Source organism: Phoenix dactylifera, chromosome 12, assembly GCF_051530095.1.
Source record: "Phoenix dactylifera cultivar Ajwa chromosome 12, Ajwa_hap1_PhDact_Kaust_v1.1, whole genome shotgun sequence".
Lineage (NCBI taxonomy): Eukaryota > Viridiplantae > Streptophyta > Magnoliopsida > Arecales > Arecaceae > Phoenix > Phoenix dactylifera.
Window position 1 is genome coordinate 29,418,308 of NC_143201.1, and position 104,525 is coordinate 29,522,832.

General features: G+C 39.5%; 11 protein-coding genes, 1 long non-coding RNA gene and 1 other non-coding gene across 30 annotated transcripts; 5 read left to right on the forward strand and 8 right to left on the reverse strand.

Annotated features, from left to right (window-relative positions):
* The first annotated feature begins 562 nt into the window (after nt 1-562).
* LOC103704963 (homeobox-leucine zipper protein HAT5-like) lies at nt 563-3,123 on the forward strand. The gene is made up of 3 exons (XM_039130453.3): nt 563-1,125; nt 1,619-2,010; nt 2,572-3,123. Exons 1-3 carry the CDS (start codon nt 1,005-1,007, stop codon nt 2,977-2,979), a joined length of 921 nt encoding a protein of 306 aa, XP_038986381.1. The 5' UTR covers nt 563-1,004; the 3' UTR covers nt 2,980-3,123.
* Nucleotides 3,124-5,508: 2,385 nt separating this feature from the next.
* On the forward strand, nt 5,509-15,806 carry LOC103704932 (small GTPase LIP1-like). 9 transcript variants are annotated; one of them, XM_088708042.1, is made up of 9 exons: nt 5,661-5,750; nt 5,848-6,147; nt 7,054-7,145; nt 7,231-7,372; nt 9,911-10,215; nt 12,118-12,171; nt 12,277-12,407; nt 15,132-15,177; nt 15,263-15,806. In XM_088708042.1, the coding sequence occupies exons 2-8, from the start codon at nt 6,057-6,059 to the stop codon at nt 15,160-15,162; spliced, it is 846 nt and encodes a 281-aa protein (XP_088564168.1). In that variant the 5' UTR covers nt 5,661-5,750; nt 5,848-6,056; the 3' UTR covers nt 15,163-15,177; nt 15,263-15,806. The 9 variants fall into 9 exon arrangements, with proteins under 9 accessions (XP_008786696.1, XP_008786721.1, XP_008786712.1 ...); XM_008788499.5 differs by having other exon boundaries at nt 5,535-6,147; nt 15,260-15,806; XM_008788490.5 differs by having other exon boundaries at nt 5,535-6,147.
* A 2,070-nt stretch (nt 15,807-17,876) lies between these two features.
* LOC103704904 (protein IQ-DOMAIN 31-like) lies at nt 17,877-28,899 on the reverse strand. Of its 8 annotated transcripts, XM_088708039.2 has the most exons (8): nt 25,349-25,758; nt 24,758-24,997; nt 21,377-21,550; nt 20,824-21,111; nt 20,284-20,472; nt 19,580-19,639; nt 18,416-19,382; nt 17,877-18,166 (listed from the first exon to the last, which is right to left on the reverse strand). In XM_088708039.2, the coding sequence occupies exons 4-8, from the start codon at nt 20,965-20,967 to the stop codon at nt 18,135-18,137; spliced, it is 1,392 nt and encodes a 463-aa protein (XP_088564165.2). In that variant the 5' UTR covers nt 20,968-21,111; nt 21,377-21,550; nt 24,758-24,997; nt 25,349-25,758; the 3' UTR covers nt 17,877-18,134. The 8 variants fall into 8 exon arrangements, with proteins under 8 accessions (XP_088564165.2, XP_088564164.2, XP_008786649.4 ...); XM_088708038.2 differs by lacking the exons at nt 21,377-21,550; nt 25,349-25,758 and adding an exon at nt 28,774-28,899 and having other exon boundaries at nt 20,824-21,114; nt 24,758-24,895; XM_008788427.5 differs by lacking the exon at nt 21,377-21,550 and having other exon boundaries at nt 25,349-25,821.
* A 638-nt stretch (nt 28,900-29,537) lies between these two features.
* On the reverse strand, nt 29,538-41,632 carry LOC103704901 (ubiquitin-conjugating enzyme E2 2). Its single transcript, XM_008788397.5, has 6 exons — nt 41,380-41,632; nt 39,990-40,123; nt 39,860-39,885; nt 35,328-35,417; nt 34,160-34,248; nt 29,538-29,936 (listed from the first exon to the last, which is right to left on the reverse strand). The coding sequence occupies exons 2-6, from the start codon at nt 40,112-40,114 to the stop codon at nt 29,808-29,810; spliced, it is 459 nt and encodes a 152-aa protein (XP_008786619.1). The 5' UTR covers nt 40,115-40,123; nt 41,380-41,632; the 3' UTR covers nt 29,538-29,807.
* A 1,489-nt stretch (nt 41,633-43,121) lies between these two features.
* LOC103705523 (polyadenylate-binding protein 2-like) lies at nt 43,122-56,128 on the reverse strand. The gene is made up of 7 exons (XM_017842121.5): nt 55,573-56,128; nt 51,693-52,468; nt 51,525-51,602; nt 51,330-51,419; nt 46,551-46,853; nt 44,646-44,870; nt 43,122-43,698 (listed from the first exon to the last, which is right to left on the reverse strand). Exons 1-7 carry the CDS (start codon nt 55,829-55,831, stop codon nt 43,471-43,473), a joined length of 1,959 nt encoding a protein of 652 aa, XP_017697610.4. The 5' UTR covers nt 55,832-56,128; the 3' UTR covers nt 43,122-43,470.
* A 3,567-nt stretch (nt 56,129-59,695) lies between these two features.
* Nucleotides 59,696-63,347, forward strand: LOC103705515 (uncharacterized). Its single transcript, XM_039130457.3, has 3 exons — nt 59,696-60,169; nt 62,740-62,904; nt 63,104-63,347. The coding sequence occupies exons 1-3, from the start codon at nt 59,870-59,872 to the stop codon at nt 63,200-63,202; spliced, it is 564 nt and encodes a 187-aa protein (XP_038986385.1). The 5' UTR covers nt 59,696-59,869; the 3' UTR covers nt 63,203-63,347.
* A 378-nt stretch (nt 63,348-63,725) lies between these two features.
* Nucleotides 63,726-64,049, reverse strand: LOC103704896 (uncharacterized). The gene is made up of 2 exons (XR_603691.4): nt 63,872-64,049; nt 63,726-63,778 (listed from the first exon to the last, which is right to left on the reverse strand). It is a non-coding gene; the product is annotated as an uncharacterized LOC103704896 (long non-coding RNA).
* Nucleotides 63,891-64,052, reverse strand: LOC113462616 (U1 spliceosomal RNA). The gene has a single exon (XR_003385377.2). It is a non-coding gene; the product is annotated as a U1 spliceosomal RNA (small nuclear RNA).
* Nucleotides 64,053-68,740: 4,688 nt separating this feature from the next.
* LOC103704888 (Tetratricopeptide repeat (TPR)-like superfamily protein) lies at nt 68,741-73,932 on the forward strand. The gene is made up of 4 exons (XM_008788376.6): nt 68,741-69,611; nt 72,053-72,199; nt 72,289-72,369; nt 72,804-73,932. Exons 1-4 carry the CDS (start codon nt 68,916-68,918, stop codon nt 72,987-72,989), a joined length of 1,110 nt encoding a protein of 369 aa, XP_008786598.4. The 5' UTR covers nt 68,741-68,915; the 3' UTR covers nt 72,990-73,932.
* A 1,547-nt stretch (nt 73,933-75,479) lies between these two features.
* Nucleotides 75,480-80,536, reverse strand: LOC103704885 (uncharacterized). Its single transcript, XM_008788361.6, has 2 exons — nt 76,968-80,536; nt 75,480-76,371 (listed from the first exon to the last, which is right to left on the reverse strand). The coding sequence occupies exons 1-2, from the start codon at nt 79,831-79,833 to the stop codon at nt 75,986-75,988; spliced, it is 3,252 nt and encodes a 1,083-aa protein (XP_008786583.4). The 5' UTR covers nt 79,834-80,536; the 3' UTR covers nt 75,480-75,985.
* Nucleotides 80,537-87,340: 6,804 nt separating this feature from the next.
* NF-YC13 (nuclear factor Y, subunit C13) lies at nt 87,341-92,417 on the forward strand. 3 transcript variants are annotated; one of them, XR_005513498.3, is made up of 4 exons: nt 87,341-88,098; nt 90,715-90,863; nt 92,026-92,167; nt 92,279-92,417. XR_005513498.3 is itself a non-coding variant. In XM_008788353.6 (2 exons), exon 1 carries the CDS (start codon nt 87,615-87,617, stop codon nt 88,074-88,076), a length of 462 nt encoding a protein of 153 aa, XP_008786575.1. In that variant the 5' UTR covers nt 87,341-87,614; the 3' UTR covers nt 88,077-88,098; nt 90,715-91,217. The 3 variants fall into 3 exon arrangements, 1 of the variants encoding a protein (XP_008786575.1); XR_016398034.1 differs by lacking the exon at nt 92,279-92,417 and having other exon boundaries at nt 92,026-92,220; XM_008788353.6 differs by lacking the exons at nt 92,026-92,167; nt 92,279-92,417 and having other exon boundaries at nt 90,715-91,217.
* On the reverse strand, nt 92,156-93,771 carry SYP124 (syntaxin of plants 124). The gene has a single exon (XM_008782120.5). It carries the CDS (start codon nt 93,188-93,190, stop codon nt 92,252-92,254), a length of 939 nt encoding a protein of 312 aa, XP_008780342.4. The 5' UTR covers nt 93,191-93,771; the 3' UTR covers nt 92,156-92,251.
* A 1,352-nt stretch (nt 93,772-95,123) lies between these two features.
* Nucleotides 95,124-100,713, reverse strand: LOC103704865 (putative choline kinase 2). Its single transcript, XM_026803953.4, has 7 exons — nt 100,095-100,713; nt 99,039-99,160; nt 98,757-98,952; nt 96,823-96,940; nt 96,682-96,729; nt 95,583-95,683; nt 95,124-95,476 (listed from the first exon to the last, which is right to left on the reverse strand). The coding sequence occupies exons 1-7, from the start codon at nt 100,452-100,454 to the stop codon at nt 95,378-95,380; spliced, it is 1,044 nt and encodes a 347-aa protein (XP_026659754.4). The 5' UTR covers nt 100,455-100,713; the 3' UTR covers nt 95,124-95,377.
* Nucleotides 100,714-104,525: the final 3,812 nt, after the last annotated feature.

Consider the following 104,525-nt stretch of genomic DNA (forward strand, 5'->3'; position numbering starts at 1 on the left):
AGCCGCCGATCATCCCAATTAACAACATCCATGGATTTTTAGGACTCGTTTGATTCGCGAAAAGAATTTTTTCTTACCAAAATATTATTTTTGGAAAGCTGAATTATAAGAATATGATGCACGAAAAAATAATTTTGGCATCTTTGTTTGACCATAAAAAAAATGGTACATTCCAAAATGACTTATATTTAGTTAAACATCTACTTCCAGAAAAAAAATATACATTACAAGAAGATCTTATTAATAGATTTTGATAGATTAAAAATAGTTTTGAAAAAAATTCTAATTTTTAATCTATGAAAAAAATAATTTTTAATGGATTTAATGGATTTTTTAATCCGTTGACCGTATTTTTGCCTTCCTTTTTTTTTCTCGCTTACTAATGTTGAAAAAATGACCTTTATTTTTTACTTTAAAAACAAAATATATAAATTTATTTTGTTTATCCAAAGAAAAAGAATAGAAGGCTATTGCCGTCATTTTCTATGACTCCATCCCTTATCCCCGCCCGACAGGGCCCCCTCCCGTCTTTATAGGGAGGGCCCTCCGACCCCTCCAACCCAAAGAAAGCGAAGAAGAAAAAGAGGCCACCCCGAAGTCCCTGTCCTCCCTCCTCCACTCTTCTCTGCAATCTCTTCTTGCTTTGCTAATCACCGACGGAATATTCAGGGACCCATCAACCAATTCTGGTCTCCTCCTGCTCTTCTCCCAAGTGTGTGGGTGTGTGTGAGAGAGAAGAGATTCATGGGTCCGAGCGGCCGGTGCCCCCAGGCGTCTTCTCACGGCTCCACTGTGATGATCACCAGCTTCTTCGGACACAAGCACTAGAATTCAAAGGTGGCCAAGATTTCTCGATCAGACTGGGAAAAACGCGGTTCTGTGTAATATTCCACAAAGTTGGAACTTGGAACGAAAGCGCAAAAAAAGAAAATCTCTTGTTTCGTTTGGTAAGGACTAGATAGAGAAACAGAGGAGGAGAAGAGGAAGAGATAGAAAGGTAGGAGATGGCGGCAAGAAGGCCTTATGTGAGTTCAAATATGGCGGTTTTGCTCCAGACTGAACGGATTTCTTCCGATGCTATTGCGTCCCTGCTCTCTCCGGGCACTTCTCATGGAGAATTCCATGGTACCAACTCTCTCTCTCTCTCTCTCTCTCTCTCTCTCTCTCTCTCTCTCTCCGCCCCTGTTATTTTCCGTTTTTGATGTTCAAAGATTTTATTCCGACGTTCTAGTCGACTTACTGAATTCATTATTTTTTGATTATTAAGCACGTAATGGATGCTTTGGATTGCGGAATAAGAGTTGGAAGTTGGTTTTCGCAGACTTTTGGAAACATTTTTCAGGACTTCATGTTTTCAGAGTTAGCATGTTTCTCTTGTATTAATTTTCAATTTGCACTTTTGTGCCTCTTAGATGCAACTAACGCAAGCTATTTACTTCGGTATGAGCCAAAAATTTCCCATATGCAAGTAAAGAAAAAAAACTTTCACCATCCATATATCTATAGTTTTCTTTTTTTTGAAAAAAAAGCAACTATATCTATAGTTGGATAGTTGCATTAATTTTAGTTTATACTAACAAGTTAGTATGTAATAAAATCTAAAACACTTCGGTCTCAGGCTCAATGTCTATGATGAATTATGAAGATGTACTCGGGAACAGGCTCGAACAGCCCTTCTGGAGACCATTTGAGTTGGAAGAAACTGGTGATGAGGATTTGGATGAGGGTGTTCACCAGCCAGTAAAGAAGAGGCGGCTCACAGCTGATCAAGTTCAGTTCCTTGAGAGGACTTTTGAGCTTGAAAACAAGCTTGAGCCAGAGACGAAAGTTCAGCTTGCAAGGGATCTTGGACTGAAACCCAGACAGGTTGCAATATGGTTTCAAAACCGCCGTGCCCGATGGAAGACAAAGCAGTTGGAGAAGGACTACGAGGCCCTCAAATCCAGATATGATGCCCTCACGGCTGATTATGATATCCTGCTAAAAGAGAAGGAGAAACTTCGAACCGAGGTAATCCTTTCAGAACTTTCACAAAGTTTTAGAAACATTGCTTCTCTTCTGCGAACCATTTCCATTCCTTAATTCTTTCAACTTTGAATGTGGCTGTGCTTATTTCTTTAGGCTATCAGCTGTGTTTGAAGCACTAAATTACATGAGGGGTCAAACAATGGCTTGATAAATGACACCTAAATATAGTCTAGCAGTGTAAAATTATACTTTCATTCTGATCTATAACAATAGTTCCTGACTGCAGTAATTGTATGGCTACTGCTGATCCCTAGATAATGTGAAGGTCCAGAAAGGCGCAATGCTTCTAACTACATTATATTTTTCTTGTCTCGTGTTTTTTTCTTGTCATTTTGCTTATTACTACTAAAAAGAAGAAAGCAGTAGATTTAGTTTGTTGAGACATGTCATATATAATAATATAAGTTGATTGCTACTGAAAGAAAAGTTTGTCCTAGTCTCCTGTCTCTGTTCATCTGTTCGGTGGACTGAGTTTTCGTTCAGACAATCCTAAATTACTGAATCATTTCATTACCCTCGTCTACTGGAGCTTCCTCTCAACAGGTTCTTTCTCTCACAAACATGCTCCTCCTCAAAGAGAAGGATATCGGCAGCTCAGAACCATTTGAATCCAACAAATTTGCTCACCAATTGGAGAACTTAGGCTCGGATTCTCTGTGTGAGATGAAAAGAGTAAATGCCCAAGTCACAGTATGCAAGCAAGAGGACCTCAGCTCTGCCAACAGCACTGTGTTGGACTCCGAGAGCCCTCACTACTACATCCGTGAAGGAGCACACTCGACGCTGATGGTGCCCGTGGATTCTTCCAATATTTTTCAACCTGATCGATCTGACCTCTTGCATGCCGGAGAGGTTGGCGAGGTCAAAGGATGCAACTTCCTGAGGCTCGAAGACAGTTTGAATAATTATGGGTTCCCTGTGGAGGACCAGTCCTATTGGTTCTGGCCTTAACTCATACAATGTTCGACCTCTACCTATTTTACTGTATCCTCCCTCTTCTTGCTTGATATTAATTACGTGGTGAATTATTGGCAATAAAAGGCCATTTTAGTGGCAGCCGAGATATAAATGGGTTGTGGAACCTCTCTTCTTTTTCTCTTTTTTATTCAGTTTGTTCATATTGAATAAAGCTTTGAAATTCCCTTATACAGACTAGTGACAGCGGAAAGGTGCGCTGGTCAAATTTCGAATGTGAAGATAGATGGGTCTTACCACTGAGGTGGTAGCCTAGTGGGAACGTGGCCTTACTTCCACCCAAATGGTTCCGAGTTCGAGACGCATGGGCGTCGATTAAATTGTGGAGACCGGTTGCTTCCTGCTTGGACACGGGGTCTGAAAAGGCGTATCGCTTTGCTGGTAGTCTCGATGGTGCCAGGTGTGACGTACTCACACGTGGTATTCGTGCCGGAGCCCAGAGGGGTAACCGAGTCGGATCGATAGATGGAGAAGGTATAAGTAAAACCGGCCGAGGTGTCCAACACACGGTCAATTCTGTCCGCATTGAATATTCTCCTGGCGGGGTAGGGGCCTAGTGGGGGCTGCTACATGGGGGTAAGCTTGTAGGAGCATGATACGCCATACCAATCTGAATATCGTATAAGTTCGATACCAGTACTCTGTACGAATGATGTATCGAGTGATCCTAAACCCTAAATCTTAAATTTTAAACTCTAAGAGTATAAATTCTAAATTTTATACCGTATCGTTTCGATATTATATCAGTGTGGCACTGGTACAGAGTTCGGTACTAAGTCGACGAATCTAAGTGAGGAGAAAATATGACTTTGGCTGGTGATGGTTACTAGAAAATTTTGGTGATTTCTGCTTCAGCGGGAAGGAGACTTTAGGAGGTGGTGTGATTGTTTCTGAGGATGTTAGGCTGGTTGTAGTTTGGTTACTGAGTCTCTAAAATCAGCTGACCGCTTAAGGCATAGATGCTGAACTGCGCGTTATTTAATCCACCGTCCGATCTAGGGGCGGTCTCTGCCTGGTACCAGGTGGGTGGATTGGACGGTCCGCCTTTGGACACATGTTCTTGCCGACGTCTTGATCAGACAAGGGCTAGGAAACACGCAAGCATCTCGCCTGCTGCCACCTACCGGCCTACGCTCGTGCGGGCTCCGCCCGCCGCGTGGCGACGCTCCCGTCCTCTCGCGTTGCGGGATGGGCGTTGTCTTCCGGGCCCAATGCAGCCGGTATTGGAGTTGCCATTCCAACGCTCTGCATCCATTCCAATCATCGCCAACTCGGTTCCAATCTGCTATATTTATGTTTCAGAACGACAGAATCATCTTGGAAGGAGATCCGTCGACTGTGGCGAGATGGATTAATGGCAAACGCGACTTTGCAGCATCCAGCTTTGAGAAAAATTAAAAAGCAGCTTCCTACTTCGTCTAATTCAGTCCAGACCTGATGCTAACTGTATTTGGGTCTGAAATTATAGGTAGGTGGGGCTCGGATTTGGGTATTTGGGTTTATTAGTGGAATGGATTGGGTTAGGATTGCATATATTCTATTCTATTCTGTTATATTGATTGTGCTGGTATGTGAATTCTGGCCTAGCGAGCGTTTCAACGTCCACGCAATCACCTACAGCTAAGCAAGGGAAACGCTATTGAAAGCTACTATACGTACCATGGTAACTTAATCCACAATTTAATAACGACCTAAGTCAATTAAATGACTAATATATTTGATTAATATAAATTAATAGTAAACAGGAAAAATGTGCATCTAATGACGGACCTAGCATTCATGGAGCGTCCATCATAAGCTGTCAATTTCCCTTTTATTTTACTCAAAGGTTATATCTACATGACAGGGATAGCGAGACAGCAAAAATTTTAGAAGGTAGACTGTTGCCTTCTCCAAATCGATCCTTGCACCAAAAGTAGGAAGTGCGTTGGACCTCTAGGACATACATGTTGAATGTTTGCCTTGAATCAAATATACATCATTCTATTTGAATCAAAAGCCTTAAGTATCTCTGCAAAGCCTGAGTATTTAATTGATTTCTGAATAGAGATAATAAATATATGAAATCCTGTACGGTAGGCACGAGTTTAATATTTTTTTATTTTCTGAAATGAGTGATTTATACGAGTACGAATATACCTAACAAAATCAGAAACCAATATATTCAGGAGCACTCTAGGCAACTCCTTTTTTCTAACCAATGAAGTGCCCGCGAACCATTCAGTGCGCGGCTCCGTTTGCCTCTCTGAACACATGCTTAGTCTGAAAAAGCACACCATCATTCATTATAGTCCAAATAAGAAGCAAGGATGCCTCCGAGCTTAATATTTACTAATGCCATAGAAGTGTTATAATATTTTTTTTGTCTTGGAAAAAAAAAACAACTGTGATTTTGATAATCACCTAGCAATTTGCTATCCAAGTTTTAATAGATAAACTATATTAAAAAAATTCTAATATTTTGTTCGAGAGATTAAGACTGTAAATGATGGTGTTGCGTATATTAATATGATTCTTGCTCGCGCAATAACGAGCTTGGCCCAAATTGAAGCACCGAGATCGGATTTTTTTTTTTTTTTTTTGTCTTGAGCTGGAATCCACCGACATAACCCGCACGTGCTTCTGGGCTGGGTTAGTCGACGCGAGTTCCTTCCCAGATTTACGTGGACGTGATCCGTTAAGAGTTAGAAGGGAAGGAGCGAGTTTAAATGTGAAAACCGAACAGATCGACGGCCTTCGTCCTTCAGGTCGTTTCTTTCCTCTTCTTCTTCTGATCCTGGAAATTTAAGCTCTTGGATCATGATCAGTTCTTCCGACTGATGCGTTTTTAGACAATTTGGTCAGAAGGGTTTTGTTGTTCTTCGGGTATAGATTCGGATTCTTGGCGTTCTTGATGGATCTTGGCTTGAGTGGATCTTTGCGTGGTATTCAATGATATGCCCACGTCAAATGCGTTGCTACTCGCTGGGATTTGAGGGGGACTTGGATCTCTGCGAGACTTGGTTTCTTGGGTCCGGGAGGAGATTCTTGTGGTCGAGGGATTTGGGGGAGCCATGTTTTGGAGGGAAAGGGAAAGGGACAGCAGAGAGCAGAACGGCGGCCCTCCTTGCGGCCAGGTCCGGGTCCTCGTGGTCGGAGACGCTGGTAATCAATCGATCCCTATCTCGCTTTTTTTTTTTTTTGCTGAATATTCGAATTTTCTCTCTTTATACTTCTGTTACTGAAAAATTGGATCTTTAATCCTTCCGACTAGGTACTCAGAAATTATTTACCAGTGTTGATTCTGGAATTGTTTAGATGATCGACTGATCTTGCTACCATTGATGGTTTTTAAAATTTTTTTGTTTTTCGATTTTGGGTTCCGTTTTAATGTGTATTATGCAAGACCAATGATGTATAAATGTGTTTGCTTTTTGCAAATGTTTCTAACTGTTAACGCCACAACTGATTTTTGGTATTTATTTACGGCTTATGTCTGGCTGATTATAGATAATGCGCATTCTGGATGCATCGACAAAACGATGCACCCTGATATCATTCTATGTCCAGAGGTGAAACAGTGGTTTCGCAGAATGGATTTTCTCTTCAGGTGCTGCAAAGTGGCTACAGCTAAAAGGGATGCTTGAAAGATGGTGGTCTAAAATATGAGTTATTAAGCATCTTTGCTTGCAATCTTTTAAGTTTACTATTGGCAGTAGCAAGAACATAAAGTATGAGAAAATCGGATAAATTTAAATATTTTTTCTTCCCCTGGTTAGTGTTTCACATATGCAGTGCTGGTGCCAAAGTGCATGATAACAAGAGTTTTCTCCTAGAATGAATGGCCTAATAAACTATATACAGACAAATAAACCATGCACTTTATCTTCTAAAATATGTGTTTGTTCTAATTAGTTTTAGCATACAGTTAATTCCATGTAATACATGCTTGTGCGCATACATCCGAGTTGTTTGTGTGTATGTATTCTTATGTTTATGTTTGTCTGATTCGTGCATGTTTGCATGCTAACCTATTGCTTAAAGCTTGATATTTTATTTATCTCCTGTCAGGTGTCGGAAAAACCTCTCTAGTTCATCTAATTGTAAAATGTTCTTCAATTGCTCGACCACCTCAAACAATAGGGTGCACAGTGAGCATGAAGGTAAGGTTGTTACATTTTGCTTTTCAAATTGGAATGTGGCTTTCTCTTAAGGTTTCCTCACAAAGTCAAATTTTTTCTTATCCAGCATATTACTTATGGAAGTGCTGGCAGCTCTTCTAATAGCGTAAAAAGTGATGCAGAAAGGGACTTCTTTGTTGAGCTTTGGGATGTCTCAGGACATGAACGGTATAAAGATTGTCGATCTCTTTTCTACACACAAATCAATGGTAAGCCAATCTTTCATGTTTTAGGTTGTTTTACTTGTCTAGCTATGTATAGGTCAAACTTGCCCACAACATCGCATGTTTCCAATTCCCATTATTTTTCTTGTTTTGTATATATGGCAAAGGACACAATATCTGTTTGAGGAGGATATTACTAAATTTTACTTCGTGAACTCATAATGGAAGGAACTCATAATGGCTTTTAGAGGAACAATTTTCCATGAATGTTATATTGATATCGATGGCTTCTGCTTTCTCGATATTGGTGTGTTTTTGTATAAAAAATAGATATCAAAATCTTCATATAAATATGAAAAGTTTATAGTTTTTCACCACTGACGTGAGAATGTAGAGCTAAAAGCAAAACACAGTCATGCTACGAGGGAGATCACTCAAAGCACAAAATTTTCAAGTATTGGAATCTCCTACTTGATCAACTTCAATATATGCTGTAAAATGAAATGAATACCGGAAGAATGGAATAAACCACGAAAAGTTGTTGTTTATATATATCTACGAGACATTGTTGCCTGCATTGGCTGGTTTAATGTTGGATGTAATATTGGACAAATGGACGTGAAGTTGTGGTGGCTGTTGACAATACTTTGCATATGACAGCATCATTAAGATCATTATTGGACTACTTCTATTCATACAAGATCTATGATTGATCTTTCTTTCTTTTCTTTTGATAAAATGGTATTTGAAGATATCTGAAGGTTGCCAAATAAAATAAAGAGATGTATAAGACACGATTACGGCTTGATAGCTACAATGTATAAGATACCATTGGAGCTTGACATAGCTATCCAAAGCCTTCAGGAGTCTATTAGTAGTTATAGATTACTTAATAAAAGGGAAGTGCGTATAAGGAGATCAATTTTCTAAGTAGAGAGGGAGAGAGAGAGAAGGGAATCTTTCCTTTAAATTTTTGATGGGATCGGATATTGAAAGAGGGATAGGTGTGCATCAGCATGGATGGGGACGGACCTGCTTTTCTTTGCCATTAGCCATGCAACTTGATTGAGAACATAATTGGAACATAATAACACTACTCCAAATTATTAAAAAAATTTCAATTTGTTCTCATTTTTTCCCTTAGACAAATAATTCTCTGAAATTTTCTTCTTAAATAATTCATCAAATATGCACAATTATTCAATAATTATTTACAGAGTTTATGATTTATTCAAAAATTATTCACGACTAATTCAAGGAACCTTTTATAAATACAAATTGACAATTCTGCATGTTGTTGTCTGAGGTGTTAGTTTTTTTTAACATTTATTATGCTCACCTATAGCATGCTTGTCATCACATAAATACAATATAAACATTTCATTCTTGTATTCTATTTTTATTATTATTATTTTTAACTTTCAGTTGTTTGAATTCTTTTCGAACTTTTGGCATATCTTTATTTTTTCTGGTTTTTGGATCTTTATGCTTAACCATATTGTTCCCAATTCCAAACCTGCGACTATGATCGATCGGAATAGCATGGCATCACTAGTATGGTATGGTACATTACTGTACTCGGCCAACATGTGGCTTGAATGGGGTAGAGTGGTACATGAATCCTTGGTTAGTGATGGTATTCAAGGGCTAAGTTTGGAAATGGTTCTAGAGTCATGGGTCATTGGCCTTTCTCCTTCTCTGCTGGATTTTTATATTTGCATCTTGCTTTTTCATGTCTCGTTTATTCGACAACCTTTTTGGAAATTATTCCTGTTGCTGGTCTTTTGCCATGGATCCCTTTGTCTCTTTCCATGGATCCACTACCCCTTTTTGTTGGTGGCTGACACCTTTATGCAGATTTTCCATCTCGGCATATGGGTGGTATTTGATTTATTCTGGTAATCATCATCTTCTGCATTTACCACAGGCCTGCAGCCAGTAATCTGAACATCTACAGATTTAAATCTGAATATCTACAGATTTATTCAGCTATGATGTTATTTTGGTTTTCATTTTTGAGTTTAAATCCAGGGGATAATAAAATTATTATCATAATCTGAATATCCTTTTATTTTAGCATAATATGGCAATTATTTATCTGAAAACTGTCCACTTTGAAGCCTGTTTACTTGTAAGACATGAGAATTGGTTCTTTCTCCCAGTTATTAACAATTAAAAGTCATGTTCTGATAGAAATAATGTGGGGACTCTTAAGAATCGTGGCCTTGTGATTTCCTTTGTCCCAAATTTTGTTTATGTTCTGGTCGTATTCTAAAATGGAAATCATAACAGTTTTTGTTTTCATAAACAAGTTGTCTTATCCATTTTGAGTCATGGGCATAGGGAGAGTGCATGTTACCTATATCTGATGATGTATGGCCATATGCTGTAATTGTGAGAATATTCTGGAAATACCACTTCCTATCTATGATAATAGTGAGGAAACTGATCATTGCATGTAATGATTGTTTGTTTAATTTTGTTTATTTATTTATTTCGAGAACAACTGTATAATCTACTTCAGTGTGTTTATTGAGAATTAACATACTGTAGTCATTTTCCTCTTTTGACACTCATCCATAGGTGTTATATTTGTTCACGATCTCTCCCAAAGGAGGACAAAGACAAGCTTGCAGCGGTGGGCGACAGAAATTGCCACAACTGGAACATTTTCAGCTCCACTTGGTTCTGGTGGGCCTGGAGGTCTTCCTGTTCCTTACCTGGTTATCAGTAATAAAGCTGATATTGCTGCAAAGGAGGGCATCAGGGGAAGCAGTGGAAACCTTGTTGATGTCGCTCGCCAATGGGTTGAAAAACAGGGCCTACTTCCATCTAGCGAGGAACTTCCTTTAACGGAGAGCTTCCCAGGCAGTTCAGGCCTTATCACAGTAAGAACGTTTTTTTTTTTTTTTTTTTTGGAATTTCCAAAGTTTAATTTTAGGCCTTGTACAGTGATATTAAGATATACTGTAATGCACTACTTTTATGATTCTTTCTACTGATATCTAAGTCAACTATGTTGCATGTGATCTTTCATGAAATAATTAGTTGTGTTGATCCTTTGGTACTCTTTGAACATATTAGATCTGTATCCTGTTATAGCGTATCAAAAGTTTTCAGTGCCCTTCTTGAATAATTCCAGAAATGCCTTTAATGTATTTTGTACTAGGTACAGCCTGGGTGCATGTATGTATGCGCAATATATCAAGAAATTCCTCTTTTATCAAAAGCTTCCTTGCATACTGTGAAATGTATCATAACTTTAGTAGATGTATCATAAAAATGGAGTTGGCTTTGTTTGGTGCTATTTTAAGTAGATGCTAGAGTTTGTTTAATTTGTTGCCTTTTCTTTGGCCTTGTTTGGTTTCTGCATGTGTTTTTGTAGTCATATATAGGGTTTTTGAGTGGCTTGTCTTTCTTCCTGATAGGGGTATTTCCTGTATGTGATGCAGACTTCTGTATACTGTTTTTTTTTGGCTGGTGTTATCTTTCTGTACCATAATTATATGCAGGACTACCATATTTTTCAAATAATTTAGTTCTTTCCCTTGTGTGCTCACTTGAATTGCACATTATTGGCAGTTTAACTAAATGTTTTATTATGGAATGCGTCATGATGAATTCTGTTGGATTAGTTCCAGATCCTAAAATTACTTTCAATATGGGTACATATTAGTGTAATCAAATTCTAAATGCCTTTTAAATAATTTATTTTCTTAGAAAACATTTAATAGCTTAATAATAAACCTTTCAACAAACTTGGTGCTTGTCCTCACACCACATGCCCCTTTTTTTGCAAGACGTTGGCTGTTTAACTAAGTGATATTTTTCAGAATGTCTCTTAATGAATTGGGTTGGATTTGGTCCAACTTTTGAAATTGGTTTCAATTTCATGTAGGAAGACGTTGGCTGTTTAACTAAGTGATATTTTTCAGAATGTCTCTTAATGAATTGGGTTGGATTTGGTCCAACTTTTGAAATTGGTTTCAATTTCATGTAGGATTTGGGTTGTCCTTAGTGTGTTCCAATCCTAAACCAACCCGATTCCAAAGCTAAAATGGATCTATATGGATAAGTTTACAATCTGATAAGACCAAACACAACAAGATCTAACCATTGCAACATAAAAAGAATGGACATACGATTATTCATAGTATTGCAGAAGTGCTATGTAGTCTTTCCAAAATAAATAAATAGCAAAGAATAAATTTGGTTAGATAGTTTTGTAATATTATGCTGAGAAAGAAGTGATAAACATTAGCTAGATATAGTGATCTGTGTTGATCTTATATTTATGTTAATGTTGCTTTTGTCATATACAATAAATTTTCAACAACCTCTTATAGATGTTTGGAAATTCACCTCTCTAGCACCTTTCACAATACCCATCCACATTTTTCTGCGTGGAATCAGCTAGCAAACTTCATTGGTTCTCCGTATAGATTTTTCTTCTTTTACCTTTCTATTTACCATATCATATTATCATATCTTAAGTTCTTTATCTTGTCATGCATACTTTTACAAATTAAGTATGTACTCCAGCAATCAAATCATATCTAGATTCTAGTAGGAGCCAGATCCTCTTAGAGACTGAGCTGAGAGATTGGTTACTTGATTTGCAGTATGCAGGATGGAACATTCAATGCTCTAAGTCTGCTTTCTAACCATTAAATATATGTTTTTTTATTTTTTGGTTAAAAACATTACTCAATATTTTTAACTGTGTAGGTTTTGAAATTATTCATTTATATTTAGCATTTATCTTTTAATTTTCTCTTTATTACTTGCAGGCTGCCAAAGAAGCTAGATATGACAAAGAAGCTTTGATTAAGTTTTTTCGCATGGTATATATCAGTGCTATTGTTTCATCATGTGGAATTTTACTACTGTCATATATTTGGTAGTGATCTACTGTAGTTGTTTAATGTTAGTGACATGCGTTTATTCAGTTAATCAGGAGAAGATATTTTTCTGATGAACTACCAGCACCAAATCCATGGTCTGTAGCTCCCATGCAGAACTCCATCCAACGTTTGGATGAGATTTCAAGTGATGATGATCAATTTCCAAAGAAATTAAGGTATGCTCTTTTTAACTTTTATTTTATATTACCTTCACCGACCCATTTCTTTCCTTATTCTCTTCTGTGCATTAATTACTTAGAGATACTTTATTTTTCATTTCTTCATTTCATCAATCTTCCCTATTTTTTCCATAGAGTTTGTTTAATTTGTATCTCAACCTGTCTGGATCTGTAACAGTCAGGTTTAGCATCAGGTGCTTATAGCATTGGCTTCCCTTCTTTGAAAGAGAAAAATAAACTCTCTAATATGCGAGTTGACCTCTGGAAATCATGTCAGCCTACTGAATGTTTGGCATTGATGGGTAAATTATATGACTAGGTGTAAGAGCATAAGCTATGATACAATATCCATAAGGTTTAAGGTGAATCAAGTAGATGGCAGTTTTCCCACCAGAAGAGTAGATTGTGGTTCCATAAGCAAAGTGAAATAAATATCAATTTGGTAAGTACAGAGAAATGTATAAATGAATGGCTATTTGAGAAACACAAGTTAAAAAATCTCTCTACCAGACCATCTTAGTCCGTAAGTGATCTAAATTGAGAATTTTCACATGCCCAGGTGGCAGGGCCCGTTATTGGCATAATTTTCGATGGTGGTGTGGACAATTAGCAAGTAGAATACTTCAAGAATGGTCATCCATACTACATCGAAACTGGAACTTTTTTATTTTGCCCAGAACCGTTCCAAACACAAGGTCATGGTGATTTGAGCAAAGCTAATTTATAAGGCCATACCTATGTATATATAGGCCATTTATGTCTTTTTATGCTTGCCTATTTAGCTATCTAAATTCTGAAAGCATTTTAAAAGCAGCAAACTTGGATCTTGTAATTTTTAAGAAGATTAGAAGCGTGTTAGATGTATGTTTTTTGTTCAAACTTCAAAGCTTTAGAGACTTTGAAGGTTTTCTGGAGATTTTTGTAGGGGAAAGAGGAAAAGTAGACTGGCCCTCATGAGTAGTGATTTGTGAGATATGAGACAAAGTTTTTCTTTTAAGGTGTCAAGTTGTTTGTTCAAACTTCAAAGCTTTAGAAACTTTGAAGGTTTTCTGGAGATTTTTTTTGGGGGAAAGAGAAAAAGTGTGAGTAGACTGGCCCTCACGAGTAGTGATCTGTGAGACATGAGACATTGTTTTTCCTTTAAGGAATCAAGTTGTAAGACCCAAGAAGTTAAATCCTATTCCCTATTCTTTCCCTATTTTTCATGTAGATAGATCAATAGTGTATTTTCTAATTGATCTCCTATATGTTATGCAGATAAATTATCTTTAGGCACAAACATTTTGTATACCATCAATTTTTGAGCTTAAAGAGAAAATCTTGCAGTTTTTCATTTGCATATTGAATTATTATTAATTATTATTATTTTTAGATTGTTATCTATAGATTATTTTTCAAATATTTATATATTATTATCCACAATCGAAAGATATACTACAAGCAAATGACATGAAACATACATTCTGACATTTTTGTTTTATTTTTTTTTATTTCATTAAGTTACAGCTACAATGGAAAATATACACCCAAAATTCTGAACTGGAGCAATACATTTGCTCTATAATAACGTCTAATATATTTTCTTGACTAATTATATCTTAATTTTTTATTTTTAAAATATTTTAACATTTTAAATTTTAAAACTTTGATATATTCTTTTCATTGAAACTTTAAAACTCCAACATTACTGCTGAAATTGTTGAAAGTCCCAAGGATTCAAGTACTGCCCCCTATTTGTCTGTATAGCCAGTACCTACCCTAGGCTCATGCTTCATATGCTCCTTGGTACCATACTGTATTGAAACATATGGTAGTGGTATCACCTTTACTGTGCCAATATTAACTATTGTACTGTGTGTTGGTATCATATGGTATGTATTTTTATATATTATATTGTAATTATGTTATCATATGGTATGTATTGGTTGCATTGGGTATATATGATGGTTGATGCTAATGTACTATTTATCGTCCATTTTCTGTTGATAGTTATTTACAAGTTGATAGTGGTTAAGACAGCATGAGCATGAGGCCATTCGTTCCTAATGTGGATTGTTTAGCTGCTATTGTGGTTAGTGTCAGTCGTGGGGATTTGTTAAAATGTGTGCATCATATCTTAATCTCTGCAATATGATGTTATTTGTGCATGTTTATCAACTTCTTCCAGGAGCATGAATTACTAGTTACATATATACTTCCAACTTATTCTTGCCTTCGGTCAAAAGTAGGCATAACACTTATGTAGAATGAATCGGCTATTTGGCTTGGATAAAATGCAATAAAATGGATATTATGATGTTAAAATTTCCATCCTGTAGAGCTTCAATGTCATGTTTGCAAGTTTTCTTTTTCTTTTTCTTTTGCTATCAGAGGACTATGGAGTTCACTTGTAGTATCTTGGAAGGTCCTCTACTTTTTTTCATGGGTTTTGGACATACTTATATGCCTGTTTATTCACACTTGCTGCCGTGCTTATATCTGTTCTGGAAATGTGTACAGGACCAGGGTTAAACGTTAAATAGTCATTGAAATTGAGGGGCATGAATAAAATTCAGTCAATAGGGTTTAAGTGTAAAATAGCAGTCAAAGAAAGGAACTGCTGTTGATTACCCCTTTATATTTTGGTCGTATCTGGAAGGCTCATGCAAATACATGACTTAGATAATCATATTTATGCGTCCTATATATTATGATCTTGATATGCGTCCTCAATAATTACAGGGTGCTTGTGGGGCAACCTGATCTCACATGATGCCTATACCACATGGTTGTTCCTGTTTGATATTGAAATTCTTATTATTTCTCTTTTTCTGGTTGAAGTCTTTGATCATATTTCTTCATGTTTCTAGCAGTCTAAGTGGTGAGAGTTACAAGTACAATGCGCTCCCCCCTGTCCCTACTCAAAGAAATCTAACACCACCTCCCACGCTCTATCCGCAGCAGCCAATGTCTACATCAGAGAATTACAGCTTTCAGCGATTTTCAGCATCTAGTTTGCCTGACATGGCTAGCACCAGATCAAGCCGAGCCGATATCAATGTCTGACTATAAATTCAACCAACAATTATCCTCAATATAAAAAGGAGGCATGCTGCATACTGTGCAAAACTATATATACCAGGAAGCAATTTCAGCAGCTGCTGAAGATATAGTGGGATTGACTGTTGCATTTGATAAAACTGTTTGTGATGTGTTCTCTAGTTCGGAGTTGATCTGCAGAGTCTGCGAATTTGCCCTAGCCATGCTGCTTGTATATGTGGTCTTTAGGTCTATCTTGTGGAGATTGCCAGCGATTCTTTTACATATATTCTTGCAGGGTGTAAAAACTCGGTTGTTTGTAAGAATAAAAGAAACATACTTTTAATTCATATTAAAGAAGAAAAATAAGTTGATCCATGTCCTATCATCTGTTGTTGCCGTGTGTTTCCAGAGTCAACATACAGGTAAATCAAAATATTGTTTATCCAACATTTTAGTTTGAATAGCTGATTTCTTTACGAGCTTTTTGTGACAGGGTTCTTTCTCCCTCTAGATTTTCCGCTTGGGCCTATTTGGTATTGTTGTTTTTTGTGTCTCTGTTTCTATACGAGTGAAAAATGCTGCACATAGCATTTGCACGGAACTTCTGCCAGCCCATGCCTTTTTATTTTCATTTAAACTGAAAGCAGTAAATATTTGCTGTCAAAAACTCTTACAAAGAATTTGAAAATGCAAGAAGGTTTCATCATACCTACTGGAGTCGAGTTCAATTCTTCTTGGATCTTTGAAAACAAAAACAGAAAACGAAAGCAATACCAGATGGCCGTTTATTTTTGGAATGCTGAGCTTGTGACTATTTCAGTTTGTCTTGATAATATGGTAGAGAAGTGGGAAGGGAATCAGGAAGCAGTTCCATGTTTGATTTCATGTTAATAAAGAGCATGAAGGAGGCTCCAGCGGATGTCCTGTTACAGTGAGGTTTAAAATTTATTGTTCCCACTTTAATATATGTTATATACTCCACTTAAAGAAGGCACAACTCATATTTTTCCTTTGACCTGTAGAAGGAGATCGACTTCACTGTTATTTCTTTTGCACCTGTGGCCGTGATCTTACTCTCGAAGAAAGAAAGATAGTGTTGTCTGGAACATGAACCGGCTGGGAAAGAGACCGTTTCAGTGGACTCGAGTGGAGACATCATCCCTCTCATTTCTCTTCGTCTGATCATGTTTTGCATTCCCTTTATATTTTCCTCTTTATGACGTCCCTTTTTCTTTTGAAGCTTTGTTTGAGCGTTTCGCACAGCTCTACGTAATCTGCATCTGCCAGGCACCAACAATGCCAGTATTTACGCGACATCTATTCAGCACAATCAATGAGTGACCAACTGTATTATTGCAGTTGGTACTCGAGAGAGCAAATCCATCGGCATGGAGTTGGAAAGTTGGAACAAAGCTAGACATGCTTGTAACCTGTACTCAAGATTGTAACTACTACAAGGCAATAGCATCGACCTAATAAGAAGCCAAAGAAGAAGATTAGCTTCTAGGCAATTTTATCTTTACTCACTATGAGAAACAAATGGTGGCCTCCCCGGTAGTTGCACCTGGTGACTCGGGATTCTGCAATCAAAGGCTTAGGTGTTAGCTTCTCAAGATTTGGACGTGTCGGAATTCCACGTTGGATTCCTACATCTTCACTTGCAGCTATAGGTGCTGGTGGTGGCTCCTTGGGATTTGGGCCGGTTGAAGTTTGTTGTTGGATTCCTTCATCTCCTTTTCTCCATTTGCAACCACAAAACTGGAGGTGGTTCCTCCTGATCTGGACCGCTTGGAACTAGATGTTGGATACTCTCAATTTCTTTTCTTTTCTTTTTTTTTAGAGTACAATAGCTGCACAATGAAAAAGAGGTCTTCTGGTGTGTCCGGAGGATCTTATCAGAATGTAGGTGACCCAGTCAGCAGCTTTGTTTGTCTTACAGTATACATACATGGCCTGAAAGGTCTTACAGTCGTTCGTCATCCTCCAGATGTTGAGGTTATCACCCCCTCTAACGTTGGATACCCTCATTGGCGCTCAAAATTGTGGGCATGGTGGTTGAGATGATTGGATCCGAGCCATTTGGACCTAGGTGGAGCTCCCCGCCACTTGACATAGCGGGTGTAGCGGGTGAGTTGTTGATGGTACCCTCCCGGGTCGCACAACCCGAGAAGGGGTGTAGCGAGGAAGACTTTGGGTTCTGGGTCTCGTCCTTTGGAACCAGTGACGTTCCTCAAGCATTGCTGAGAGATGATACCAATAATATACGGTAAAAGACGATTCCCCGAGCCATCTCAAAATGATATGATGGATTTTTAAGATGGGTTGAAATGGTGGTGAGTGCTGGGGTTCATGTATATCAAGGGGAAGTAATAGCAATAAAATTCCATGATGATATTGGATATGAGGTCCTTCAAGAAAAATTTGATTAGTAAGGGAACATAGTGATGCTCTTTCCAATTTTGCAATATATATATAATGAGAACCAAGACAAATCTAAAAAGCATTTTTCTGTATAAACAACATTCTGTAACCTGAAGAAGTGAAAAAAAACGCAGTATTACGCCAACCAAACCCCATTTAATAACAAATTGGTACAGGATCACAGCACAACTCTACACCATAAAACAAACAATTTAGGAAGGAAAAACTGCAGACAAACCGCAATATCTTGCTGCTGTAAAGAACTTGAATTCTTACTTCTCATCACCTCCTCCATTCTATTTGAATTGCCTTCTCTGCATTGAATAATGAAAAGAGAAGGGGAATGACTACGCGATTCTGTGAAGTGAAATTCTTCAAGCCATCTAAAAAATGGAATCTCAAACAAGAGAATTATCAAAATCTCATGCAAAACCATCAAGATATGCACCTAAAAAAGAAGAGAGAAAGAAAGAAAGAAAAAGAATATGGCTAGAGCAAACAAAAACAAATCAAAGAACATAGTTAACCAAAAATATAGGCAAGAGTCAGTCCAAAATCATTACCATCTATAGATGATGTTAGAGATCTGTCATTTCTGATAGCTCCCTTGCCACTTCCTTGAATCAGTTTCTGTGTCCGTGGTGACTGTGAGCTCAGCTTTCCATTCATGGAAGACGGCAAAGAATGGCGACGTGGGGTGCTATTTTTCACAGCTGAATCTGAGCCAGACCTTGGTAAAACTTGTCCACGTAGTTTTGCCTTAGCAGATTCAGTTGTTTGCATATAGCTTGGTAATTTTGAAGCATTCTGCAAACCGTGTTCTGCATAATATTCTGATTTTGATGAGAAAGAAGCCCTCCTCTTCCTGCCTTTCTGGCTCCCCTCGCAAGGCTGTTCATCCTTCAAGCTCAATTCCCCATTAGTTACGGAAAGTTCACCTTCTTTACTGGTATTTTGCAATGAATGCAATTCGAGAGGGGGCCAATCATCTGGTAACGTACATTCCATATCAGGTTTGTTCTCAGGAGTCACTGCAGTACCTTTCTTCATCTTGTCCGCAGTGACCTCAACGCTCTGATGTGTAACATCAGGAGGGGAACCTGGCACCTTCTTCAAACTGTGCGTTGGTTTCTCATTTTCAGCATCTGGCCAGTCAGAGGCTTCTGTTGTCAAATTAGATACCTTACTCAAATTATGTTTGACCTTTTCAAGCTCGGTTTGTGGATGTTCCTGCACAGAATCAGCAGGGGAGCTAGGTACTTTCCTCAGGTTGCATTTTGGTTTTTCAGGCTCGGTGACGGCATTTACCGGCCCAGAGTCAGTGTTTGCAACTGAGTTCCTAGAAAGAGTATATTTCAGTCTGCTTGATTCACTTGCCTGAAATTTCAAATCAACAGCCTTCATTGGTTGGGGAAGTGGTTTCCAGAAATGAGAGGATGTCCAGCGCTCCATCCAGCTCAAGACTGAATTGGGTTCCCCACCATCATACTCGATTTGCAAAGGTTTTATAACAGGTGATGCAGAAAGAAGCTGCAGCAATGGAACAAGTGATATGCCTTGCCACATAAATATGTAATAAACCAGACTGATGTTCAATATACGCTCTGGTTAAAAAGCTTGTTTTACGAGCTAGGCAGATATAGCATTGATAGTATGTAACCATATGAAGAAGCTTTTTGAAAAACATGATCTCATCATTCTAATTGCTCTAATGCAACATGATTTACCTGACGAATAAAAGTATTAGTTAATAGTTTCTCATTCCAAGTTTTCAACTGTTCAGCATCCTGAAAAGAAAGAAATAAACAATCTTCAACACACGCAGATGAGAAAGATCAATAAATTGGTGCAACCATTCTATAAAACTTAAAGTAAATTGATTAAGATACAAGTAAAGCTCGAACTAATGAGAAATTTGCCTTAACTCCATTTAGATTGTAAAATAAAATGCGAAGCATGCGAGCATGTTGTTCTTATAATTTATGAAATTTTGGTGCAGCAAACAACCGAATCCACATTTTTGCATCCACACACCCCTACAAATTGCCAAGCTTCCCTTTCCCCAAACACCCTCTCCAAAACCACATTCTTACAAGGTGCATACATGTTAATATTCTTCCCCAGGAGATAATGAAAGAAAAGGAATTAAAAAAGCTTCATTGCTGCAGAACTACTATATCTGAGACCTTAATTCCATAACACATCAGCAAGGCAGCTGACTAACAATAATGAAGCAGTTATGCCCCTGCCAGTTTGACTGACACTGCAGTAAATCAAGATTATGAGGCTAAAATTTCTTTTATGTGTTGCATTATATAAGTCCACAAGCAGGAGTTCATTTCACAGCAAGACAATAAAAACAAAAGAACAAGTTATACTTCCACAAAGTAAGGATCTTAGATCTTAAAAGTCCAAAGATAAGAATATCTACCACATCCCTTCCCTGATGGCATTTTGTATTGACTTCAAGCCTGACTCGCCGCCCACGAATCAGTGCTTGTAACTTAACAATTCCCTGAAAAGAACGTAGGGTTACAACTGCTTGTCTCCTCACCAAGTGCCCCCGAACCAGTGCCTGTAGCCTTATGATGCCCTTAAGTGCATGAAATGCCCTGCGTGACTGCATGAAAATTATACAGATATCAGACAGAATTAATAAGGAATTTCTTCCCTTGAATTCTCCCATATATCTATCTGTCAAAGAACACACACACACACACACACACACAGAGAGAGAGAGAGAGAGAGAGAGAGAGAGAGAGATCATATCAGATACATGCTATAGTTTAACTCGGGTTCTTCCTGTTTGCACACATATGAGAGAGGAAGAGAGATATTGATGATGACCTCCCTAGAAGAGCTTATAGAGTAAAAAAATATCGATGAATATATTACTAATATACTGTGAAAATTGGAGTGCATTATCTTGATCAAAATGAGAGCAAATTATCACTATTCAATCAAAAGTTACCAGATAACCCCTAAAAGCTGCTTGCACCATGGTAGCAGCCTGCTGTTCCTCGACTTTTTCAGAGTCCTTTAACACATCATGTCCAACAATTCCTTGATCATCTGTATGTTGACCTATAGATGATGGAACTCCTCCAACAACCATATCAGCAGGTGTCCCCTTTTCTGGTTCTGAGATGATATCATTCGTTTTGGTGTTTACAAGTACTGGTTGAGATATCACTGGTGAATTCACAGCCTGAGCAGATGGTCCTGTTCCACCAACATGCTCTTCACCATTTGCAGCATTCTTCTAATAGAAATGGACAGATTGGTTAGCCCTTGCACATATGATCGCTTTAAATTATACAGATTAGACATCCTATGCAGGAGAATGAATGATAAGCAATAGCAGATTTGAAAGAAAGTAAGAAACATTGAATCAGGATGTGACTATTAAAAAGCATATCTTATTCCACATCTCTGTGATTTCATTTTAGAATAAGAATGGTTTCTGGATGGTTGGTTAATTCTATGATATGTCCCACTAGCAAGGCCTGTACAACTAATAATACCTTCTTTTTGCTGCTTGGTAGTCAAAATCTCTTCCACAACTGCACTTGATATTGCATCTTTTTTCCGTTATCATTTATGACCATGTACTGATCATATAACTAACCAGTCACACCTTGCACTATAGATAGACTGAGCAATTTAAGGCAAGGCCTTAAATATTTGCCACCACATAGCTTCGCAACATGGAAAAAGACAGTCAATAGAAAATATAACTTGCTTATTGAGAAGTTGTAACTATACTAACAACCAGGAACTACGAATGAAAGCAATGTTGAGAGAATGTATCTCCCAAATTTAAACTAGAAGTCTTGCGTAGGTGAAGGTGACCAGACCTAGCAGGGAATTTTAAGCAGTGCTCAAACTTTTCTCAATAAACTCCTGGATAAGGATTCTTCAAGTTCTTGCACTATACTGTGATAAGTATGATTCCATTTCTTTCTGGGAACCATTGCATTGCTGATGAATACAGAAAGAATAACAGTCCTTTTGTTTTTTTGGTAAGTATAGTCCTTTTGTTTAGTCATATATGGTATAAATAGCTTTCTGGTCATCTCTGAAAGAAGATTACATGCAGAGAAAGTTCAAATGCTCCTCGACAGTGAACAATTTCATAGAATGGTATTAAAATCACAAAACAAATCTATGCTGACTTGCCGATGCCAAAGAAGTTTGGTGCCACAATATTCAAGTCAGGACAGGTTTACTGAAGGACCACATCCATCACAAACAATCTTGGCCAAACCAATCTCTCATAAGTGATTCTCCTGCATAGGATGTCTAATCTGCATAGGATGCTTATCTTGACCAATCTCACATGCAGAAGAGGCAGGAATAAGCAATGAATAATTTTCTTTCTTTCTTTCTTCTCTTTTTTTTTTTTTGGTTTTTTGCTGGAGAAAGGTGAGACCTTAGCAGGTGTAACTCTATAGCTGCATCAAGCATAGCATTAAAATAAGAAAAAAAAGATTATACTCCAACAGCTCCAACTCTTAAGTAGAGAAAAAAACAAAACCCCTGATAGAGAAATTACCAGAAAACAGAAGGCCTAGAAGCAGCAACCACACAGACATGCACAGAAAGCAACCAGATGACAAAAGAGATGTAAGATGTCTAGCTATCAATAACTAACTGATCAATCACCAACACTCTTCTTTCCTTATATTGGTTTGTAGACCCAAAAGATGATCATGATGATATTTTGTGACTTATTTTCTCAGCAGAGGACAGAGGTAATGTTTGTTTTAAGTCTATGCATGGCAAGAATTTTCATCCTATGGAACAGAAAAAAAGATAGGTTAGCTCATCCACTGCCCTAATATGGGGGTGAGGAGAAAAAGGAGCAACAAAAATAAATATAGGGAGGAGAAGATAGCAGTGGAATTAACATTAACAAGTAGCAACTCCTTTGCAAAGAAAGAGGCCTCCTCATAACAATAGCAAGTCAAAGGTGAAAATTCTTCCTTTAGACTCCTCTATAATAAAAAAAACAGAAAAAATTCTGGAGATCTTTCATAGAATTCTTGCTCCAGCACTCAATGGTGTGACTAGCATAGCGCATTGATGAACTATCGACTATCTGCTTTCAGCAACCCCCAACAAATTGCAAAATATCACCAACGCAACTTGATCATCATTAAAGGTCTTAAAAGAAAATCCCAATAGAACTCTTCTGTAAACATGTTTTGATCCCCCACTAATCATCTCAAAACTAACTAAATCACATTTCCCACCTAGCTCATGCCCACTCAAGATACTTTGGTCTTGAAAAATGCCTTTAATAACACTGCCCATTTACAGTGATAAGAGGCTTCTTTTTATATTTCATCCAGCAGCACTACGTACATGGACCCACAAGGTCGGTTATTCTCTTTTAACATATCACTTTCTCCGTGATATGATACCCCCTTATATCTTGCAAGTTCAGCAATTAAGTAATAGGAGGAATGAATGAACCGTGAGGAAGGTGCAAGTTTTGCTTCTTTGAAAGGTTTAAAGCTGAAACCCAAGTTGTGTAACCTCTTCTGGTAAAACAGGCTGTTCTCTTACTATCAGCTTTCCTCTCTCCGTAGAAATATGATGCAGAAACGTATAAGAGAAAATTATAAGACAGACCAAATATCCTTAAAGAAAGTGCTTCAGCCCCTCAAGATAAGAATATTCCCTTCCAATCAGCAAACTCTTCAGCATAGCAACCCAATCATGACTGCCTAATCTTCCCTAATTTACTACATCCAAGTCAACCAGCTCACTTTTGGTAAATTGGGTCTTCATGTCAGAGATCAAAGTAAAGCAGCCAAGATAAACCTTAAGTTTGTTAGCTGGAATACCAATAAATGATAAGCACTTGTTGCCTCTCTGTTGTTATCTATAACTCACATGAGCCATTTGTAAAGCCAAAAGAATGCCCTTTTTAATCTGATAGATTGTTAACAGCATCAATGCATCTCAGATAGCATTAAAGAGGGTAATGACAAATTATAAATTTCTGTTATTCCAAGTGAAACATTAATTTAGTATAGGCATATCAAGTTACAATATGTCTCTAACTTATTAATGAAGCCTATAATTAAGGGGAAGGGATCTCATGAAAATTAAGGAAATCCTTCCATTAGAGAATTGAAACCATGAAGCTCTCTCGTCCTTAGGTTAAAGCCATATGCAATGCTTGCTATCTATCCTCCATGTCATCCACTTCTAACCCTCTTTGTCCTTCAAAAGACACAGGATATACCTCCTAGCTTAGAAACACATCAGCAATCAGCACACATTGACCTTACTCATTTCCTCTCATAAGTCAAAATCATCCTATCAAACTTGCCAACGCCCTTACTTGTATGTATAACAATGCAAACTGTCAAGCAGCTCATCTTGCATTGCAAGTCCTCCCATCTCACTTTCAATGTTTCAATGGCATTGCATCCATAGAGCTGTGTCTTTTCAAGCCATCATTAAGTCTAAACTCAAGATATTTCATCACCTTAGTCCTATATAGAAGAGGGCTTGCATGATGTTCATCACCTCAGATCTATTTCTATTGAAGATTCTTAAATCCATCATCTAGAGAAGCCAAATCTACACGAACCTGACCAACCCACCACTTCATCTCCAGTGCAAGACAGCCACATCCATTGGCACAACAGTGAGATGGCATATATTAAGTAATGCTTTACATACGTTTGATTAATCTAGGAATAGGTTTATGGATAACCGAAACATGCAAGATGTTACAGTAAATCATGCAGACATCATCACCAGAACTAATTGGTGATAGTGAGAATCTTTACCTCTAGAAACCAGAAACATAATCACCTAACACGTCGCAATGCATGCAAAATAAATCAGAGACCAACTACGTCATAAAAACAAAGGCAGTTGCATACCAAAGGATCCCTTCCTTTTGATGTTTGAGTTCCGGATGATTTCTTGCCAAAAATCACTCTCTTGATCCATTTTCCAGGAGACGTCCCCATCAGCAAAAAAACTCAGGATCCTAGACCGTTATATCTCGAAACGGAATCCTGCAAGAATCCTCGATCACGCCAAGCACATAGAACAAGCAAGACATTGCTTGAAATGCGAAGGCAACTATAACTCAACCAATCGCCTCAGAACTTCATTTCCTATCAAAAAGGTCAAAAATTTAAACGAGAAATTGGAAAACCTACCCCGGGAAACAATTACTCATCCGGGAAAAGAAAGAGCGATATATTTTAAATACAAATTGTTAGAGGCCGCACAGAGACTGCAGAAAAATCAAAATTTTTCAGACCAGAAAACTGAAAATATGGACGTGAACACAGCCCACGTCACGGAGAAAAGCTTGAAAGCCTGAATCCGCTCATCAAGAAGACCGCAGCCCAAGGGCTCGATCGACAGTGTCCAAACTCCAAAACCAATGCCCATGAAAAGGAAAATACAAACACGGATAAATCGAATAGAAAAGAACAGAATCCCGCGGATCGGAAGCTTACCGGATGAACCAAGTCACCAGAAACCCTGGCTACGCCTTTCGATAGCTCCCACCGAAATCCAGAAAAGGAAGAGACGGAAAGAGATAGAGAGAGAGAGAGAGATCGGAACTACATTTCAGATCTCTAAGGAGCTGACGGAAACCCGTAACCAACAAAAGCAATTGAAGAAAAAGTAAAGAAGAACGAGCCAGAGAGAAAAAGGGGTCGGCAAAGCGAAACAAAATAGAGAAGGCACTGGAAAGGCTTTTAAGAAAGAAAGAGCCATTGGATAAATTAGTCTGTGAGCAAGAAAGAGCAGTTCATAGAAAACTAATAAGATACAGCCTTGCCTCCCACCGGAGGGAAGAACCCGCTTGCGCGAAACTCGAAACAGTATGAGAAACCGGGGATCCACCCCTTCGGCAACCAACGGCGAATAGAGAGAGACGATGGAGGATGTCGTAGAAGATTACATTTTTACTTATTTTTCAAGTATAATGCAGGTTATATTTCGTCACGTTATCAGACTCCATATCCATCCCATATGGTATATCATTTGTACTGAATATCGGTAACCAGTTATGATATACCATATATTATACACTGCTAGCAAATACGAAAGGTATTAGAAATAAGTAGATGCTTCAAAAAAAAAATTGTATCATAAGACATTTTTTTATAATTAAAATAATTATCATAGGGATGATAGCTATATCTAATAATTTAGATTCCGAAATAATTTTAAAAAACCACAACTTCGAAAAAAAAAATCTTGCCATTAGCTTAATATTCGCCACAAAAAAAAAACTTTTGTGGGAACTTTTAATAGTAGTGTTGCATAAGCTATTACCAAAATGCAACTATAAATATATTTTTTTGATGGACTTTTCAAATACGTCAAAACTATAATTTAAATATATATATATTTTACTAACAACATATGAAAAGCAATTGGCAAGAATAATTTTATCAATGCTTTCATATCAAACAAAATTTTCAACCACCAAGATAAATGTTGAGATTTATATTTATACACACACATATATATACTTTTGACCGATCAAATTTAGTTGAGGATGGGCCGTGAGGACAGGTAGGAGAGTGGATACCTAGAATTATTTTGCTTTACGAGATGAAATTTTTAGCTTGGCAAACATATGGCAATCTTGATCTCCAGTACCGATCCTCTTTACAATCTAAGACCAGTCTAGACATTATGTTTGGAGTTGATTCAGATCTTGCCTCGTGACTATATCTAAATCAGAACCAAAGTTGATGTAAGGGCGCTCTCTTCTTCCATGAAGGCTCAAACTCTTTAAGGATGTTTCCTTGAATTTAAGGATGTAGCCTAAGATATTCAGAAGTTGGACAAGAAGTCTTTTAGATTTCTTTAAACCATCTGATATCTCTAATTAGTTTTGCCACTCTGCACTATCTCGTAAATTTTTGTTATCCATTAGAACAACTAAAGTCATGTGAAAAGTAGAGATGAGTGTCGTTGCATCGCTTTGGCATCAAGAGAACAGGGTGCTTGGCTAAGTAGACACTTTCCTGTCTTCGTCATGATTATAGACCATTCAACCCTACCAAATTGTTTAGGATCACCTACTTACCCTTACCAGTCTCAGTTTACAAAATGTCTGAAAGTGATTCATTAGCCATAAGGATAACCTTCTACGGTATATAGAAACCTGTGTTTGCCTACTCTTATCTAAAATATTTCGCATAGATTTCATGATGATGGGATGAGCTTTCCGGTCAAAGTTTCAGATCTCTTCTTGAATAATTTCTCTCTGATGGAAACTACTGTTCTCTTGATCTTCTTGTAAATTTTCTTTTGGACGGTACAAATTGCTGTGATGGTGGGTGCTGCTGTGTTTCTTTTTGGCGGGGATGCTCTTTTTTACTGAAAAAAGATACCATCTTTGTTGGTCCTCCTTTAATTTGGAATATTTTTCCTGCCTCCTTTAGTTCTATAAGGGTTGGCTCCAGGATGGCTCTATAGATGTGGTGAGATGTTTGAAGTTGAAACCAAAGCATTCTCGTCAGAGCCTACTGAAGTACATGGATGTCATTTCAAAACTCAGGCATCCTCATTTGGTCAGCATCTTGGGGCATTGCACCGTTAGTGGCCAGGATAGTTCTAACACAAGAAGTACTGTCTTTCTTGTTTTTGAGCATGTTTCTAGTGGAACTTAATATTCTCTTGCCTCCAGAGACCGGAAGAGATGAGTGGCTTTTAATGATTTTATGTTTTTGTTTCTCCAACTTGCCAGAATGGCGAAAGCGTGAGATGCTGAAATGGCCACAGAGAGTAGCGGCTGTTATTGGGGTTGCAAGGGGAATTCAGTTGGCATTGTCGGAAATGATCTCGGCATAGAGAATATTTTGCTGGACCAAACTCTTTACTCCAAAAATTAGCAATTATAATCTGCCAGGGCTACTGAAGAATAAGAACAAGGTAAGTTCAAACTTCATTGAAAACAACCGTTACAGTGTTCCATATTTGGTTCATGGTTATCCCTATCTTGGGTCTATCAGGTAGGTTATGAAAGCCCTTTTCAGCACAGCGGAAGATGGCGATCTTGGCAGGCAACAAGTCTTATCTATATAATTGCAAGCAGACAATTTGATTGACGAAAGTAGTTTGATAGTATGACTACTGTCGAATACAAGAAGAAAAAGTTAAAGAAGGAGAAAATCAAAAAGAAACCCGATCCCCAATCTAAAACAACCTGATGAGTTTGTAGAAAAGTTGCCAACAGCTGTTAGCTGGTTAGGCGAGTCTTGATTCATTCCATTTTTTTTCTCCCGTTTCTCGTGCTCACAGTAATTGCAGTTTAGGACATGGTGAAAAAGGAGATATTTATCAGCTGGGACTGATTCTTCTAGAAATTATCACAGGCAAACCTGCAGAATCCCAAAGCGAATCGGATTCTCTGAAAGTTCAAGTATTTGGCCCCCATCTTATTTGGTGTCATCATAACATCGAGCATCCGATTGTTAGTGCACCAACATAGCTTCCCTTGATCATTTCACACGTAAGAAAAATATAAAATATATAAATAAATCTACCTTAAGCTTTTTAGGACAAGCAATGATTTTAACATAACAAGTGCATGTATACTCGCTGAACAAATTTACTGAGCATTTTTAGCACTTTATATTGGACTTTAAAAAGGAATTTTAAAACTCCATGCGTTTCATATCAAAAGCCCTTCCTTCTGCATAATGACTACCGATTCAACAGAGTATAATCTTGGGCAGGGAGATTTCTCTGAATAGTGAATTTATGGAGCCTCAGATTTTTTTTAAAAAAAAACATTAAAAATAAGCAATTCTGATGCTGAAGTTGGAGTTGGCTTTTTCACTAATAAAAACTTAACACCATTTACCACCAAAAGAAAAGAAAAAAAAAAGGCATAAATAACATTGGAAGTGCTTACTACGTTCTGTAGCTCCAGAAAAGCTTGACCGATGGCCCTGCAAAGCTGAAAGGGATGACCGACTATTCGCAGCACTTTTGCTCTCGATTCCTTGAGAACAGCAGTTGAAATAACCCTTAGTCGTGTATCTAAAGATCCCAGCATGCGTGCCTCGATCGATGATGTTCTTCAGCTCTTGCAGTACTCCATGCAAGTCCGGGATGGTTGGGCCAGCGGCGACAACCTCAGCACCCAATCCTAGATCTGGAGGCGCATTTGCTTCAATTTTTTTCAACTACATTTGTGTCGGGCTGATTGTACTTTAAATCTGTGATAAACTTGCCACCAGTTTAGGTCATGGTAGTTGCTGTTTGTATATTTGCAATTGCAACTTATAGAAGCCATAAGTCAGATATTTGGTGGACGTGATCAAAATCTCAAACCTGTCCATGAGCTCCGCAGCTGCATCCATGAACAACATTCAGAACATTTCATTTCCCTATCTCGTCTTCAGGAGTGCTCTGGGTTAAGCCAAGAAATGCTACGGTATAACCACTCGGTAGTCGAACAAGAGCTCCTGGGATGCAAGCCTGAAGACGAAATAGGGAAACAGAAAAATCCAGGGCAAAGAAAGTCTGAACGGCGTCCAAAAGTCTTCAGGCACCTAAAGCTCAAGATCAGTCCCAGAATGCAATCAAGCACAGGAGGTTCCTAGCAAAACAATTCGTTAGCTGATACACTTAATGGATCAAATGGAGCATCAATTCATCCAACAAGCCAGCTCATCAATGGAATATATATATATATATATATAGACAAAGATGGAAACAAATGGTCCAGTCAATATTTGCCTCACAACACAAAACTTAGCAGAATCTTCAAGTGAGAGCTAAAAATGTCCATATCTGAAAGCCACGCAACTATATGTTGACAGCAAGCATGAAGCTGGTGAAGTTGGAATACAATATCTATAGTGCAATTATTAACTACAAATGGCATCCCACAACTTTAGGATGAAGCAAGCACCAGTCGATCAGAGGGGATGGGATCCATCATCAGTCTGCTGTCCAGCTCTGCTCCACAATCTCACGTACTCTCCTATTGTACTCGCGCTTGTTTTCACTGAACATGCGTGCAGCTTCCGAATTCGCAGGCGAATTGGGGTTTGGATCACAGAGCAGTGACTGCAACACAAAAGTGCCTCCAATGTAAATAGATGATACTTCCTACTTTAACTAATGAATTGCCATTGGTAGGCAAAAGTATTAAAGGAGGATTTACAAATAATATTGTCACCACATATACAAAAATGGCCCAGTAAATGACAACGTTGGTTACTTGATACAGGTATGGATATACAAATATCTGTCTCTTAGAGTTTCCACCTGCAGTTGCAAAAATAAAAATGACGGGCCTTTTCATCCTTGGGAGAAGAGAGAGGATAGGGTTCAAGTAATTGCCAAAGAGAATTTTTAACTTTTGACTAGTTATTTAATTTACGCAAGTTAATATAACATACTGTGTATGTAATCTAAAGAAAATCAGGCCAAGGCCCTCTATTGGCCAATTTGCCCAAAACCATGAACAGGCCAACCTACAGACTTTGGGGTCAATATATGGTTCCTATGTGAAAAAACATTCAATCCAAGCATTAAGACCGACCAATGCAATGACCTAACCCAGTCAATTAGCATACTTCTCGTTGACTGGTGCATTACTTGGCCTAAGGTTGATTTCTACATCTTTCAAATTTGTGTAACCACATACAAATCAAGTAAATGATTATAGTACAATATTAGAAAATGCTAATTTCTGGACCTCTATTATGAGAGGAAGAACGCCTTAAATTTACTTATGGAAAAATAACAATGTTTGCTCAGCTGCTATGATCCCATCACTTTTACGTAATCCAACATTTCTCATCTGGCTTATGACCAACTCTTACCCCACATCAATGACCAAGCATTATAATCCCTCTAAGAAATTCCAAGTCTTGCGAAAGTCACCTACCAACATGTAAAGTAGCACAAATCTAATAACTCAACAAAATGTGTGGTAGTCTCTTTAACAAACTACCTGCCTAGAAAGCTTAACGTTGTCTAACAAGCTATAATGACAAGCAGCTGTTTATCTGCCTGGTTGCTGAACAACTTATCAACTTTCGCATTTCTCATCAACAAGGCCCTCATTATTGCATTATCTAATCTATATAAAATTTGTAGATGTGTTTTGTCTTGAGCTCTGTTTGGTTGTCATGAAAATTCACAAAAGTACATACATGTTAGAATGAAGAGAGGAAAAAAGAATAAAATAGGAATTTTCTCATGTTTGGTCAGACTAAGAAGAAACACGATGTCCTGAACTACTTCCCTATCTACTAGTTTATCCCAAAATCATTAGCTTTGGAGGAACCATTTTAGGTCTTTTAGAGAAAATATTGGCCTTTTATTTTCTCTTATCTTGAATATTTGTTTCTTTACCAAACAATCAACAAGAAGATCACTATCTAAAAACTTTCTTTTCTTTAAATTTCTCAACAACTGATAGTGTTACAATTAACCTCAATCTGAAGATGGCATGCTCCAAATTGGAATTCTATAGAATAGGGGATATGAGGTTAGAATAGATGACCTCTGAGCTCAATGGGCACCAAAATCTAAGTGTTAATCGGTAACTAGATCATGTGTGCAAACCTAAGGGAAAGGAACATGGTGAGTGTTAGACAACTTGGAAACAATTGCACTTCCATGGTCACTAATTCAGGAAAATTCTATTGTCCAGAACATTTAATGACTCAAGTGAAATGAAAAACTTAGGAGCAATTACACCCCTTGATCGTAGCTTTTTTTTTATTAGAAACTATATTCTCTTCAGCTTTCTTCATATTATTTTTTTCTCACCCTTAATTCTCACAAATTCTAACCAGTATTTCTGAAACCTGCTGCCTAGATGCCTAGGTGGCTGGCTCTCTAGGCTCAGGTGCACTCTTGACCATCCTGCTAGATGCCAATCCACCTAAGCAGACTAAATAAGAGTAAGACCGCTCAATTACAATATTTGATTACACAAGGGACAAACTATTGAAATATCATAGAGAATAGAATAGGTCAAAGGAACACACCTAAAATAGCAGAAGCTATGATCATAAAGAACGCACTAAAGCGAAGTAGTATGAAAAAGGCAAATCAAGCTGAGCATGCTACACGATGTGCAAAATGAACAGGTGCTCAAGATTTCAAAAGCAACAGGAAAGAAAAACAAAGGCCAAGCTGGGTAATATAAGAAAAATGAGTTTTGACATAGTTTTAGCAACAAGGGGATTTGAATAAACTTTCACAGAAAAAAGGTTCAAGGTCCACTATTTCAGCTTTCAATCTATGACACCCAGACTCGCCACCCCACCCACCATACCCATGTCAACATAAGATGAAACAGCTATAGGTACAAGACATGAGTTCGACACATTATGAATACATGCATTACGAATACCATCACACCAGGTTGTCCAAGAAATTAAGAAATTGGATAACGGACAAGATGGAAGGTAACATGGATGTCTTGACCCTAAAGGAAGGAAGGAAGGGAAGGAGGAGATCAAAGGAAGGGATTGCGTGGCACCCACTTGAGATGAGACAGGCTGTTGGTGGGGCTCTATCTGGCCGACAAGGTCACCAGTACACAGGGGATCAGTGGCTGACGGATTCACTTGCATAGAGACAGAGGTCATGGTGCCACACAAGATAGTTGAGAAAGGGAAAGGCGGATGGGCAAAAGGTCAAGGTTTGATTTATAAACACATGCAATGCACATGGGTTGCAAGGACAGCATTAGATGATGATCCATCCATTTAAATGAACAGATTAAGTTTCAGTCCCTGTTTTGCATATAATTTATCATTCCAAGACTGTCGATAGAAATATTTACTCCCAGCCTTAGTTTTTATTGCAACTTACTTTTCAGTCCCTGGCCTGTGCATAAAACAAGTTTGTATAAAATAGGCATAATTTTGTACATAAGAAGAGACAAGTGGGTATAAAAGATCCTCTTTAGCTAAGTCCTCGTATCCTAATATTTGTGAATAAGATGAATCTGACCTCTCAATATATACCTGCACTTTGAGACCCATATCCAAACCTAGGGCTGCCAGATGAACTAACCAGCTTGAGCTCAACTTGCTCAGCTTGAGAAAAGCTCAAAACAAGCTTGACTGGAAGCTAGACAAATCAAAGCTTGAGGTAACAAAACAAGTTCAAAATTAATTTCAAACCATAGCAAAATTCAACCGACCTCAATAAGGCTTGCATATATTTATAATATATAAATTGGATATTCATAGATATGTACTGTCGGGTAGGTCTTTAATCAGTGTACTTTATGTGTTCTTCGAATTACTTAAACATTAATACAGGCCTGCATTAAGCTTGAATCAAGCTATAATTCAAATATGGACAGAGCTCGAACAAGCTTGAATTGATTTCATCTCAATTTAGAATTATCAAGTTGAAGGCTCATGTTCAGCTTGGCTACAAATTAAGCTAAGCTTGAATAATAAACAAATCAAGCTTAATCCTAGAGTTCAAGCTCAAAATAATTTCAAACCAAGCTTGATCGATGTAGGATATATTTACAGATTTGTCAGATTGAACAGTCGAAGCTTATCGCAGCCTGCATGGAACCAGCAATCTTCTGCAAGGCATATTTTTTCACACAAATATCAGATACGGTGATCTTGGACTTATTGGAAAGGTCTCTTCGAGATCTATAATTGATATTTGATGACATTCGGTCAAACTCAAATCAAAAAGTGGCCAGAAGCTTCAGGTGTAATTAAGTGGCAAGTTTATTCCGAAATTGGTATTATAGCTTGCAAAAGGTTGTAAAGATAGGTTTTGAATTTTGGTAATTATGAATTATTGATTTATTGTTGTAGATTCCACACAATCTCCCTTTCTTCTAAATGTCTCTTCTGAATTCTTCTAGATTCTCTTTATCTATATTTTTCTCTTCCTAAATTTTACACAAAACTTCTATGCTCTCCGTGCTGTGTCATCGATCAAACTTGGCTACATTTCAACCCTGCCCGACCCAATGTAACATAGTTTTCAGCAAATAGCAACAAAACAAAATTGCCAAGAAGTTTCATATAATATTCTGTGGCTTTAAAAGTTCATCTTATTGGTGAAATATGAATAGATTGGAAAGAACAGATAATTATAAATTTGCACCAAAATCATGACAAGAAAATGACTGAAAATAGATTCTAGGCATTATATGGAACTACATTATCATTTGGTTGTAACTCTCACTTCCTTGTCAGGGTTCATTTGTACATGACAGTACAGGGTTAAATAAGCATCAGAACCTTGGATACAAACATTTTTTTTTAAAAAAAAAAGGATTCTCAAACCTGGATTGACGTAAGTATTGCAGCTACATCATATATAGGACTCCATTGATTTTGTAGGATATCCAGGCATATGCTTCCATCCGCATAAACTATAAATATTCAACCACAAAAGGTTAAAATAAGAAAAGGATGGCTTAGCATCCAACATATAACTCTACCAGATAGGTTTAAAATCAGCAAACCGTTACAATAAAATTGGAAGGGAAAAAAAATTATACAATGCAATTCTAATGTCATCACTGAAGCAATTTATAAGCATATCTGAAGAATAATAGCACTCTTTGTAAGATGATGAAATGACAGCCCTGGTAAAAAGGCTTATACCAATAAATTTGTTCATGAGTATACATATAACTTACTGTGCAAAATAGAAGATGGACAAAGTAGTATTCTTCAAAATATAAAGTTAACAATATAACCAAGAAAAAAATCCCCTAACTTTCTGACCTTCCAAGATAGAGCTAGTACTCAGCTAATGGTTCTTCACTCAATAGTCAACTTATCCACCTAATTTTTTTCACTTATTATGACTCATAACAAAGGTGCTGATCTATTCAGATCTCCCAAAATATATTACTAACCATCGTGCAAGAAAAGATTTTAAGACTATAGGGAGGTATAAGAAGGTTAGAACAGGTAAGTAACATGGCCAATATGCACTTTGGGAGCATCATGAGTCAATCAGGCAGACTTTCTTAACTAACTTGATTAATAATAACCTAATGTGTACAATGCCATGTCATCTCTTCCAAAATTAAATACAATGGCATTGCAGTTGTAAAGGAACTTTTCAAAGACCAGGCACCCAACCATGATGTGTTATATTATTACATCATAACACGAGATACTCACAACAAAACTAACCAATCCATTATGGGCAGAATGACCTAAGCTTTGAAAATTAGAAGTTATAGATCCCAATTGACTGATATAGCAAGTAGGAGGCATCAGGTCATCAGCTCTCCGTGCTTGCTGTTGTTGCAAAGTGCTCACGCAGCATAAGTGCTATTGCTATTATTTAGAATGCAGCTTTCTAGAATCAAGATGTATCAGCTTGAGCACTACCTCCACTTTACTCATTACAAAGATACAGTATGAAACAAGACCTAGAAGCAGTGATGCAAGTCCAGATTCCTAAGAGCAGAACAATCTTGATATCAGAACTTACTGTTTGGATGAAACATTCGAGAAACAAAGCGTACGGTTGGTGGTTTATTTGGGTAATCCTCTGAAAACTGAAGTGTCAGTTTGAACGTACCTGACAAACACAAGATAAGTTCATATGTTAGATAAAAAATATCCAAAACAACAAAAATCAACAACTTACAAAGTCATGAAAGCAATTATGTACAAAGCCAGCAAAACCACGTCACCATTACAGGAATTATTTGCAGATTTGAAATGCCATTCACCAATATCATTTAAGATGAGGAAGAAAGCTACTTAAAGATAAGTATATCAAAGCAAGGATTGCATATCTGAAAATGTTGTATCAACATAGTAATGATACACCCAATCATCTCCACATATTGTCCAGAATGGCATGATGAGATGTATAAGGGTAAGAAAATATGCCTAAAGTACTATAATGTTGAACGAGAATAAAAAAACTAATTAATACTGTTGGCAGTGTTACCTACACATAGCACATACCACATTCTGATTGTTTTTAGTTTATCCTTAGTTTTAGAATTTTAGAAAACCAAAGCTAATCTAGAAGCCCTTGAATAAATGCGTTCAAATTTGGGACAAGACCCATAACTGGATTTGACATGCCAGCCTCTCTCTCACACACACACACCCCAACACCCGCACACCCCTGTAATAAGAAGCAGAAGTTTGGGCATTTTAGTCTGTCACTTTTGCGATGGACAATGAAAAAAATAATTGTTACAAGAAAAGTTATTCCACAAAATTTCAAGGAACATGTTCAATGTAGAATTGAGGCAGCCTTGGTTAAAAAGAGGAGATTAAATATGTGTCAGTGAGTCTATGAGGAAAAGACAAGCATAAGTTAACATGGATGGAAGTTGGGAGAGGGAAAAAAAGGAAAAGCATGTAATAATGCTAGACGTGGCCCTTAATAGGATTAGTTGACAAATATCCCCAAAGTTGAAACAACAGTTGATGTTTAGGATTATGGTGAAAGGGCAGTAAGCATATTGCAAATTTACTGGCCTGTCTCTACCTACTGTCTCTCACTTAAGCCAGTCGGGAAACAAATTGCTCTTAGATTATTATTCAGTCAAACTCCTTAAAAGGAAACTAATAAATATCCTGATAGATTCTTCCATGATGCCTCCTCTTCATGCTCCCTCAATAATCAAGCAGCTGTATTTCCATTTCCTAGTCTTGATACTCTGTGTGTTTGTGTCTCACACATATGGAGACAAAGCAAGTAGTCATCTCTCCCATTTCCTACTACAATGGTAACTCTAGCTTAATCATGAGTCTTGGAAGTTCAGCCGTCTTCTTAAACTATGATGAAATCCTTATTAATATATCCATCTATACGTAACTATATATACCATATATAACAATTAATACTATCAATAAACTAACATATATACCTGTAGCATTCCTTATTATTTTGAGAACTAGTACACTCAAGCAACTAAATATTATCATGTACCGTGCAAATTTATTTTCTTAAAGGGCATCAATTTCATTCCTAAGTTAAAGGAAAGTTATCCTACATGTAATGTAGGTTCTCTTAATTATTCCTACTCTGTCTTTGTGTCTCGCACATACGAGTCTTGGTTGCATGAGCTTAAATTGCAAACAGCAGGTTTCTCTACCCACCAACTAGCCTAATAGGTTTCATGGTAGACCCTTTCTTTTTCTAAATTCCCATTAATTCAAGAATGCAATACTAAGAGGCAGCCTGCATTTACCCAACACCAATCCTTGACTCCCCTATTCTACATGACTCCTCTTCCTCTCTCACCCCCCCCCCCCCCGGGGAGCAAGAATTCCAACCTTCTCCAACACTAAAATGACAAAAACACCAAAATCTCAATACTAGAAATCCCACTTTATACACTAACTGGATATCAATTCCCAAGCTCTCATTCCTACCATCCAAATAGGGTCATATAGCATGGTTTGCAGTACCATACCATATCAAGCATGCCAACTCATACCAATAGCAAATAGATACTTGATATGCCATCCGTACCAAGTGTCTGTACCAAGAACTGAACCGCACCAACACTGTCAAGTTGGATACTAGTATGGGTACCGAAACCAACATTGCAAACCTTGTCTTATAGATGTGTTATGCTGCACACCTCCACACCCCCCACCCAAAAAAAAAGGAAAACGAAAAAAGAAAAGAAAAGATCTACCTTGGAGGGTGGTGATATATATCCTAACAATGAGCATCACGCCCAAGCGGGCATTTAACACTTTCTTTTATTTTAACATTTTGTTTTTTTGGAAATTTCAAAACCTTCCAATTTTAGTTCTCATTTAACTCATGCAGCATGAGAGCAGGTCTTGGCACAATGGTAATATTACTCCATTGTAACTTGGGTGCCACAAGTTCAAAACACCAAAACAACCTATAGACATGCGGGAGGAAGGTTGCAAACATTTGACCATCCTCACACCCTGTAATGGTTAGAGCTTCATGCATTGAGATGGTCTATTTAACACACATAGCATATGCCCAAAACTACTCCAAGTAAAAAAAAAAAAGGGGTGTCTTGGTCCTCTTATTATCATCTTTCTAGACCTATCTATGTGATATGGAACAAAAGGCATTGCATGGCATCTAGGGCCTAAAGTGTGTGGATTTCTAAACCTCCTTGCTTCTTCTGGAGCAATGACTTTTTAATTTAGGTCACATTAATTTGGTGTCATAAGAAATTTGATCTTTGGTGATGAATTTCTTTATCAAGTAATTTTTTTAATGCATATTGAGTTGCAAAGAGTTATAGCTCATAGAAATCCTCGAATAAATGGACACTGATGAAACACAATGATGGAATTTAGCAAGGTTCGCAATCTTGGTACTGATATCGTATCAATACCTTATTGGTTCAGTTCGGTACAATGCGCATCCTATACTAAAATAACTTTCTAACCATTTTTCTCAATTTTTATCTCGGTACACCTCGATACAAGTCGATACGCTTTGGTATGGCCCAGTACGAACCTTAGTACGTCTCGGTATAGGTCAATACACTTCGATATAGATCAGTATGCCTTGGCATGGGATGGTACGTCTCGGTATGCGATGGTATAGGGCTTGTACCGACTCAAAGTTGAATTTCGTACCAATTTTCTCCTAGTATGATACACCCCATACCGGGTGGTATACGGCAGTATGGTAGGCCCTGGATTTTAGTTTTAGGATATATGATAAGATCCATGAAAATGCATGAGGGTAAGCCTTGGCGCGCAACAGTAAGAATGCTCTATGGCGACCCGGTGTCAGATTTGAAATATGGAAATTGCCTTTTCACAAGGATAAGGCCACGTACATCTGACACTTCCCAAACTCCACAGTAGTAAGAGCCTCGTGCACTAAGATGCCCTTTATCAATGAAAATTCAAATAATAAATTTATAATTATATTAAAAAAATTTATTTTTTTTGGAAAACGAATGTCCATCAACGAGGCATTATTTATTCAAATTCTCAAATGGCCAATTCGAATTTTTAGTAAAAAGATTTTTTTTATAGAAGTCGAGTTCTAGTCTCTTCAGGAGCGAATGTTAAAGAGGACGTCTTCAACTCATCAAACCTGTAAATTTGAGGTCTTTTCGAAGCCTTCATATATAACTCCACAAACCTTATAAATTGTAATTAAAACGTTGACTATTGATCAATGTTGGAGAAAATATACACCCCCTCATTCTCTCGTCCTCTCTTCTCTCTGTCTCCCTATACTATCTGCCCATAATGAAAATGGCATCCTAGGCCACCTCATCTTTCTCTCAACTCCATCAATAAACTATCTTTTCTACTCTCTAGACTATTGGCAGGATTCAAGGTACTTGAAGGCATCCAATGCTATTAAAAAAAAAGATTTCTTCCTGTTTGTTCGGGAAAAGAATTATGATCCTATCTTGTCTTTTTTAAAGCTGAGTTATTTCAGTATCCAGGCATAAAATCAATTGCTAGAGGATTTCCACTTAATGGCTTATTTGGATAAGTCACATATGGCTTCACCGTGTACCATGCCAAACTACATACCCCTGCATACAAGGAAATAGAAAGCAAAAACATAGAAAATAAATATTATAACAGTCCATCTGAAATAAAAAAATCAAAACATATGTATTAAGGAACTTAAAGCATATCAAAACACAAGAAATAATGCATGACAACATAGCTTGGCATCTTGAGTTATGTCACATACTATTAAACCTAGCAACAACACTATAAGGATCACATAATAAAACCAGTCTTGTGCAAATGCAATATTATCATTAGGATGTGGAAACAGACAGCATAAAATGATGCCACATTAATATTATTGACCATGCCTTTGAAGTGCAAGGGAAAAGGGTAACTGAGATGCAAAATTAGTAAATGTTAACTATTTTTTAAAAAAATATACTGATGTAAGAAATACATCAGATTAAATAAATAAATTATTGATAACTACAGCAAACAATAACAAGTCAGTCTCATGCTTCAACTTCCATCTTCTTTTGTGAGCCAAATGTTTAAGTACTTAAATTGCCTCACCTCCATCCCAAGGGGTGTCATCAGGGCTGCAAAACAAAACCCAAGAACAGAGTATCAGCAAAAGTCACCACATAAAGCAACATCTAGAAAAATATGATAATAGAGTTTCTACAGTTTCTTACAAACATACCCAAATATAACAGCATTCCAAAGCATGATGTTATTGTCCTGGGGAGCGCCGCTGATTCCTGCAGGAGGATCCTGTTGCAATCTCTTAAAATCCCTCATCAACCTCTTCCTTGCAGGGGTCGACATCCTCACCACCTATATCATCCATACCATTTTATGCCAACCACAAAGGGAGAAAAGGAAAAAGAAAAAGAAAATGAAAATAGGATGTAAAAAATCAGTTTATATCCCAGAGATAGATAAACATAACCAGTACAGAAGTAAATCGGTTTTCTCTAAAAAAATATTAGCTAGAAGCCAAGTGAAGATCAGCTTCTTTAAGCCCATAAGCAAGATGCTAAAAAGTTGACAGCTTCCGTGTTCAAACAAGATTAACATCATACAAAATGGAGAGCTTCGCATATGTCAAAATTAAAATTCAGGAATGCCCCACATATGAATCAGATCCCAATTCTTGATAACACATATGCAAATTTCATCACACCATGATTTTGTAAAGAGGTGCACTGGAATGCATAATCAATCAAAAAATCAAATTCAAAAAAAGCAACCAAGATTCAAATCTTGAGTCTCTTGGTTAAAGATGGATGCATGTAGAAACACTACAGCTAAACAGAGGACTTATTCAAAGGCTCTGGTGACACAATTAGTTCAAGTCCACTTGGTACCAGCTTAGCAGAATCTACAGCCGAACCTAGCGTTCCAGCAACTGCAGACAGAATTAACCCAACCTAGGTTTTTTCTTACCAAGATCTGTTCCATCGCCAAATTGAAGAAGAAAAAAAAACATACCAAAAACAAAAAGAAAAGGATCAAGAAATCATTTCGGACCAACAAAAGGGAAGAAATGCAAAATAAATTTATTTCCTATAAATACACAGCTAGAACCTATAAAAAAAAAAGTAAAACTGGCATTCTCCGAACATCCTGTTTAGGGCTAAAAATCTGATCAGTTGCTGTATTGCGCCGCCTAATTATGAAAAAAGTTCCTATTTGCCGCATTAAAACAGGATCAAAATCCTGAGAATAGATACATCAAAGAAGAAATTTGGGATTAACCCCATGTACGAATCGAATCACAAATCTCAATAAAGACGCATGCAGATCTCATAAAACAAGATCCGGAAGAGCAACCAAGAATGAAAATCGTATTTTCCTTCATCCAGGGGTTGCTTACAGGCCCCAGTGAGGCAGTGACTCGAATAATGCGACTGCAATCCACACTAGATCAACAGAACCCGCAATCGAAACTAGGGTTTTCCCGTAACTGCAGACGAATTAGGGTTTCCCTATCTAGATCCATTTACCATCAAATCGCGCATGCGAAGAGACGAAAAACCACGAAACAATCTAAGACAACATCAAAAGAGCGGCGATAATGATTCCTTTACCTGTAATCCACCGCGGCGAGCACCGCCGCCGATCCCTTTCCTAGCGTTTTAGCACCGCTAGCGCCGGCGTCTGGCAAAGCAAATTTCTCGTCTTTTTTCCTACTGGTAAGCCGAGAGAGGAGAGATCAGATCGGGTCCCCGTTCATAGGGAGGGAGTAGGAGAGGGAGAGAGAGAACGAGGGGGTCGGAAGCAAGATATAGAAAGTCCAAAGTGGGCGAACGTTAGGGCTCTTTTCTGGGCTGAAATTAATTTAGAGTTTTATCAACTTGTTTTCATTATTTTTACATCATGTCCGCCGCCCCGTCCCCACGGAGTCGCCCGAACAAGTGATCGAGCCGTCAGATCCGCTCCAGGTTTCACTCGGCTATTGGATGCCTTGGGAAGTTGGACGGCGGATATGGATTCGCATAGGAATTCCCATGCGGGTTCTTAATCTATCGCATTTCTCAAGGGTCCCCTCCCCTGGACCGCCGGATATGGTTTAGATATCCGGGACCAGCGCAAAGCCAATAAGACCCACCAATAATTTCAATGGCTTTTGAGAAAGCCCCCAAAAGAGATAAAGTATCAGTCATTACAATTACAATAAAGCAATAACGAAATGGAATATTTTTTTTCTTGAGCAATATTTATTTAAAAATAAATGGCAACTTCGTGCAATGGCCTTATTGCCAAGTCTACCACTTGGGATGGGGAAGTCATTAGGAAGGAGAAAAGACCAGCTTTGATAAGTAATTAGTAGGTTAATTTGCCTCTCGGGATGTATGGCTTTTATTTAACTACTATATTTAGCTATATCCAGTACAGCCTTCAGTGAAGTGTGTTGAAGTGTGTTGAAGTGTGTTAATCTTATGCATGAAAAATTAGTTCCGGCACTCGGCCTGCCGGGATTAGCACAAACTTGGAAAGTATATTTTTGAGTTATATGCATCATATTCCGTACCCAGAATTTTACATACAATGAGGTTTCTCGTTCAGACAACTGGAAAAAATGGGGGGAAAACTGAAATTAAACTGAGACACCTTTGGATCATGCTGGTTATTAAACTATCATCCAAGCAACTGTTTGATGTTTTGCTGGAATTATTCAGGTTATCAACGACTCTCTTGTTTTAATCATCTGAGAAGAGGGGGTCCCACCCTCCCATCCAAAGTAGACTCAATCCCAGGTCACTTGTACCATCCACCAGTGGCTTAACCCACTCAAACCCGGGTGATTGGTATCAACCACGTTTAAGTTACCAACTGTGAAGCATAGATTCTACCTCTAGTGTTACTCCGAACAATATCACTGTGAAGCATAGATTCTACCTCTAATGTCACTCCAACCATTACCACGATGGTCACATTCAATACAGCTGTTTACTGCAAACTTTAGATGAACCATCGGAACTGGCCTTTGGTCATTCACTAAAACCACTAAATAAGTTCAGGGCATCAGCTAAAGAGCAATCAAAATTCACATCCAAGCAACCAACATATCAATCCAGAGTCACTAGAAAAAACACCGTCTTCCCTGTTAATCCTCGATCAACTCAATCAAGAATTCTCAGAGCTCGAAAGGACTTAAACCAACCGCTCCTTGCAGAACTCTCATCTTCCACATTTCAGGTTGCAATCTGAGCATGTGATTTTTTTTATCAAGATTAATAATATAGCACCACCTTTCATAAACCATTCTAAGAAAGGGACGCCAAGAGAATGAAAATTGGAGCTAATTGGAACTTGGACAACTACAAGCTTATATAACGATGCACATATTTCCATTCTCCATTATGGGAGGTAACAAACACACAATCATCTCTACAAGAGAATGAAAAAGATATCTCATATTAGAATCCACACATAGCAAAACCCTCAAACCTAGACTTCTGTCCACAATACTTAATCCAACAAATAAACAAACATGAAAAATAATAGTATAAAAACCCTTAAGATATATCATCCCTTGCTTGTCTCATGTTGAATCCCCAAAAATTTTGACATTGCAAATGCCAAACACTAAATGGAATAAAAAAATTCAATATAATTATAAGCCATGGAGCAATCCCTAATTAAAGATAGCCAACCATCAAAGAAGATGGATAACTTCAGTCATTCAGGGACAATGAACCAAGCTGATCTGCAGCATCTGAACCTGGAGCATGTGCTAATTGTAGGACTTCCATAGCTTCTGCAACTTTCTCCTGGAGTGCATCTGGAGATTCTATAAGATGGAGGACCTCATTTTGATCCATCTCTAGGAGCATTCCAGTCACTTTTCCAGCCTGATCCCGTTCAATACATTCAACAAGTGGGTATAACTGCTCACCCAGGATCTGAAACCCAAATGAATAAATAAGCCAATGAGTACAGCATACAAACTATAACAAGAACATAAAGGACTAAAGTTTCAGGTCTCTTTAACTACTGCAGGCTGAGTTCAGTTCATATCACTTTCCAATGAAATCCACCCTGAATTGAAGATTATAAGCTCCAATGAACTAACGATCAGGAACAGTTATCGTATGATCCTTATCTAAAACCTAGAAGGTGCAACCAGACTTGTACCCAAAATATTATACCAATAAGGTGCAGCAACATTTTGTCCATGAAGCATAATCAAACACCTCAAACACCTGTAGATTTTCCTTTAGGTGTATGAATGCACAGATAAAATTTCAAGATCTATTTGAAATGGCATCCATCCCTGGATCCAGTTACTGTCATCATTTGAAATTATATGCAACAGGTTGAATTTTTGTACTTTGTTGTCCATAGCGATTAAAAATAGTGAGGGCATGTTTGGATACAGAACAATTTGTCTGGGTGATATCTCGTCCTCAGAAGAGATTGCCTATTAAGAAAGGAAATGGAGAAGAGAAGTTCGAGAGTTTGTCAAATCCGCTTGATCCCTAGAATCCCTGTTCCATCAGGATACATTTGAGCAGTGATTTGACTTATCCCTGAAAAATTGGGATTTGGGAATCCAAAAAAAACCCTATCTCTCCAATTTCCTCTATTCCTGCTTCTTTTCAACTGCAAAATTCCATTAGCATAACATTATTCATGGATAGACTATTCTGGTATCCCAAACAGAATTTTAATAGCTTGGAGCCAGTGATTAATCATGCAACATTGTTTGACGAAAGAAAAGTTGGTTGGCACTGACACGGAACTGTACTAACATACAATTGCATTCCAACACATGCGCATTAGCAAAAGGATTAGTAAATTTCATATCCATTATGTCAGCCTATAACTTAGCAAGCTGAAGCATTCTTACCAGTCGTTGATTTTCAGGAGTTGCAGAAGCTAGAGCTGAGGCAAGAGATGTGATTGGAATTGGTGAAGATCGGACCGCATCCATTGGAGCAACATGCATACCACTTGCATCAAGTGGCAAAGGCATCATTGGACCCATCAGACCCTGAGGTATCATTGTTGGATCAACCCCATTATGAGCATTTTGCATATATCTAAAGCCTTGATTAGCACTACGCTGAATCAACTGCATTCATGGATTATCAAGAGTAGATGAGAAACATCAGTTAGTCATAGCTGAATGCAAAAGATGTAGTATTGAAAAAATCAAGCCAACTAGCAGTAGTCATACTAAATGAATAATTTCATTTTGTCTAATAATAAACAAGTTCAGAAGGCACAACATCTAAAATAAAACTGAAAGAACAAAACATTTTCAGAGTGAGAGAAGCAATGGTGTTAGCAACCATAAATGGAAGACAAAAACATCTCACAGTGATTTAATTAAATTAAATACTGTTTGAGTTTCTGCCTGCCAGGTAACTGCTAATCCTGAGAGCCAAGCTTTGTGCTGATAACCATATTAGAGATATTACCCAACCAAAAAGTGAAGATCAACAAGAAGTTTGAAAACAAATAAAATCATGCAGGCGCACAAATGGATACACACAGGCACACCTATGCACTTAGTTATTATGGGCCCATCAATTTACAGCAAGTCATCGAGTCAAAAGAAACAAAGTAGGAACATATCTCAAGGAGGGCTAAATCGTTTCTTCCATTATGTTTTTCAGCCTAAGGGGGTTATCCTAATTGTCCAGAAGCTTGGCTGAAGGTAGTCAAATAAAGGTCGATCAGAAATTGAACATACATATCCCATTTGGATTTAAGGCATTGGATCAAGGAACATAATGAGTGGAAGTTGGAAATTGGAGAGCATATCCACAAGAAAGTCAGGATTGAATCATGAGAAATGAGTGTTTTACTCTGATAAAAATGTCCTTCGCTGTGCCTTACTAAAAATAAACATTATCATAAATGGATGCGAAACTAGACCATGCATGACTGCTTGAACTATTTTCCTTCTTAAAATCCACTTCCTCCAAAAGTATGCACCAACAAGGGCTTCTTCATGTGACGCTCTTACCCCTCAGCCACTGATGGAACAAGAGAGTCACATAGACCCATCATCATGGTCCATGATCTTAGCAGCAATCATGACCAGAGTTCCAGTGATGATAGTAGCAGTTCCCAACAGAATTTCTAGTTGCATAATATAGGAAAAGATTAGAGGAAACCACAACAGGCATTCATGGCAATTGACGAAAAAGTATGTTTTTTGTTATTGTTGTCCTAACCACACTTCAAATTTGTTCAATCTAAGATCTTTTTACCATCCTAACTCCTAAGACCTCCACCAAGTCTATAATGTCAATAAGATAATAAATTTAATATTGTTCAGGCAAGGTCATATGTTTAAAAAGGATGACATGTATGCAGCCTCGGAGAAAAAGTGTGACCACAGAAATTGGTTCAGCATTTAGACTTGCATCTCAAATGGTTGTAGAATCCAAATCTGGATACAGAACTCTGCAACTTTTGGGTGGGGGAAGCACACTTTGACCTTTTGCCACCACAAGGCCTCACATCCATGTGCGGCTTGGAATGATCAAGCAGTTCCAAAGAATTGAACAAAGTTACTGAGTTAACAGATAAAAAATTTATTTAATTGACAAGAACTACAAAGGTTATCCCAGAAAGGTCTCAACATTTGATAGAGCCCACTAAAGAGCGATTTTTTTTCTTGCAAATTAAGTATGAGGGTTTTCAACAAAGTACACTGACATCAGAGACTTCAAATAAAAGCATGAGCAAAGAGAATTCACGTCAGGGAGGGTCAAAATGGTTGTCTAAAAGACTGTTGTACCTGCTGGTGCTGCTGCATCTGCTGTGACATTCCTCCCCGCCTAGCACCCACCCTCTGTCCAGGTTGTCCTTGCCTCTGAAGGGTGTAAGGCATCATGAAGTTAGGGGCAACACCAGGGCGGATTCCTGCAACAAGGTGCTGTTGGAAACCATACCCTGTAGGTTGGGGTGGAATGAGACCGGGAGCACCCTGTCCAAAGTAAAGTTGCTGAGGGGCAAGCCTAGGTGGACCAGGGTGGTAGGCAGGCATAGAGGGCATTGCAGGTGTCATAGTCCCTTGAGCACTAAGCTGTGCGAAATGAGCCTGCAAAAGAAAATAGAATAAATCAAACTGGCAAAAAAATACAGGTAAAAGCATGGCATCAGAACTAAAAGTTGTATTATTACAGCACATGTAAGATTAAAAAATACATGTAAAATTATCTTAACATTAAGAAAAAAAAATAAAAAGCATTTGAAATTCTTCAGTAAATAAACTCTGAAACTGGGGAGCAAATGAGAATAGCAATAAATGATTATTAAATACATCAAGGAAATGGCTGGACGATGACAATGGAGCAAAAAGCATTTCAAGGATTGCTATGAAGTCAACATCTGTGGCTTAAGATGGTAACAGAAGCTTCCTCTTCACTTTAGAGGTAAGTATCTAAGCAAAATAAATCAAGGAATGAAGTACACAGCATAGTGAAATAGAAGACATTTCTTATGAAGAAGACATGTTTTACTCAGGAAAGTGGTAATGCATCCTCAGAGTGGTCTGACACAGTTTAGACCTGATAATCAGTTTCCAGATCTAAGGGTCTGTCTGGAAGCCTGCAGCTGGACCACATGCAGGTCCAGCTGCAGTTTGTGGTGGAACCCATCTATTTGGACAGCTGCAGCTTCCAGAGCAGAAGCAACTAGAGAGACGCATGTAACTCCGACCTGAGATACTGCAGCTCAAACACTTCCACTGTCAAACGAAAAAAAATCTCACTTCATGCCACTTCCCTGCCCCCTTGTTCATGAGAGAGAGAGAGAGAGAGAGAGAGGAAAAACAGAGCCTTAGTTGGCCATCTCCAGCATCCTCTCTTCCTTCTTCTTCTCTCTAGGTCTAATGATCTTGATCTATTTTTTCAGTCGTCCCAGTCTTCTCTCTTCTCTATTTAAGGTTTTGATCTCCAGACAGACCATCATCTTCCACTCAAATCCATGATGAAAAGCTTTCAGATGGTAGGATCTCTAACCTTGATCCATCCCTAACTGGTTCCATCCACCTCTTCCACCACCTCTGGCAAAGGGAGGGATCCGAATGAAAAGTCTCGAACCGAATCCACAATTCTTCTAGGGTTCCACCATCTGTCTCAATCCATGATGAAAAGCTTTCAGATGGTAGGATCTCTAACCTTGATCCATCCCTAACTGGTTCCTTCCACCTCTTCCACTGAACTCTGAAAACGAAAGGGATCCGAATGAAAAGTCCTGAACCGAATCCACAATTCTTCTACGGTTCTACCATTAATCCCTTCCCCTCCCACACCAATTTCGAGTCAAATCTGTCATGCTATGCTTTAATGAGTTTGATCTTTGTAGATATAAGTATATTTATTTTACTTTTGTATGTAACTTGTCAATTCTGTGTTGGATCTCAGATGCTTCTGTTTTCGTTGGTTGCATTTCTTTTTTTCGTGTCAATATCTATTTTTATGCTTGGATATGGAGCATTTAATCAATTAAGTTCTAATGTTTTTTGATATGGAGGACTGAATCTTTTTCACTGTTATAGTCAATTTCATTCCCTTTCTATCCAATTCAGATCATTGCTGGAGTTATTTTTCGAATTTTATAAGATTAATTCTTGGTAGGACTATCCTAACTGGTTCCATCCACCTCTTCCACCATCTCTGGCAAAGGGAGGGATCCGAATGAAAAGTCTCGAACCGAATCCACAATTCTTCTAGGGTTCCACCATCTGTCTCAATCCATGATGAAAAGCTTTCAGATTGTAGGATCTCTAACCTTGATCCATCCCTAACTGGTTCCTTCCACCTCTTCCACTGAACTCTGAAAACGGGAGGGATCCGAATGAAAAGTCCTGAACCGAATCCACAATTCTTCTACGGTTCTACCATTAATCCCTTCCCCTCCCACACCAATTTCGAGTCAAATATGTCATGCTATGCTTTGATGAGTTTGATCTTCGTAGATATAAGTATATTTATTTTACTTTTGTATGTAACTTGTCAATTCTGTGTTGGATCTCTGATGCTTCTGTTTTCATTGGTTGCATTTCTTTTTTTCGTGTCAATATCTATTTTTATGCTTGGATATGGAGCATTTAATCGATTAAGTTCTAATGTTTTTTGATATGGAGGACTGAATCTTTTTCACTGTTATAGTCAATTTCATTCCCTTTCTATCTAATTCAGATCATTGCTGGAGTTATTTTTCGAATTTTATAAGATTAATTCTTGGTAGGACTATCTGAGAATTAAATTTAATTAGAAAATTCAGGTGCAGGAAAACCATCATGAACAGATTTCTGAAATGGTGAGCATCTAATCCATCTATATGAAGGCATGAGTATGAATCAACTCACTGATGTCAGAATCTCAACTACCATAATTTGATTTCTCACTCCATAATAAACATCATTATACAACATTCTAAGAAAATACTGTCAAAATTTATAACCTTTACGAGAATTAATAAGCCTTTTATTCTGTAACAATTTTTTAAGTCATTCTTCCCCATTTTGTTCATTTACAGGGTCAGATCCTCTGTCCAAGAAAGGTATTACGAAGCTTCTTAATAATTTTAAAAAGTAATTTGATATAAAATTTTAGAACAATAGTTTGCATATGATTCAAGAGAGGGCACAAGTTCACCATCCCATTTATAGGGTGACTGCATGACCTACAACCACATACAACCAAACAACTACTTTGAACTTACAGCTAATACAGAAAACAAAATATATTTAACCACATGTAATTCAATGCTATGCAATTCTAGCTGCATGAAACTTGACCTGCAGTGCATCTCCAGTCGCAGGGAAGCAAACAGTCTCTTATTGCAGAAAACAATAGGGACTGAAAAAATAAGACGGGGTAAAGAGGGAATGACGAATAGAAAGGAAAAGAAGTATGGAATGCTCCAAAAAAAGAAAATGAGGAGGAGGAGAAAGGAAAATGCAAAGATGTGATCCAGGAGGATCCCCTGACTTGATCCCCGATCGGATCAAGATGATTTGCCAAAAATGGTAAAAGAGAGAAAAAGAAGCAGAGATAAACGAGAAAGAAAAAAGGAGAGAAGAAAAACAACAGGAAGAGGAAAAGAGCCTGGATGGCAGGTACATCATATTGGGCAAATAGGGATCTTAAAAAGGTGTGGCCAGGTAAAGATAGGAAAGAAGAGGGGAAGCAAAAGTGGTAATCTCAGCACTTCATGCTCCTGATGTTACAGCCTCCTACTACAAAGGCACCCCGCCCCTCTCTCTCTCCATCTCTCTATCTTACCTTTCTCTCTGCCTCTCTCCTCTCTATATCTCTACCTCTCACACACATAATTCAGCTTAGGCTTATCAGTGCAGGGTACCAATTTATGTGATAGTGGGTTGCGGATTATCAGCGCAGTGGGTCCAGGAATATCCCAATCCACTGTTCTGAATGAAGAAGGCTGATTTCAAAGTGGGTTTGGAAGTTGTAGGTGGCAAAGTTCTAAACGTAGTCTAACTGAAACATAGTATGTAGATAGCAAGAATATGTATATAATGAAGAAAACAACAAAAATCAAAAGATAAAAGATTTCAAAGGCAAAACATTTTTTAGTTAAATCAGTTGCACAGAAGATGGAAGATAATGTGGTACCAATTAGAGTTGAACGTTAAAACAGAAGTGGATACTGAAGTATCACTCTCAAATTTTAAGCTACCATCAAATGCCAATAAGATTTAGTAGGTACTGTAAAACTTTCTAGAGAAATAAAAGACAGGCTATGGTGCATCAATGACAATATTGACCACTAAAATAGCGAGAGGTAGCAAAATGATGATGGTAAAACTGACTTGAGAACAATAAGGACATAATGAGAAGCAGGCACGTTATAGGAAAGCTTGCATGCAATACAAATGGCAGACAAGTCCAATCAAATGTTTTGACTGTTTAGCAAGTGCAGCTTAGCCACCAAAAACAGGGGGGAAAGCCCCTCAAAGGAGGCTTTGAATTTTCAGGTTGCAAGGTTAAAGGAGAGGTAGAGAGGCACTAATAGTCATAAATGCACGAAAACTACACAGGTATAGTTAACAATTGTTCAGCTGTGGAAAGGAGCTGCATCAACAAAAAATATTCCCATAGAGATGCACATTCATTTATTTTTTTGACTTTATGTTACATTAATGACAACTGGTTTCAGTTTTAAATAGGAAATTCACTCTGCAGAGCCATGATTGCATATATTTGAAGGTGCTAAGTTCTCTCCAGACCAAAGTCCCAATACATGGTTAGCAAATTCATGAATGTTATTGTAGCTTTTAAAAGAAACAAAGACACAAAAAAAAGATATTAAGAAGATAAATTCTAAAAGATGATAAAAGACATTCAAGGCACCCCAATGACAAGTATTAACAAGATACAATTACTAAAGAAGAGCATATATTAGAAATATAGAAAAGACAAGAATGGTGAAAGTTAAACAGCATCAAAGAACAAAAAAAAAAAAAATGATATGGTCATGTTGTTTATAAGTTAGCAATAAGCTCTGTATCGATGCACAAGTAAATTACGAACAAAGCAACATATACCTGCAACCTTGCTCTTCTATCCTCTTTACGTTGAGCCACAGCAACATATAAAGGCTTCTTTCCAGTCATCTTGCCATTCATTTCATTTATCTGAACAGTATTCAAAGTCAAATGTAGCTTAGTGGGAAAAAGACTGCTTGCATCTCAATAATCTCATGACGACATCAAAAGACTTGTAAATGACTATCCACTTACAGCACTGTTAGCCTCCTTTGGAGATGAAAATTGCACGAAACCAGAACCCTTGCTCTGCCCTTGTGAATCCACCATGACCTGGAAAGAAGAAAACATACAGAACAAACCTTCATGACGTATAGACAAAGTGTTCATAATAAATCAGTGCATAAATCTGCACAATCATACCTTGCAGGAAATTATAGTGCCAAACGGACGGAACAGCTCTTTAAGGCGTTCATCATCAATAGTGTCATCAAGATTCTTCAAATACAAATTAAGTCCTCGAATTTTGTCCATTCTCCCATTTCTCTCCTGTTCGTATTTGACCTTTAACTCGGCCTCTCTTTCAGATTTTTTTTGAGCTTTTCCAACATATAAAACTTTATCATTTAAAGCTTTTCCATTAAATTTCTCAACTGCAGAAGCAGCAGCTTTTGAGTCTTTAAAATTTACAAAGCCAAATCCCCTGGAATTTCCATTTTCATCTTTCACAACTACTGCGCTGGTGATCTCACCAGATGCTTCAAATTCACTTTTCAAATCATCATCAGTGTATTTTTCAGGCAAATTCTTTACATATACATTAAAGAACTTTGGAGATCCATTTGCAGGTTCCCTCTCTTGACGACGGATAAAGAAACCAACATACACTTGTTTTTCATTGATCAACATTCCATTAAGTTGACCAATAGCTTTCCGAGCTGCATCTTCATGTTCAAACTGTACAAAACCATAACCTTTCGACTGACCATTAAAATCAGTGGCCACCTTACAAGAAAGGATAGCACCAAACGAAACAAATATATCATGCAATGACTTGTTATCGATTGTGTGGTCAAGATTCTTGATAAATACATTAGCATATCCGCTCCTTCGAACACTAGGATCTCGGTGGGAAAACATAATTCTGATAGACTTTCCATTTATGGGGGTGAAATTAAAGACCTCTAAGGCATGGCTAGCTGCAAGATAACACAAATAATAAGGTACCAAGAGCAAGTGTAGGTGCTTACAGAAAATCTCCATAGACAGAAGTGTATGCTACCAAGAAACTGGATAACAAAATTTTGGGCAAACAAATAAATTTAGATTTTTTTCTTTTGGTTTACTAAGCCTCCTTGGATCAGTTACAAAATCCAATAGCTGCCTTTAATAGTAAAAAGACATTATTAACTATATTTAATCTGAATGATAAATAAGCTTTAAATAAAAAAAGGAAGAAAACAAACAATAAAGATAAATATCTGTTCGAAGACTACATGTAAAAAATCTCACAAAAGTGTGAACCTCAAACATAACCAGTTCAATGCTGCATTGTCATCCACTTAACCTGTTTGAGGCAGTGGAAAGGTATAGTATGAAGAAACAAGCAGAAAAATGCTTTTGACCAAGTAAAAGATGGATAAAATACATAAGTCCAAAGTACATGATACCTAAATCTTATTGATGTAAACAAGTGGCCAATTCCTTTTTAATATGTTTTAGTTCATAAAGGAGTCTGCTCTAGTAGTTAGATTAAAAGCAAGATTTGTAATTAATTGCGTGACTTGCAGGTATAAACCTAAATATATTTAAGTTGAGTTTTCAAAATGCCACTCTAATTGATTTATAAATGTTTAAACCTTAGCAAGAACAGGCCATAACTACTAATACTCACCAGTCCACAATGAAAAAAAAAATGAAAGGATGACGTAAAGACACTAATTTGCTAAGTATTATTGAAATAATGAGAAAAGGGACTGTATTCTAATTTATTTAGAGTTTTAGCCTAAATAACTAACGCATTTCCCTATACCAGACTGGGTCTTCTTCCGTCTTTCCAGAAAAATGGATGGTTGCTTCCTAATACAATGAGCTTAAGCTATTTAGCAAATAAGGTGATGCCTCCATTCTGTCAACAAAGTCTTTTGGATCTTATGGCAAGCCCCTCCTGCCAATGTTGCCGTGGACTCTTGGCTACAAAATTGGCAGAGCCACATAGGACTGACCTAGAGGTAATGGTCATAGGGAGTTCTAAAATCTAAAACATTAAATTTATCACATACGGACAGAATCAGGCTTACCAATTAAGGCTTAAATTAATTATAAAGTGGGGTCTTTGTGTCAGTCAATGACCTTGCATATATAAATAACATCCTGATTGTTTAGAATTATAATGCCAATGTGCTATTAGGAAGTTGTGTTATACCCCACTCACACCCCTATCTCCCTGCTTATTGAGTTACTCTCAATCATATCTTGGTAACCTATATTCAGCAAAACTTGAGCAAAGAGACACAGATGCAGACAAAATAAATAAATAAAACAGTAAAGAGAAAAAAAACTGGAGAATAAAGAAATATTGAGAAAGATGAGAACGGCAATCTTGGCTTTTCTTTTGATTTCCTTTGCAGGAACTACATCCCAAGTCAATAAAGCAGCCACCTTGGCATCTCCTTTAAACACACTGCTGAAGACCTCCAATGGTTCCTAATGTGAAGTACAACTTCGAATTTGAGAGAAAAAAAAAGAAGAAAGGCCTGTTATAGTAGTAAAGTCCTTACTATAATTCCACAAAAAGAGATAAATATATTAAAGGGAAAAATTTTGGGTGTCTAGAATCCCCTCAAACCATCTCCAAAAGCTTTTCTAAATTAAGACAAAACTGTCTCGGGTGTCTAGTGGGCCCTCAAACCATCTCCAGAAGCTTTCCTAAATTAACACTAGATCAACTTCAAATGACTTAACTGCTTTCCACAACTTCAACTGTCAGAAGGTGCGTAAGCCCTGTTCCCAGCCCAAATCTTCCTCTGAAGCCCAAACATGGACACAAAAATTCCCAATTGGTCTTTAACATGCATCAGACTAACTATGGCCCAGCAATCAAAGGAATTCTCGCTGCTCTAAGTGTTCTCGTATGGGATCTCAACCATCCTTGCTGCTCTAGTATCAAAGCCTTATTTAATTTAAAATAGTCCACCACACAAAGCCAAGACAGTTTTCTTGTTATATTTCCTCAAAGTACCTCTCAACTCAGACTTGCCAAGATATTCGCGAAACCTAAATCGGGTAAGTTAAAACTTACCCGATTTCTAAATGAATCTTCCACCAGCGACATTTTTACCTCTTTCTGGCCAAAAGTTAACCTAGGTAGCTCCAATTTCTATAGAGATTATCCATGAAGATATATCTCAGCTCCTTCATTTTCTGGGAGCAAAAATTCATCTTGGACTCTGATAATTCTGTCATTGGCAAAATCTTACAATTTCATCACCTGACACGATAATGAGAGAATAAGCCTTCTATGCCATCATCCAAAAAAGTCCTAAAACCTAAAATATATGTGACTGAATCACAGAATTGTTCTAATTCTCGGACATTGTAGAGAAATCAAAATCAACCAAATACAGTATGACACACATAAAGTCTTATCCCCTCTCCAGCTCCACAAGTATCACTGCAAACATAAAGGCCCCAAATATTCGAGGTGGTGCAGTGCCAACCAATGCAGGCTTAGACAGGCTGATGCAGAGTTTCAAACTCTAAATTCAATACAAATATAGCTCACAGCTTTTCAAATGTGCATGTGGCACTTTGGATATCAAAGATTCTCAACTTTCATTGTTATATCACAGACACAGTTAGAGTCAATAATCTGCAGCCAACTTTTTGAAGCTTGCTTAGAAAATCATGATTAAAAATCCAAACAGAAAAAGAAGAAAATTAAAGAAAGAAAGAAAGGGCTTCAAATCCATACCAAGAAAAATCCACGTGATATTGATTACGAGCTAAATTTAATATTCCAAGATCCCAGAAACACAAGAACTCCATTGTGTAACAAAAGACGTAGATAATCAGATGAGAAAATAATTTCTTTTTCCTATTGATTAAGAATGAATGGGAAAACTGATCCCTGCACTCAAACATGCAAACATGATCGATCGTAAAAATAATCCCTCGACTCAGACATGCAAACATGCAGACGGGAAGCAAGAATCGAGAATCCAATATACGATCAAGAACGATAATAGCAGCACTGAAACCCTAAAAGAGTACAGCTAAAGATCAAAACTTCCATAAGTCTTACCGTCCTGGGGGTTGTGGAAATTGACGTAAGCATAACCGAGGGAGACCCTGCGGATTTGGTCCCTGCAAACCCTAACGGATGCGACCGGCCCGATCTGGCTAAAAAGATCGAAAAGCTGTCCCTCCGTGACGGACAGGTCGAGATCACCGACGTAGAGAGATGCGTTTCCGAACGCCCCGCCGTGCGCCGGCGCCGGCGACATCTGCCCCGGGGAAGGCTGCGCGGGGGCGGCGAGGGGAGAGGGAGCCGGGTTCGCCATTGCCACCGGACAAATATAAGAAACACAATCGAAGCCTTCGATCGATGAGGAGGCGAAGCCTTCAAAAGGGCTAGCTTTTATCGATTTTTTTGGGATTTTATGAGGGATTTTTCTGAATCTTTTTGGATTTTTTAGGGTAGGGGGGGGGGCGTAACTTCGCGTGGGACAGAAGGGGAGGCGAAGACGCGAGAGAGAGGGCGAAGAAGGGAAAGCGAGTGGATTTTAAAAGAGAGAGGAGGGGGAGCGTGGAATCTTCGGAGAGTGGCATGAGATTCGGCAGGTGCGGTCTCATGTCGTGGACTCGTGGCGCTAAAGCTACGAACTTTATTATGACCGTTAAGACTAGGCACACGCGTGAACTGACGGGAAAGATTTAATGGTCATGGATTTAGGGATTATTAACGGAAACGCCACTGATGTGATCACCGCAGCCGCCGCCATTCTCCTATGCCATCCACCGCCATCACCCCACCATCCCTTATACGGCCACTTGGTCGCTCTCGTGTTGTGATTTCACCCTTTCCCTACTCGCTCTGCGGCCTCCGGCCTTCTTGTTCTTCTTTTCTTTCTTTCCTTTTTTTTTTTTTTTTCTTCTACTTCTTCTCCTCCTTTTATATATATATATATATTAAATAAAATTAAAAATTAAAATATCATGAAAAGCAACCAAAAGAACAAACTGATACTTCTCCCATATGCTCTGTCGCATAAAAAGCAACTAGTCCACAATGTTGGTCCTCTTTCGATAGACATGCGATGCACACTTCCTCAAAATTCTCTCTCCTCTTTTTATTAGCACGACTGCAATCTCTTGCTTACTAGTTCATATAACCGACCGTCTCCTCACTTTGGTTACATTAGTTTACATTATTCTTTATATATATATATTCCTTCAAGCCATTCCCCATACTTGGATGCCAGCATATCTCAAGTATATTATGGATCCTTTCCTTTGCAATGTGCCTCTTTCTAAGAAAAAACAGGTGTTTGGGCCTTGTACCTCCACTAATCTTTTCTTGATGAAAGTGTCTTCATTTTAATATGAGCACTCCAAACTTGCCTATAGATTTGATCGACCATCTTAAACATTAGCATCTGTCGCTGGAAATTGGACCCGGGGGCGATCGGTCAGCCGAGAAGGAGGAGCACCGGTGAACACTAGTGGGCGGCGATCCGTCGACGGACGACGTCCTTTGGAGAACCTGCAAAAAGCCGGTGGCCGGGGTTACCGGCGCCGGCCCTCCGATGCCTAAGTCAGAGGGGGGCAAGCGTATATGAGGAGAAATAACGTGTGTCCAGAGTTCTTGCCTTCCAGCCCCCTCTAAAGTGGAGGGGTTCTCCTTTTATAGAGGGGCGCTGGGTTACCTGTGATGTGATGGGGCGAGGTTGCCGTATGACTGAGTACGTCGCATGAATTGGTGTACGATCATGTGAATTAATGCCTTGTCGTAGGGGATGAAGTCGGAATCAAGGAGTTGTCACGGCCGTCTGGATGCAGCCGAGCTAATTTGCCATGGAGGACTGGAGATCCGTAAATAACAGGTGTCACGCACATTAATTGTTGAGTAAGCCGGAGATACGCATTAATTGTGGCGTAAGCCGGAGATCTACAAAGGCCACGCGCATTAAATGCTAGGGGCAGTGGTAGGGTATGGTCTCTGAGCAGGGTATGGTCTTTGATCGGGCTATAGAAGGATGTGACCGCGGTAGGCGAGTGGCGAGGTCGGACTCGCGAGGTGGCGAGCTCTGAGGTCGGGCATCTAGTCGGGCGCCAGATCGGGAGATCGGAGGTCGGGCGCATCCGAGGTCGAGAATTCCGAAGTTGGGCACCCCTAATCACATGTCTCGTGATATGCTCACATCCTTTGGGCATATTACCCCAACAGCATCCATTCTCAACCCATCAATCATTTACAAGACTAGCAAAAAAAAAAAAGGAAAAAAAACTCTTGTCCTTCTATCAGAGCTTGAATGATTGAAGGATATTTAGGAAATTTTGCACTTACTAGATTTGCAGCCGGTTAAAAATAGATTACCAACTTATCTTATTTTTACTATTTCCTCAGAAAAAAATATTTTAATAATTTATATTCTAAGTTGGCTGAACCAAGTCAGATCTAAAGCTGGCAGGTCAGAACTCAGCCCGGCCTCTTTTTTTTTTAATAATTTACAAAAAAATACTTTAATACTTTTTCTTCCGCCTCCTTCCAGACTGAAGTCTGAAGCCCAATTCATCCGCTTCCGGTCCTATTCATCCGTCTTCCCGCCGCTGCCCTTTCCATCCGCCTCTACGACGTCGTCTTCTTCTCCCTCCGATCATCTGGTGGTGGTCTTAGACGGGAGGAGGAAGCGGGTCACGTTCCCTGACTCGTCCTGGAGCCCGTTAGCGAGGACGTAGAGGCCGTAGAGGATGGCAGCGCAGGGGATGGCGATGGCGGCGACGTCGAGCAGGTGGTTGAAGCGGAGCATCTCGATGGTGCCAGCGGTGTCCTCAACGGGATCGCAGTGGAGGTCGAGCTAGTCGAGGGCGCGGCCACAGTGAGCAAGGGCCATGGAAAAGGTGGCTGATGGTGCGCCAGAGCTCACCGGGACGGACGTCGGGCTGGGGACGGTGGCGCGCGTCAAGCACGCCGTTTTTTTTTTTTTTTTTGCTAAAAAGAAAATACATATCATGTACGGATACAACAACAACAAAAAAATTCAAAAAAGCAATACATTGCGGAGAATACTGGGAAATTCTGCCTCTCCCACCCAAAGGTAGTTTTCTGAGTGGTTGGTAAGAAAAGAAGCTACCCAATCTGCGGTCTCATTGGTCTCTTTGAATACATGCTTTGCCTGAAGCAGTATCCCATCCGAAAACTCTCAACAGCGGGTGGTAATCGCCGACTCTCTTCAACCCTTGCAGAATTCAGCCAATGATCGTAGCAGAGTCTCCCTCCAGAAGGACCTCCCTTTTCTGCAAGGCACGTTGTATGTAGCTCAATCCAAAATATACCGCTCTCAGCTCCACCCCTAGCACAGAAGTATTGACCAAGTAGGCATTTCCTGCTGCGATGACCTTGGAGTCCGGGCTCCTAACAATAAAGCCTGCACCTCCCATCCCGCTGCTCTCCAGAGCATGCCGTCTTGTTCACGAACTTGCCGTAGGCATTTGGGGCACCCTGGAAGGCATAGAGAGGGTGTTAAAATATTTGCATGACAGGATGAAAACACAAAAAAAAAATTCTGTTATATTCAGTACATTTTATATTTATGTATAAATTTTATATAAAAATAATATAAAATTATGTTAATAAAAAAATATTATTTGCCAATACAAGCTGTTATGAAAATCACTCTAATAAAAGTATGCCAACGAAAAAAAAATACAAATTGATACATAATTTATCTCTAATTTTAAAAAAATTCTATAATTTATTCATCATGCATAAATAATTTTGATTTTTTATATAAGGTAAACATATTCACTAATACTATTAATTTAACTAGGTGCAAGAATAAATTTTGCAAACTTAAGAGAATTTTTTATAATTTATTTATTAATTTTATTTTTATATAAGATAGATGGATTCACTAAAACTGTTAATTTAATTAGATATAGGTATAGATTTTACAAGCCGATGAATAAGTCTAAAGAATTTTTTGTATTTTATTCAAAATTTAATACATCCTTTTCGTTTATGGAATCAGGAGAGGATGCCTAATTGAACTTTCCCCAATATTTTCGGGGGGAGTTTAAAATTTCAGCGCAAGAAAACGATTGCGGGGGTCGCCAGTAGAGTAGGAAGCTTAAATGCATCCTTCTCGTTTATGGAAGCAGGAAAGGATTCCTAATCGAACATTAACAATATATCAGGGGGAGATTAAAATGTCAGCAAAAGAAAACCATTGTGGGGTCTCGCCAGTCACCACTTTCCTTTTTTCCCATCTTCCTTCGGATTCACATTCTAAACCCTATAGATTCGAAAAAAACCCTAGAGATCCCACGCTTCCGCTCTCCTCTCGTCTCCGCTTCTCTGCTGTCCCTCGCTCGGTCCCATGGGCTCCGAGGCCGATATCGAGCGGGTCCTGTGGACGGAGGAGGAGATCTCCGGCCGGGTCGCCGAGCTCGCGTCCCAAATCTCCGACGACTTCAAGGGTTTCCCGGCCCCTATAGTCGTCGTCGGTGTCGCCACGGGGGCGTTCCTCTTCCTCGCTGACATCGTGAGGAAGATTACCTTGCCCGTCGCTGTGGATTTCATCCGAGCCGAGTCGTATGGGTCGGGGACGGAGTCCAGTGGAGTCCCCAGGGTCTCCTGCGACCTCAAGATCGATATCAGCGGCAAACACGTGATTTTGGTACGTTTTCGTGGTGTAGATTTCTGAAATCGCTGTTCTTCTGTTGTCTTTCTTGGAAATTTATTTCATCAGATCATCATATTAATGAACGATTTGATCTGAAACTCTTGTCGAAAATATGTTTTTTTTAATATATAGAACCAGGAAGGTAGCTCCTTTTTATTTGGAACTGCTGGATGAATAATTTATCTGAGTTTTAGTTTGTGCGCTGACACAAATTTGAAGTTGTCATCAGTATGTGTAATTAATTCTCGAAAATGATGCGATAGAAGGTAAGATTGCGAATTAATGCTGCATAACTGAGGAATAAAAATCATATGTGGTGGGCACCATTGAAAAAAAAAAATTATATTTCTTATTTTGGCATATTTGTTTTAGTGCACATTTAAAAAAAAAAATCAAATGGAGTCATCAACTTTATAATTAAAAAAAATATAAAAAATCGTAATATATATTGTATGACTCTAAGTAATACACATCAAGTAAATTAGTTATTTAGTAAGTCAATACACATATTTATGTAAATTGATACACAATTTCTAGAATATAGTATTCATCAGTACACAGTATGCGATTAGAGATGATACACACTTAGCAAATTAATCATTGAGCAACTCAATACATACCTTAAAACAAATTGATATATAATTTATAGAATATTATATTCATCAATACATACTATATGGCTGGTGATACATATTTATCGACTTCTGATACATAATGCAAGCTTATTTGATATACACCTAGCAGTGATCCAATACATATTTTCAGATAAATCGATACACAATTTTTAGAATATGCTTTTTATCGGTACACACTACATAGCCAGATAATACACACTGAGCAATTAATCATCTCGCATTTTTTTTTAAGTTACGAAATTGATGAACTCCGTTAGTAGTAGGAGTCTTATTCTTACTTGATTTTTAGGTTTTCTCTTTAAGATGGCCGCTAGGAAAAACATGGCAAAACAAGAGTCCTGCCCCATAAGATGTTCTATAGTGCCTGCCTCATATGATTTTTGTTTATAACTAAGGGGTAAAGACTGTCTAGCTAGGTAGGAGGGAACATTGACATGGTTGGATGCAAGCCATGGTCAACAGATTAACCAGAGAGTGATTTTGGTGAGTTGTGATGATGCAAAAATTTTATAGCTTGTGTGGCAAAAAAAATCATAAATCAAGCTTGTTCATTTTATCTTGCTGCTCTGACGTGCAAATTTATGATGGTGGGAGCATCATTAAATTCTGTGAATTCTTTTAGGTCTCCATACAGCAAAAGGTGATTTTTTAAAATAACAGCTCATAGATTTGCGATCCTAGGTCTTGAATCTTGTCGAGCAGGTTCTTAAATCCTGAGGTACCAGTTATCTTGATGAGGAACCAAGTTTAAGATGAACAGCTGATATAGTAAGTGGGGAAATTTGGAGGGAACCGGGATTTTCTGATAAATCTGATATTACCATCTATCCTAAACATTGATTTCAAAATTCACTAGCTTAAATAATTTACTTAAGGAAGTAAAAATGATTAAAAAAATATCATCCGATATGCATATATCCAAGACAGTAGGTATATATATGTCTAAAATTGTTCGTTTGTTTTCAATCTATGTAATTAATGAACAATGATGTTCCTCGAATATGTACTCCAAATTTTCTGTAGACGGCCTTGCAAGCACAAAAAATCTATGCCAATTATTCAGTGATCCTTGAAAGGAAAAAAAAAATCGAAGGAGATGGAGGTAAAGTTTGAGTTTCATCAACAAAAGATTCTCATAGGTCAACCATACTGATTTCAGGTAGGGCTATGCTGAGCAGCAAAGGTGGATCACCTACTAACTAAAGAATAATCAAAGATTAAAATGCTTTGTGGAAAAAATGATTCAATCATGAAAATTATTCTAATTTAGACCAATAGGATTAGTTGAATATAAAATGAATGTTTGAGTTTGCTGAAGAAATTTGATAGAGTCTTCACATTTAGTTAGGAAAACTTACATGGGGGATTTTGAAATTTCTATTAGTAATTGTTAAAAGATGCTTTATCATGAGGGATAAAACTACTTATATTTCATTTCCTTAACTTCAAATCAACTGTTCTTCAAAAGTAATGTTTCCAAGCTGCGGCGGTTAGTTCATTATATTCAAAACAGGATGACGGAAATAGACTATATTTTGAGTTAGGGAATGCTAGAAATGCACTAACATTGTCATCTGGCTATTGTCCTCAACTCGGTACAGTAATTTGAAATTTTAAGGAGTGTTATGATATTGTGATGTGAAAAGTTCAGCTTTTAGAGAAATTGGATAACTTTTGCAGTTTATCCTGTATAAATCGTTCCATCTATGAATAATTTTAAATTTGTTAAATTCTTATATTCCTGTTCTATCAATACAAACTTCACCCGTAGGCGGCCGCACTCACGCATTAGTGCAGACTGTTGTAATGCTGAGGTGTTTGTTTTAGTTAACTATTACACCCTGAACAACCTTGCAATTTTTTCCCCTGATCAGACAGCAAGTGCTTTAATGGCTTTGGATACTGTATTATTAATATTTGCTGCTGTAGGTTGAGGACATTGTAGACACAGGAAATACCTTATCCTGCCTTATTTCACACTTGCAAAGAAAAGGAGCATCTTCTGTATCAGTTTGCACTTTTCTGGATAAACCTGCAAGAAGACAAGTGCAATTTAAGCTAGTGGGAGAGGGAAAATTTTATTGGGGTTTTGAGGTAAGAATTTTGTGCTATATGCATCTATCAAATCTTTTTTATGTTTACTTGCGTGAATCTTAGTCTCAACCCATCATCTTCCATATAGGAAACAACACTTGCAGATATGAATATCTTGCAGCTACTACTTTCAAAGCTTTCGCTTTAGCACTCCTGTTAATCTGGAAGTGATAGATTCCCCTTGTTTTCCCTCTTGCAGTGCCCAGAGTATTTTGTTGTTGGCTACGGTATGGATTATGCTGAACTTTACAGGAACCTGCCTTACGTTGGTGTCCTTAGGCCAGAGATGCGCAAATGAAGCTTTCTTGTATCTATGAAACATGACTAGTGAGTTTGATCATTAAAGATCTCTAGGTTGGATGCATAGCCTGATGCATTATTGTACCACAAAATGTAAACAAGACTTAGAATAGTCAATATAAATTGCTGTTTTTTTTCTTGAAGTCCATAAAATCTGACCTGGTTGATTAGTTGCTGTGGTTAAGTATTCCTTATGGGTTTTGCTGCAGTGCTTCTTAAAATTATATACGAAATAAATTTTTATTTTTGTTTGCCATTCATTGTACAATAAATGATCCATATTTTCTCACAAGATAATCTATTACAGCGGATGGAAAGAAACTTGAAGTACAGGTGGCAGATTCCGTAATTTGAATAGATTTCGAGGGTCAAAATTCATGACTCCCGATAATCTGGTATTTTAGGTAGCTTTCATGGATCTCAACTGATGCCTTTTCTTCTTCTTTTTTTTTGTTCAAAAGCCTCTTTGTGTCCTTCATGCGGTGAAGAGATTCACCAACGGTGCATGAAGAGATTCACCATCCACCGTTGTTGGTTTATCCACTGCTCGCAGATGAATGATGGGTTCGGAGCGCTTTAAGACATACAAAGAAGGAGAAGTATTTAGAGAAAGCAGCGAAGAGTGAGGCCTTCAAAAGACACGTGAAAAAAAGCAAGGCGAGCTAACCGTTTAAGGTTTGAAATTGGCAGGGGCCGCGCGGACGCGTACCCCCTCCTACCACAAATTATGACGCCCACTCTCCCACTTGGGGAGATGGTAGACGAGCGCTCCCACCACGTGCAATGTGGGCCGCAAGCCTAGGCCATGGGCCTTCTTGATCGCCCATCGACCCCGTCCAGGTAAGTATACAACAACGTACCACCGCCATCTTCCTTTATACCAGCGGTCGCCCATCGCTGGTTTCTCCACTCCCGATGTGGGACTAAGGTGGTCTTTGGCGCTGGACCAACGGGGCGAACCCGCACCCCGTCGGTTGGATTGGCCACTTGGCCTATTATGAACTAATTTCTTTTCTTTTATTAGTAGAATTAATTTCCTTCATCTCTCTTACATTGTATCAGGCTAAATTAAAGGCACCTTGAAATGTAAGTTGGTATCATTTACCTTGGAAGCTAGACCAGGAATTTAATTTATTGGGTTCAAAGCAGAGACTAGTGAATTGTACCAGTATATTTTTTCACCTCCAAAGTTGTCCAAACTCCAAATCACCACTTCAAGGCATGTGTTGCAGTTTTTTTTTATTCTTCTAGATAAAATGCAAGAGGAAGAAATCTCTGTATATGTGCTAGGTTTTGATCGCTTGCATGGGGTGGGATTACATGATGTTACTAACAACAACCCCCCCCCCCCCCCCCCCCCCCCCTTTTTATATAAATCCACAAGATATATAAAAGCATGCTCTACTTGTAAAGGAGCACATGGCTCATGACACTTGCAGATAAGCACTCGTGAATCAGTACCAAGAAAGCATAACAAATGGTGCAAAAGCTTTTGCGGGGCAAAACATCAAACACGAGTAACAATAGAGTTCATGGAAAAACTTTTTGCTCTCAAACATATAACAATGTCTCCCATTATTAGGTTTACAAGCACTAGCATGATGCATGAAAGGAAAGTGATGACACGAGGATAAGTAATGGTGTTGCCCAAGGAGACAACCCAAGAGGAGGGGTAAATTGGGTTTTAATTAAATATTGACCAATTAAAAATATAATGAGTAATTAACTAAATCTATTGCAAGCAAATTAATTAGTTTACTAGATGCAGTGAGTGAAGAGAGAGAAAGAGACAACAACCAATACAAACACAGAAAAGTTTATAGTGGTTCGGAGCCAACTCTTGCTCCTACGTCCACTCCCCAAGCCGCACTTGGGAGTTCACTATAATCCCTAGGATTATAGCCAGTTGTTTTACAAGCTCACAACCCAACTTGTTGTTTTCACGAGATTACAATGAACTCGGTCGGTTTTCAGAGGCTCACCGACTAAAACCACCCGATTGTTTTTCCGAGTTCACAATCAAACCCAGTTGGTTTTCACCGGTTCACCAACCACAACCTTACACCGTTGGTTTTATCTTTGGCTCACCAACAAACCTTACAACCCTTGATTCAATCCCCTGATTGAATCAAGTAAGAAAAACAAAGTTTGGGAATTCACAAAGAAAGTTTCTAAAAAGCAGATGTGAGAACAATATAAGCAAAGTAAAGTTAGAAGCCCTCAAACAGATTTTAGATGGGGAAGTAGGGGCTTCTCGATTTCTGAGTCTCCTCTTGAAAGCACTGAAAGTTGGAGGACAGTAGTAGAGCTTTGAATGCGAAGGAAGTACTTCTAGGATTGAGTTGAATGCATCTCTTCCTTTTTTTGCTTGTATTTACTCTTAAGAAGCTCTTGTTAGTTGAAATGCTTTAATGCTAAGATAGAATAGCTCTCTTGTTGTCTACTACTGTTCACTCTAGCTATTTAAGTAGTTCCATTCGAAAACTAGCCGTTAGAGAGTGATTTGGAGCCGTTCTGTCCCGTCTGCACATCCTGACAATATATCCGTTGGGATCGGAGTCGACTCGTGCGATCTGGAGTCGACTCGGCCGTTGCTGGAGTCGACTCATGCTTTACTGGAGACGACTCGCCCGTTGTTCAGGATTTGAATTAAAGTGCTTGTCCCATCCTGAAGTCGACTCGGACCAAACCTGGAGTCGACTCGCCAACATCTGGAGATGACTCGGGCACTTAGGAGTCGGCTCGTTCTCAGGGTTCCAGAAACCCATCTTTCTGTTTTTCTTCCTCGAGTCGACTCGGGTTTTCTTGGAGTCAACTCGGCTGTCTTGAGAGACGACTCGAGATCTTCGGAAGACGACTCGTTCTCAGAGTCCGAAAAACCAATTCTCTGTCTATTGAACTGATCTGCCTCGGAGTCGACTCGCGCTTTGTTGGAGTCGACTCGGCTGACTTGGGAGTCGACTCTCGAACTCTTGGAGTTGACTCGTTCACAAGGTTTCAGAGATTGATTCTCTACCTTTCAGACTGCTTTCCTCTGGGAGTCGACTCGGACATAACTAGGAGTCGACTTGCAAAACGTCGGAGTCGACTTGTAACCTTCTGGAGTCGACTCAGTAACAAGGTCTAAAATCCATCGTTCTGTCTTTCTGTCTGTTACTCTTTGGAGTCCACTCGGAACCGTCGGGAGTCGACTCGGCAAGCATCGGAGTCGACTCGAAACCTTTTGGAGTCGACTCGCTGACAGGGTCTGAAACTCTTGTTTCTGTCTATTCTCAGTCGGAGTCGACTCGTAGAGTACCGGAGTCGACTCGAGCTTGTGCCAGAACCTCTAAACCACTCGGAATCGACTCGTAATCTTCCGGAGTCGACTCAGGATGCAAACTTTGGTTCATATTGAGTCCAATACTTATCCAAATTACTTCCAACCAAAGTTTGAGGCACTTAATTAGAAATTCACACATATTTGCCTGAAACACTAGATTGAATTTATCAGTACAATATAAAATATACTCAAATGCTTTGAGCTCATTAAAATCAAATAGGGGTTTACTCAATTACTCCACAAATGACATGATCGACATGTATGACAATTTAAACACAAGTTGAAAGTTTTCTTTGAAATTACTCAATCAGAGCACATCCTTATCGGTTCAAGTTGATGTGATGGAACGTAATTATGCTTGAAGAAAGTATTTTTGGGATCTTACCTCTTGTACCAATAAAAAGGAAAAAGACATTACAGGCATGCTTTCACGCATGATTACATGCAAGAGTTAGTGGAATTTTCAATTGAAGTTGATTGTTCAAAAATTTCAATTATATAACCGCTGGAGATAAGCATGATATGTATGTGCTTATTTTAGTTGTATTTTTTCTGGATGAATTTTTTGGTTGTAGAATAGAGGCACGTTGAGAAAGTGGTAGATGATGATATGTTAGGGATAAAAACAGAAGAATGTCTTCTTATCAGACGGCAAAAAGTCGTAAGCTAGTTTAAGTTTGCTCTGCTTGATTAAGAAATTATCTAAGTATAATATTAATTTATCTAATAATTATAATATTTTATATTTTTATTATTGTATTATACTATAAATATAATATATATTACATTATATCATAATACATTAATATGTTATGTTAAATAATTTAAAATTATGTTATATTACCAAAAATTAATTTACTCTAATAATTATATTACAATTATGCTATATTATAATAATGTTATTTTATATTACAATAATATTATACTATATCGTATATTTATGTATTAATATATATTATGTTTTATTATGTTCTGTTGTATAATACCATGCAATGTTCTTTATGATAATTGTGTCATGCAAAAATACTTTCTTAGTTTATTTACCAAACATATGTTAAAGTGCCACAACATTTTACAAATATAGTTACCAAACAGCAAACAGCTTTTTATAACAGCTCTACTTCAGATAGCTCTACTTCCAACAGTTTTACTTCTAACAGCTCTACTGCCAACATGGCCTTAGACTAGCTTACCCGAGCTTGGCTTGAATTAGCTCAAAATATTACAAATTATTTTTTATAGATTAACAAAGATGTATAAATATTATTTATTTGAGCTACCAAACTAAAATATAATAAAATTAATATTTTAAATTATAGAAATAACATTGTAAAATAATTTTAAACTCTTGTTAGATTTTTGAAATAAACTGTTTATGAACAGCATGAGGTTGACTTCAAATAAAATGAGCTGCGTGCAACTCAGCTTGATTATAAAAAGAGCCAAGTCTGATTTGGATGGACCAATATTAGGACCACTTAGAAGTTAGAATGGCATCCTGAACTCCGCATAGGATAACAATGATAAGATTTTCGAATATTGTATGCCGGATAACATAACACCCTTACATATGAATATTTAATATTGTTTAATAGATAACAAAAATAGAGGCTCAAGTGCTGGATAACTGATGACCTAGGCTCGAATCCCATCCTTCACCCTAATTTTGCAAGCGTCTCTCTTGTCCTAAATCTTAGAAAAAGAATCTTTAAAAGAATATTTCAAAAGGCCTACAAATACTTATTTATTTTTGTACAAGTAATTTTATATTTTATTGTTGAGGAGAAAGGAGGAAATGTAGAAAGAAGGCAATACAACCTTTATTCCATATTGATACAAATAATGCCATAACCCTCCTTTTACAGATGGGAGGGAGGCTATACACAACTGTATAGTCTAATCAATACAGGTGTTCACAACTATTGTACAGTTAAGTTATACAGCTAACAATTGTAAGCATAAAGCTAGCTATTTACGTACCTATAGATGATTATAGACTTAGGGAGATGGTTACAATCTTTCATATAACCTATTTCATATGGGGATGACAACTTCTATGCGCTAATACATGCAATTATAAGTTTGTAGTGTCGTGAGCCTTGTTACAATGTTATGGTGTTCTATGGCCATGCCATGAGGGTTTGATCTATGGACATTGAAGTTGACATGTCTCGCTTGCAAGATCAAAGGTATGGTGGATAAATCATGGCAGGTGTTTTGGACGAGCAATTATTGGCTTGAGGCACACGGCCTTGAGATGGCAACGAGGTGTCCTGTACGTAAAATTAGGGACTTGTAAATAATTAAAGATTCGTTAGGTGGATTTTTAAACAATTTTCGGCTGTCTCTAATCTTCACTGTAATTTTTGGGCGAGCTCGCTCTTCGGCCATGGCGAGCCTGACCTCCACGTCCCTTTCCCTCCATCACCCAAAACCCTCCTGTCTCCCGAGATTAGGGTTTAGGAGCCAAACCCTGCGGAGCCACTCCCCCAATCCTCCCTTCCTCCCCAGACCCTACCATGTCCCCCGCAAAACCCTAACCCTAATTCTTAAATTCCACGATCCCCGTTCCCTGCTCCTCCCACCGCCCGCCTCCTCTGTCCCCAATACCTCCTGCTCTCCATCCCCCCACTGCCCCAATCCTCACCAGAGAATCCTTTGGAGGAGCTGCGCCGAGAAAGCCGCCGTCTTGCTCGTTGGATCGCTTCTGTTCCTTGGGAGATTCCATGGGAGGCCTGCTTTGGCGCTCGGTGATGCCCAAAGGACCGATTTTTCTGCGCCGTTGGAGGAAAAGGTGGATGCACGGGGAGGGAAGGAGGATGAGGAGGAGAGGTATGTGAAGATTTTGGAGAGGGATCCGACGGACGTGGAGGCGCTGAAGGTGGTCTTATATGGGAAGATGAGGAAGGGGAAGACGAAGGAGGCGGTGGAGTATGTGGAGAGATTGATTGCTTTGGAGCCGGACGAAGTGGAGTGGAGGCTCTTGCAGGCTCTGTCATATGAGCTGATGGGGAAGCTGGCCAAGGCCAAGCGGCTCTTTAAGGAGATCTTGAAGGAGAGACCTCTCTTGCTTAGAGCTCTGCATGTGAGTTTTACTTCTAAATTCTAAAGAACCACTTTTAAGTGTCAGCTATGATAGTGTTATTGTACTTGCAACTAAGGTTGCACTTGATGCTGTGAAGATAAATTGAAACGGGAGCAGTTGTGGCTTCATGCCATTGACTTGGGGAACAACTTAGCCATATAGATTCCTGTTTGTAGCTTTAAAAAGGATAATAATTTATGGATGAAGATTCATTCTAGATCCGTTCGAACTTGTTTGTTTAGAAAAGATTAGTCCTCGCTCAAAAAAGAACCTGGAAAGTATGTTGTGGAGTTTTAGAAACATGTCTTATGCACCCTTGCATTTGTATAGAGAACACAGTGTTCAAATGGAAGATCAAAGCTCTGAAAGATTTTCATGATAGTGAAGTTCATTTCGTTATATAATGGCAGTCATTTTCTCACTGGTCTGCCCAGCAGTGTTCTCGCAAGTCCCTGCACAGTGGATTTTCTTATTATCCGTCCTTGAATGCTTCTGTCTAATGGAGTAATTATTCAGTGAGCATCATTTTATTTTATTACATCATTTTACTGCCTTTTTCATGGAGGCATGCCTGTGATTATTCATCCAATTCCTTCCATATGACAGTGCTGACTCATGATACCTTATGCTTTTCTACAAATATATCATATGAAGGGTTTCTGAGAGCAGCATCTCCATGTTAACACTATTATAATAAGCTTGAGCTGTAGATGGGCTATAAATTAGATTAAAAAGACATGCAACATGTTTATCAGTGAACTTGCTTGTTTAGAGAATTTGTAAAGCAGTCAGATAAACAAATCATAAGGGTGGATTCTTGATACAGGAAGAATATATATATATATATATATATATATATATATATATATATATATATATATATATATATATATATATATATATATATATATATATATATATATATATATATATATATATATATATGCGTTGGTTGTTTTGTTTTGTTTTGTTTGTTTGTTTTACCGATTACTAAGATGCATGTGGTTGTTTTTTTTCAGTATTTGTTCGCCTTCTTTCCAAGATCCTTAATTGTGCTATAGTAATTCTGCTAGTGCGTTCATGCGGTGGTTGTTTTGTTTGTTTGTTTGTTTGTTATACCAATTACTAAGATGCTTGCAGTTGTTTATTTTCAGTATTTGTTTGCCTTCTTTCCAAGATCTTTAATTGTTCTATAGTTATTCTGCTCTTTTGATGAACAAGAAAGTTTGATAAACATAACATGCTTGCAATTAGTTGTTAATGCCACATTGCAGACATTGTCAAACTGGCATTAAAAATGCTTTCCTCATTTTTTGTCGAATCCCATCTGAATGAAAACACAAAAAAGATGCGTGCATCCACTTGTAGGTCAAGTAGATAAATTCCATGGCAACTCAATGGCTACGTTCCCACATACATACAAGTGTGTAAAACCAAGGAGATGGACAAATGTGATATGCCAAGCAATAAGTGCGCACTCTTCTCTTTTGCTTGCAGAAGTGGCATAACCTTTCCCTCAATTGTATTTGTGTGGGCTTAACAATAGTCACTTAGTTGTGCATGTGTTGATTTATCTCCAAAAGATTTTCCCGAGAACTAATATTCCTTCTTTAAGTAAATGTTATCTTTGCAAGAAAAGATATTATGGAATAAATGAGACTGCAAATAACTGCTGATTCTATATGCAGAATTTCACGATGTCTTCCTAATTTGGTTGGAGTTCAGTTATGCATTAATTGACCTACTTGGGAGATCTTTCTTATGAATTTTGTAGATGGAGGCTGTGAATAAACAAGTAGCTAATTTTCTAGATTCATGTTTTTGCATGCAATGCACATGGTGTCTGTAACAGTGATCCAACCTGTATTTGTTCTATGCTGCACTTTGAAAAAATAGATGGAATCCGAGTTCTTTTTCTGGGAGATATAAAACAAGAAAGGTGGTTGGTGAAGGAAAAATGATGGAAAGTCTCAAAGTCCTGTCTGGAAGTTATCTTTTTTCGCTTTGCATAGATGTCACCACAAAATCATGTATAAAATCATTCTCTCTCTCTCTCTCTCTTTCTCTCAATAAGATCATTCTTTTTTTTACTGCAAGAAGTTGTACTGTACCAAGCAGGTTTCAGATTGTGCTTTGCTATTTGAACTAGTTTTTAACCAGATTGATGCCTCTTAATGGCAATATTGCTTAAATCTCTTCTATAGAGGTATCTATCTGCATTCACAGATTGTATTGCTGGATTCTCTTAGCTTCCATGTGATCAAATGCCACTTCATTGTCTTGCATTTTCCTTCAGCAAGACATAACGTACATGAACTAGTAACTTATTCCAATGATATGCAGCTGGTAAAAATAGTAAAATCCCATATATATCTTTCTTATCTAGCTCTTTTTGGAAATACTTTGGGAGTAAACTTGCAGACTTACAAATTATCTTATAGGGGCTGGCCTTGGCTATGTACAAAAATCGTGAAGGCCCAGCTGTTTTTGAGATGCTGAATAAAGCTTTAGAACTTGCACGTCGTGAGAACAGAGTCACTGAAGAGAGGAATATAAAAATTTTGATAGCTCAAATGCATGTTGTGAAGGTAAAAATTTGACTTGGTCTCTCTCTCTCTCTCTCTCTCTATTGATAGCTTGGCCTCGAGGAAATCAATAGCTGAATTTCACCATGCAGGGTGACTTGGAAGGAGCCTCTGAGCAATTTCAAGATCTTATTAAGGAGAATCCTAGAGATTTTCGGCCTTACCTTTGTCAGGTAGAGCTTTTCACAGATACCTACATCACTCTTATTTGGAACAACTACCACACTCTTGCATATTTTATTTAATATGCTTCTAGCCTACACACCAAATTATTGTGGTCGTGATAGTGTTCCAAAATTTCTTTGTGCTCCCACTGATGTGCTGGTTTTGCTTTTTATGTAATTTATGCTCCTCGTAACCATCATAGCAATGGTACCTGAGTACCTCGTTGTGCATTTCCATGTTCACATGCATGCATTGGAACAGCATCTTCATTTGTTAAATCTTAAGATTGTATAAATTCTGATAGTTTAGGATCACATAATTTGATCTTTATAGATGTTCTGGTGTCGTTAATTCGCAAGCGTCTGAGTTTAGCTTTATCATTTTCTTCATCATCATTTCTGTGATTGTGGCAATCATATACTGATTCTTATTTGTTTTTCAGGGGATCATATATGGCTTGTTAGACAGAAAGAAGGAAGCGGACGAACAGTTTGAAATTTATCGAAGCCTCATTCCTGACGAATTCCCCCAGAGAAGTTTCATTGATGACGCCATACTGGCTGCAAAAACAGAATCTCAAGAACGGTTTGAGAAAAAGTTTGAATCTGAGTTTTCATACAGAAAGTAAATGACCCAACAGCATTGTTGGTTAGATCATTTAGATGAACTGGATGTTGATTTTGTAATCAAGGGTCATTTCCTGTTTTTGGGATATCAAAAAGGGAAGTGATTGTGTAATTTCTTCTCACAAATTAAGACCAAGCTAGAAATGAAATCCAATCTAATCATTCTCTTGTAACCTAGTTGATGCTTTACTTTCATCAACAGCCAAAATGGAGAACAATAGAATATTTTAAACATGGTTATTGTATGGTTGAAGCACGAACTTGTTACAGAAAAGTACTTCATATCATTTCAGGGAGTATGCTGTATGAGGCTGCCAGGAGCAGCGAGGTTCCCATCAGAATCATAGGTGATGATGCCTGAGAAATCTGGGAGTTGACATCAAGGTTTGGGCTCCTGGCTGGACTTGGTGAAGGCTTATCGCTGGTTCAGAGACCTGACAGTGTGCATCCATGAATCAGCACCTAGAATGGGAAACGCATGCCATCACCATGAGGGCACAGTGCAGCAAGAAGGTTGCTGCTGCTTCAAAGCTTGCTTTGGTTGTCTCTGCGGCGTGCATGTCAAAGAAAAGCCGAGGCATTTCGGGTTATTATCCAGTGATGAACCGAACTGACTTTCCTGGTTCTATTATCTTCTCTCTATTTATAAGGTGTGCGAGCAGATGCTTGAGGAGTTGTTTTGAGTCCAAGGTGATGGGGAGAGGTATATGGGTAGTAATTGTAGCGTAGAAAGAGTGTGGTTTCTGGGGTCTGAAACATGTCTGGTGCGACAGGTATATGAATGTCCAAGCTCTCCTCGAAGTAACATTTATGGTGGAAAATTTAGAAGCTTTGGGTCTACAATACCAAATTACAAAAACCTAAAGGATTTCAATGTGGTTTCTGGATTTTGGTAATCTTATGAAGAGATTTTAGATAATATATTTTTCTTTACTGTCATTTTAATTAGTATCGTATGCTTCAAACGACTGATAGATTCTTTCTGCAACCTTTGGACTCCATTAACTTAAATGTAAGGTCCTCCAGGCTTCTTGGCATGGTTGATTCTGATTTTAGCATAGTTGTAAAGACAGTGGTGCAAAATCTACACATTGTATGGGTGTATTCACCAACATGAACAGATAGATGCGTCCATCTCTTTTGGTAAAATTGGGATGTGGTGTCAGTTGTCCTGCAGAGTATGTGAAGGCACCCAACTTATCCTGATTAAAGTTAACAATCTCCCATCAGCTTTAATGATGGTGTGCCACTCTTATTTCTGTCTCATAAGCAAGAGCAGAACTGAGCAGAATGTGTCTGTATTAGCACAGAAATATGCAGAGCACTTCATGGCTGAATAGGTGACAGCCTTCCAACTCTCAGCACAAAAGAGTCTGAGGTGGAAGTCTAGAGCAATTTGAGTTACAATAATACTAATGATCTGATCAAATGGAGGAACCCCCTTAAAATTTGCACTAAATTTCATGTTTATCTTGAGTTATCTGCATAGAATTTTACCGATGCTGAAATTCGAACCATCCGATGACCTTGTATCGGAGGGTTGATGCTTAGCTAAAGATTGATGGCTAAAACAGTGGTAGCTCCTGATTGACCATATCATGGCCTCTGATGAACCCATTCTTGTCCTAGTGAAGTGAGTGCATGTGAATGTGTCTTGAGTTATGTGCTAGCAACAGACATTAAATGTACCCAACTTTGACATGAAATTTTGGTTGGTTGTGGAAAAGGGAGTATGATTGTCCAAAGGATTGAGAAGTAGAAGTCCTCAAGAGCATGCGATGCTCTTTCACTCTTTGATGGCATGGGCATCTTTCACTCTTTTCAATAGATGGAGAGCTCGGCCTGTTGCAAGAGCTGGACCCACGTTGCTTGTTTTCATTTACTCGAGCAAAAGAGGCGCCCGGCCAACTCCCATTTTTCTTGTTGGGGTGAATTCAGGTGGTTTGGCCGCTGATTCAGAAATGAAGTGTAGAGCTATTCTCTTGGAGTAGTTATTCTTGTTTTTGTTTGGTTGAAGTTTATTATTCCTAGATGAAATGTAGGGCTGAAATCATTTTAGTCCATGTAAAAACAACGGCAGGAATAAAAGAAAGCCTTATCCAAGGAATAGATGAATAATGTTATCCCATTCCCCGTGGAATAGTTGTTGTTGAAAGACACCTGTTTTACTCAAAAAAAATTATTCCTCCTTTTTCGCTGCTCTTACAACGCCTGTCTCTGGGAAAATGTCGGACTTTCCCAAAAGCAACAGGCTCAGCCTTGGCCCCCCCAGCTGGTTTGAAGAGTCTTGCCGCCTACTTTTGGTTGGAAAAAGTTAAGACTTTGGAATGGAAATAGAAATAAATTACTTTCATTCCAACCATTTTGTTAGAAACAATACCATTCTCAATTCAATTCCAGATGAGAATGACAATTCACCGACCGTCTCAAAACTCAATACCAACTCTCCCATAATATTCAAATCCGATTCTAATTCGAGTCGCGAGCCAAAATATCAGAGAATATAGCCATATCCCAATTTTTATTCCAATTTTGATTCCGATTCGGATCATGAACCAAACGCGCCCTTAAACACAATGGATTGATGATTAAGCATATTTAATCACAAGCAAAAGCAAAGCATGATCTTCCATAGTTTTTATCGGTTCACAACTTACAGCTCTCATTCCATAAGGTGACTGATACTCCCAGCTGCGATCCTATGAATCCTCCCTTATCAGTGTCCACGAGCTCTTCAAGCCGCCTCCTTTAAAACGAAGTCATGGTTACTTAACAAGAGAAAAATGCTGTATGAATTCCATGAAGTGACTGCAATCATCCTAAGAAACTGTACGACAATCCCAACACAACATCGAACACACACCCAAACCTCCCATTCCTCCCACTCCCAACTTCATAAAATCTACCATTTTTCAGGGACCAAAGACGAAGCACATGAGATATCCCTTGGAAAAGGATCAACCAAGAGATAGAGAAATAAATAAGGATAAGCCATCCATCAACAACCATGGTTCACGGGCTTTATGAGCGGCTGCTGTGAAGTCTTTCCCCATTCTTCTGGTGGGCTCTTCACTTCCATCAGTAATGCCACTACCTCCTTCATGGTCGGCCGCTCCGATGGCGACGAGTTGACGCAGAACATGGCGATCCCCAGCGTCTGGAGCATCTCCTGAACTATCTGATCAGGCATGCCTCGCAGCTTTGAATCCAAGATATTGATGGCAGGTTCAAAGCTTCCCATCTTCTTCTTTACCCACTCCACAATGTGGAGGCCGTCACCGACCATCGGTTCAATGGCGCTGCGCCCACTCAAGATCTCTAGGAGGACCACGCCATAGCTGTAGACGTCGCTCTTCTCTGTTATATTTGTAGTGTACCCATACTCTGCCATAATTATACACATATTATTAATTAGCTCGATCATATTTAATGACTATTAGGAATATAGTAGTCGTAATATGCGTCCAAAATAAATACTAAACAAACACAGTTTGTGCATAAGTGAGTAGTGATTTAAAGAAAGAATATCTAGAAGATACATATGATGTTCTTTTAATACAGGAAGAGAGTTTAATTCTACTCTTTAGTGTCAAAAGCCAACCATGTCCCTCATTTCAGCAAAGAGAAAGTAAAAGGAGTCAAACAGGTGCTTGCAGATTCCATCAATTTATATGTTAAAAGAAATTCTGAGCATGGGTATGAGTGTTCCTTCATATTTATCAATAGAAAACTAGCAGGAGTTCGTCGAGTCTCTGGGTAGACCTTGAGAATCTAGAATCCTTGACTCGAGGTGGATGCAACAATTCTGAAAATTTTCTGAAAATTTTAAGATTGCTCGATTGAAATGAAAACATTCGAAAACTGAATTTATGATCAGATTAACTTGACGACAGAAGTAGAGCATGAATGGTTTTTTTGCTTCCAACATATTTGCAACAATTTGTACAGTGCATTAGGATTATAAGGAGATTTTCACTTGCCTGGTGCTATGTAGCCGTAAGAACCTGCTACCCTGGACATTGCGTGATGGAAATTGGGGGAGTTCATCAGCTTTGCCAATCCAAAGTCAGCCAAATAAGCTTCATATTTTGAATCCAATAGTATGTTGTTGCACTTGACATCCCTGTGAAGAATGGCTGGAACACAGTCATGGTGGAGATAGGCCAAACCCTGCGCCGACCCAACCGCAATCTTGTACCTTGTCTCCCAATCCAAGTTTCTGTTCTCTTTCAAAAGCTGCTGTAAATTGCCATTGGAGATGTAATTATAGAGGAGGAGCTTGACACACCTATTTGAACAATAACCAATCAGCTTCACAATGTTTCGATGCCTTATATGCCCGAGAATCTGAATCTCCGAGGCAAATGCATCCACTAGCTCCTCTTCCTTCCTCGATTTCCAGAGCTTCTTCACAGCGATGAGTTCCCCATTCGGCATCTCAGCTTTGTACACGACCCCGGAGCACCCTTTCCCAATGATATTCTCATCCTTGATGCACTCCAATATGCTGTCAATGGAGAAGTTCAACTTCTGAAATGGGATGAAGGACCATGGATATGAGAAATCATCGGCTCCGCAGGATGCTGAGGCCATTGTTTTCTCCGCTGCTAGCTTTCTATTCCTATTAACCAGAATCCAGGTCGCGACGAACAGCACAGCGACAGAGCCCAAGATAGCACAAACAAGAGCTACCGTCTTTATGGATTTTATAGCGGTTCTCCGTACAAGGTCTGAAGAACAGGTGTATCCATCGAAAGACTCGCAGAGATCTGGGTTCTCAAGGTGGGAATTTGCCGATAGAGTACGAAAGAATGGAGTCACTGGAATCGGACCTGAGAAGTTGTTGTATGAGATGTTGAGATAAGTGAGACTAGCGAGCATGCCCAAGACTGCAATCCCTCCATGGAGCATATTGCTCGAAAGATCCAGCGACTGCAACTGAGTCAAACTGGACATCTCCTGTGGGATCTCTCCAACAAAACGGTTGGAGCTCAAGTCCAAATCAATCGTCAAGCTTGTCAAGGAGCCAATCTCAGGAGGAATCGGACCGGAGAGGCTATTAGCACTTAGATCGAGCAAGGTCAGCTTCTGCAAGTTCCTTATGGATTTCGGCAGTGACCCAGCGAGCATATTGTTGTTCAGGATGAGCTTGTTCAAGTAACTGAAATTGCCAAAACTCGAAGGGATCTCCCCGGTGAAGCTGTTGTGACTGAGATCGAGCTGCTCCAAGTTCATCAGTTCCCCCAACTGAGGTGGAATTTCTCCTGTGATATGATTGTTGTGCACGTCCAGTAGCTCCAAAACCATGATATTGGCAAGCTCGGCAGGCAGCTTCCCATGGAAATGGTTGGTGTAAAGATCCAAAAAGACGAGATTTTGAAGCTTGCCGATCTCCTTTGGGATCTCGCCGGATAGCTGGTTCTCCCCGAGCCTTAGTCTCACTAAAGACTGGCAATCGGCGACACTCTTGGGCAGCTCTCCTGTCAAGGAGTTGCCCAAAAGAAGCAACTTGCTGAGCTTCTTCAGGCTAAAGATCTCGTCGGGGATCGTCCCGGTTAGCCTGTTCTTGGAGAGGTCGAGGGCGTAGAGCTCGGTGCAGTTCCCGAAAGATGGAGGAATGGCTCCGGATATGGAATTGCCCCACAAGAAGAGACACTGCAAGGCCCTCAAGTCTCCAATCTGCCGAGGAATGGGCCCAGAGAGTGCATTCTTATCAAGCTGGAGAGCGGTTAAGCTGCTGCAGTTGCTCAGCTCCATGGGGATGGGACCTGCGAGCATGTTGTCGGAAAGGTGGAGCTGCTCCAAGACACCCAGCCTCCCGAGCGCGCCGGGGATTTCCCCTGAGAGCTTATTTGAGGAGAGGTCGAGAACCACCAGAGCCGAGCAGTTGGAAAGCCCAGCGGGGATCGACCCCGTGATCGCATTCCCCCACAGAAGCAGGCTGGTAAGCTTCTGCAGCTTACCCAATTCGGGCGGGATCGAGCCGGTGATCTTGTTCATGTGCAGGTAGAGATTGGTCATCTCCGAGCACGAGCCCAGCTCGGGCGGAATCGAACCGGAGACGTCGGTGTCATAGAGCGCCAGCGTCTGGAGGCTGACCAAGTTTCCGAACTCCGCCGGGATCGGCCCAGAGAGGCCGGTGGCGGCGGCACCGAACGTGGTGAGGTTGGCGAGGAGGCCGAGCTGGGGCGGGATTCGGCCGGTGAGGTAGGGGTTGCCGCCGATGCGGAACTGCTGGAGGGAGAGGAGGGAGCCGAGGTGGGAGGGGATGGAGCCGTTGAGGAGGTTGTCCTGGAGGCAGAGGACCTGGAGGGAGGAGAGGTTGGCGAGGGTGGGGGGGATGGGTCCGGAGAGGTGGTTGGAGTTGAGGAGGAGGAACTGGAGGGAGGAGAGGGAGCCGAGCTGGTAGGGGATGGGACCGGAGAGGGAGTTGGAGGAGAGGTCGAGGAGGCGGAGGGAGGAGAGGACGCCGAGGGAGGGGGGGATGGGCCCGGAGATGTTGGCGGAGGAGAGGTTGAGGAGTTGGAGGGAGGTGAGGGAGGAGAGCTCTGGAGGGATGTGGGAGACGTTGAGGAAGGTGTTGGGGAGGGAGAGGGAGATGACTCTGCCCTGAGGGGAGCAGGTGACGCCCTGCCAGGAGCAGGGGTTGGGGTGGGAGGGGTCCCATGAGGGGAGGAGGGCAGAGGAGGAGGAGGTGGCGGCGGCGGCGGACGCTAAGAGGGAGAGGAGGGCCTTGCCATCCGGGGAGAGGGAAGTGGTGGTCTTCAAGAACGAGACCATGGCCATGAAGAGGAATGGGACGAGGACTGAGGTGGTGGAAATGGAAATGGTTCTAAATTTCTTCATTTGTGTTCTGTTCTCTTCTGTTCTGGTGCTGGTGGTGGTGGATTTGCTGCCGCTACTTCTTATGGTAATGGCGACGGTGGTGACGTTTAGAGTTCAGCATGGCAAACCATTTTGCGCAAACTAATGAGAATGATTGAGTGCATTATGGAGAGTGGAAACAATGCATGTCAGGAGGGAGAAAGGAAGTTTCAAGCTCTAACCACCATCAAGGATAAGGGCTTGTTTGACATGGAAGGGGTGGTTCTCCAAAAATTTAAACCAAGAATCAAAACCAAAAAGATGAGCGGACGTGGGTTTAAGGGTATTGAAGGTGTGGGTGGATGCATGACATAGAAGCAAAGACTTGCGATTTTTCTTAACTTGAGCAAAAGGTGGCGGTCAAGGTTGTGAAATGAGTTCGCAATTGGTTTGTTTAAAGACGGTCAAAAAAAATGAAGGGATCTATTCTTGTTTATGAATGAAGAAGGGAGAGAGAGTTCTGAGGACCACTCACCTAGTGAGAAAGATTACAGATGCAGAGAGGGAGAGCTGTCCATGTGAAAGAGGCGTACAGAGGAGGTGAAGATTGCTTAAGCCTCACACAAGAGTCATATGAAGGCCGGAAGCGGAGGCGAAGGTGACTGCTGCTCTGAAAGCTCCTCTCCTGGTGTGGGAGGCTCCAAGTCATCATTCATATTTATACTCCCTCAAGCTTTCTCACTGTAAGGGGGAAAAAAAAGGGGGATGAGAGTGCGAGATTAGATATGTTTATCGCTAAATTTGTGACCAAAATCTTCTGATTTTGTCTCAGAATATCTAACTCGCACCGCAAAAGGCCATTCTCCTCACCACGTGGATCTCAGGCCGCTTCCTTTGTCCGTTTCTCCTTGATGGGTCCCACCTCACGTCTTGGGCCCAGTGTTCTGCCCTAATGTTCCCGCAAGCTTGTAAAAAATTACGACCAGCCTGGGGCTATCAACAAGCATAGCCGTCCACGTAGGATGCGTCGCCGGTCTAAGGCTAGTCAACGTTTTCATCCTATTGCTGCCATTGTTGTCATCCAAATATAAATATGTACTCCAGTCAGGGAATAGTAGTGCTAGGTTTTGTATTGCTTTATTATTTGAACTTCTGATTGGAAGAGAATAGCAGAGTAAAAACTAGATGATTAGAGTTAGCCACAAATCAAATTTAGATAAAAGTGAGGGAAGAAATTGCATAACATGAGCACCAACGTGCAAAGAAGTACATAAAGGTTAAAGATTAAAGAGAAAAACTAATGGAAATTAGTAAAACAGATTTGAAAACAAATTCTTTTTTCTTCAAAAAGAAATACAATAACAAATATGGTAAAGAGTCTATGTTTGGCCCTCCGTGAGCACAAGAGAAACTTTATTTTGTTATATAATTAAGTTTTATCTTCTAATTTTTGCTCCTTTTTTTTCATTCTCACATAAAAGAGATGTTTTTTTCTTGAATAATGGAATTGGCGGTGCTGCCTAATTTTTCATCAAGCTTTCATCTTGGTGTACCATCATAGAAACTAGTTATGATTGGCTCTGTATTCACGTAGTATGGTAGGCAATTTATCCTAGTTTTGGGCTGGGCTGTCTTGACCACCACTCAGCAGGCCCACTGAAATTACCATTGGGATTGGCAAACCCAACGGTGTTTATCCAAGCACACCTCATCGGAATCCCTAATCCCAAACCCTTATCCCCAGTCCCGAGACCTTTCCACCCAGATGACAAAACCATCCCCAACCAATGACCAAACCCACCCGCCCTAACCCCAACCCAAGGGCAGAAGCGTTAATGCAGCGGGATCCGCATGTGCCGTCCGGCCCAGATGGTTCGGATTTCCGCAAGCCTAAGCCCTCGCCCCCTCTGCCTTTGCCTTGGGAAGGGGATTTGATGATAATGGGAGCGAGGCAAAGCTTAGGGGAGTGTGCTAAAAGTAAAAGGACTCCCCCCCCCCCTTGGAGTGGAGGGGAGCAACCCCCCACCCCCACTTCAAGGCTTTATATTAGGATGGGCCCAATATTTTAGACACCTCGCAAGCCAATTTCTTAAGCTATATAGAGTTAAGGCAGGACAAGGCATGGAAGTAGACGGGTGAAAAGGGGTAAAAGGGAGTAGGGTTATAGAAGGAGGCCATGGAGGTGGTTTAAGATATTGAGTTACCGAGGTGGGAATAGTGGGAGGGTTTTGGGAATCGGACTCAAAGAAAATTAGTTTAAAGAAAACCGGACCAGGTCGCCGGGTTATATACTACATCCAGAGGGCACGGTTCGCGAGCTGGGGGCTCCGGTCGGTGTGGGGTCTGTTTTGGTTTTTTTTCTTTTTTATTTTTCGACCGTACCCAGACGAGACAGCGTCTCGGGAACACGCCGGCCGGGTGGTACTCTGCGAGATCGGACCAGGACCGGAACGGACCGGAGACGTGGTGGACCGGGATTGGGCTGTTAGGGTTGTACACCGTAGCGGGAAGCCCCTTTGGAAGAACGTAGTTGGGTCCTTTGATCAGATGGATACCATAGCGTGTAACATGTGATAACCGGCTTGGGGTTGCATTCTATGGCTGATTGTGTCGATTAATTATGTTCCTTACGATGGTTTTGGTTTGGAATCGATGGTTCATAAATATCACACACGGACATGTTGCTGGCTAGACTTGGATAATTACCTTGTACATCCCGCGCAGTCGAGTGCGCGAATAAGTTATTCTCGAATAATAAATTTATAGGTAACAAATTAATAATTTATAAGTTGTTCTTTAGAAAATATTTATTCATAATTGCTATTGTGTGTTTTTTTTTGCTAAATAGATAATTCATACGATTCTAATATAGATATATAGATCAAAAAATAGTAAGTTACATTGCGCTCTAGACAACTACTATTGTACTTATTTTAATGATCAAATTTGTAATACTAATTTTCTATTATTTTTTATTTTTTTGGATGAGTTATGTAATTCTATGAATTTTAATATATTTTCTCAATTTTCGCATGAGAATGAGATGTACAGTGTGAGAAATTTTGCTCAAGAGCAGCTACAAGTAATAAATACTGGGGATGGCTTGAAATGACTGCCCGAAGAAAGAGAACGGTAACCATCCATTCCCATATACCAATGTCTTGACCTACGATATTGTGATGAATTTACTATTTTACCACACAGATAAACAAGTACAATATTATTATTATTATTATTATTATTATTATTATTCTTATCTCCGTGGAAATAATAGTTGGACTTGTGCGTTCAAAGGATTAACTTCCCGAGATGAGGGAGGATGAGAAAGGGTCATTAATGGACTCGCTTGACTGGCCTAAGTAAAGACTCCTAATACCAACCACGTCTAAAAGAAGAGGTCAAAAGAGATGATCATGTCGCGTGTCTCTCAGAATGCATGATAATGGTGTGTGGCTCTCCCTAGTCGCTGCCACGTAGCAAACTTAAAGTGCACCAACATGCGGTTAGTGTTCCCGGGCCTTTATTATAGCCACAGGGAGAGGGATTCCAAGAGATAGAAGAGATTGGTTAGGGCTCTCAAAGTTCATTTTTGGGTCGGAAAGTACATGGATATGGATTCTGATTTATGTTGGAAACATAATTAGAAGTGTTGGACGAGATGTAAATTTGATCTATAATGCATTTTGATCAAGAATGCTCAAAGCTAGCTAGCTAGGGTTTCAAGTCGGTTCGATGTTCTCCGATCCAAGCTGACATACATTGAACATCCACTATTTTGCGCTTGTAATTTATATTTATATCAGACCAAACCAATAAATAGGTCGGGTTTACATTAGGACTCTCATGGATGTCCCGTTGCTCGAGTGATCTAATAATACATCAGGTTTACTTAAAAAAAAGAAAAACACAAACTCTTTAATCCTAAGTACATATGATATGCACTTTCCTACTCTTAATCAACATTAATTTTGTCTTTCAGCCCAAACATTTGTATACATTATTTAGTTGTCAAATTGTGATGCTTGGGATAATATCTAAGTACTTAAAGTTGGGAGGAATGTTAATCCACCAATTGGCACTACTCACTTAACATATGCACCGAGCATGGTTTCATGTTCGACCACAATATATGTACATATTAGAGATATACTCACTTAACATATTACATGTATGCATGTATGAATTTACCGTGACATCTATCTTTAATCTAGTTTTGTTCTCATTTTTTTTGGTAGATGTTCTCAAAATTTAATTAATACTCAAGAAATACACAATTCATGAACCTCCATCAAGATCAAGGATTCAAGTGCCCGTATAAATAAAAATGAAAACCAACAACTTAGAAGCATGCCATACCGAAAACACAAAAAAGAATTGTAAACATATCTATCAAAAACAATAATGACTTGAATAATTGGATTAATTTTCATGTCAAATAATGATTAATGTCCATGATGTGGACCAGTAACATGCATGCAAGGATGCCTTCACACCAATTAGGGCATAGCTTCCTCCTATCCTAGTCTTTAACTATGACCCTCTTTTGTTTGAACTCAATCAAATCCAACCCTCCTTTTTGACCATCTAAATTGGAAAAAGACAAAAAAAAACCTACAAGCTCTTGATGTATTATTTTATGCTAAAACTTAGGAATCGGCGGGGTCGAGAGCCTAAAACTTGATGTATTACTTTATGCTAATAGGAAGAAGCCAAACAACAAATGCAGAGCACACCCTGATGGTAAAAAAGATAAAAATCGTACAGCCAGAATGCACTTAATTATTTTAATCTCGATATTTCTATTCCATATTTCATTTGTATGAATCCATTCAGCTTATGTAGAGTGCCCTCTTTCCAAAGAACTGTTCCCCTTAAAATAAGTTGAACAGGCTCAAAAGCCATTAATATATATACATTTCAGTATAAAATATTTTGTGCTTGGAGCATCAAAAGGAGTACAGCAAGAAACCAACCCTGCTACCGAGCTTCATTCATAGCCCTGCAAACTTTGCTCGCTTCGCATCCTCTATCTACATGGCTTTAGGTGCAACTTTAATTAATCAAGGCCTTCTTTTTTGTGTCATGGAGCCCCAAACCCCGATGGATAGGTAGTCACCATGTTCTTTGGTGGTGGTTGTTCACCCTCCCGGATAGTGGTGTGCCTCCATTGCAGCAGCAGTCACCGTGTTCTTTAGTATGATTATTTTACTTGGTTTTATGACACCACACTTAGGTCCATATCTCCCTGAAGTCTATGCATCAATGCAACAAATTCCAAGCAAAAGCAATGGTTCATACAAGTAATGAGTCTTGGGGAGCTGACAATATTCTTATTTTGATGCTTGTATGTAGGCAAGCTAGTCATTAGTGACAGCTTTAATCTCCTAATTGCGGCTCGGCATTCAAGATAGACGTTCTCAAAACATGGTGATAGCAGCAAGAGAAGCTTTAAATGAAGGCTGAGAGCATTGATTTGGAGGCGACTGGAGTCCGACTCGTTTAGAGTGCCGTTCGAGAGCTCATTCCAGAGATCTTAATGATATTTTCTCGTTGAAAAGAATTCTAAAAGTCGATGCTAGGCACCGTAAATATCCAGATAGGCATTAGAATAGAGAGAGAAAATATCATTAAATTTATTTGTTTAATGAAAGTAATTAGGGTGATGGCCTCTATCAATGTTTTGCTCGAAAAAAAGAAAGTAATTAGGGCCATTGCCTAAAAATTAGTATTATTTAGACGTGTATTTTGAGCTAAGCTCTTCCCTTTCTCGTTTTGCATCCACCCATGCTGTCTAAAGTTGCTGTTTAATCGTGCGAGCATCACTTGCTGGAACCTCAGTGCAGGATCAAACAACAACAACTACAGCTTCGATCTTGGCCGCCACGAAATGAACCTCTCGATGAAATTATAGCATGCATCAGTATGGCTATGCATGCCGCCAATAACTGAGGCATATTTCTGTTGGCCAATCATCGAGATGATAGCATAAATGAAACCCATGCCAACGCATCTTGATGGTTAGTGATGTGAATCGGCATAGCCGTGCATACAGTGATTGCAAATGGAAGGCCAAGTCAGGTCATCTTTCACTTGTTCTCATTCAATTCTGGACCAAAAAACATGAGAGAGGGACTTAGCCCTGCTCTGCTGAAGATAGCAGCTACTGCCATAATATATAGCTTCATTTTCGGTTGGTGTGGGGGCTTTGGTGATCCCTAACAATTTACATGGAGAATATAATTAAGAGGAAAGCAAGCTTTTGATGTTGAAGATAGGGAGGTAAGTAATATTAGAGATTCTAAGGTTTTATACATAACTGATTGCACATAGTTGGGCCCGTTGGCACCGAGGCCCAACCCAATCGATATATTAGTCCAAGGAAGTATTCTAGGGTCCAGCCCACTCAGATCTGGCCCTAAATCAGATCCTAGTTTGATCTTAAATCATCTATTCCAGCTGAACCCTAAATCAGCTTTGAGCTGAAATAATACTTGTCCCAACAACACGCCATGCATGTACCGCTCAAGCACTTGCAAGGGAACGGATGCTGCTGATAACAAGGTTGCAAGCATGCATCCTCTCCCTGCCTAACCAGACCAGATACAAGGCTCGAGCTAGGTAAGAGGCTAACCTTTAGACTCAAAGACCTCTGCACACCAATTTTAACCCTTATTTGCTTACAAATACATGTCTGATACCAGATTATGTCGATCGAAAACTAGATTTTAATTTGTTGGAATAATTATAATTTTTAACATGTTTGGTTCTCCATTAAATATTGTCCAAATAGAACATTGGGTATAATAGATTTTATTTATTATTCCTTTTGAATAAGTAATTACTTCTAGCAACATAAATACTGCTAAAGATTCTTGGCAGCCAGATTTGTAAGAATTTTATGTAGCTTAAACATATGACGGATTGTTAGTTTGAAAATGTATAAAGGTTTTTGCATACTTGACTCGGGATATACTATATATCCTCTTCGACCAAGGATGGATTAATAAGGATGAAGTGGATAATATACCTTAGTTCGTATATAATATTTGTATGGGTCTATCTAAGGTTGATAGCACTCTAGCTGCTTACCTTGTCTCTTCTTGATCTAAACCAACTGTCTCATAGAGAAGCTTTTAAATCTCAAAACTAAATGAGGGATCAAGAAAATGATGGGAGCAATGACAGAGGATATGAGCTGTGCATAGTGCCTTACCATTTTTCTTCCTCAGCTTTCTCTACGTTCACTGTATCTCTATCCTAAGCTTTATTTATGACTTCGTGATGTGAGTTAGAATTCACAAGATTGAGCTCGATCGGCTTGGGCAAGTCATAGCAAAGTTTTTACAGTTTGAGTTGAATTCTAAAATAAAAACTCCGAGCAATTTGGTGCGATGGGCTGGTCAACTAGTAAAATTCTTTGAATTAACTCGATCTCAATCTAAGTCAATAATCTGCAAAATAATAATTTAATTTACTTTACTCATTACTATTGGATTGATTGACTCTAATCATAGTATTTTTTTTATTACTTGGCTGGTGCCTAATTGTTTGATCTATAGATCCATGCTCTAACATTTTACCTTTCAATTTTATATGCCTTCGTTTTGGCGGGAGTCCCTGTTCTTTTAAATTTTTCTGGCGGGATTGGACCTTCCAATTCCAAATAAATTCACCCGAGCAGCGGCGGGTTGAGGCGTGTGACTCAACGCAGGCCACCCTGTTCTCTTCGCCTGCCCTTCTCCCGTTCAAATCCCACCCGTCACCTCCATAAATTCGCAGAAGCCCGGTTCCCATCTCCTCAAAACCCTAATTGAAATCGATCAATGGAAGAGCAAGAGGATCGACGACGACAGCAAAAACGACAACTCCAGGGCGGAGGAGGAGAGGAAGAGGGGGAGAGCAGTGGAGTTCTGAGGCCATCGCTGCCGATGGGGAGGGTGAAGAAGATGGTGAAGCTGGACCGGGAGATCAAGAAGGTGAACTCGGAAGCCCTTTTCCTCATCTCCCTCTCCACCGACCTCTTCCTCCAATCTCTAGTCTCCGGCGCACGCGACGCCGCCCTCGTCAGCAAACGCCGCACCATCAAGCTCGACCACCTCCACTCCGCCGCGTGCTCCCATCCCCCTACCTCCGACTTCCTCCTCGACTCCCTCGCACGGCCTGCACCTCCCTCGCATCCGGCCGCCCGGCCCCGACCCGCCGCCGCCGCCGCCGAGAAGCCCCTCCCTCCCGGTGCCCGCCGGATCGACGATTTCTTCAGGAAGCCGTCGGCGGATCCTCAGTGATGACCTCATCTCATCATTCCTGGTACGCCACCGCCTTCGCTGTTTCCCATCTTTCTTTCATTATTTTCTTTTCTCAAGATGCAATGCATGCATGCTCGTCTGATTGCGATCGGAGTGCTGGGAATTGGGATTGAGAGAGAACTTTCTCAAATGATGCCGCTGGTGCCCCAGTTAATTGGGGTTTCATCTCGAGTTCGTTATTGACGAGGATGGGGAATCGCTGATTAGCCTGACCTCTTCTCTTCTTCTTGCGCTTATTTTAATCTGATTTCTGACATTAATTATGAATGCGACCATATAGCTCGTGTTTTCATATTTTGCTGAGTTTTGTTCCGCTAGCTGGTTAATCTTTTGGGCCGAAATTACTTGAATTGTACATATGATATGCGTGGATTCTTGTGAAAATTTTCGAAGTCTGTACTCTTATGGCTACCTGAACATTTTTACCTTTTACTATGTATTAAAGGATCTTAAGTTTATTTCTCCCCTTTAAGGGCTTCTTTGGGAACCGGAGAGAGAGAGCGGTCGCCGCGGGATAAAATCCAGCCGTCGTAATCTAGCTTCACGGGTAGGACTTCGAGAGAGAACATAGATTTAGTGGTGACCATCTCTTTTATCTGGTGCTTAAGAGTTGCACATCAACTTCGTGTCTCAATGTGAGCACGCCAAAGTGACCTGGTTTTCAGGTTACCTCGCGTGAAATTTAGATGTGTCACGATCTTGTTGGGGTAAAGGGCAAGAATGAGTTCAGGTCAGTTCATATACCTCCCAATTTGGTCTCAGAGGGGTTTGGATCGATCAGGTTGGTCTCTACTTTGGATAGGCGAGATTTGTAATGCAAGACTCACCAGGTCTATAGGTCTGAGCATGTAAGGAACCATATCCTACTTCAAGTCTTTCTGGACACTGATGGAAATTTTCGAGGATCATCTTCTTGAAACTCCCTTCTTCTTGCCCATTGCCTGCCTCGTGTCTTTATTAATAATCAATTTCCTCTGTCCATGCATCTTAGGCTACCTCTGCTTGATTACCAAGCTCAACCATCTCCACTCTACTTTTCTTGGATACCTTTTGCTCCTTCTATCTTCCTCCTGGAGTCTCTCTTTAGGCAATTGCCACTGCCCCTGCAAATAGCCACCTTCCCTTGATCTGCTGAAACTAAGAAGGCCCTGTTGGATTCTCTGTGATCTTAATGCTACCTCTTCTTACTTTTGATATTCTTTACTGTTGGGAGAAAAATGGATTGCTCAAAGCACGTGGATATATCGCCGGAACTTGATGGCGAGCGCGATGACAGCAACCCTCATGGCGCCCGACCTCAAGGTGTCCGACCTCAAAACGCCCAACCTCAGTGCGCTCGGCCTCAGAGCTTGCAGTCTTGATCTCGGTTAAGCTGAGCCCGATCGACCTCAAGCCCAAAGGAGATCCAGTCAAAGGAAGAAGCAGACCCCTCCACTCCACCAAAAATCAAGTCCCCCTCCTCATCCGGGGTCCAATCCCGCGATCTCCGCCCCAGCAACTGTCAACGATTAAATGCACACAATTTCAACGGACCTCCAGCCAGCCCAAAATCTCGGGCCATCCACAGCAACTCATTAATTCACACGATCACGTCCAATCATTACGGTAACTCATTAATTCGTATAATCACGTCACAGGTAACCCATACACCCTTCTTATAAAAAGGAGGGACTTCTTTCTTATGGGGGGAGTTTTTTCTTTTATGTAACCTCTTTGCTGGCTCCACCAAAAAAACTCTCTCTGACTTAAGCACCGGAGGGCCGACGTCGGAACTTCCGGCCACCGGCTTCTTGCAGGTTCTTCGGAGAAAGCTGTCCACCGCCGCATCCCCTGCCGGAGCTCCTTCTCGGTCTACGGTCACCCTCGAGTCCAGTTTCCAGCAACATTTACCAATGTGGCAATCGGAATGGCTTTGTGTCTTGTTTTGACCAAGGGGCTTGACTTATGATACTACAGTTGCATCAAACCTCAATATCACTAGGTCTCATTAGGCTATATATTGTCAAACAGCAATTTTTGGTTTTCATTTTATTTTATTTTATTAGGAGAGCTAGGACACGAGGAAGCTCGATTAAAAATTGGGGTCATCATGATCCAACACCTAGTTACTTCACCAATTCAACTAGATGGCACCCTTTGTTTGCTTTTAGTTCTTGAAATAAGCTATCTGCGAATTCCTTCTACATGGTTATTTGTATTTTGATTTCTGAAATAAAATTCATTAAATTAGTCTTTCTTGGCACATTTGTTCAAATGAGCGAGGCCTTCAGATGTCCATAGCAACCAAGTTAAAATTTAGGAGGTACGAATTACTAGTTGTATATGGTTTAGTGAGTAATATCTAGCTTTTTCTTTTTAATGAAGTATTCTGCCAGTCATAATGTTTCTATCAGATTAGAGAAGCCAAGATCAGAAGGGCAATGCCAAGGGCTCATATAGAGGTGATCCATGCTACAATGCTCTAAGCTAAAGTGTTGAAGGCATGCATTAACAAAATATATAGCTGAAAAAACACTACCAGTCCTATTTTTTTTTTTAAATTGAATTATTGATACTATTCATAACACTCGACAGTTAGCTGTATAAATTTTCACCATCCCCTTAAACATCTCGTCAGGCACTTGATAGAAGAACCGAACCTGGAAATGAAGCCAATCCATCTTTTGGAGCTCCCTTTAACTTAAGAATGGAATTGATCAGAAGGAGACAAAGAGTTTGTTCAGGAAACTGGGCACCGTATCTGGATAATTCAGACTGGGAATGAAGGTCAGTGCCAGTCTTACCAATTAGTAGAGTAATTTTGTAAAAGGTCTGCTTTTCTGTATGTGTCTCTTAATGAAAATCGGTTAGGTGCTGTTTGCGCCTCACATTTCTCTCGTATGTAGTTCGTTCTGTTTGTTTCCACCATAGAGCATTAGAGTATCACATTCACTAGCTTGTGACCATATTGAAGCTTTTGAATACATTTTAATGTTTTTATTATTTGTTCTTCAAAATCTGTTTTGAACTAATAATCTATGTCAACATAGCTTTAGAGAACTAGAATTAAGAGTTCCTGCAAAGGCCTAGTTTTGCTTTTATTTCAACTTCAACTGGCGCTTGCAAACTTAAAATTTTTCAAATCTTGGGGAATCCTTCATGAGTACCAAGGGTAAGCTCATCTTTCAGTATATTTATTTTTCGAGCGCAAAATTATAGCTCATCTTTGACTTATTAATCAATCAAGTTAATTTTGGGCTGAATTCTAAAGTGAATGAAAGTTGCTTGCAAATAACTCTGCGTGCTCAACAGCTATGTTTGCCAATGATGAACTTAGTTCTTGAGAGTAGGGGGTTGGTAATATTTCTGCTCTGATCTCCATGGTTGATTTCCAACTTCCCCCCTCATGGAGATTAACTAACATCTAAATAGATGTGTCTCCAATCATGCTTTTTTTTTTTTTTTCCTTCTTTTGTTTGCTGCTGAAAATGAAAGTATCATAAATAATTTGTACGGATACAACTGAAAAAATTAAAAAACAAAACATCACCGAAATCGCCAGGCAAATCCGCCTCTTCCTTCTATAGGAGCTCTCCAGAATGGTTGGCAACAAAAGAACTAAAGAAGCCAATCATGCTTTTTATTTTTGCTAATTGAAATATTAAAATCCACTGTATGCTTGCATCTGGCAACCAGCAAAGAGCTGCAAGACGTCTTCTAGAGCTAACCTACCTTACTTAGAGTGTTAAAAAAACAATTTCACAAAGGCAATATTTGTCCTATGCCGACCTAGGTAGATGTATTAGTCTTATGGCAGCTTCATGAACAGCTGTATCAGAAGATGTAACATATATAGTTTCGGATGCACTGCGTTTCCACCTCAGATTTAAGCTGCCACATTGCAGCAGCAGGATTTGGTAATCTCTTGGTATTTGACATTGAGCTGCAGCTTCTCTGCTGTATGTTCCAGCGGAAACAAAAGGAGCGTTTTTTCTGTGAAATTCCCAATTTTTTTTGAGAACTCCGAATTCGGTCGGGTACACAGGGATCACAAGCACCGAGTCTTCTGAACAGCCAAGCACCATAAGAAGGTACCACTGCTGGTTTCCCTCCTCTTCTCAGTTCTCTCACACACACACACACACACACACACAAAAAGAGAGAGAAAAAAAAAGCTATATTAAATTCATGACATTTGTTAGAAAGGGGAGCAGCAGGAGTGCGACGAGCAGCGCGCCGAGGAGTATGGCCATGCAGTACCACTTCCTGGAGCTCTTCTGGTAGTCCCTGGCCGTCTCCAGCTCGACCGTCCCCCTCCTGACGAAGGAGTTTGCATGCGCGACGTGGCTCTCGATATCGTTGAGCTGGTGGCCCTGCGCCTCGACGAGTGCCGCCATGTCCAGGAAGACCTGGTGCAGGTCGAGCAGGCTCTTCTCGATCTCCTTGACGGCGTCGTGCCGCTCCTGGATCTCCGAGATGGCGTCCATGATCTGCCCTCGCCCTTGCTCCTGGATCGCCTTCTGGAGGAACGTCTCGCTCTCCCCCGACGAGATGATCGTCTCGATCGTCTGCTCGTCGGCGTGCTCCCCGGTCACCGTGTAATACCGCCGGCCCACCGTCTCCTTGTACTCGGCGGCGATCCTCGTCCGCAGACCCTGGAAGTCGTCCATCAGGTCCTTGAGCTTCTTGCCGAGCCCGCTCACGACGGATGTGCGCGTGCGGTCCGCCGACGTGCCGGGCCCGCACCCGGGGAGCTTCCGGTGGGCGGCGTTGGCCCGGTCGAGCGCCTCCAGCTTCCCCTTCACCGCCTTGGCGCGGCGGAGCACCTGGTCGATGTCGGCATCCATGCGCGCCCGGAGATCCTTCATGGTCTTGGCATTGTGGACCGTCTTGCTCTCCTCGTTCGCCTCCTGGAGCCGCCGGTACAGCTTCTCGAGCCCACGCAGGTCATCCTTCACGTTCTCCACGTCCTCGAAGAACTTGTCCAGGTTGACGCTCTCCTTGCCGGCCTCCCCCATTCCGCCCATCGTCCCGGACTCCATCTCGTCCAGGTGGACCTGCTGCTTCAGGTCCGTGTACTTCTTGAAGGAGCTCGTAGAGAAGAGGTCGTTCATCTTCAAATTAAACTACGCGCGGATATATATATGGAATCTCGAGCAAATCAACAACGGACTGGCTCTTGTTTATTTATTCCTCTTTTTCCCTAAGGTTGATATATATATATATATATATCTCTAACAATATCGGTAGCTTATCCTATGTTTCCGAAGGTGGCTAGCTGCTTCATCTTTCTGGGAGCCAAGGGTGGTTTTGCACGGGGAGCTGAAGATGTTGGACCCAGGAGGAGGCAAGAGCGATGGGTCGGCGTCCGGCACGGGGTGGTGGCGATCGGAGAGCGATCTGCATGAGAGAGAGTGAGATGGCAGTGGGCAACGGCAGCCGAATCTGGTTAGGCCAACCCAGAAAATGAGAGGCCGCTCTCTCAGGAGGGAAGGGGAAGGGGAAAGGGTGGTTTCATGGTCTCGTCGAGGGAAAGGATCGAGAGGGTGGCTGCCATTTGGCGAGGCCGCTCGAAGGCTCCTACAAAAGCTGACGTCCAAACACGCCGAGTCCTGGTGCGTTGACCGGGCTTCGGATGGACCCTGGACGCGGGTCTGCCTTCGTCTCAGAGCGGAAATAGCCCATCTCATCCGGGGGCCGGTACAGGCGTGGGAACGGCACTACATGAGTATTCTTCATCACCAAAATGTCTGGCAACCAGCATAGATTTGGTGCGTGTTTGTCACTTTTCCACGTAACTATGGTTGATATTATAGTTTGCTTCAATGCTATCATAAGTAGAAGACTTCATATGTCGCCGGTGGTGAGCGGTGGTGGGCAGGTAAGTATCGCTACGTGGGGATAAAAAAAGGGTTATTAAATGAGATAAAAACATTTTAGAAAACTTATTGCTATCCATATACTTGTAATTATGCATCAAATTACATAGTAGAATCAAAAATGTTCCCAACAGAAGGAGTTGATGTGAAAGCTAAATTAAAAAATTGAATAATCAGAAAAATACCAAGACCTATTGAAATATTATTCTTGTATTTTGAAAAAAAAAAAAAACTTAACTAATGTTTCATTCAATTTTAGGACCTTGATCTCTCTAGTCGACCTTTTTTTAAGAAAAAATGTCTCATTTTCTCTTACAGAGCTGAGCTACTTTCGTCAGTTCTTCGCCATCTTGCTGGCCACTTTGAAATTTTACCATTTATCTTTGTCATTTATATTCCAAAATTTTCACGACATTTCCTACTATCATGTTCTAGTAGTGGAAGTTATTTTCGCCACTTTTATGTCTGCCTTAAAAATTTTCATGACACTTCTAATTATCATGTTTCAGTATTGGAAGCATGACTTTTATCAAAGAGTCATAATAGACTGGTGCCCCAACCAGGTCAAGCTCTCGTACAAGATCAAGTTCTAATGGGAAGACCTGAAATCAGTTGGGGTACAGGCGGCCGGAGGTACCGCACACGACACATCAGAATAGTGTTAAATAACAACCATAACAGCGGCAGCTGACACCTCTCTTCCTTCATATAGCTGAATTGTGTGGAAACATTGTTATATAATACAAATATTCATTGCATGATCATATCTAGATGTTAAATCGCACATAACAATGTTATTAATCCCATGTGCATGGCGTCATTGTTCATTCCTGGATATATGGAGCTAAGTGCTGCTTTGATGGGAATAAACCCAACCACCAGGCATATGAAACCATTTTGCAGGCCCATTGCAGGCACCAGAAAACATTTTAACCAATGTTCTCAGGCAAAAGCAGTTAATTGCAAATAGCAAGGACATAAAACCCGGAGCCACGGCCTCGCTGAGTTTTGTCATCCAAATGATATATTAACTTGACATTTGCCTCACTGTCATATGAGACAAACCAAAACTATTAGGCATTCCAAGCTCTTCAAATATCAGCCCATGAAATCTTCACATTCATTAAAGCATATGAACTAAATATTGCATAAACTAACAAACGTCAAAAGATTACAAAGTGCATTCATTAAGGCATATTTCTTATATTACATGAACGATAACAACCAGCATGAATTTTTCTCATATTAAAAGTAATTCTGGAGCCCCCCCCCCAAATAAACACCAGGACTGCCTTCAGTTTATCAAAAATAGCTGCACTATTTTACAACATTCACGTTATCTAATTTCAGCGTTAAAGAACCCATGTGAACATATTTACAGCGGATTCTAGAATTGAATATAAGGCGCAGAAAACAATCGATTCACCCAGTTCCCAATGCAGCAGGCTTCCTCAACCAGTACTGCTGAAACCGCTGTCTCGCATACTCCATATAATCGAATTCAATATCATTCACATGTTCCTGCAGACAAATGGACAAATGAACTGAAAAAGTTGACACCAATTGCCACGAACACGAGTAGTAATAGGAGCCCAACTGAAAAAGAAGACAGACACAAGTGACTTACTGATATTATTCCCCATAGGCCCCAAATAACGTGACTTGCGAGAGCATACTTCTCAATAAGTTGCAGTAAATTGTCAACTTCCACCTGATTGGGTGTTTCACCTATAGGTAAAAGAATAGAGCCAAAGAAAATTTTAACAGGGTGAAGGAAGGATTTGTTTCTTTTGGCAGGGACAAATAAACTAGAAGAAAGGAGGAAAAGAAGAAATAAAATTGAAAACCGATTGTGACAAAAGTAGGATAATTGATTCGCTCAGCTATTTCAACCGGAAAAAAAAAAAAAAAAAACACCAGACAGGACAAACATCAAAATTCACCCTATTAAATTTGAGGCTTATAATGTCACCGCATCCATTTTGCTAGCAATATACCATGTTATTAACATCTAGTGGATCTGAGAACATGTTTTCCAGTCCATCAGGGGGCTTAAAAAAGCAGCTTGCCTGCAAAATCTTGTTACAGTCACGTGATCCTGATGATATATTAAATAAACAAACATGCATCCATATTTTGAAAATGACCCAACCCAACATTGCAAATTAAAAGATGATTAAATCACTTCCAAGACATGAAGAGTTTCTTCTTATTCTTTCTAATTGGAAGACTTGATTTAAATTCACCTTGACCCTGTCAAACTATTGGTCCGGTCCAGCATATCTCATTGATTGCACAATCCTATGCTGACCACATAATGTGATAAACTCCAGACAGTCATCATGCTTACTGCTTCCTACTTGATATACGATGGCAAACCTCAACACACCAGTCTACCATGTTAAGCGAGCAATAATTCGGGGACACATGAATGCATTTAAAATGGCCACAAATTTATATCTTCCTAACTCATCTCAATGCAAGATCATCGTTTTGTTCTGTAATTCAACTTTCATAATGTGAAAAGATTTAGAATCTGCGGAAATTTAAACTTATCGATTCTAATATCATTTACACATTTACCCGCTGCATCTGTTGATGCATGTATGGAATGCTTAAGACTGCTTAAGATTGTGACAGGTTATTTCAATCTGTTGCTGAGGTACAGCTTAAACCAAAAAGATCAGTTTTCATCACGTGTTTTACGCAGCCTGTAAACAGATTACCTGAGGAACTCAGATATGTCTGCACAAATCTCTTGCGCTCGTCATAACCTGTTGCCAAAAAGATTAGAACCAGAGAGTAAAAACCAGTTTGAGTATATAAATTTCAAAGTGATCGCAAATTGAATACCAAGAAATATGAACCTGGGTATTTGTTGAAATCCAAAATGTGAGGGGTCTCTGTATGGTAATCGGAAGCCATCTCACAAAAGTGATTGGCAAGATCATATGCAATGGGGTTGAAACTTGCATACTCGTAGTCCTAGAAATTATAAAACAAAAGAATGATGAGAGGTGGATAGCATGGACATCTTACAAAATTTCATAGGTGTCTGCTTTTGGTCTGCTGTTGAGAGGTCAAGAAAAAAATTTATATCAGAGTGCTGGATATGCAAGAAATTGGCTCTGATTATATCATTGAGGCATCAAGAAGAAAGGTTCCAATCTATCAACAAATTATGTAACAACAGATAAGCAAACACAAGAGTAAGGATGAAGCTACAATTGCTAGAGTAGCACAAATAATCAGTTAACAAGCCAAACTTTTCATATCCTTCCACAAGCAGCCACAAGCAAATCTTGGGCGCTAGAAACTTCTACTTGGGGTGGCATACCTGCTTTAGAAACTCGTCCTTGCACCAGCTTCTTAAGTTTGTATAACTTGAGAGACTTATTTCCGCTTACGCACACCCCATCCCACTTCTAGCAACTAAGAGCCAGACTACTCATGGATTTCCTCACCATAAATAAATAAGCAATCACTAGAAGAAACGCCCTCCCCCCCAACACAGAGAGAGGGGGGAAGGGTGGCACATAAAAGAGTACTAAAACTTTCACTCATTCATATTCTCGCACAATATACATGCAGGACAGAACCAATATATTGCCTATGCAGATAATTATTCCCATAAAGAATGATGATTAGCAAAGTAAATTTTCACATCTCAGACAACACATAATACAAGACAGCCCAATTATATGCATACATATGGACATGCACACAAATTTACTCATACACTGTTGAGATAATGTGATTCAAATAGGATTTCTCAAGAGAACAAACTTGGCCCTTATCACAAGACAAACTTCTGACCAACTAAGGATCGATGTAATTAACATGCGCATCTTACTGAGCTGTTAACTGTACCATCCTCTACAAAGCAAACTGTCTTTGATTTTTATAATCACTTTGAACTTCTTAACTTATACTGCGAAATGAAATATACTAAAATCCTAAAATCTAAATGTCGCTTGGTCTGCATCACTGCATCACTCTCCTATAATTGGTAGGGGAAGAAGAACAAATAGAAAAGGATAGAAAAATGGATCTGACTCATCATTGGCAGTGTATTGCTTAGTTTGGGAGTGTATACCACAAAAGTAGGACCAACACCCACCATGCTTTTCATGGCTTAAAACCCTCATAGCTACCATTCGAACTTCATGACCAACTGTCATAACAATTCATCTATATGAGATGGAATTCTCCCTGGAAAACACAACTTGGTGTGAAACCAAATTTAGAGATAGTACTCCACTTAGCTAATCGCAGAGAAATACTGGACCAAGAAAACCCAATGTCCTGCATGTAGATTGATCTAACTAAGCGCAATTCTAAAAGTATCAATTTTTTCACTTAATTAGTAGTAAAAAAAAATGAATAAGGATTAAGATAAAAGACGAACGGGAAACTAGTTATATTGTATCTCAGAGATAATAAATTCCACTTTTCTTTGGAAGTTCTTTCTGTTACAAGTTTTTCTGAGACCATCAGCAACACTTGCACACTTGGAGAAAATATGCTGTGAATAGCAAGAAACTAACCATTCAACTATGACTATAACACTCCTCCATCTCACTGAGCAGAAACAGCAGTTTGAAAAGTTCATGTAGCCCTTTGCACTTTTTCATTTCTTGTGATTTGGCTGGATGTACTCACGTTAGAGTAATTTAAATTGCCGTTTTTACCCCCCCCCCCCCCCCTCCCCCCCCCAAAAAAAAAGAAAAAAAAAGTTTATGTTTTAAGCAATTGGCTAGAAGAGCCGGTATACTAGTATGTAATAGAGAAAGGAACTTACTATTATAGTTACTTGTCGGGTCTCCTCATCAATCATGATATTCCCATACTGGAGATCATTATGACAGAATCCTATTCTCTGATCTTTCTCAGACAATAAATTTTCTAAAGTAGTTATCTCCTCCTCTAGGGTATCCAAGCGAAATTCTTTAGCTTCATCAGCAGAAGACAAATCTTGAGCTGTTTTAAGCCAGTTTCTGAGATAGAGAGAGATAATATAAGCTATTGATCACATGACCATGCAAAGTTTAATCCTAAAGTTTGATGAGTAATTAAAACATACCTCAGTCTTTCCCATAAAAATACATTCCTTGGACCAGGCATGTCAAGATCATGAAACTCCCTTAATTTTGATGCTATAAGAGCTGATATTTCTGGATCCCGCAGATCAGCTGCAGAGAGTGTCTGGAATAGCAAAAGCAACATGACTATTTAGAATATTGATAGACAAATTGTGAAATAGCACAATCCAAATAAAAGGCATATGGAGGCATGGTGCTATATGAAACCAGATTTACAATTCGGTGCAAGGGATACTCTGCAAGTAAGTCCAGGTATTTTGCTACCTTACCAACTTAGATACTGCAGGATGTCATAATCCCCATCCTTTTTAAAGTAAGCACCATTTTACTCTTTAGAAAAGAAAGCACTAAAGCTGAGATTAATCCTACAAACCCTGAGATTATCTATCCAACAATATTCGAATGCACCTTATACCCAGTTTCTTCATATATTGAAGGTATATTCCATCCTTAGAAGTAAATTTACCAGACTTTCTCTCGAGTCATAGCTATAAACAAAGTTTTCTGATTGTTTGGTACCATGCTTGCTACCATATATCCACAGAGTTTCGCATATGCCCAGGTCCTAAGACTATTCAGTGTAAAATATTCGCACTAATAGCATCAGGGACAGCATAAAGAATAAAGAGCTTCTTGACCCCATAAGCACCGGAAGTATCGACCTTTTCGACTGAATAGTAAGTGAATAAAATACTCCTCAAATAAGAGTTCAAAATAGACAATGTTAATGACAGCACATTGAACTTAATAGTGAAAATAATAAACATCAAAAGATCCAGCTTGAAAAAAAAAAAGAAAAGAAAGAAGAAAGAAAGAAAATATGTTCAAACAAAACCCTGCCCAGAAAATTCCAGCTTGAAACTATCGATGTCTTCAAAACGACAATTGCAATAATAAAATCAAATGATCAGTTAAAGCAACCCATATCCAACAGAGCAATCAAAGAACTCGGCATGCACCTACAGATGAAAAGATTAACCAAACAAAAGAAGTGGAAAACATTTTTTTCCCCTTCTTTTTAGCGAAGTTAGGCATACCCTGGCGTTGATGAATTGCTCGATCCGGCCATTGGGAAACCGCCCGAGAAGCCGCGGGCCCTGCCCGTGCCTCGACATGCACTCGAACGTCCGGATCTCGTCCTCTCGGTCGAAGAAGACATCCACCCCCTCGCCGTAGATCCGGACCAAAACCTTTCGAGAGACCCCGTCCTTCCTCTCTGTGGGCCAGTTGATTTGGTAGACCTCGTTGGTCATCGCCCCCTTGAGATGCACCACCTCCAACGCCTTGGAGTCGACCACGTCGCTCCATTCCGTCGCCAAGTTGTCAAGAATCCGCCGCGCCTCCTTCGGGATCCTCTCCACGGCGTCGGTAGTGCTGCCCATCTCGACCGCCACCATTTTTCTCGTACCAGAACAGCTTGAAAGAAACGAGAAAACAATGGGAAAAAAAATAGAGAGGGGGATGGAGGAAGGGTGGACGAAAAAATCAAACGGAGGAAAGATTCAACCACGAAGAAACGTAAAGAGAGATAGAACCCGAGCGCGATTTTCTTCTTTGCTTCCGTGGAAGCCTAACCCTAAAAATAGAGAGGGGGATGGAGGAAGGGTGGACGAGAGAGCCTAATAAATAGATGCCGATGGAAATGGCGTCAAAAACAAAAATAGAAGAAAAAAGTTTTGCCCAAAAAAGGGAAGCGGGAGTTACCACAGGACGGACGTGCTGGATTGGGACACGTGTTGGGTCGAGGCGGCTCTGGGCCATCGGAGACGTGGACCTGGGAGGCTTGCGGCGAGCATCGGCGGGTTCGTCGCTGCTCCACTTTCTAATTCTAATTGGGATCGCAAGAGCGGCGGGAGCAAGCTTTTCTTCTAGGCCGCAGAACATGGGGCCTCTCAGGTGCTGGCACGTGTCCTTTCGGATGTGGGCCCCGTGCATCCGTGTACCGCTGACATTGCACCCATTCCAGCGGCAGCACACGTGCCACCAGAATAAGTCGGATCGTCGTTAGTTTTTTTTCCCCCTCTGGCATGTAAATATATGGTAAAGCCCAGCTTCAACTAGTTGTGCAGTGCGTTATCTAGAAATAAAATCAGGTATTTCACATCCTCCTTTTAGAATTCAGTGTATACATAGTGTTTGGAGAAAAATGGATCACCCCACAAATACAATTAAAGCATCCAAATCCGACAGCAGGCCGAGCTCATGCAGGTAGAACAGAGCTCATGCAGACCGAGCTGAGCTCATTCAGGTCGAGCCCAGCAGGCTGAGCTCAGAAGACCGAGCCGAGCTTAAAAGACCGAGCTCATGCAGGCCGAGCTCAGAAAGCTGAGCTCGTGCAGACCGAGCTCATGCAGTCCGAGCCGAGCTCATGCAGGCTGAGCTTAGAAGGCTGCCGAGCACAGAAGGCCGAGCTGACCTCAGAAGGCCGACCTCGTCGTCCATATGCTGCAGCCATGCCCTGCAGCAGCCTCACCATACCATACTTTACTTGCCGACCACGCCACGACATATCAACCATGGATCATACCCTGCTACGACTGTCAACGCCTCACCATTCCCAAGAATGGACTGCACTGCGCGCCACAAGCAAGCTCTGGCTGCGCGCCATCTCCTCCCATGATGGGAACGGACCATCCACGGCAACTCATTACTTCACACGCCCACGTCCAATCGTAACGATAACCCTTTAATTCGCCCAGTCACATCACATGTAACTCTGCCACTCCTCCTATAAAGGGGGAGCTTCTTCCTCTAAAAGAGGGCTTCTTCCTCCCAAGGGAGGGCTTCGGACTTCTACATACAGTCTCTCTCCTTCTCCAAAATTAAGCCTCCCTTTGACTTAAGCATCGAAGGGCCGGCGCTGGAAATCCCAGCCACCGACTTTTTGCAGGTCCTCCGAAGAACGCCGCCCGCCGATAGACCGCCACCAGCCAACTCTTGCCGGAGCTCCTTCTTCTCAGCCGACGGCTGCCTTCGGGTCCAAATTCCAGCAACACATAGGTAGGTATATATATACATATATATACATATATATATACATATATAGATATATACATATATATATACATATATACATATATATATACATATATACATATATATACATATATACATATATATATATACATATATACATATATATATATACATATATATACATATATATACATATATATATATATATATATATATATATACATATATATATATATATATATACATATATATATATATATACATATATATATATATATATATATAATATATATATATATATATATATATATATATATATATATATATATATATATATATATAATTTAGTTTGTTTTACATTCATCTCATGTACAATTGCCGGTCTAAAGATTTATCAAACTTCCTATGCAAATTGATACGCTTCAGAACGGATCGCAGCCAATATAAAGGACCGGCCAATAGATCCTTCCATGAGACTCTCAGCCTACGAATCAATGCCTGCCACGAGGCAAGTCTAAAAGTATGCAAGAATCTTTTAAATTTCAAAATTTTTTTCGGGCTGACAATAGTCTCTGGATGAGTGATTATGGTTGTACCTTGATGTGCTACAGAGTTACAGAAGATGACCCATTCAGTAGTTGCCCGTCTTCCGTGACGTGCAACTAGACAGTCAATTCAGCCAGCTAGCTCCGGCGTTCACATCATCACAACTAATGCTCGATGTTGGTCTCGTGCATCTGCTTAAAAAATTGCACCAATAGGTTTCCAGATAATATAGTCTAAATTCTATCATTTTTTATGTCTCTTTTAATAGGATTCCTCATATTTGCCGTGCTTGATGTAATGAGGACAGGATTGATGGTTCAGGTCGAACCATTTTGTTCGTTGAACTTTTGCTAAATGCAATAACTTCATCAGAATCTAGTTCTTTATCTGGCTTGTGCTGCAGGGCTCAGCAAACCAGTACAATAGGCTTCTTAGTTGGGCTATGTATGATCAATCTAGGAGACCCATATTATACCCACGGTGGTCTAATATCTGGCAATCTACTATGATTCGTACCACCACTAAAACAACCAGCATGGATATACATTACTTGTTCAATTGGCACATATATGCAATCTAGGTCTTCATGATGCCAGTACAGCAAGTTTGTCAGGAGGCTTGATCATTTTGATGATGTTGCCTCCAGGATGTAAAAATTGGGGACAATCTGGAGCTGTTGATTGTCATGTCTTTTTTTTGTACCAGAGAGGGCTTTATAAATATTAGTGTAGTTTCTGCAACTGGAGCAATTAAATCATGCTATATTTGTACATTACATGCCCATTTAGTCCTGTTGTAGAAATAAAAGGTCTCGGACTTAGTCCCACATCGGCTGAATAGCGAAAATGTCCGTGCCTTAAATGGAGGGCTCGATTATCCTTCCTTCAGGAGGCGCCTTTTAAAGGGCAAAACCGTGAGGAAGGCTTCTACCGCTTCCAAAGCGGACAATATCTTTTATGGGGACACAGTCTTCTTTCACTATTCCAATTTGGTGAGGACTAAGGTCTGAGGTCGGGATAACAATTGGCGCGCCAGGAAAGGACCTTTGACCTAGGCTCAGACCTTCCCGCTGGGAGGGCTGATGTTGTGGGAATAAAGGGTCTCGAACTTAGTCCCACATCGACCGGAAAAGTCTATGCCTTAAATGGAGGACTCGATTACCCTTCTCTCAGGAGGCGCCTTTTAAAGAGCAAAACCGTGGGAAAGGTTTCTACCTGCTTCAAAGCGGACAATACCTTCTGTGGAGAAGTAGTCTCCTTTTCTTGTCCAATTCGGTGGAGGCTAAGGTCTGAGGTTGGGGAAACCCCGACCTCAACAAGTCTATTATCCACGTTTAGTTTTGTGGCAATTGGAAGATTTATGCTATATGAGTATGCACATTGGATTTATACCAATTAAGGACACTACTATCTAATAAAGATGATTGTTCTCAGGGGGAAAAAAAAAAATTGAATGAGATAGGGAAAAAAGATTGAACCAGCTATCACGTTCGGTTACTTTGATTTCTTTGACAAGGTATCGGACCAAGAGTGTTCTGGATTGGTGTTAGTGGTTCCACTTGGGGATGTAAAATTTGATCCATCGAAACAACAGTGCAGCCGAAAGAGAATGTCTTCTTCCATAACCACATGTTCTTGATGATTAGGGTTTTCTTCCCTTTCGAGAGGACCAACTGTTTCAGTAGCAAAATTATTAGTTAATTATTTATTCAATTAGGAGAAAAACCATTGGCCATATTGTTTTCCTTTATGCCCTATGTATTCATAATTACTCTAGTCGCAATCTAGTGCAAAGCCTACATTTGCAATTGGACATTGGGATTTGGGTCCAAGATTCCCCCGAGTGAAACACAGTCTTTCTTTGCCTAGATCGGACCTGGTCCTGAAAGTCCAGTTGCAGCGCTAACGGCGGCACCATTCCTAATATTAATTAGTTAACATGCACAT

Bases quoted from the DNA above. Each gene is read 5' to 3' on its own strand.
- LOC103704963 (XM_039130453.3), top strand. From the start codon at position 1,005: ATGGCGGCAAGAAGGCCTTATGTGAGTTCAAATATGGCGGTTTTGCTC. The intron at 1,126-1,618 runs GTACCAACTCTC...CTTCGGTCTCAG, and splicing joins TTCTCATGGAGAATTCCATG to GCTCAATGTCTATGATGAAT. The intron at 2,011-2,571 runs GTAATCCTTTCA...TCCTCTCAACAG, and splicing joins AGGAGAAACTTCGAACCGAG to GTTCTTTCTCTCACAAACAT.
- LOC103704932 (XM_008788457.5), top strand. From the start codon at position 6,057: ATGTTTTGGAGGGAAAGGGAAAGGGACAGCAGAGAGCAGAACGGCGGC. The intron at 7,373-9,910 runs GTAAGCCAATCT...ACTCATCCATAG, and splicing joins TTTCTACACACAAATCAATG to GTGTTATATTTGTTCACGAT. The intron at 12,172-12,276 runs GTATATATCAGT...GCGTTTATTCAG, and splicing joins TGATTAAGTTTTTTCGCATG to TTAATCAGGAGAAGATATTT.
- LOC103704904 (XM_088708038.2), bottom strand. From the start codon at position 24,847: ATGGGGACGTCTCCTGGAAAATGGATCAAGAGAGTGATTTTTGGCAAG. The intron at 21,115-24,757 runs GTATGCAACTGC...CATTTCTATTAG, and splicing joins CAAAAGGAAGGGATCCTTTG to AAGAATGCTGCAAATGGTGA. The intron at 19,383-19,579 runs GTAAATCATGTT...CCATTGCTGCAG, and splicing joins CTAATACTTTTATTCGTCAG to CTTCTTTCTGCATCACCTGT.
- LOC103704901 (XM_008788397.5), bottom strand. From the start codon at position 40,114: ATGTCGACCCCTGCAAGGAAGAGGTTGATGAGGGATTTTAAGAGATTG. The intron at 39,886-39,989 runs GTATGTTTGTAA...TTTGTTTTGCAG, and splicing joins TGGAATGCTGTTATATTTGG to CCCTGATGACACCCCTTGGG. The intron at 34,249-35,327 runs GTAAGTTCTGAT...GAATATTTATAG, and splicing joins TCGAATGTTTCATCCAAACA to TTTATGCGGATGGAAGCATA.
- LOC103705523 (XM_017842121.5), bottom strand. From the start codon at position 55,831: ATGGCGAACCCGGCTCCCTCTCCCCTCGCCGCCCCCGCGCAGCCTTCC. The intron at 51,420-51,524 runs GTAAGTGGATAG...AATACTGTTCAG, and splicing joins CAAAGGAGGCTAACAGTGCT to ATAAATGAAATGAATGGCAA. The intron at 44,871-46,550 runs GTACAACAGTCT...CCATGAATGCAG, and splicing joins AGATGCAGCAGCACCAGCAG to TTGATTCAGCGTAGTGCTAA.
- LOC103705515 (XM_039130457.3), top strand. From the start codon at position 59,870: ATGGGCTCCGAGGCCGATATCGAGCGGGTCCTGTGGACGGAGGAGGAG. The intron at 60,170-62,739 runs GTACGTTTTCGT...TTGCTGCTGTAG, and splicing joins GCGGCAAACACGTGATTTTG to GTTGAGGACATTGTAGACAC. The intron at 62,905-63,103 runs GTAAGAATTTTG...TCCCTCTTGCAG, and splicing joins AATTTTATTGGGGTTTTGAG to TGCCCAGAGTATTTTGTTGT.
- LOC103704888 (XM_008788376.6), top strand. From the start codon at position 68,916: ATGGCGAGCCTGACCTCCACGTCCCTTTCCCTCCATCACCCAAAACCC. The intron at 69,612-72,052 runs GTGAGTTTTACT...ATTATCTTATAG, and splicing joins TCTTGCTTAGAGCTCTGCAT to GGGCTGGCCTTGGCTATGTA. The intron at 72,370-72,803 runs GTAGAGCTTTTC...TTTGTTTTTCAG, and splicing joins TTCGGCCTTACCTTTGTCAG to GGGATCATATATGGCTTGTT.
- LOC103704885 (XM_008788361.6), bottom strand. From the start codon at position 79,833: ATGAAGAAATTTAGAACCATTTCCATTTCCACCACCTCAGTCCTCGTC. The intron at 76,372-76,967 runs GCAAGTGAAAAT...TAATTATGGCAG, and splicing joins TTACGGCTACATAGCACCAG to AGTATGGGTACACTACAAAT.
- NF-YC13 (XM_008788353.6), top strand. From the start codon at position 87,615: ATGGAAGAGCAAGAGGATCGACGACGACAGCAAAAACGACAACTCCAG.
- SYP124 (XM_008782120.5), bottom strand. From the start codon at position 93,190: ATGAACGACCTCTTCTCTACGAGCTCCTTCAAGAAGTACACGGACCTG.
- LOC103704865 (XM_026803953.4), bottom strand. From the start codon at position 100,454: ATGGTGGCGGTCGAGATGGGCAGCACTACCGACGCCGTGGAGAGGATC. The intron at 98,953-99,038 runs GTATGTTTTAAT...TCTCTATCTCAG, and splicing joins TTTTTATGGGAAAGACTGAG to AAACTGGCTTAAAACAGCTC. The intron at 96,941-98,756 runs GTAAGTTCCTTT...TATAATTTCTAG, and splicing joins CCCGACAAGTAACTATAATA to GACTACGAGTATGCAAGTTT.